The following is a 111,434-nucleotide window of genomic DNA, read 5'->3' on the forward strand; positions in this document are numbered from 1 at the left end:
ATCACCCGATTGATTATAAATAATTCTTTCTATTTTAGCCAAAACTGGCAGTTGGGGAATCAGCTGAATATTAGCTAACACAGCAGGATGTCAATCTGCCTTTTTCAGACAGATTGGCACCACTGCACACTTCAAAAATGAGGGCACAGAGCCAATGATAATACCCAACAATGGTGGACCCAAGATATCAAAAGCTTCAACTACGAGGTGTGGTGGGCAACATCAAGAGGACCACTAGCAGGTCTAAGTGTGACATCAAAGGAGTCCAAGACAACACCAGGATTAGCAACATAGAAGTGCATAACCCGTTGGTACAATGCCAAGAGCGGGCATATTGATTTAGCAGACAACAAATGAACGAAACCGCTCCCGTGAATGATCATTTAATCACGTCTCTGAATGGCCGTAAACGGCCACAATAATTCCATTAAATAAGACCCTGGGTTTCTGAGAACGAGAGGGTACCAAACCTGAGACGTAATCGAGTTTCCATTTCATAACTGCCTCCTGGAAGCTGAACGGAGACGTCCTAAAGGTCTGTGCAGGTGCGGTCAGCCTGTCCTCTTTCCACCACCATTCAGCCATCATACAGGCGAGTATGGCAGCCGCGTGGTCTCATTAAGCCGTGGAGCAGGAAGTCGATGTTTAGAGTGGCATCTAAAATCGTTTTACATGATGAATTTAAAGCTGAGACAGAATCGTCAATACTGTCACACTGGCCTTGTAGATCAAAACTGGTAAAAAGGGTTTTAAAATCAGCTCCAATTGAAGAATGTAAAAAAGTGAGAATAGTGAGGGGCACGGCTTGAAGTAGCAACATCAGGTCAGGTTGGGGAGCAGGCACGTGCCCACCACGCGACGAAACACCTCAGGATCCTGGTTGGCAACCCCCCAAGTAGACACATGGTCCTCACCCACCTTTTATCTGTCACAGTCAGGTGTTATGTGGGCTTCCCCTTGGCCTGGTCCAGCCGCTCGGGTCCTCAACAATGAGGGTCACCCTCGGGTAATCACACCACATGGCCGTAGTGCCGTAACTGACTCTCCCTCACAATGCAGTAATGTGCCTCATTCGGGACCCTGTGAGTAACACAAAGTCAGACCAAGGACCCCCTGAAGAGACACACATAAAGGAGTCCAGTCTTCATCTCAGGTCACTGGATAGCGTCCATGTCTCGCAAACAGGGACCACCAGGACTCTAAAGATTTGGACCTTTGTCCTTTTGCAGAGATATTTTCCTGGGTATGACAGTAAAATGCATCAGGCCCTGTGAGCAGCTCCTCCAACTGGCAGGGAAATCATGGGGGTCGGTGGCAGGATTGGCACCATAAAAAAAACTCACGCAGCTCTGAGACGACAGCCAGGACTCCTTTCTGCTCTCCACAGGAGAAGCTCTGCTCCAGCCACTCATAGAAAGGAGGCTCGCATCATGAAGGGGATTGGGGGAAAGCCTTCAGGCGGACCCATTCCCAAAACCATCAGAGAGCCAATGGGGTGAGGCCTGTTGGGGATCAGAACTGGTGTGGTGCTGAGGCACCACCCGCTGCATGGCAACACTCGGGTCCCAATTTGAGGTGGCCCATCGGGGTAGGCACGTGGAATGTCAACAGTAAAATTCAAATCCATCGTCAGAGAGAAATGGTCAGTAAGTGGAACATCACACATAGCAGTGCTATTAACTGAAATATCACGTGTAAGAGCAAGAGAGTGAGGAGGAGCAATCAAATGAGTCCAATTGTGACAAAAAGTCATCAACCAAAGGTTTAGATTGACAACAAACGTGAGTGTTACAATCGCCAACAAGGCGTACTTTATCATACGAGAGCCCGGAGATCAGAGAATTCCGTGGTGAACGTATCATCGTAAATGACGGGAGGCCTATAAACCAAAGAGGAAGAGCTACACACTTCAAAAAGTTGCAGCTCAAAGCTACTAAACGGACCCCTGGTAAGACCCCTGACACAAGAACAGTGGCAATGCCCCCCCCCACCACCACCACTATGACGAGTCAGCCAAGGAGAGTTCAAAAATGAATAAGCTGGTGGTACCAAGTCAGTAAAACATGAAGGGTCACCGTTAACAAGTCCAGTGTCTCAGCAGTGAGACAGACAGCGGCATCACGTTCAGGCATTCAGCCTTGACAGACGTAGAAAAGTGAGACGGTGAAGATTAGCAGCGTTACCACCCTGAGAACACACAGACCAATAGTGAGGCCCCCTTGAGATGGAGAAACTAAATGCGATTTCCAGCTTCCGAGGGCCTGTGGTATAGAGGGTCCGCCGCTCAGGAAGGAGGGCCGTTTTTAAAGATGAATAATTCATTGGCCGGCTCATTCTCCGTGGGTGTGCGCGCTCACACAGCTGCAAGGGGTTGGTGGAGTAATTGGGGCGAGACGCACCTAAATTTGAAGGTGTGCTCTTTTACAATGGCTTCCTGTGGTGCGCGATTGGGGTGCTGTGCCCACATAGCCTTATAAGAACGAGCTGGCACGAGAAAGGAAAAGAAAAGAATAAGACTGATTGGAAGAGAAGATGGAGGTTAAAGGAGGTGAGCAGACGAGAGCAAAGGCAGACAGCCGGGAGGAAGTCCCACGGAGTGTGTGAACAGCACTTAGGGGCTGATGGCCTCTCCAGCTGAGTGACCTGGGAGTGACAGGCTGAGCGAGGCATCCCAAAGGTGGCGCCATGGACCACAGGGCCACAAGCCTGGCAGCGGGAGTCAGGGGATCAATGGGGTGCCCTGCCTGCAGCCAGAGGGGGCTATAAGGGGCCTGAGCCTAGGAGCAGCACTGAAGGTGGGCTGAACTGCTGGATGGGCACCTTCTTGGCTACAAGAGCCCCTGCTGGGTTAAGCTGAGGAGACGTCAAGTGTCAAAGGACTGCACCAGGGCTGGTGATTTTAAGGACAGTTCCCTGCCTGTGTTTTAACCTCATTCTTAAGGGATTATTTATGGATTGATCTTAACCACCACTTTCACTTGGATTATTTTATGGATTTATTTCTTGGACATTATGGATTTGCACCGCACTTTAATTTGTTTTTTTCAATACAAGCACTTGAGCACTCTTACACCATCCCCTTGCATTGTGCTGTGTCCTCATTTGCTCGGCTCATCCCTCGGACAACGCTATTGATGGTGGCAGGTTTCAGAAGCTCCCAGTGGGATCCGGTACGGTGGAGCCAACCCACACCATCACAAGGCGGAGACCAACGTCCTGTAGTGGAGAAGATGGGTCAAAGACGACTCTTGAACATCTAGAATCCAAACCCGATGAGGAAAAATTGAGCTGGCATTGTTTAATAGAACAGCAAAGTTGGCATGCCGTCCACATCAGTGTCAGGAGCGTCTGCATCTCCGAGGGGCACTCGACTCACTCATACAGGTGAACACCAGCGTCCAGGTAAAGAAGTCAAGGGTGAAGGTTCAAATAAAGTCCCATCAGCTGAAGAAAACTGAGAGGATAACATGGCAGAAAAGACATCAAGTAAGGAAGTGCAGTCATAGGACAGTAGCCGCTGGCATAAACTAACACATGAAAAGAAAATGACAACATAAATTAACAAGATGAGCAGACAGCCTGCCACACCAGTCAGCGCCATCTTGTCGGTGTTGTCCATTTACTAGAACTTGAGATTTCATCGTCTTTCTTGTATTTCTAAGTCGATGAGTAGTAATTTTCTCAAGCAAAAACCAGAAATCTTAGTTGTTGGTAAAAGTGGAAAAAATGAGAGTCAAAGAAATAAACTTTAGCACTAAAAGTCAAGGTGGAAGTAAAGGGTGTACAGGTAGATGTCATCCTGGGCTTGGACCTAAACTTGAAGTCACACATTAACCAGATTACTAGGACTGCATTTTTACATTAAAGGAACTTAACAAAAATTAGAACCCTTATAACACTGCAAGATGCCGAGACATTAATCCACACTTTTATTTTTAGTCGACTAGATTACTGTAATGCACTCCTATGTGGACTACCGAAGAAGGACATCAGCCGGGGGCAGTTAGTCCAGAATGCAGCAGCAAGAATCTGAACTGAAAAAATAAAATCTGAGCACATCACACCAGTCTAAGTAGAATTATATTGGTGGGAATTCACTTTTAAAAAGCTACAAATCCACCTTAATAAAAGGATAAGCGTCTGTGTGTCCATCTGGCTCTCATGTCTGTGTCATTCCAACAGATGGAGCATCACAAACCATTTTTAGTAACACAATGTGTTGCATTTGTCATTCCAACAGATGGCACAAACATTTCTAATAATGCATTTTATTATATTATTACATGAATCAACAAGCTAATTAAAAAGTCAGACTCAGTTATTGGACCCACACTGGACCCCCTGGTGCTAGAAGAAGAGGAGAATGAAGACAAAACTGAGTGCCGTTATGAACAATGCTGCACACCCTCTCTGTGACACATAAACACAGGAATTACAACCAACGAATCATTCAGCACAAGTGTGTGAAAAAATGTGATTGGTGGTTCTTAATACCAACAGCAGTATGCCAGTATAGTGCCTTAGTGGGACTACCAAGGAAGAACTTGTATTTATTTTGAATTTTCTTGCTTTTTAGTCATTCTGGTGGGTGTTCAGAACATACTGTTTGTGTATAATTATTTATTTATCTACGTATTTATGTATTTATTTAAAGAGCTTCTATGAAAACCTTAATTTCCCCTGGGGATAAATATTAAAGTTTTATCTATCTATCTATTATATAGTGCCTTTCATATCTATCTATCTATCTATTATATAGTGCCTTTCATATCCATCTATCTATCTACAGTGCATCCGGAAAGTATTCACAGCGCATCACTTTTTCCACATTTTGTTATGTTACAGCCTTATTCCAAAATGGATTAAATTCTTTTTTTTCCTCAGAATTCTACACACAACACCCCATAATGACAACATGAAAAAAATTTACTTGAGGTTTTTGCAAATTTATTAAAAATAAAAAAATTGAGAAATCCCATGTCCATAAGTGTTCACAGCCTTTGCTCAATACTTTGTCGATGCCCCTTTGGCAGCAATTCCAGCCTCAAGTCTTGTTGAATATGATGCCACAAGCTTGGCACACCTATCCTTGGCCAGTTTGGCCCATTCCTCTTTGCAGCACCTCTCAAGCTCCATCAGGTTGGATGGGAAGCGTCGGTGCACAGCCATTTTAAGATCTCTCCAGAGATGTTCAATCGGATTCAAGTCTGGGCTCTGGCTGGGCCACTCAAGGACATTCACCGAGTTGTCCTGAAGCCACTCCTTTGATATCTTGGCTGTGTGCTTAGGGTCGTTGTCCTGCTGAAAGATGAACCGTCGCCCCAGTCTGAGGTCAAGAGCGCTCTGGAGCAGGTTTTCATCCAGGAGGTCTCTGTACATTGCTGCAGTCATCTTTCCCTTTATCCTGACTAGTCTCCCAGTCCCTGCTGCTGAAAAACATCCCCACAGCATGATGCTGCCACCACCATGCTTCACTGTAGGGATGGTATTGGCCTGGTGATGAGCAGTGCCTGGTTTCCTGCCATGTGCCTTTTACTAAGGAGCAGCTTCCGTCTGGCCACTCTACCATACAGGCCTGATTGGTGGATTGCTGCAGAGATGGTTGTTCTTCTGGAAGGTTCTCCTCTCTCCACAGAGGACCTCTGGAGCTCTGACAGAGTGACCATTGGGTTCTTGGTCACCTCCCTGACTAAGGCCCTTCTCCCCCGATCGCTCAGTTTAGATGGCCGGCCAGCTCTAGGAAGAGTCCTGGTGGTTTCGAACTTCTTCCACTTACGGATGATGGAGGCCACTGTGCTCATTGGGACCTTCAAAGCAGCAGAAATGTTTTTGTAACCTTCCCCAGATTTGTGCCTCGAGACAATCCTGTCTCGGAGGTCTACAGACAATTCCTTTGACTTCATGCTTGGTTTGTGCTCTGACATGAACTGTCAACTGTGGGACCTTCTATAGACAGGTGTGTGCCTTTCCAAATCATGTCCAGTCAACTGAATTTACCACAGGTGGACTCCAATGAAGCTGCAGAAACATCTCAAGGATGATCAGGGGAAACAGGAGGTACCTGAGCTCAATTTAGAGCTTCATGGCAAAGGCTGTGAATACTTATGGACATGGGATTTCTCAGTTTTTTCATTTTTAATACATTTGCAAAAACCTCAAGTAAACTTTTTTCACGTTGTCATTATGGGGTGTTGTGTGTAGAATTCTGAGGAAAAAAATGAATTTAATCCATTTTGGAATAAGGCTGTGACATAACAAAATGTGGACAAAGTGATGAAGTGCTGGGAATACTTTCCAGATGTACTGTATCTATCTATTTATTTTCTGTCCACCCTGGCTATCTGACCTTTTTATCAGACTCATTGTTCGAGATGGAAAAAAATGAAACTATATTTAAGGACTCTACTTGTCTATTAATTACATATCCATATATTTGTAAATGCATATTTATTTGTTTTCTATGTTATTCATTCGTTATTCTTCTCTAATTTTCATTTTTTTTACATCTTTTTAAAGCACTTTGAACTACATCCTGTGTATGAAAGCGTGCTTTAGAATTAAGTGATGTTGTAATGCACCTCAAGGCTTAACGTTTTGTGCATTCTGAGATGCTTTAAACAATAATAATAATAATAATATAATAATTACATTTTATTTATACAGCACCTTTCCTATTCTTTTCTGTTTGCCACAGTTGCACCGAGTGCTTGTCTGAGTTACTATAGCCTTTCTTTCACCCCGTACCAGTGTGGCCATTCTCCTCTGACATCTCTCATCAATAAGGTGCATCCCTCCCCAAATGTGCTGCTCACTGCATGTTTGGGAAACTCTCGCGACTCTTATGTATGAAAATCCCAGAAGATCAGCAGCTCCAGAAGTACTCCGATCAGCCCATCTAATACTCACAATCATACCACGGTGCCCATCACGGAGACCACATTAATTCCCCGTTTTGGTCTTTGATGTGAACATGAACTGAAGCTCCTGACCTGGATCTGCAGGAGTTCATGCATTGCACTGCTGCCACCTGCCGGGCTGATTAGATAATTACAAGGTAGAGCAGCTGTACTAGGGGTCCTAAGAATGTGTTCATTTAGAGTACATACACGGCTCAGAAGTTCTTGAAAACCCTCGGCACTCAGAAAAGCGGACTGAACAGATTTGGTCACTCTGCCTTCAGTTTACGACAGGCTGAAAGAAAAGCCGACATCGATAGACTTGCGAAACGACAATCGTTGATGGAAGGGGAATTCCGCTCCCACATTTCTGTCTATTACAAGAGAGGAGAGGCGTTCTCCAATTCAAATGATATTAAAAGCTGCAGGGGAATTTTGATTTCATTGTTTACCTATCAAGAGGTGGCCCCGTATGTAAAATACACGAATGGGGCGTTACTTTATGCTAATATATTTTAATTTAATTAGATAGATGTGGTTTAATGCGAATTAGTCTGCATTTTCTTCTTTTTTTTGCATTGTATTATGTCAAGTTTTCAGAGGAGATCTACAAGTACGAATCTCACTGCACTATCTGCACATGACAATAAACTTGGCTTGACTTGGCGGATAATTGCGGCTCCTCTTTTTACCCAATATGTAAATCCTACATGTAAATTAGCCTACTTCAACCCAAGAGGGGCGTTTCTTTATGCCAATATCACTGTGTACAGAGTCTTGTTTGGTCAAAATTCCGCCTGTATGTAAATGAGCTACTTTAAAATCAAACTGGGCGGTGTTGTATGCTAATCGTGCATTTCTACTGCAAACATTCGGCCAGGAACAGCAGCCCGCCTAAAAACAGTCCAGTTCAGGGTTCCAGTGAGTGCAGACTGGAAGGAAACGCCACTCCACTGGGTGGCATTTTTAGCGATAAGAACAGAAGAAAGGTGACAGAGCTCGTCAGTTGAACTGCCCCATAACTCATCCAGATCCTTATTAAAGAATGTCGAGGTTTCTATAAGAACTAACGACACGAGCTCTTTTAAGTTTGCGGCCCGCATTTTTCAACCGCGAATCGTGCGCACGTAGAAGTGTTGGCTTCTTGTTGTGACACAATACGCGCTGTGGTTTCTTCTTCTTTTACTGTAAGCGGCGGACGGGAAATTCGGCGTTTCGTTTTTTTTTAAGCAGGTTACCTTCCTTTTCCCTTCAGGCTCCTCCCTCTCGGACTGGAACGCCTCTTCGGCCCCAGCGGAGCGGAGCCCAACACCGCTACGGCGTGCCGCGGAGAGTCGAGCTGCTCTGCAGAGCAATGGGAGCCGATTTAGGGACGACGCTTCTGTGTACCCTGATGTTATGTTCAGGTGGGTGGCCTATTTTTGTCTCTTTTGGTGGCCTGTCAGGCTTTACTTCCTTGTTAACGACGAGCCGCCACCATCTACTGGAGTCGAGCGGACAAGTTTACATTTCAAGTTCGGTGTTTACTACCAAAGTCCGAGGCGGCGACGACGGCTAATGGAGAGCACGCGACACGTTTTGATTAGAAGGACTTTATTGATGACAGGGCCAGTTTATCATCGCACTGTATTACTTGTGTAAATAATAGGGCGGTATAGTAACTTTATATAATAAAGTGAAATACGCAATACACACTGCGGTGGTCTTCGAGTGTCTGAAGCTTTAGGAAGTTGCAACGCCTACTGATGGCCCAAAGTACGATTCGGTTACCGGGGTTAGCAGTGAGGACATCGGACTCAAGCCACCCCAAAATCCCCATCATCGGACCGTGTCGTGCTCCCTTTGGCACAAAAAGCGGCTTTGGGAACTTAAAGTGAACTCCTGGGTAACGTCACGCTGAACAAGAAGAAGCTGACAAAGTCGGCCTGGGGGATTCCTCGCCTCTCTGCGTTTCTCGTCTTTGTGGTTTTATTAAGTTTCTGTTGCACGTGGACGTGGTCTCTCGTTTTAGTTTTGTTTTTGATGTCCTCCGCTGCTCGGCCTGCGTTGAATTGGCGCCCCGTCCGGGGTTTGCTCTTGCCTGGACCACAATGCTGAATTTTAAAACGGTTTCGAGAATAGTGGAAAGTTTCCAATATTTTGAAGTCAGGTGTTACACCAGAAGAGCTTGACGGGTTGATTGGCAGCCCTCCGTCTGACAAACCTCATGCTCGGATCCCATATGCCAAAGACACGCAAGGTTAAGTGACCTGGAGACCGTGGATTGGGGGCTATGATGGACTGGACATCCGTGTCCAGGGTTGGGTCCTGCCTGCCTTGGAAAGGAGCAGCAACAGAGCAGTAGACAGGGTTCAAGTCACTGGCCTTGTATGAAGTTTGCATGTTCTCCTTCTGGCTTGGGGTGTGTGTGTGTGTGTTTTTTTTGTTTTGTTTTTTTTTATTCTTTTTTTATTCTTTCATATAAAGACTTAAAGACTGAAGAACAGTCGTAGACTACTAAGCACTGTTGTAAGTCGCTCTGGATAAGAGCGTCTGCTAAATGATGTAAATGTAAAAATGTAAATGTAAGAGAAGCTGAGATAGAATTTCTTTTGTCCTCGAGGAAATTTGGCCTTTTACAGAAGCTCAGTAAATACATTTATCTATACGCAGTGTCATCTGATCACACTAGAATTGAATAAAAAGGAAGGAAAAATTAAAAAGATATAACGTCAGACTTGGCAATCCCAGTCCTGAAATGCACTATACAGGTGTATTGCCGTTGCCATTGTGTTTTTATTTTTGTCACACTTCTTCTGAATGATTTGTGGGTTCGGTGTTAGTGTGTCACAGAGAAGATGTGCAGCATTGTTCATAATGGCACTCGGTTTTAATTCTCTCCTTTGCCTTGACCGCTAGGGGGTCCAGAGTGTGTCCTATAACAGAGCTTGCCCTTTTAATTAGTGTGTTTGTTTCTGTGGGCCTCTCTTGAAATGATGGTACTAGCCCAGCACACCACACTGACCATCACAAGGATGTGGAACATGTGAAGGATGTCACTACCCTCAGAAAGGACTGCAGTGTCCTAAAGAAAAAGGCTCTGCTCTGCCCTTTCTTCTGTAGTTCCTCTTGTGTTCCAAGACCAGTCCAACCTGTCATTGATGTGGACCCCCTAAGTACTTGTAGGACTGCACATCCTTGACTCCCTCCACTCCCTGAACAGTAACTGGACATAGAGGCCCTTGTGGTGCGGTGAACGTCTCTAACTGGTTCTTTGGTTTTGCTGATGTTCAGATGCAGACAATACTCAAAAGATCTCCCCCTGACTCCTCTCCTTTGTCTCAACCCCCTAGTCAAGTGCAGAATCAGCTGAGAATTTCTGCAAGTGACCCTGACCTGCTGTTACATTTCTAGTCTGAAGTGACATCTTGCTTGAAGAAGGGGCCTGAGTTGCCTTGAAAGCTTGCATATTGTAATCTTTCTAGTTAGCCAATAAAAGGGGTCATTTTGCTTGGCTTTTCTCAACATTCATAATGGCTAACACGGTACAACACCCTAGTACTATAGTCTGAAGTGTGAAGAGTAAAGCAGACAGGCCTATTCATGGTTTGTTCTCACAGACTGTGGTCTGCCCCACAGATAGTCCATCAGCCAGGACTCCACAGGCTCATCCACCTGCAGATCATCAGGGATGGATTGATGGTATTGAATGCGCTGGAGAAATCAAAAAACAGAATCCTCACAGTGCTGCCAGCCTTGTGGAGCAGACAGATAACTGCATTATCCACTCCATACTGCATTTGGTTCTGGTGGTCCATCACGAGAACTTGTATAATCCAGGACCAGCCTCTCAACGGTCATCTTGGTGTGAAATTTAAGTGCTCCTGATCTGTAGTCATTAGGTGAAGTGGTACCTGCCTTCTTTGGAACAGGAACAATACAGGAGGGCTTCTACTACAGCAGCACTTTCTGAAGCCTTAGGGACAAACTGAACAGGTGTCAGAGGACACCACAAGGTTGGTCAGCACAGGCTTTAAGAACTCAGACTGACTTCATCTGGTCCCTCAGCTTTTCCTTTGTGTAACTTCCTTGGTTGTCTTCCTAGTTATGGACAGTCCACACTGATGGGAAGAGGTGGAGGCCATTCCAGTTGACATGGTAGAAGCTGTTGATGTAGTAGGGATGGGTTTTTTGTGAGACTGGTTGTTTATTGAAGATGGGTTTGGGGCATTTGCTTTGTCCACATCTCCTTCTGGTGCCCGAGCCCTGCATTGCTTGAGTCCAGTAATGATGACCAGTCTATTCTAGACATCCTTCATGTTGTTCCAAGTGAGTTTGTTTTCTGTTTTAGGTTTTTAAGCTTCCTTTCCTTCACTCGGCTTTATCTTTAGCACTTGCTGTGTGTCCTTCGTAGCCTTTTTACCACTGGATTTAAATGTTCTCTTTTTTCATTCAGGAGACCTTTATAGCTTTTTAGTAATCTTGGGCTTGTTGTTTGGTTTAGTGCTGCTCTGTCTTTGAGAGTACCGCTGTCTTGGAATAGAATAGAATAGAAATCCTTTATTGTCACTATAGTGTCACTCCAACTGGGTACAAAAGCAAAACAACACTAACAAACCAGTGCTGCAACACACAATACACAAAAAATATAAAACTGTAATATTACATGTGAAAATGTCCTTCAAAGGAAATGAGATGAAATAACAGTAAAGCCAGTAGTAATACCCAGAAGTTAATATAGTCTGTGATGTAGTGGCCGAGTCCCTCGGCGTCGCTCGCCATTTCCCAGTGTGTCATTTGGTGGTGTTGTCACTATTGAGTCAAATTCTACAATGTTTGAAGTGTCAGGCAAAATTGATTCAGTGTGGTGTCTCGATAGTATGTCTGTGGAAACTCAAAATTGATTTTCATTTCTTAAAATTGCAAGTGTTTTTTTGGATTGTGTAAAGGTCCTGGATGACTCCATCCCAGTAAAGAGATCACATTTTAGAACACGCGGATATCCACTCCGAGTGCCAAGACCAATTTTCTACAAACAAGTTGCATTGTCTCTGTCTTGTTACTGTCTCTGTGCATATTGCTTTTGGGCCATTATGTCACCCCATATCCTTCAAAAATGGCTTCACCCATGTCCAACAATAACCGCCACAGAAATTGTTCAGTTTAACAAGACTCTTTTCAGTCCGCTCTCTCTAGTCAGGGGACCAGGCCACTTGATTTGCAGAATTTTTGTACAGGTGGTTTTGAGATACGTAATTTATTTAAACTATACAATGCGCAGTCCGCCCAAGGTCAAGGTGTTAGCTGGTTACTCGTAGCCGACACGCCGGGACTGTCCTCCTCCATGCTAGCTGATGTCACAGCTCTGCTTTTTTTTTTCTCTCACTGCCTTGTCACCTTCTCAATCCGTTTGCTTTAGAAAAGATGTGAACCTCAATAATTTCATGGAAGTTGCTGCTTAGCCATTTTGTTTGCTTCTTCAGAGCGTATCATGTCATACGTTTTTGATTAAAACAAAGTCCTAGCCTCAGTAGTTTACAAAAAAGTCATGCCTGTCTGTCACATTTATACTTGTATTTTATAGATATACCTGTGTGCACATAAACACACTCAAATAAGTTTAAGAGACGAGAACTCACAGCTTGTTTGTCCTGCCGGAGCATATGGTTGATGATGAAGGGAAAGAAATGAAAACACACACACACACACTTCTGCCTGGATGTGTAAAGATCGACATGGACAGTGACATCAAGCCACTTGTCTGCCGTTCTGTCTTGTTGGTCTGTGCAGCCTGCTTACTTCATTTGACCCAATTTGTTTAGTTTTGATTTAAATATTGACGTTGATCATTTGATTAAATGTTTTGTTAATTTCACTCTTCATTTATTTGTATGCGGAGAGAGTGTCGACCTCATCAAGAGGTTTACTCACCTCGGCAGTGACATTCTTGTGACTCTTTTTATGAAGTCATTAGACGGATTGGGAGAGCATGGGGGGGGGGGGTGCTGGTCATGAGGTCTGTGTAAAGGGGTGTGTGGCGCTCCCAATGTCTATGCAAAAGGACGAAGGCCCAAATCTTTACTGGTGCTCCCTGTTTTGCGAGACATGGACTCTATCCAGTGACCTGAGATGAAGGCTGGACTCCTTCATGTGTGTCTTTTCAGAGGGTCCTCAGGTACCACTGGTGTGACTTTGTGTTGAATGAGCGATTGCTCATAGAGTCCCGAATGGGGCACGTTACCTGCATTGTGAAGGAGCATCAGTGACGGCACTATGGCCATGTCGTGCAGTTACCCGAGGGTGATCCGGCTCACGTGATCCTCATTGTTGAGGACCCGAGTGACTGGACCAGGCCAAGGGGACGCCCACATAACACCTGGCTGTGGTCATTTCCAAAGGGTGGGACTGGACTGCGTGTCTGCCTGGGGGGTTGCCAATCAGGATCCCGGGCTGTTTCATTGGGTGGTAGCAGTGCATGCTCACCAACCTGCCCTGACCGTGTAGCATGTATGTGCACCTTGATTCTATATTGTTGTGCAGTGGAACCTCGGGTCACGAACGTCTCTGAACACGTACAAATTGGGTTATGACCAAAAATTTTGCCAAACTTTTGCATCTGTTTACGACCACACACTCGGGTGACGAACAAGCCAGTTTCCCTTCCGGTTTGTACACACCGGTGATTTACGCACGTGTTCAGTCTCTCCCTGTACAGTACATTGTTCTCGGTCAGACGTGCATCACGCAGAGGGACTTTACCTCAAAACTGTAATCTCCTCTCCACCCAGTTCCTCCTCACTTCGTTCATGCCAGAACTCGACTCCTGCAAGGTTCGTTTTCTTGGTTGTTTATGGTTAGTTTTTGTATAAATTACGGATTTTTCAAATGTGTATTTTTTTTCCCTGTGCTTAAAACTCATTAAAAAAAAAAGTGTTTACAGCGAGCGGTTCGTAAGGCTGTTAGTGTGAACTCCTGCAATGTTAGTTTTCTCTGTTCAAGGTTTACTCAGTGTTATACAATGTTTTTACATTTAGTTTACTATTACACTGTGCATTCTATGGTATAATTAACTATTTTTGTGCTTAAAAATCTTTAAAAAAAATATATTTACATACAGCTCGTACGGTCCAGAATGGATTAATTGTATTTACATACAATCCTGTGGGGGGAAATTGCTTCGGGTCACAACCAAATCGGGTTGCGACCAGAGTTTTGGAGTGAATTATGGTTGTGACCCGAAGTTCCACTGTACTGTAATTATAAGATCATCCATTAAGTGCTTCTCTGTGCTGTCACTGAAGTGTATTTTACATGGAAGTACTGGATGGCCCTTTTCATACCAATTTTTATTTTTTTAAATCCAGAAACTCAAAACATGGAGAACATCCACACTCCACAAAGATGGGAAATGTGTCCGGAATTGTTCTTAGTCTCTTAGGCAAGTGTGTCAGGGTAAATGGACACCCAGTATGGGTGTGTGTGTGTGAGTGTGCCCTCTGATGGATTGGTACCCTGTCCCAGGTTAGTATCTGTCTTATACCTGCTGCAGCCAGTAGAGACCTTAGCTGGACATAACTTTCTTAGTGCTCTATGGAGGTTTGAGGATGGGAGAATATTTAAAAACTCATTTTGATGGACTTTTAAACTCTGTTGAGATGCAAATAATGTTCTCCATCTGTCCATCCATTATCACCCCTGCTTAATCCTTCTAATGGAGAACACGGTTCAGCTCCGTAAATCATTCATTAAAGCTCAGACCCACTATCCTGGACCTGATCAACTGCTTCCCATCAATTCTTCTTGAGTGCTTCTTTGTTCCTCTGGCAATATAGAAGGCTCTAAATGTGCAGTACTGTTACAGATGAGGCCCCAGTGAGTGAGCTGCACAAATTCTGAAAAGCCCGTCTTGGCAGGGATGCTTCATATCATGAGTGCTGCGTTACAAATCTTACTAGTCAAGTCAAAGTGAACTTTGTCATCTCAACCATACACAAGTATACAGATAGACAAAGTTGTGAAGCTCAGGATCCACAATGTAATAACATGAAGTGCAAATAAAAAATTAAAATAAAATTTAAAACACAAATGAGACAAAGAAGTAACACTCTCTAGTTGAGTCCACGTGGACTGTCGTGACTTTTTCTTTCTTGCTCCTCAGTAGAAGTGTTACACATGCAAGTCCATTGTGCACATTTGGTTAGCCTCACCATTGCAGTATCTTATCCAAATGTTTAAGGGCTTTACCAGCTCTGTCGCTTACTTGTTTATATGTATTATGTAGATGTTTTCAATTCTTTCTTTATTCTTCTTGTAGCTCAAATATTTTTACCTGTATTGCATGGATATGTTCTGCAGAATTAATGTTGTTTTTGTTATTTAAAACAGTCAGGGTCTCCGCTCTAATAGTAACGAATACTCTGAGCTTTTCTAAGTTTATGACTTACTAAGGATGTCATGACATGCAAATCTCAGAGTTTTGGGCTGACCGTGTGGTGTGCTGTGCTGTCAAAGTCTCTGCCCATCAGTACATTAGAAAATTGTGACAAGAACAGGCCATTCAGCCCCTCAAGCTCATCCATCTTACTTACTTTGTCCAAAATATCAAGTCGAGAATTTAAGGTCCCTAAATTCCTACTCTCCACCACATTACTTGGTAATTTATTCCATGTGTCTGTAGTTCATTATATGAAGAAGCTTTCTGTCGTTTGCACAAAATCTGACTTGAACAAGTTTCCAACCACGTTTCTGTGTTCTTGTTGCTGATGTTCATCAAAGCAATTCCTTTCCTTGTTTTAAACACTTTCATCTTAATGTTTGTTTTCCTTAAGCTGAAAAGGATCATCACTTTCAATCTCTCCTCATTGCTTGTATTTCTTAGTCCCAGAATCGGCCTAGTTTGTTTTCTTCTGAACTTTCCTTAGCTCTGCTCTGTCATTTTTGTAATATGGAGACCAAAACTGAATACAGGAGTACAGTTGAGGCCTCACTAACGTGTTAAAACGCTTAAACGATAAGTCTGAAATTTTTCAGGTTAGTTATTTCTTCACAAAACATGATATGTATGCTTTTGCCACAAAATTGTGTTTTAAAGATGCACGTTTTCTGTACATTTTTAAAAATATGTTGCCAGTACTGGAAGCTATGTGGCATGGGCCACCACTGCAAAAATAACGGCAAAAAACTTTCCAAATACGTCCACTTTTGAAATGGCTAAAGTTTGATATTTAAAAACCTGCCTTCTATGTTTCTCTTGTTTTTTCTCTTGTTTTTCTTGAGGTAAGGATAGGTTTTCTGTTCACTTGTGTGATGGCAGTGGCTTTACTAGGATGAGTTTGCATAAATAAGTAAATTAGGATGATACCAAGCACATGGCAGGAACAGTTTAGTGTGAATTGTTGTCTTTCCAGAGATAACCACGCATCGCAGTGTGAAAGGTCGTGGAGGAAGATGAGCACTGATTTAGCACACACAGCTCGTCTTTCAATCTCATAATTTTGGTGTTTTTGTTTGTTTGAAAATGACACTTCTAAAGTGTTTTACAATGTGTGTGCGTAATCTCAAGACACAGATTAATGCTAGACCGCTTTTTTGGCTAGAAAAATTGAAGTATTTGGTAAGTTTTTAGGCTTTTTTGATTTTGAGTTTACCATGCCCCATAACTACCATTATAAAATGTACGTATTCTTTAAAATTTTATATAAAATGCTTAACTTTAGAGCACAATTTCACTTGGCAAATGAATATATGTCATGTTTGTGGAGAAACAACTGACCTGAAAAATACCAAATTTAATATTTTAAGGCTAAGCCTCCCTCCACACATTAGGCCGCTATATAGCCTAACATTGGATTAGCATTCTTGATTGCTTCTGTACGCTTTCTGATGCTGATGCTGATGAGTCCACTATGATTCCCAGGTCCTTCTCATGCACCTTGAAGTTTAAGACCATTGTGTGTTCAGGTGGAGCATTTTACTTCCCATATGTAATAATTTACCTTTACTTTACTTCTAGTAAGTTTCTTCTCCCACAAGTCCCTCAGTGATGATTCAGTGGATCTTGATCATCTGTTAATCCACCTGTCTTGGTATCATTTGCAAACTTAACCAGCTTGTTATTTATATTCCTATCCAAATCATCTTGTATTATTTATTTATTATTTATTTGTATTGTCTTATTTCTTCTTCTTCTTCTTGCCAATAACAATATTAATAATAAGTTGACAACAAGAATGCACAAATGAAGTCCCATAATTTCAGTACTTACAAGATTGTGCCATTGTGACGTTCTTTTGAATTAATAAAGTTAACAACTGTAAAATTACTTTTTGCCCTATCACTGACACCTGCTGGACACCCCTCTTAACATCGCCCAATTCTGATTAGGGTTCCTCACACCCGCTGTTTCGTATGTGTTAGCCAGTTTTGCACCCATCTAAACACCACACCCTGCAATCCCATCCTCTCATGTGGCACCTGGAAATAAATATAAAAAAATGATCAAAAATATCATATGTTCCACATTGGTCATATCTTTTTGTTGATTCCAGCATGTTAGTAAAACACAGCATTCCTCTTCTGATCCCATGTTGACTGTCCTGCTCTTGCTATGTGTTGCTCAGTCTTTTCCTTAATACTTCCTTCTATTTACCTGTGGTGTATGTTAAGCTTACTGGCCTGTAGTTACTTGGATCTGTCCGATCATCCTTTATACAACAAGATATTTGCCATTTTCCAGTTGTTTGGAATTTCCCCAGTGTGCATATCTTAACGATATGTGTCAAGGGTTTATATCTGTACTCGCTAACCTCCTTAAGAATTTTAGGGTAAATATGATCTGGTCCTGGTGATTTGTTTGATGTCAGCCTATTTAATCTCAGCAGCACTTCTTCTACAATTTCTCAATCACTCAGTACCTCCTTAGTAGTCCCTGTTACTGCTGGGAGGTTATCCACTTCCTCACTTGTGAAGACCTCAGAAAAGTACAAGTGTAAAGCGTCCACTATTTCACTGTCATATATATAGTAGGTAACCACCCATACAATCAGATTGTGATTCAGACTACGAATGCCGTGAATGTAATTACCCCGATCTACATGCTGTCAAATAAACGAACCACACGCCGTGGCGCAATGTTAGGGGCTTCGCCTCTAGCACTGACGTCCGAGGTTCGATTCCCGAGAGGGAGTGCAGTGACTGTGTGAACGCCTGATGAGCCCCGAATTAGGGAGAAACATGTGTCGCGTACTCTTTGCATTATTTGACAGTAAACTATTTCAACCATTCTATGATCTGCTTCTCACAACTGAAAGAGGGCACGTGGCGGATGTTAGCCGACTTGCTGACCAACCACAAGCGTTACCTGGTAGGTAACCACCCATACAATCAGATTGTGATTCAGACTACGAATGCCGTGATATATATATATATATATATATATATATATATATATATATATATATATATATATATATATATATATATATATATATATATAATATATCTATATCTCATATTCCCCTTTACTATTCCCCTTTACTTCACCTCCTCCTTGACTGTTCTTGTACTAAAATACTCAAAGAATGTCGTTGGATCGTCTTTCCCTTTACCTGCTATGTTCCTCTTTACCTGCCTTTCAGCTTCCCTAATATCCTTCTTGATGGTTGCCCTCATGTTTTTATATACCCTGCAACTTGCATTGAGTTATTAGTCTTTATACAGTATGTTATTTGTCTTTTTTGTCTTCTTTTGCAGCTTCCTACTTATTTCCTTACCCATTGCAGAGATTTTTTTTGCTTGTTTTTTTTTTTTGTCCCCCTACTAATTCCTAATTTAAGTGTGTACTTGTCCTACATTGTATGTAAAAGTTTTTGAACCTGTTCCTTGAATGTCTCTGCACTTAAAAGCTTACCCCAGTTTATCCCTTTTAGACTTTGCTACATCTGCTTAAAATTTCTCCTATAAAAGCTAAGCTTAACAGTTTTAGGCTTTGCATCCGCATTCTCCCAAAACACTGAGAATTGTATTATTTTATGGTTACCTGACCTTAGTGGTTCAATCACCTTTACACCCTCAGTTCTGTCCTGATTATTACAAAATACTAATTCTAGACAGGCTTCCCCTGTCTGATTATGTCTAAAAATCCCTCCTCTGCTATTCATAAGGTTAGGCCATTTAGTATTTGTGTAAAGTCCACCAAGACTGATGCCCCTATATTTTCATATTATTAAAAAGATGCAAATTGAAATACACGGTCTGCTTTGTGGGGTCTATAACACACTTCCTAAAATAAGGCCTGTTTCCCTAATTCTTTATATTCAAAACCAGACATCCTCACTAAGATGGGGCTCATCGTCCAATTGAAGAAGACTTGCATTTAAATTTTGTGTAACATAAATGACAAGCTCCCCTCTTTCTTTTCTGCCTATCCTTCCTGTAAAATGGGTATCCCTCTGTGTTCTACTCATCCCCAACTTTGTTATTTAGCCAGGTTTCTGTTATTGCTGTAAAATCATAATTATGCTCTCCCTCATAAAACTCCACCTCACTTGTTTTATTTTTGATTAAGGCAAGTGATTTTTAATGTTGTTTTACTTTTGCACTTCAATTTTAGACTACAATAAAAGTTACTTTGCCTGTTGGTTTTTACACTATTCATAGTCTCTTTGTGTACAGTTCTAAACCTGACCCGTCCTAAACTCCCTGACCCCTCATTCCCAACTTTAAACAATCCTTGACTACTTGGCTCATTCACCTCCCCAACACATTAGAGCTCCTCCAACTCAAATTTAACCTGTCATGGCAAAACAGATCTCACTTGTTCCAAAAGGAGTCCCAGTGCCCCATAAACTTGCACCTTTCTATCCTACACCAAGATCTGAGCCGCACCTTAAGCCTTCTGATTTTCTCAGTCTGACCTGGACTGGTGCGTGGCACAGTCAGAGCGTCGGAGAAGACTGCCCTGTCAGTTCAGCACCTCAGCTTGGCACCTACTGTAGCCCTTTTATCTTGTGTTGGTTTGTAAGATTTATGGAGTATTGTTTGTTTGTGCTGTGAAAGACTTTATATAAAACCAACATTAATTAGCTGATTAAACATCCCGTGATTCAGTCTTAATCTCTTTGAGGGCTTTTCATGATCAGCATTTCATATGGTATGTTCTCAAAAATGAAGATCACTTGTGCAGTCTGAATGTTTTTATGAACTGTAAAACGACTTGTGACCTGGTGCTTAGTCAGGTTTGGGACAGCCCATCATTGCACACAGTTTGTTGGAGATACTTAACCGGGGTCTACAAGATGAATGAAAATAATTTCAAAATGGCTGCAAAATATTCAAAGTACTTCAAATCAAGCTCCAGCAGTGATGTCTAAAACTGTTTTTAAAGTGGACCCCTTAATCATATTCCAAAATATTGCAGCATCTCAGCCAGGATGCAGCATGGCGGCTGTGAGTCACTTCAGTCTGGTCAGAACACCCAGGAGAGCAGCCTGTAAAGTAAACCAGGGAAATATGCAAAGGCGTGACATAGGGGGTGAAGAAAGGGTGGCACCCTGATAGGGTAAAATGAAAAGGAAGGCCTGGAATGGGAGGCTTTGCCTTTAGAAGGGTTAGCAGGTGCAGTGGTGAGCATGTCAGCCAGATTGAAACCTTGTGCAATCTTGGAGTTTTGTCTGCACAGAAAATAGTGGTGGGGTCATCCCTGACTATGTGTCAGTGCGGAAACCACAGTGAGTTTAAAAGTACGTTTTGAGAGTGACGCATGTATTGGTTATCGCAAAGTTTGCTGCTTCAGTGTTTCAATGTTAGATCTTTTTCTCTGATATTTCTATGTTGTACTGAAGTAGAATTACAAGCAGTTCAGAAGTTTCAAAGGCTTTTATTGACAGTTACATTACGTTTATGCAAAGAGTCCATATTGGCAGTGTTGGCCCTTGTTTTTTGCTGTCAATCAACTTCTGGGCCAAATCCTGACTGATGGTAGCCCATTCTTGCATAATCCATGCTTGGAGTACCAAAGCATCCTCCGAGAGTAACTTCTCCCAACAATCCAAGAACAGTTTAGTGACCAACATGATGGAGCACCGGGCCGTAAAGCAAAAGTGGCTCAGGGAACAAAATATTGAAATTTGGGGTCCATGGCCAGGAAACTTCCCAGACCTTAATCCCATTGAGAACCTGTGGTCAGTCCTCAAGAGGTGGGTGGACAAACAAAAACCCACAAATTCTGACAAACTCACTCTAAGCATTGTATGTGCAAGAATGGGCTACCATCAGTCAGGATTTGGCCCAGAAGTTGATTGACAGCCTGCCAGGGTGAATTGCAGAGGTCTTGAAAAAGAAAGAAGGGCCAACAATGCAAATATGGACTCTTTACATAAACCTAATGTACATTAGAACACTCGAGACGAGAACAGGCCATTCAGCCCAACAAAGTTTGCCAGTCCTATCCACTTATTTCTTCCAAAAGAAACATCAAGTTGAGGTTTGAAAGTCCCTCACGTTCTACTGTCTACCACACTACTTGGTAACTTATTCCAAGTGTCTATTGTCCTTTGGTAATGAAGAACTTCCTAATGTTTGTGCGAAATTCACCCTTCACAAGTTTCCAACTGTGTTCCCGTGTTCTTGATGAACTCATTTAAAAGTCACCGTCTCTATTCACTGGACTAATTCCCTTCATAATTTGAAAAACTACACTCAGGTCTCCTCTTCATCTCCTGTAAAGGCTCAGCTCTTTGAATCTTTCCTCATAACTCACCCCCTGTAGCCCTGAATCGACCAAGTCGCTCTTCTCTGGACCCTTTCCAGTGCTGCTATGTCCTTTTTGTAGCATGGAGACCCAAACTGCACACAGAACTCCAGATGAGGCCTCACCAGTGTGTTATAAAGCTTGAGCGGAACCTCCTGTGACTTGTACTCCACACATCAAGGTGCTATATAACCTGTTAGTCTTCTTAATGGCTTCTGAACACTGACTGTAAGTTGATAGCTTAGAGTCCACTATGACTCCTAAATCCTTCTCATAAGGTGGACTCTTGATTTTCTGACCGCCCATTGTGTATTCAAACCTCACATTTTCACTTCCTATGTGTAATTCTTTACATTTACTGACATTAAATTTCATCTGCCACAAATCTGCCCAAGCCTGTCTGCTGTCCAAGTCCTTCTGTGATGATATAACAGATTCCAAATTATCTGCTAATCCACCTCTCTTGGTATCATCTGCAAATTTAAGCAGCTTGTTCTTTATATTCCTATTTAAATCATTTATAAATATTAAAAATAGCAGCAGCTCTAGCACTGCCCCCTGCTGGTCACCATTCTTAACATCACCCAATTCTGATGAGGTTCCTCACACCATCTCCCTCTGCTTCCTGTGTCTGAGCCAATTCTGCACCCATTTACAAACATCACCCTGAACTGCCACTTCTTTTAGTTTGATGCCCACCCTCTCATGTGGCACCTTATCAAATGCTTTCTGAAAGTCAAGATGAATTACATCATCTGCTCCACTCTGGTCATAGCCTTTTGTTGCCCCCTCCATAGAATTCCAGCCTGTTAGTAAAACACAACCTCCCTTATCTGACCCCATGCTGACTGGTCCTAATAACTCCTCTCCTTGCCAGGTGTTAGTTGATCTTCTCCTTAATTCCTTCTATTAATTTTACTGTAATGCATTTTAGGCTTAATAAAAGCCTTTGAAACTTCAGAAATGTTTGTAATTCCACTTCAGTATACGATAGAAACATCTGACAAAAAGATCTAAAAATACTGAAGCAGTAAACTTTGTAAAAAACAGTACTTGTCTCATTCTCAGAACTTTTGGCCACGACTGTAGAGCATCAGCAGGGATGGTGGAGGTGTGACTTGGGGTTGGACACCAGCTACAAATGTGATAGAAAGGTCTGGATGGTAGTTTAGTTGCAGGGGTGTCCCTCAAAGCCAGAACAGTGAGGGCAGTTGCGTTTGAACAGTTACCAGTTCAGTTCCTTTTATTATTGCCTTATACTCTGTGTGTGTGTGTGTGTTTTCCTTCTGTTAAACCTCTTACTATGACTACTTTCTTGTTCTGCTGAACCTTCTTCCCAAACAAAGTACCTGGTCGCTACAATATGTTACTTACAGTGTTGAATGGCTGTTAGTGTTCATTTCATGAGTAGCGCAGCTATAATACTGTACTAGTTTGTAGTTAAAAAGGGAACAGGCTGCTCGCAGTGACCCAACATGAAAGAGTGCTGATACACAGGGGTACCCTGGAGGAATAAACATTGAGAACAACTAATGTATAATACCCCACTACCCATAATAGCAGACAGATGTCCTGGGGGGTTGCCTGGAAACTGATAAAGATGCTAAGGAGTTCTACTCGGACGTGACCCCACAAATAACTGGAGGTTTTACCTTGGAAACAGTTACTCTGTGAAACTTAAAGCTCCTTCCATTCCATTCTTCATTGGACTTGGAGACAAGAGCTCAACTGATAAGGAGAACAAGCTTTAAAAGTTTGGTGGGTTTCCAGTGCTACTTGAGATGCATTAAGGCCCAAGGCACTTCACCAGACTGACAGGAATGCAAATCTTGTGTATGGAGACTCAGTCCGACAGCCAGGATTGATTTTTCTTTTATTTTGATAGTTTGATTGTCTCTTCCCATGCATTGACTATGATTTTTGGTAATAAAATGTCCTATTGTGGTACTTTGTTCTCCTTTGAAATTATTTTGGTCCTCTGACCATCCTAGAGCACCCTCTACCATTCACACAGTCTTCCAGTAAAGACTTCATTCATTTTTGTTGTTTTTCTTGCTTCTTACAGCTGTACTTGCCGCTGTGCCTGAACCACAAAATGTGACCATGCATTCTGTTAACTTAGGGGCCATTCTGGAATGGGAGTCCCCCAACTTAGACGGGACGGTGACCTACACAGCTGAGGTGGCCAGGTAAGTGGTAATCAGATGAGCAAATAAAGACAGGTGTTGGTAGCAAACCCGAGAGTGACTTCTTATTCCGGCTTCATTCCTTGTAGTAGTTGTTACCAGGAAAACAAAGCTCCCCAGGCCCACTAGCAAAAGCTCGGCAAGAGCTGGTCTGGGTCAGAAATGAACTGGAGATACTTGGATATCTGAAAAACTAAAGTGGACACGTGCCTCTCTAACCATTAAATTGAATAATTTAGAGACCTGCCGAGAAGAAGTCAAGTAAAAGTATAGGCTTACTTGCAAACCACAAAGACAAGTTCCACTTTTGTAGATTGCAGTGAACTTTTGCACTAAGTTGTTTTATCTCCAAAAATACCTTGCTCAGAACTAATTTATAAAAAAGAATGCTTTTTGCAAGAATACACACTTTTTTATTTTATTAAAATGAAATGCACTTGGAAAGTGTTCATATTTATAAGGAATGTACTTTTTATGTCACATGATATATAATAAAGTTAGAAAAGGCATGACTATATCACCACATAGCAGAATGACAATTGTAGGCTAAAGACAGAAAGGTTGCTGGTACATCCTTCTACCAAAAGATGAGTCGAAAATAGAACTAAAGGAGACAGGGTCCGAGACATTATCTACAGGACGACATGGGCTGCAGGCCTCCAACAGGTATCCGAACATATTAAAGCCCACAGGGGTCACAACTGCCTCCAGATTTCATGGCCTTTACTTTGGGGAAAGAGAAATGGATAACTAGAGTTTTTCCTATCCAGGCCTAGCTCTTGCCATACTGTAGTTGGTCAGAGTTTTGTCACATATACAGTGTATACCAAAATGTTTGCTTGCGTGCCCATCTATACAACATGTCGCCACACTCTGCTGTGGCAAACAAGAATTCCAAAGGTCTTTTTTTTTTTTTTTTCTTTCAGGTCTCATTTATTGTTGAGCTTGAATACGCTGCTCTTGTGTTTGTACCCATACTGTATGACGAGCCATTTCGACACATTGTGGCTTTCTAAGTGACAGACATGGGTCAGCTCCTACCACACTGAGCCCTGTCCTGTGCATATGCAGTGTGTCAATATGAAGGTCTGGGGATGCATTTGCTTTGTGTCTTTTGAAGTGGATTGAAGACATTTCAATCAAGAGCTTCATGAAGTTTTACTATAACTGTAGCTGCCGAGATGTAGGTGTGGTTTAAGCACGGGTAAAACGCGTGCTGAAAGAAATCTCAAAGTCCAAAAGTTTGTTTTAAAAATATTTAGTGAAAGTTTATAGCAAATAATCCACACAAGAAATGTAGAATAAAAGGCAAAAAAGAGAAAAATGTATCTTCTATAAACTTAGCTTTTCTTGATAAACTTTAGTTATTTCTATATTTAAAGGTTCTTAATTTCTTCTTCTCTACTTAAAGGTTCTTAGCTTCTTCTTCTGTACGCTTTAAACATAAGGCACAGCACATAAATTAAGTGCTGTTTTCTTACATATTTACTTCACACACTTAAAAGGCCTGTAAGCCATGTTTAAAACCTTATGCCTTCCACACCTTACTCATGGCAAGGCTGTCACTAACTAACTGAAGAATAATGTTTACTCCAAGCTGTTAGAAATGGCAAGAATATACGATTCTATTTACGGGGGTTATAGGAACCTCCCATAGTTTATGCATTGTCATCTAATAAATATTCATGAATCTTAGAACTAGGAAAATGGCTCTTACAATAACAATTAGGTTTTTCATGCAAGTGTGGTGATGCAACGGGTAAGCTTCCTTGTTGGGGTGTTTTTATGTCGTCCTCCTTGATCCTGTGGGTCCTTCTCCATAACTCATCATTGACTCAGTGTGTGGCCAAACGTGAATATGTAACAGGTTTCAGGTGAGCTGGTTACAAAATGAGTACTCTCATCCAAAGCCCAGTAAGCTAATGGAGTCTACTACTTTCTCTCTAGTGACTAAGACATTTTGTCGGTTTCCACACAGAGGACAGTACCAAGTATGTGTCCTAGCAGAGACAATTTGTTGCAGTGGCTCTGGTGGTACAAAACAGAACTTGCAGATGCACCCTTTCAGGCAGGGTTCTTGCTTTAAATTCATTGTTCCTGATAAAGGAACACTCATCAGGTATAGAAAAATAAGTGGAAGACTTGGCAGTGAGTCGCATCATGGTGGCTAAGGTACTGCCCTGTGTAGCACAAGGTTGCAGGCTCCATAATGAGCATTGACCATCACAGTGATAACTAGGATTGAGCACTGCAACAGTAAAGTTTTATATGAAGTACAGTTTCATTGCTAAATCATCATTATAATATTAAAAGTGTCCTTGATATATCAAAATTATAGCAGACCGTTCATTCAGGTCAAACTCCAGTGCTCCCCTAGTTGGAAATCGGGTACACCTCGTATCTTGGGCTTGTAGTTCATGGTGTCTGCCTGCAGGCTGCCAATTTTTTTGTTACCTTGACACCCTCAAGTACCCATGCAGGGTTTACTCCAGTAAGCAAGGAGTAGAAAAATGACAACAGAGTGTACCAAGTTGTTATCAGCACGCGGGGTCTTTGAGTGAATGCTTGCCCAAATAGAGAAGCACAAGCATGGTTATGTGTCATTTTGGTTTACACATTACAAAGCTACAGTTCTGGATTTTTTTTTTCCCCTCCCAGTTTTAGCCTACAGAGGAACTGACAAAGTGCAATGCATTGTTGACAGTGGGCCAGTCCTTCACTTTTCTCATCTCTTTCTCAGAATTGGCTTTGACGAAGGCTGACTCTGTTATTTCCTGTGAGATCAACTAAGTGGAGTTCAAGTTGAATCATACAGCATTCTCTTTATGAGGAAGAAAAAAAACTTCCTCATTGTCCTTGATGGGAACTTTGTGGCAGAATTCACTTTGGCAGGAGCCTTTGGTCTACTTGCTGGAGCTTCCTGCCTGAACATGAGCATAATGAAATAATAGCACAGTGACTTAGCATGGTAACGACAGGATTGTTGCAAGCTTATTGGCTGGTCATGTGAGCACAGGTTATGACTACTGCTGAGCTGTGGACTTGCAATGTCAGCCAGGCTTACAGAATTTGAGAAATAACAATATTCACCTCCCTTTACATCTTTCTTAGACTTTGCAAAACTCTTAACATGATTAAGGCCTTAAAACAGAAATAAGCCAGGCTCAAAGAATCAAACCTGGTCGTGCATAACAGGATTTGTAAACTGTAGAATGAAGGATCGAGTATGGCATTAACAGGCTGCCCAGTGTTCTGAGATCACAGATTGCGCTTTGAGTCACAAAGCTGGTGACCCCACATGTACTTGCATGGCTGCTAAATAGCCTCTTGTACTGACCAGTGCTGAGAAGGGTCTCCTGATGTTATGTTTATTCTCTGTTGGGGGGGGCACACATGGAAGAATTTCAAAGTACTGTGTGTTTGTGATGAAAAGACTGAACTTGTATTCAAAACACGTCCCGTTACTCGGGTGAAACACATTTATAACAACAACATGTCTTTGTATAGTACATTTTTGTACACAGGATGTAGCTCAAAGTGCTTTACAGGATGTCTAAATGAAAAAATACAAGAAAAGAAAAACATTGTCCAGTGTACAGAGCACAGCAAAGTTCTTACTTGCCTAACTGTATTATTGTAACATTTCCCTCTACTTATCTGTGAAGAAAATAGGTAAAGGGTAAGTGTACTCATCAGGTTTGTTACTGGGTTGATCTGCTGTCTTACCTTAAGATTACACACACACACACCCCTATATAAACACATAGACACAGACCCTAACCACAACAGTGCCCTATCAGTGATGTATACACAGCTGGTTAATCTCTAGCACTTTTAACCACACAGGTGCCTTATGATTAACACATACACAACTTGTCACTCTCTTGGCACTTCATGAGACTTATTATCAACACGAACAACATACGATATTTTAAATATATCTCAGACTTAAATATTACTTTGGTCTCTAGGACTATATTCAAACACGCTCAATAGCCTTTGTTATAGGCTGTTTATCAACCAAAAATGGCTTACTTTACGTACTGTTCCTTACTATTGGATGGAGCTCTCATTCTCAGCCTTAATAAACCTTGCAGATCGGAGCATATGGCAAACTTCTGACTGCTCCAGGTGCTCTTAGTATCTACTTTATTACTTCAATTACTCTATATATGAAGACAAAGTATAGAAAGTTAAAGGCCGTGGTATTTATTAAAGAACAGTAATGCTAGTAGAGAGAGAGCATAAAAGAAAGCGTGGATAGCCATGTCTGTCTGGATGGATATATATATTTGTGTCTTTAGAAAAAGCTTACGAAAAGTTGAAGATGTCAAAGAAGACTGTCCCATGCCGGTGTTGATTCAGTAATCGATATTCATGGAATGCCTTAGCTGATGGTCAGATGAAAACGATTGCACGTTGCTCTCAGATGAGACATGTTTATTATAAAATTCCACACAGAGTTTCGCGACATGTGATTGTTACATACACCTGATTGGCTGGCTGTCAATATGATAGATGAATCTGCTCAAACTTTTTAATCTGAGTACATCTGTTTCCCAGACAATAACATTTTTGATGTTTTAAGAGCCCTCCTGTCCCAAGCTGTAATCTTGTTTGTCAATTTCTAGTCCTATGGCTTCTCCTCCTGTTGGCAGGTTGTAAAGTAATCGGATACATCTTAACGCATCTGCATGTCTTCCCTTTCCAAGCTGTAAACCGATTTAGACCTGGGTGCAATAGATGTCACTGTGCTTTGATTACTAGTATAGTTCAGGAAAACTGGGTGCTTTGATGTTAAAACTGCCCGTACAGGTCTCCTGTATTTAAATTTATCTTGTTTGGCTTGAGCAAAATCTAATGGAAATGGAGACACAAAATTGCAGATTTTGCACACCAGAACACTAACTTTATACATATCTCCACTTTCCAGTGCCATGATTAGTGAGTAGAAGTGTCTTGAATAGTAGATTGACTTGAAGGGAGATGGATACACAAATAGAAGTGAAACGATGCCATATAATAGATAAGATGAAGTCATCATTCTGTGCAGAGTACAATGACATTCTGACTTGCATGTACTAATCATTATGCTGCAAGTGGCTGCTCTCCACCTCCATGATTAGTGAGTAGGACTACTTCACCTTGAAGCTTCTGCTTTTCTTGCTTGAAAATCTCAAGACTGAGTTTACAATGTTAGTATCTGCCTTTAGTAGGCATGGGGTAGCTGTGTTCGTAAATAGGCCCACATTAGAATTAACGTTACTTATATAGTGTCAGGCAAACTTTTTGGCACCATTGCTTAAAATGTCTGTTACTGTGAATAGTTAAGTGATCAGAAGATGAACTGATCACCAAAAGGCATAAAGATGACACATTCCTTTAATATTTTAAGCAAGATTACATTTTTATTCCCATCATTCACAGGTATAAAATACCAATAAAAATTAAAAAGGGCCTGAAGCAAATATTTGGGCACCTGACATTGTCAGTACTTAGTAAGACCCCCTTTGTCAAGTATCCCAGTGTGTAAACCCTTTCTGTAGCCAGCTAAGTCTTTCAATTCTTACTTGGGTTTTTTTTTTTGCCCATTCTCTTTTTCAAAAGACTTCTAATTCTTCAAGATCCATGGGTTGTCTTGCATGCACTGCTCTTTTGAGATCTCTTCACAGAGTTTCAATGATATATAGGTCAGGGGACTGTGAGGGACATGGCAAAGCCATCAGCTTGCACCTCTTGAGGTATTCCATTGTTGATTTTTTCGGATCATTATCTTGTTGTAGGACCCATCCTCTTTTTAATGTCAACTTTTTTTTTACAGATGGTTTGAGGTTTGCTTTCAGATTTGCTAGTATTCTGTAGTTCTTGTGCTGTTGCCTGCAACAGAAGCCCACAGCCTGAACGATCCCCGCCTTGCTTAATAGTTGAAGATGTGTTCTCTTCCTGGAATTTAAACATACCATTGCTCATTGTGGCCAGAACATTCACTTTTAACTTCCATCAATCAACAGGACTTGTTTCCAGAATGCATCAGGCTTGCTTAGAAGTTCATTTGCACACTTCAGACCCTGAAATTTGTGGCTAGGATGCAGGAAGTGTTTTCTTCTGTTGACTCTACCATGAAAGTCCAATTTGTTCAGGTGGCGCTGCAGAGTAGAACAGTGCACCCACCACTCCAGAGTCTGCTAAAACTTACTGAAGGTCTTTTGCAGTCAAACATCAGTTTTTATGTTTCCTTTCTAGCAATCCAACAAGCAGTTCTTTCAGAAAGTTTCCTTGGTCTTCCAGTCTTTGGCTTGACCTCCACAGTTCCTATGTACTGCCATTTCTTAACATTATGAACTGAGGAAACCACTACTTGAAAACACTTTGCTATCCTCTTGTTGTCTTATCCTGCTTGTTAAGCGTCAGTTCTTTTATTTTTCAGAGTGCTAGGTAGCTGCTTAGAGGAGCCCATGGCCACTGATTGTTGGGACAAAGTTTGAGGAGTCTGAGAATTTATCCAGCATTAGCAATTTGCATCACCAAGGGGTTTCCTAATGATGACTGTGAATAAGACATAGTCCTAGTCCTAATTTTAATTCTTACTTTGTTTTTTTTCTCTTTTCTTCATCATGTAAAGCACTTTGAGCTACATTATTTATTTGTATGAAAATGTGCTATAGAAATAAATGTTGTTGTTGTTGTAGTGGGCTAATGAAGGTCTGAGGCCACCTTGGGAAAAGCTGTCTGAGACCTGAAATATCTTGGCATGCCCAAACCTTTCCATGGTGCTCCTTTCCTTTTTTTCACTATACAGTTATACAAAACAAAAACAATTCACTAATCTTGTATAAAATGCTGAGAAGAAATGTGTCATCTTTAACTTTATGCCTTTTGGCAGGGGTCACCGACACGTCGCTCACGAGCTACCAGTAGCTCGCAATCCCTTTCCAAGTAGCTTGCCAAAGGGTTAATGAATCCTACATAAATTTGAAAACTTGATTAGTCAAATTAGGGGTGGGTGATCTTTCCAAAAAATCATATCACGATCCACAATCTGAACTGCTATCTCTTTTCAATGTGGCATACACTTAAGAGAATATCCAGACTCAAACTCATCAAGACCTAAGTAACACTTTATTTTAAATATCAAACAAAGTTGAATTCAGTTGTTCTCTCGTCCGCTAGCTAAGTGGAGTTAAGGAACACCCCGAAGCTGGCGAGTGAGTGAGGAAGGCCCCTCAGCTCGCTGCGTCTCGCTTGGATTCGCGCAAAAATAAAAATAAATCGGTACTGCAAGCGAACTATGATACATAGCGAAATGAGAGAAGTTGCAAAATCAACCAGAATGTTCAAAGAAATTATATAAAAAAACCACTGATTTAAATCCGTTAAGTAGTTCTCTGGTTCTCTAGCTAAGCGAATGTAAGGTACATCCCGAGTCAGGCTCATGAGTGAGGAAGGCCCCCCTTCGGCCCGCTGTGTGTTTCTTGGATTCGTGCAAGTAAATCAGTACTGTAAGCGAATTATAATGCATAGTTCAAGGAGGGAAGTCGCAAAATAAACCGGAATGTTCAAAGAAATTATAGAAATAAACCCGATCTAAATCAGTGAAATATTTCTCTTGTGAAAAGCGTACAAACATACATACAGACAGACATTGGATTTTATATATTATATATTAGTAAACCTTCAAAATAATGTGCAGTTAAAGTCTCAACAGCATTCTTGGCACTTCTGGAGCTTAGTAGAGCCAGATAACTAGAAGAATCTTCACCAAGCAGCTCTGAAAATGTCTGCTTTGTTTGGGTCTCCATACCTCTGTGAGTCTGACATGAATGTCATGAAATTAAAGTTTGAACAAGACTGAAAGACGAACATTTAAGTGACTCCCTAAGAGTGAACCTGAGTGGCTCCACTCCACCATACTCCTGCCTCTCTTGTTGAGTCATCTGACTAACTAAAAAACACATCTCACATAAAACTGGACATGTGAATAAAGTGACACAGTGACATGTAACAAAATGACAAATGAATAACTCGCATCTGTGGATTTGGAGTTGCATTGTTTTGTTTTGACAGGATTCATGTTTTAATCCAATAGTGTGAGATACACTAGAAAATGCGTACAGAGATACAAAATGCACTTGCAGGTGAACTAAATATTTTTTGTGATGTTTTAATGTAAAATGTGAGTTGTGGATTCCAACATTTTGTAAATTTTCAGGCAAAACAAGCTTATTCAGTTTGTTTGGGTTGAAATAAGCTATGAGAATAAACGTTAGAAAACATGAGCAGTTCTCGGCCATTTTCATTTTGTAAAAGTAGCTCTCGGGAGACAAAAGGTTGGAGACCCCTGCGTTTTGGTGATCAGTTCATCTTCTGCTCACTGAACTATTCACAGTAACAGACATTTTAAGCATGGGGGCCCAAATTTTTGCATGTCATTGTAAATGGCCAGTAGAAAGATAGATAGCATGGTGTGGAGCTTAGTGCTTCTTTGTCCAGTCATGGGGCCCCACAGTCCAAAGATGCCAACTGAGTCCTAGTGGGCCACAGTGGCTTTTTTATTGTGACCCAAATCATAACGATAAGTCAATTCCTGCAGGTGAAGCACTTACTGCTGTAACAGCATATTCATGCTTCATTTGCTGGTCTCACTTGTTAAGACTCTCCATCTGTAGTTACTTATTTTAGTCTTAAACAGCTGCTTTTACTGTTTTTATGACTTCTTATTAACAAAGAGATGCAAATGACCAAGGAAGCAGCAGTTCCCCATTTAATTTGTTTCCATGTGTGCAGGGCAGTGGAATTGGTACACAAAACCTTGGACTCCTCTATTTGTAATTTAAATCAATTTACAGTACCAGTCAAACATTTGGGGGTCACTCAGAGATTTTCATGTTTTTGATAGAATTTGAGACTTTTTCAAGACACCATTAAATTGATTTAAAAATACAGCCAAGGCATTACTAATGTGTATAATGGTAATTACTGCTTCAAATGGCTGATTTTTAATTTATCATTCCCATAGGACTGCAAAGCCCCATTTTCAGATGCCGTTCCTTCAGTGTTCCCGTGGTAATCTCCCTCAGTTTATCCTTTATTAGTCCTGTGTTAATGCTAAGTGGTTTTCAGAGAAACCTTTCTAACTGTGTTAGCACCACTGAAACCTGTTGTTCTGTTTATTTGCATTACAAGATGTTGGCATTCATAAAGTTCACATCTGGATTCAAAAAAGCCAAAATTAAGCCGTTTCTTCAAGTTGCCAGATAGGGTGTTAGGTAGTAGGACTTTGTGGACCGGGCGGCACGGTGGCGCAGTGGGTAGTGCTGCTGCCTCGCAGTCGGGAGATCTGGGGACCCGGGTTCACTTCCCGGGTCCTCCCTGCGTGGAGTTTGCATGTTCTCCCCGTGCGCTCCGGTTTCCTCCCACAGTCCAAAGACATGCTGGTTAGGTGGATTGGCGATTCTACATTGGCCCTAGTGTGTGCTTGGTGTGTGGGTGTGTTTGTGTGTGTCCTGCGGTGGGTTGGCACCCTGCCCAGGATTGGTTCCCTGCCTTGTGCCCTGTGTTGGCTGGGATTGGCTCCAGCAGACCCCCGTGACCCTCTGTTCGGATTCAGCGGGTTGGAAAATGGATGGATGGATGGACTTTGTGGACCTTCATATAATGTCAACTTATAATATTTTAGAAAAGTAAATGTATATAGAGACTAGTGTTGAATTGATGCCAAAATTTTAACAGCTTTTGGATCTCGGTGCCAGTACCAAATCGGTTCCAAAGTAAATAATGGACAACTCCAAACACCTCAGCCTCCAGTTCTTCACATCTCCACTCTGGTGTGCCGTAACTAAGCACCACTTCTCTCGATAGCCTTAAAGTTCCAGTCGCATTGAAGCATGTAGTTTCTTTTCATGAAATCTCCATAACAGACATATTTCCAACATCTGCAATAGCAAGTTTTGAAGGAAAGGGGGATTGGATGGAAGGAAAGATGATGTTTACCAGAAATCCTTAAATAACGGCACTGTACCATTTTAAAAGTGGGGGTTTTCAGTACTGGTATACTGCACAACCCTAGTAGAGACTGATGAGCAATGGTGGGCTGAGAGGCTCGTTTTTATCAAATGCTTGTTCTTAAAGTAATCCTTGGGCCTGTGGTGGTGAGGAAACTGTCAAATCAAAGTATCACTGGCTTAGCTGGTCACCCAGGCCCTCTCTAGTCTGTGTACCTTATGTTAAAATGCTTGCATTGGAAATGATTTTGGAGTAACAAGAGGATGGTCTGGCACTGGGCCCATCACTGATGGTACCATCCAAAATCTGTGACTGAGACACCAAGTGACACTGCAGCACAAGTTAGAAGAGTAAGAGAGTGGGTTAAGACGAGGCATGATAATGACCAGTACAGCTCTAAGAAAGGGGCACAGGGTACAGTAAATCTAAATTAATAAACTCAACTTGCTGGAATCACAAGCCGTTCATGAAGTACATGACTAATTGTGTTGCATTTGCTTCCATTGAACAGGTCTTTCAACAAAGAATACCTACCCAAGTGCATACTGACCAACGAGACAAGATGTGATTTCACAGCCCTTATAAACTCATTTGATCTCTTTGACTTTCGTGTGAAATCTCATTACAAAGGAGAGGAGTCGCCCTGGGTGTATATTCAGGATTTTGATGCCGATAGAGACAGTAAGTTAACCTACCTGCAGCATGAAACTTGGCCCTCAAATTAGCAAGCAGTGAGTCCTTGAACCGTAAACCCCAAGTCTGTGGATTCTGTTGGCACTTCAGAAGCACTCACTCGATCCCGAGCTACGGGGACTCCCATGTAACCTGCATGTGCTCCAATTGTAAAAAAAAATATCTGTGGGCATTAATCTGGCAAGTAAAGGTAGCAACCAACTATATCCAACTTCAGGTACTTTTCACATACTGAACTGTTTTTACACAGAAATCTAAAGACACGTGGAATAAGCAGCCAAGTAATGTGATAGACGTAGGCCTTAAGGGATTTTCAAAACTTCAAGTTATTTTGGATGGATTTTGTGGATAGGGCTGGAAAGCTTTGTTTGGGCCAAATGACCTGTTCTTTTCTGGATTGTTCTAATTCCAAAACATCCATTTTCTTCATTTACACCACTATGTTGTTGATTTGCACCCTTGTTTTGACTGTAATCCCTCAGAAAACAGCCCGCTATATCCTGACATTCTCCTGTTAAACTTCCTGGTACCATTTATGGTTCAGTATTCCTTTTGTGATAGCAAATTGCCTAGGCTCAGAGTTGTGGAAGTCAGTCCCAAAGCACGGTGTTCTTTCTGTCATGCTGACTGTTTGTGTAAAGAGCTTTCAAACCCCCCACCACCACAAAGAGAGCATTACACAATTCTGCTAAGCAGTTTAACTTCTGTCTCATCTGTCCACAGAATATGCATTGTGCAATGTCCTAGTGGTCTTTGCAGAATCAAAGTGCAGAAGTGTCTCTTTTTCAGAGAGCAGTGATTTCCTCTATGGTGTGGTGTCAGTTATGGTACAGCACTGGTTGTTGCCCTGACTTAAGTTTATTCCTTGGTTATTTTATTTTCCTACTGTTCTTTGGTCATTGTAACAATTTTCTTTGATATGGTATTGTTTATTAATTTTTTGTTTTTGTGTTATGATACAAGTTGTGTTTTTTTTTTTATAATCTGCCCTGTCTCGTTTATGTAGTGCCTTTGAAAGTGAGAGCAACCTGGTGATGTAGCCTGGGGACTGTCCTAGCTGTATAGAAGCCAAAACTGGTAATAGGAATGTCTGTTTCAGCATTATGTTGAGCTTCAGCAGTAGCAAAATAGCTAAAAAGAGGTGCACACTTCAAAACACCATAAGCTAGACCAGCATTTTACTTTAGACTAGGCCTCACAACCAAACTGTCCTAATCTGCCTTCTCCTTGTCCTCATCACATTGTGCACAGACAGTCCCATTGGCCAGTCAAAAATATTTATTTGAATCCTGTGTACTTTTATTCTGTCCGTTTTTTATAGAGCGGACCTCAGTGTTCTCTCTGTCAGCCAGTGCTTCACATGTGTATTATGCAGGAGTTGGGCTAATGTGCTGCAGACGTGTTCTCAAAGTGACATTTAGTTAAAGTTGTATGGCTGGTCTGTGTGTGTGTGTGAGAGAGGGCAGGGGGAGGAACTCAACGGTGCAGCAGTTGGCACAGGGCATACAAGAGTTTAGATAGGAATATAAGTAACAAGGTGGTTAAGTTTGCAGATATGATATCAAGATAGGTGGATTAGAAGATAATTTAGAATCCATTGTATCATTACAGAAGGACTTGGATAGCAGACAGGCTTGGGCAGACTTGTGGAGATGAAATTTAATGTCAGTAAATGTAAAGAATTACACATAGGAAGTAAAAATGTTAGGTTTGAATACACAATGGGAGGTCAGAAAATCAAGAGTACACCTTATGAGAAGGATTTAGGAGTCGTAGTGGACTCTAAACTATCGACTTCTCGACAGTGTTCAGAAGCCATTAAGAAGGCTAAAATGATGTGTGGAGTACAAGTCACAGGAGGTTCTGCTCAATCTTTATAATGCACTGGTAAGGCCTCACCTGGAGTCCTGGGTGCAGTTTGGGTCTCCAGACTACAAAAAGGACATAGCAGCACTAGACAAATTCCAGAGAAGAGCGACTAGGCTGATTCAGGGCTACAGGGGTTGAATTATGAGGAAAGATTAAAAGAGCTGAGCCTTTATAGAGATGAAGAGGAGACCTGACTGAAGTGTTTAAAATGATGAAGGGAATTAGCCCAGTGGATTGAGACTATTATTTTAAAACGAGTTCATCAAGAACACGGGGACACAGTTGGAAACTTAAGGGGAAATTTCACACAAACATTAGGAAGTGTTTCTTTACACTCACAACTATAGACACTTGGAATAAGCGACCAAGTATTGTGGTAGACAGTAAGACTTTAGGGACTTTCAATACTCGACTTGATGTTTTTTAAGAAGAAATAAGTGGATAGGACTGATGAGCTTTGTTGGGCTGAATGGCCTGTTCTCATCCAGAGTGTTCTAATGTTCTAAAGAGTTGAAAAGAATTCCATACATTACCATTGTCAAACATTAAAGAAAGAAACACAAAAAAAAGGGAATTTCATAATGTAACCTCATTTAAAATTAAAACCAAATGTGTTGGAAAGTTACGTTTAACACTCCAAAAACCTCATCTTCAAAATGTTCTCAGACCTCTGCATGTCTCTTACTTGCCCTTAATCCTGTGCAGGGAGCTGTTGGATTTGATTCTGTCTGTTAAATTAGAAAACAGATAAAAGTTAACCAGTAGAGTCACTGGTATAAAAAACACAACACATCTCAGGAGATGTTCCTAACAGAATGGATTCCATCACCATCCACTGGAATGGTAAATTTAATGCATGGTTTCTGGTATTTACGATTACAAATTGCAGCTGAAATGACAGCATACTGCAGACATTGGAAATTTGAGCCAAGTGTGTAGCAATGTCATTGGGGAAATATTTTACAGTTAATAAAATAGTACAGAGCATGTTTACTTAAATTAGTCATGACCTTATGACTAATTCATTTTTAAACAGTAGTTGGCTGCTGTGTTGTCCTTCACAGATTTCAGTTCGTATCATAAGAGCAGAGAGTTTCTTAAATGTATGTTTAATTTACTTAAGTTAACCAAGTTGGCCTTAAAGAAAAAAAACGTTTTGAAATTGACATTTTTGTCAATACACTGTCCAGGCTCGATAAAATGATCATTTCTGTGAAACTGCAGGCAGCTTCCATCGAGTTTTTAATTTTGCTGAAATGCATTATTATGAACTATAAAGGAGCTAACTAAGTTATAAAGATATTTACAAATCACTTGAAAGCAATCAATCTAAATACATCTGCATTTTTTCTTCCTTTTGATCAATACATTCTAACTTGTGGTGACCAGTAATTTAAAACTTTAGTGCATGTTTCTCTTTATGCAAGTAATCTGTGGTGCTTTCAGCTAAAAGTGGTTTACAGCTTAATGGAAAAAGAAACAGAGACTATAAGAGATTGTACAGATAAATACAAAGATCAAAGCTTTTGGGCAGAGCTACCCATCACCAGGATGGCTAGCCAATCGTGTGTAATGCCACATGTTCGATGCCCCACATGTGATTTTTCACATGAATAACGGCCCGTCTGAGGGGTCAAGAGAGCAGCGACAGGAAGAAGTGACATCAGAAACTGAGATGCGTCTGAGAGTGAGAGGCCATTTCATCTGGATGGTGGAAGTGTAACTCCTATGCCATCCTGAGCCTGTGCTCGCCATTGGAATGGCATATGAAACTTTTAGCTTTAAGGACTCGAGAAGAAGAAGAATCAAAAACCCACTGAGGACAACATCCAGCATTGATTTTGCTGATTTTCAGTACGTTTTCTAAGACTATATCCAGACCTTTGCTATCTATTGGGTTTTCTGTTATACTTCACATGGCATTGTGCTTTAATAAATACCACGTTGCTTTTAAATTTCTATACTTTGTCTTTATATCTAGAGTGACTGAAGCCATAAAAAAAATATTACTGAACCTGGTGCAGGGAAGACTGCTATTTGCTCCAACTTGCAGGGTTATGGGGGCACCTCAGTAGGAAGAACAGAATGGCAGAAGTGAGACATTGTGGGTTGTAAGTGGCATATAACCAAAAGGTGTGTGATCTCGGGGACAGCTGTATGTTGTCAGAGCTGAAGATGGTGAGTCGATATGAGGATCATGGAGGAGTCCCAGGCAGTGCAGGAATCATGTGATTAGGGTCTGCGTACTGTGTATGTGTGTTAAGTTGTGAGCGTACATCAGTCTAGTAATGAATGTGGTGAGTCGCAGTCATCCCTCGATAATACATACACTGAATTGTTCTGATTTTATGTGACATATGTAGACAGTTACTGATAAGAATTGAATAAGATAAATAGTTAAGTTTCTGTTAATCCTTTTAAATTATTCAAATGTTAATCGTGTAATTACATTTACATTATTGGATTTCATATGATATTTCTACATGTTTTATGAGATAAGCTATTTGAATTAAAAAAAAAAAAATCCTATTTGTGTACTCATGTTTCACATTTTAGAGTACATTTACCTAGAAAATACCCAGAAAATGTCCTAGAAAAGATTTCTTAGTGAATATTGTTGTTAAGCATTGGCACTGATGATTTGTGCTCTCTCACATTTCTTTCTCTTTGTTTGCCTTTCTTTAGCAAAAGTTGGGCCTCCTTCTAACATTTCAGTCCAAAGTATTTTGGGAAAAATTAATGTAGACATTTCAGATCCAGTACTAAAACTAAAGGACAAGCAGTTAAGTGAGATTTACTTTGGCATCTCCTATAATGTGATGTACTGGAAGAAGAATGAAACAGGAAAGGTAAGTTACATTTATTTTATTCAGGTGACATTTGCTTTATTAAATTAGCAAACAGAGGGTAACCATCCTGTCTAGAGGGTGGCACCAGCTTTGTCATCACAACAGCAGTCTAAGGCAAGCCGGCATTGAGGAGACATTGATCTCTCTAGCCTGGTGTGTTACTGTTTGCTTTGTAACGGTGAATGTTGTGAAGGATGTTATATAAAAATATCAGCATGGGGAAAAATAGGACTTGATGCCTTTAGACCTCTTTTTTTGTGAAACGGCTGAACAAGAGTACAGAAACTGAATGAAGTTTCTTTGTCATAATTTTGGGAATGCTAGCAGAATTGGCTTACTGTAGGTCAACTTCGAAGTGGAAAAATGTAATGCACAGTGTCCATGAACATGTGTGGGAACATCTTAAGTGCACTGTTGTCATTTATCTTCTTTATTGGATTTGACATGTCATCCTATATCAGTCACTTAATGGCCATTTTCCAGGTTTGCCCAGGTTAGCTGATTCACTTATTGTTTACATATCATCTGATACCACCGCCAGATGCATCTTTTTTATTTTTATTTTATTTTTTTGGCTTCCCTTTTGACCTTATTTACTATACCTACATCTTGGTGCACCACTTTATCCTGTCATCCACTACCTTTCACTTCACATGCCCAGTCCACCGTAATGTGTTTCTCCTCAGCACAATGTCCATCATCTCCACACCAAGTCTTTCTCAAACTCAGGATTCGCTGCATCGTTCTGATTAATCTCATCATTCTGGCTTCATGTTAGCCTTTTATCAGCCGCGTCTCACTCCCACACTCCTCCTCATACAGCATTTTTAAACTTTACCCTTCCCTGCCAGAGAGACTCCTTTGAAAGTGAGTGGTGAACCCTCCCATGATTTCTTCCATGCCCTTCACTCTGACAATCGCTGCTGTACCTGCATGGCCACATACATTATCTCACAAAACTGAGTACACCCCTCACATGGCATTCATGGTTCCCTCAATGAACTGTAGCTCCCCGGTGCCAGCAACACTCGTGCAGCCCCAAACCATGACACTCCCACCACCGTGCTTGACTGTAGGTAAGACACACTTGTCTTTGTACTCCTCACCTGGTTGCCACCACACACACTTGACACCATCTAAACCAAATAAGTTGATCTTGGTCTCATCAGACCACAGGACATGGTTCCAGTAGTCCATGTCCTTAGTCTGCTTGTCTTCAGCAAACTGTTTTGCGGGCTTTCTTGTGCATCATCTCTAGAAGAGGCTTCCTTCTGGGACGACAGCCATGCAGACCAATTTGATGCAGTGTGCAGCGGGCGTATGGTCTGAGCACTGACAGGCTGACCTCTGCAGCAATGCTGGCAGCACTCACGTCTATTTTCAAAAGACAACCTCTGGATATGACGCGGAGCATGTGCACTCAACGTCTTTGGTCAACCATGGCGAGGCCTGTTCTGAGTGGCACCTGTCCTGTTAAACCGCTGTATGGTCTTGGCCCTCGTGCTGCAGCTCAGTTTCAGGGTGTTGGCAATCTTCTTACAGCCGAGGCCATCTTTATGTAGAGCGACAATTCTTGTTTTCCTATCCTCAGAGAGTTCTTTGCCATGAGGTGCCATGTTGAACTTCCAGTGACCAGTATGAGAGAGTGTGAGAGCGAGAACACCAAATTTAACACACCTGAGACCTTGTAACGCTAACGAGTCACATGACACCGGGAAATGAAAATGGCTAATTGGGCACAATTTGGACATTTTTCACTTAGGGGTGTACTTACTTTTGTTGCCAGTGGTTTAGACATTAATGGCTGTGTGTTGAGTTATTTTGAAGGGACAGCAAATTTACACGGTTATACAAGCTGGACACGGACTACTTTACATTGGAGCAAAGTGTCATATCTTCAGTGAAAAGGTATCATAAAATATTTACAAAAATGTGAGGGGTGTACTCCCTTTTGTGAGATACTGTATGCTAAAAATTCCCTACTTTTTCCAACGCAGCTCCATTGCTGAGATCTACATTTGTGCTGAATAACTCGGCATTATCTCACACACAATGGTTGCACTTGCCTTTACACTTCTATGACATTTATGCATCCGCTTCCGTCAGCTCATGCGTTGGATTGAGTTTCTGTCAACTCCTGCGCCACACACGCTGTATAGTATAGGCACCCACCTCCTCCGTACTCTGCCCTTTCACCTTGGTCTTCTCTAGATTTCCTTTCAGGTCGGTTGCTTTCAAGCCAGGTTTCCTCTGACACATTTCATCTCCAGGATCAGAACTGTTTCTTCCTGTTGGCTGATCTACTGTGGGTTAATAGGAAGAGACTGGTGCCAGAAGAGAACGACCAGTGGTGGTCTTAAAAGCTGGATATGAGTAGGAGAGCTGGGCAGTAGCAGCAATGAAACAATGGTCAGGCTCATCATTTGAAAAGAAAAAACTGTGGGAGTAGAGGAAAATATATAGTTAAGAAAGCAGGCCAAAAAGTCAAGTATCTGGTAGAACAACAAAACAAAAAGTCAAGAAAACGTAAGCAGATATGAAAAAAATGTTTAAGGTGAAAAGGCTCAACTTTGGCGTAGGCGTAGATCATATGCTGATTGATCTGGTATACCAGATGGAAAAGGAAAAAAAGTTTAACTTACACGCTGAAAATTAGCGGAAAAGTGACAAACTCACGGGAACGTAAAACACCATCTGTTTCAAAATGTGTAAATTTGTGCAAGTTAAAGGAAATGGGAAGAGTGACTTAATGTTGGTGTATCCGTGCTTTACTGGTAATGCCTTTGTGCATGGACTTGGATGTGAACTGTGTGCAGTACGTCTGCCAATCTGTTTGAGAGTATTACCCAGTATGATGTGTGGTTCAACCTGATTGGTGAGTCAGTTCTGGCTCTGAGCCCTCATTGGATTTGTGGGTTTGACATTCTATGTGTAAAGTCGTCAGTCTAAAGCAAGGAGAGCGGACAGGAAAAAGTTCATGTCTTTATCATTTCAAGCCAGTTGCACACCTGCCATCAGATCCATTTAATTAGCCAAGTATTACCAAGTGAGGTGTATCTGTGTGTACCAATTATTAACATTTTTTATTTGTTAAAAAATATTTAAGTCTGAGTAGTTTATCAAGAACAGGAGGGCGCAGTTGAAAACTTGTTAAAGGGTAAATTTCACAGAAATGTTACGAAGCTTTACGTTACACAGAGAACCAGAGACATGTGGAATAAGTGACCGAGTAGTGTGGTAGGCAGCAGGACTTCAGGGACCTTCTAAACTTGATGTTGTTATTTTGGAAGAAATAAGCGAATAGGACTGGCGAGCTTTGTGGGGCCGAATGGCCTGTTCTCGTCCAGATTGTTCTAATGTGTTTTTTTTTAAAAAGTATGTATATATTTTGATGGACGGCCACTACCTGGCTGGGATGCCAGCAGGGTGGAAGGACCAGGGGAAAGGGCAATACCTCCCCTGGGACACTAGAGGGCAGCCCTCATTGGCACCACGGATTCCTGCAGGGCATGTTGGGAACTGGAGTTTGGTAAAGCCCCGTTAGGTTCCGTGGGGGCCACCAGGGGGAGCGGCAGAGCCCTGTAGAGGAGCACACCTGGGAGTGATTCCAGGTAATAGTCATGAGCCACCTGGAACACTCCCAGGACCTGAATAAGAGGAGCCGCCTCACTCCATTGAGGGGCCAGAGTCGAGAGGAAGGAGTGGACAAAGCCCGAGGAAGAGTGGGGGCAGATGGACTGGCGGCAAGGAAGAGAATGGACTGTATATTATGGTGTTGGTAATGTGTGCACAAACTGTAAATAAACACGGGTGTTGAATTGAACCTGTGTCCTGCCTGTCTGTGTCAGGGGTTAGGGTGGCGGTACGCCCCCTAGTGGCTTACAATATATAGGTTTAGGAAGCCTCTTCACACGGGATTGATCTTTTTTAAATTGAAGGCCCGCCTCTTCTCATTATTCATTGTTCAAGAGTCCTGTCTTCAATTCAAAAGGGCCTTCTGATTTGTGGATAACTTTCTTTTTCCAGATTTGTTTGCTTAATAATAATTTAGCAAAAATTACATGTTTTACATATGTGAACTTAGGACTGATGTTTGGATTATGCAACATGAGTAATGGGAGATTTTTTAATGAACATTTTCATATTGTTTGCTGTTATCCAGTGTTGGGTTCCCGTTCTCTCAGAGACTTTTGTTCTCCATAAAAATATGAGCTAAAAAATTGTTTTCAGCCATCACTATAAATTACATGGGGTATGGAACATAAAAATAATATTGACACATAGGTATATGCCGCATAATGTCCACAGTACGTTCTACGAAATTGGATATTATGCTATTTGGGTGTTGTGCGAACATCGTGTTATATGCAGTACATAGCAAAGCTATATAGGATACTGTGTTGTACCTGTCTTGATGTACTAGGGTGTTGTACTGTGTTGGCTACTATGGATATAATGAGAAGACAGGCAACATGACCCCTTTTATTGGCTAACTAGAAAGATTACAATATGCAAGTTTTCGAGGCAACTCAGGCCCCTTCTTCAGGTGAGATGGAATCAATGTAAGTACAACTTGCCTGAAGAATGGGCCCGAGTTGCCTTGAAAACCCGTTTTGACTAAATACAGAGAGAGAGATCGCACATTGTGGATCTTTGGAGTGCTGTAGTGTTAACACAAGACTGGGTGCTGCTGCCAACAAGTAGAAGCATACGTCTTTATAAGATTTTATTTATAAGTAGGAAAAAATTTACATTAAAATAACAATAGTACAGTATATTACTGGCAGTGCACTCATTTTGTGTACAGGAGACATGAGACATATGTCTTGCATGCGGGAAGCTCTTGCATTTGCTGTGTCCACTACATCCCATTCTCTGAGTGGGATTTCCTAATTCTATCATGACCTTAAGGGACCACAGACATGTATGTGGTGGGACGTTGTCTGTATGGATGTTATTTGATACGTAGTTGTATACATCATTATGGGGTGGAGTATTCTTTTAAATACTTGGCCAGGCCTGAGTGACCGAATCCATTCACACAACAGCCCATGAAAACATAAGAAATCTGACAAATGAGAGGATGCCATTCAGTCCATTAACCCCCTGGGTGACGGTGGACTAATGACAATGCATTTGTATTTCTCTCATATTGGCACTAAGCCACTCAAATAGTTTGGATAAATTTGATAAAAGGGCTTTAACTTTTATTTTGACGGTTTCAAGCATCATCCCTTGACAACTTTTAGTTAATAAGCACGTTGATCGCCCTTCAAATCCAATTTTTTTCTTTCTTAATGGCGGAGCCAAGTAGGAAGGGTCTTTTTTATTATTTTTATTCAATGAAGTGTTCGAGTCTTCATATCAACAGGAGTTGGTTCTGCAACACTGTTTTCGACATTAGCCACAGTGTGCGTTTTTTGGAATCTGGCTCTGTCAGCTGTTACTCTTGGGCTGTTGTTTTCGTGTCATTTTCAGCCACTGTCTGCTCTTAATGAATGTTTTTGCATACAAAATAAATGAAGACTTTCTCTGTGTTACTTTAGATGAAGAATGTAAAGAGCTCCATCAGACATGTGGTCCTTGAAGAGGTGGATCGCTGGACCTTTTATTGCATTCAAGTTAACATTGAAATCCTTAATATTGGAAAGATCGGCCAGACAAGTGAGCCAGTCTGCATACACAACGACTCTCCTGGTTGGTAATTTTTTGATATAATAACTGATTGTTCTTTATTATTTATTTCGCCTTATACAATTTCTCATATTAGGAATTTGTTAGTTTTCGCATACCCCTTGGGGTCAGAGCACAGGTTCAGCCATTGTACAGTGCCCCTGGAGCAATTGAAGGTTAAGGGTCTTGCTCAAGGGCCCAGCAGAGTATCCGGGATTCGAACCGGCAACCTTCGGGATACCAGCGCAGATCCTTAGCCTCAGAGCCACCACTCTGCCCTATTATATTTCGTCCCAGTGCAGTCCTCTGTGCCTGCAGGTTTTCATCCCAATGAGCTTCTTCTTTTAATTGGACTCCTTTGTTAATGAAACGAGCTGCTACTTCCCAATCTGCAATTTATTTTTGTTTTTTAATTGCATCAATGCAGAAATTGCAAACCAGTTAAACAAATTTTTTACTGAATGAAGGTGTTACTTTGTTAGAGGCATAGCAATTCATTTTTGTGTTTAAATACATTGTTCTTTTTAGCTTTCTGGTAAATTTTGCCATTATTATGCCATAAGCACACAAGTGAGTGACACTAATGTAGCGCCCCTTTAGCAGTCAGCGTTGTTTGCACCAGTGTCTGCTGCTCTTGTCATAAGTTGGCAGTATTGGGTTACAATTAAATGAGTAAAATCCACCGAAAAGGCTGATTTAAGGGAAAAAGAGGTGAGCATCTAAATATACTGTAAACCTAAACATACATGTAAATCTATCACAGGTGTACTTTGCTGAATGTAAAATTGTACTGCCTCCACGGGAGAACAACTAAACCCTGCGTCGCTGCTCGATCAGAATACCGCTAGAGAAAAGCAGTTTGTTACTAAAATCTAACAGGGTAACGTGACCAACGCTCGTCCTTATTTTTGACCTGCTCACCACATGCCCCAGATCAGCATAAGACAGTAAGCATTACAACGATGAAAGGAAAGAAAACAGAAAAGATATTTACATATTGACAGAAAAAATAGTTTTAAGTAATTCCCCCAACAAACAATTACATAAGAAAAATCATAAACAACCTTCCACAGATTAGGGGAGGGCGAGACATTCTCGCCTGAGATAACCCGGTTTCCCAAATTGGTTCGCTGTCCTTACAGTACTCGAGCAAGGTGTAATGTTGGAAGCCTCATGGAGTACACAGGCAGCCGAGCCGATAACAAAAAAGGTTCTGTCCTACCGGACCCAAAAGGTCGATTGCCCTGGTGAAGCCAAAAAAGTTAGTCTTCAGAGACACGTCTCCGTTGTATCGCCAAGTAAAAAAACAAACGTCGTCTTCCAGCAGGTGGATTCTTGGCGCAAACTTGTTGCTTCTCCCAGCTCCACCACTCGATGTCTGTCTCTCTCGCCCCCTTCTTTTCCAGTTATAGAGTCTTCAGTCCCAACCGTCCTGTCCAGGTTGTGTCCTCCCCTTAAAGGTGTATTTCCCCAATTTTGACAAACTCTCAATAACTCATTTTTTGATGAGCACCCTAAGGAGATGCAAACTAACAACAGGACAATAGCACATGTGGCACCTGCTACACAATGATACAAGAAATAAAAAGAAATCTAATTTAACAGTGATGTCAATTAAAGGTAAAAATGCCCAACTAATTGTGAAGACATAAAACCCTACAGCCACAGGATGCTCAAGGGGCTAAACTTGAGAACCCTGGCTGTGCTTTTTTTTTTTTTATTATGGTGACCACTGAGATGGGGTAATTCTATTTACTATTTTTCAATCTAAACAGATTAATAATTAAAAAAAGAACAGATCTTAGCCTATGATTACAGAGAGCAAAAATGGCATGCCACAGTGCTTGTAGCACCTTACACAAGACACCACAGCATGCAGGCTTGCAGTATTTACATTAAAATGTACATTTCAAGTTACAGAAAATATCCAGGGACTTGAAGTACCAAATAAGTAGGTATTTACTGTTAATTTGGTGTTTGATAGCCGATACAATTTATACAAGGAGCATACATGAGGTAGGAGGACAAGGGCCAGGTAGGTATTCATTGGTAGAACTTTATTTGTCCCAAGGCAGAGATTTGGCTTTTTAAAGAAACTCTTTAAATAAGTAAGTATATAAATGATCATAGCAAACAAATGCACACAAGAATTACTAAAAGGAAAGAAAATGTGTGACTTGGCTAAAGATAAAAAGAGCAGCCACAGTTAAAGTGAGGTGTTTGAGGGCATAATGCTATTGGTATAAAGGAGCCGTGGCAGCTTTTCTTCACACTCTACTGTTGAGTAATTTTTTGGATGAAAGTCCTTAGCGCTAGTGCGCCACAGAGAGGATGTGCAGTATTGTTCACACTGGCAGATGGTTTTGTGTTCATTCTCTCCACTGCTACTACCTCTGGTGGGTCCAGAGGGCATCCCATAAGTAAGTTCTGCTCTTTTTAATTAGCTTGCAAATTCAGTGGGACTCTCTTGAAGGGAAGGTCCTGGCCCAGCACTGTGACGATACGGGTTCGACTCCATTCTCCCCCGTCGGTAATGTCACCGATGAGCTAAGCAGTGAGGCACAACATAGCAAAGGGGATGGTGCAAAAGTGCAAAGTGCTTTTATTAAAACAACAATCAAAAACAATGTTCAAATTGAATAAAGTGCAGTGATTCAAAAAGTCTTCATTAAATAAATAATCCATAAAAACAAAAGTGAAATCGTGGAGGTTAAAAATATAGAAAAAAAGTCTTCTAAAAACAACGAGGTTAAAACAATACTGGAAGTTGTCCTTTTAAAAATCCGGTGCATCCTCCTTCTACTACTGGCGGCCCCCCTGCTTCTCCCACCTGGGCTTCTCAACAGGGGAGTCACTGTACATGCAGCTGACCTTCTCTGCACCGTCCTACTGTTCGGATCGCCTTACCGACCCCTGGCTCCGGTAGGCTCCTCCATACAGTGACTTGGGTTCCACAGCAACCAGGGCGCCCACGCTGGGAAATACACACCCCAAGTCCTGACTCCCGCTGCCTTCCACGGCCTTACGCAGAGAGTCACTCCCGCACTTCACTATAAACTCAGCGGGAGCGACCACTACGACTACTCCTGGGTGTCGGCCCAACACCCAGGCTACCTGTACAGCTGCACACGAGCCTGCGCTCACTCGCTCTCCGGCACCAACTTTCTCCTCCTGCTTCCTGCCTTCTCTTGCAACCTCTGTTTCATTCAGTCTTTCTTTTCCTCCTCCTTAGCTGACTCGCGCTTCTATTTATCAAGAGGGCATGACGTCTGTAGCAAATCAGCAGCCCCAGGAACAATCATGGATGCGGACAGTTTCTCACCTGTGCACTTAGGGTGAGAAATGCCCACATCGCGAATCGCCCCGAGAACCACTTCAGCCACACAACCACCACGCCCCCTCACCAAGCTGCAAACGCGGTGATTATTTATTTTAAAACTGGCCTTAGAACGGGAGCTGTGGACCTGCTATACCACAAGCACACCACATTGGTCATCACAGAATAGTAGGAGATGTGGTGGATGTCGCTACTTACAGTCTCCTAAGGACATTCTTTCTTCTGTGCTCCCTCTGTATTGAGACCAGTCCAATCGGTCCTTGATGTGGAACCCCAAGTACTTGTAGCCGAGAGTCACCTCCACATCCACTCTCTGAGTAGTGACCAGGTGTAGAGGCCATTTGGTGCAGGAAAAATCAGTTACCAGTTACTTAGTTTTGCTTAATGTTAAGTTTCAGCCAATCCCTTTCTACTCTGTCTCACCCCCTTTAGTGTAGGAGTATAAGAACTTCAGCAAGTGACATTATCTGGTGTTACATTTATACTCTGAGGTGTGCAGAGTGAAGAGCAAAGGAGATAGGCCTGCTGCTTGTGGTGTTGCCAGTGTTCCTCACACAGTCCTTGAGCCTTGCAATCTGCAGTCCACTTGACAGGTAGTCCATTATCCAAGATACCAAAGGTTCAACCACTTCCATATCTCCGGGCTTACCCTGTAATGGAGATGGCTGGATTGTATTAAAGGCACTGGATGTATCAAAAAACATCATCTTTGCAGTGCTGCCAGCTCTGTGCAGATGGGAATAACTCTTGTAGAGCAGACATAATTGCATTTTCCTATACATGCTCGGTCTGATTAGCAAACTGCAGTGGGTCCAAGTGGTCTTTCACAAGTGGACTCGTCTAGACCAGAACCAGCTTCTCAAAGGTCTTCATACTGTGAGATGTAAAGACCACCGGTCTGATTGCATTAGATGAAGAGGAGACAGTTTTCTTTGGAACTGAATCAGTACACAACATTTTCTATAGTAGTGGTGCTTTCTGGAACCTTAGTGACAGACTGTACAAGTAAGATTGGACACCCCAAAGTTGGTCAGCACAAACTAAAGAACTCGAGTACGGAATCCAACTGGCCGCCTGGGTTTTCCTGCTTGCAGCTTAATCAGTTGCTCTTCAGCTTTGGACAGCCAGTTGTGATTGTTAGGGGTGGGCTCATTTCTGGCCATACTAGCTGAAGTGGCAGGAGTTGTTGATGCAGTGGGTGGTCGGGGTGGGTATGAGGCATATCTGACCCTGAAAGTGATTGGAGACTTTTTTTCCCAGAAATTCTTACTGGCTAAAGCTTAAAGTCTCCTTCCAATACATTCTTTACTGTGCTTGGAGTCCTTAGATTTTGGCAAGAGCTAATCTGGCAGGTGGGAGAGCATTCGGAAGGCAAGTTATAAAGGTGGGTTTCTTGTGCTATTTGAGATACGTTAGGGCACCCGGCTCCTCACCTGACAGATTGGGGCTGTATAGGTAGACCTGTGTAGGTAGACCACCCTGTCAAACAGGCAGGGTTTTGTCTCATTTAGCTTCTTTTGTTGCTTTGTCTTCTAACTGCCCAAAAACTAAACAGGGAAGGGTGGATAGGGGCAAATACTCTTTTCTAACAATTCAGTTTCTTTGGCATTCATTTTGTGTCCAGGGGCTTCTCTTGACCGCAGTCTACCATCCACATGGTGTTTACTATACAAACTTCATTCTTTTTCAGTCAGTCAGTCATTTTCCAACCCACTATATCCTAACACAGGGTCACGGGGCTCTGCTGGAGCCAGTCCCAGCCAGGTGGGAAAAAACCCCGGGCAGGGCGCCAGCCCACCGCAGGGCACACACACACATGCATACACTAGGGACAATTTAGGATTGCCAATGCACCTAACCTGCATGTCTTTGGACCGTGGGAGGAAACCGGAGCACCTGGAGGAAACCCACGCAGACACGGGGAGAACATGCAAACTCCATGCAGTGAGGACCCGGGAAGCGAATGCCGCCCCTCATTCTTTTTCATTGTTTTTCCCTTTTCTTTGCAGCTCTCCTTGCCACTGTGCCTGAACCACAAAATGTGACAATGAATTCTTTTAACTTTGGAGCTGTTCTGGAATGGGAGTCCCCCAACTTAGACGGGCCAGTGACCTACACGGCCGAGGGGACCAAGGGGGCCATGGGGACCAGGTAAGCAGTGGTAAAATGAGCAAATCAGGATAGACTTGGGCCACAGATATGAAGATGACTTTTCATTCCAGTGGATCCATTTGTCCCTATGTGACAGGGCCTTTGGATAGAGTGTGACTTTATATGTGACAGAATCATGGGGTCAGCCCCACCACATATTTCATATGTTTTAATGAAGGTACTCTGCTGTTTTGTGATTTTTAACTGGACTAAGGACATTTCAGTTACTAGCAACTTCATGAAGTTGTATTAAATAATTTGGATGTTGAAGCAGCATGGAGGCACTGCAGGTAACATTGCAGTCTCAAAACAATTAGACCACATTTAATTCCTGGCAGGAGTGTCCCCTTGAGCGGAGTTTTCAAGTCCTCTCTTTGATCATGCATGAGTGATTCCACAGCTCAAACATTTAGGCAGGAAGTCCTTTTGGTTGCTGAAAACCAGCCCAGAGGTATAGAACAGTTGTCTTCTAGGACCAGGCTCCCGTAACTGCGGCTGGAATACAGCTGTGGCCTCCTGCTGTTTCCGACAACCCTGTAGGGCTGAACACTGGCTTGAAGACCCCCAAATCTATCAGCCTTCAGTGCCCTGTCCTGGGTGTGACCTTCTCCAAACCTGAATTGCTCCTTGGTATTCCATCCAGGAGTGGTCCGGACTAACTCCCGAATGGCTCTTTGGCACCCCATTATGGCCTGGGTCCACAGCAGCACTCGGACAACTCTTTGGCATCCCTTCCAGGTAGTGGTCTCACTCCCAAATGAAAGAAAGAAATCCTCTCAGTCCACTTCAGTGTGCCCTCCTTTCCTCTCTGCCATCCCTCTATCCGGTAGTAGTTTTAGCTGTCGTCATGTGCACACAGTATAGTGAACTTCTGACAGTACCACTCCCTAGTGTCGCACTAAATTTCATTTATTAATTAAACACAATTGGTCTACCTGATGTTCAGTTATGCTCCCTGGGCAGATAAAAAAAAAATCTTGCCTACCAGCAATCTGCAGAACACCATATTTGTGCTCACTTGGGACTCCCAAATGTCCGTGCAGGGTTTATCCAGCAAAAACGAGGGAAAAATAACCACAAAAGGGAACCAAATTCTCATCTGCCAACTGCAGTCAGCAAAGTAGGTCTGACAACAACCGTGGTGCACAATGCTGTCGTTCGTCATTTTGGTTTGCACTTTGCAAAGCTGCAGTTCTGCTTTTTTTTCTTCTGTCTGTTTTGAATGTAGAGAGGAAACCACAAAGCCCCCCCACCTCTGTCATCTGTTTCTCAGAAGTGGCATTCAGAAAGGCCTGCGGTGTGATTTCCTGTGAGGTCATTTAAGTTGTATACATGTTGGGATATACAAGAATCATTTTATGAGGAAGAACAGAGCTTCCTCATTGGCCTTGACAAGAACTTTGTGTCAAAATTCACTTTGGCAGGTGCCTTTGTCTGCTTTGTGAAATAACGCAGTGACATAGCATTGCTGTATGCTTATTGGCTGGCTGGTGGCTGTTTGGGTTGAGGATGGGATGTGACTGTTGCTGAGCTTGGGATATTTGGGATTAACCAGGCTCACAGTGTTTAGGAAATAACATCAGTCAAGTCGCTTGTAATCTTACTTAGTCACAAAACTCTGTAGGATGGACAAAGCCTTAAAGCAGAAACGACTTGGAAATGAAGGACAGATTCTTCATGGCACTGACATATAACGGAGTTAAAATCAAAGCGAACTTTATTGTCATGTCAACCATATACAAGTATACAGATAGACGAAATTGCGAAGCTCAGGGTCCACAGAGTAACAACATGAAGTGCAAATAAAAAATTAAAATTTTAAATTAAAATTAAAACACAAACAAGACATTGTGCAAAGGCAAGACAAAGAAGTAGCATCAATAATGACGTGAAGTAAGCAATATGAACATTGATGCAATGTATGGTATTATGCAATCTAGATACATAAATAGAGTCAATAGATATGTAATAATAAATAAATAATAGATATAGATAATACAGAAGTGATCAGTGTATGATAATAGTTGTTTAAGACATGTAAACAATGACAGGTCAGAATGTTTCACAGCAGAAGGATATCAAGAATGTCAAAATACTTAAAGGTCAGTAGGAGATGTTCAGTTCTTCTCTCCCTGCACACTCGTCTTCACAGGTCAGTGGCTGGCATGTATAAAAGTTCTGTTTTTAGAGGTAGGTGGTTGAGGCCGTGTGGAAGGTCCCAGGGGGCAGCCTGGTATTAAGGAGTCTAACAGCTTGGGGGTAAAAACTCTCCTGCAGCCTGGCAGATCTGACTCTGATGCTGTAGTATCTTCTCTTGGATGGCAGAAGTGTGAAAAGTCCATGCGAGGGGTGTAAGGGGTCCTGCACAATGCTGCGTAGGTTAAATATGTCCTGTAGTGAAGGGAGAGGCACCCCAATAATGTTCTCTGCTGTCTTCACTAAATGTTCTAACCAGAGATTGAAGGCTTTAGTGACCCATATTAGACCACCCAACGTTTTGAGGTCACTGTGTCTCTGTGTCACACTGCCAGTGACCCTACATATACACACAACGCTACCAAAGAGTTGCTCATACTGACCATTTCTTCAAGGGGATTTCTTCTGGTGTGGTGTTTCTTTTCTGCGGGAGACATGCATGGAAGAATTTGCAAAAAAGACTGTATTTGTAATGAAGAGTCGTCAACGTGTATTCAAACACATCTCATTAGTCAAATGATTGTGTAGTTTACAGGGTCCTTAGTGTCACGCGTACAGCGAAATTGTTGCATGTGCTAGTCAGCTTTACCACTCTCCAGGGCCGTGATCAATAAGTAGAGTAGAACTACCGTAGGTAAACTGATGTGATAGATGTAAATGGCAGATGAATATATAGTTAGACAGACATGAAAGGCATTCTATAAAGGCACTCTGTAATATAGGCCCATATATATAAATAACTGAATTAATTAGTCATATTCACACTTGCACTGCTCAACATGCAGCACACGTCCACTCTCTGGTGCCATGATTAGTGAGTGCAACAACCCTTCCTAAAAATGTTTGTGTTCCTTCCTTGATAATCACACATTTCTGACCGTGTCACAAAAATGGTTAGGCAAATGAATTATACTGTACATTTAAAAATTCCCCCTGGGGCCAAATTTCTGTCTATCGATCCTAATCAGCATACGGATGGGCATCTTTCAGATGCCAGATGCAGCTATTAGTTATGTTTTTGGCAGATACTCTTATCCATGGCATAAAGAACAGTACAACGGAAGTATGGCAGGCCAGGTGATGCATTCAGGGTCTCTCAGGATGTCAAAGGTGGGCATTGAACAAGCAACATTGAGTCTTAAACTAAACTCTGGAGTGTTAAAGATCTTCAGCAGCATGCTGCATATCTGGTTCTTGCAACTTTAGAGTCAAATTTCACTGTTGTGCGACTTTTGGAAAACACCAACCTGTTTCCTTTAGGGGGCGATATAGATCCCTAATTGGAATAAGTTCTTTTATAATTGCGGCATTTTAAGTAACTGAAAAATCTAGAGATATGATATTAAAAGGCGATATCACTCCTATAGTGATACGGCGGTAAAAATCACATAAGAGAAAATAACTTCGCTTTCTTTATTGATGATTTACACTGCATTACAGATGGAGGAAGCCATACCATAACAATACCAAGGTGGGAACTTGATATATACAGTCTGCCATTTTCCGTCGCTGCGCTGAAAGGATTTTCGGGACGAATGACGATATCACTCATTCGGCCGTCGGCTTCGATGTGTTTGGCAGCAGTCCAAGCCTTATATACTGTCTTCTCCACATGTAGGCCCTTCTTTGGTTTCCAAACCAAAAACAATCTGTCAGAACAAGTACTACAGTAGTAATTATATTTTTATTATGTAGAAAAAAATATATACGCGCACACACACGCACACACACACTATGTGTAACTATTATATACTCATCCAAACCTTTAATTTCAAAAAGATTTTTCATGCCACTCCTTGAAACAATTTCTGTTTACTGATAGACACAAAGAGACCTGACATTTTGTACAATAGTTTGAAGTTTTTGTGTTGCCCTTCGCCCATCTTCTGTTGCAGTTACCCCACAGGAGTTCAGTGGGTTTTACTTTCTTGTTGTTGCTACTTTTTTGCATTTCAGTCTGGAGTAACCTACATACATACTGTACTTGTTCTTACCAGCTTCTTCTAATGCTGGGTTATAAGGGTAAGAACGATGCCTCTCCTGCCAGTCCTAAGCGCAGGGCAGCCATGGAGAGCCACCACCAGCTAGTCACACACTACACATATGCCTAAACCAGAGGTTCTCTGCCACTTTTGGGTCACAGTTGGCCGTTGCTGTGTCGGGAGCATATAAGACTTGTTAACAGTATAATATCCACCCAAACCCCCACAAAGGGATTAATAGAGTTTTGCGAGATTTTTTTTAAAATCCCATTTCTAATCACATTTACTTTACCGAGTTTTCACTTCCTATTTCTATTTTTCACATTTTTTGTTTTAAAAATATATCTACCCTCTTTTTAATTTTACTTTTCTCCATCACCACTGGTGCTATCCATTCTGATGGCCTGTTCCAAAGCTAACCACAGTGTGACTTGGTCATTGTGACACAGCAACACTTGCTGAGATGATGAGCACAAACACGGTTTTAAAAACAAAAAGCGCACACAATGGTGTATTTTTAGCTTCAGCAGCAACTCTATGGAGGTAACGTAACCCAACAGTAAATTGAGATGAGTACATTGAACTTTCTTAGAACTGCAAACTGTTCCTGAAGCACATGACTAATTGTGTTGCATTTCTTTCCTTTAAACAGGTCTTTATTAGAATATCTACCCATGTGCACAATGATCAACGAGACCAGATGTGATTTCACAGCCTTTATAACGTCGTTCGGTGTGTTTGACTTCCGTGTGAGATCTCACTACAAAGGAGAGGAGTCGCCCTGGGTGTATTTGAAGGGTTTTGCTCCTGATCGAGACAGTAAGTTAACATACCTGCTGCACAACACTGGCTCTCAAATTAGCAGGCAGTGGCCTAGTGGCCCTTTTCACTTGACCTTAAACCCCAACCCTGAAGGATTTATTTGTATTTCAGAAGTGCTGTACGGTCCTGGGCCACAGTCACTTTTGAGTAACCTGCCTGTACTCCGATTGTGAAGAATTTCCTGAGCAGTGCTAACATATCCTGATCTTGTAATTAGAGATATCCAAGACATATATCACAACTTTGATTGGTTGATTTTTTTTTCCCTTTTTTGCACAGAGGCAATAACCCATTGACAATAATAGGTATTGATCATGTCACTAAAACAGTGTGATTAATGAAAGTGAAATTGACATCCTGCTGATCTGAACTCTGACTTGGCCATTCCACAGTACTTGCTGTCTTCTGTTTAAGTTGCTGTGGTGGCTGATTAACTGTTATGTTTCCCCTCACGTCCTTGTCGCATCATCTCATATTCTCCTGTCATCTCTTGATATAACTTTCATTTAATTGTTATCTTTGTAATATCAAGCTGTCCAGGCCCTCTGTCCGCTAAGTGACCCTAGAACATGTTGTTTCCTCCGCTGTGCTTCACGCCTGGAATGAAGTCTTGATGTGTTTGTACAGTGTCTTTTTTTTTTTTTTTTTTTTCTCCAAACATAATAATTCACGTTTCTTTTAAAGGAAACTTGTCTGTCCACAGAACATTGTTCCAGAAGTATTGTTAAATGTACAGGTGAACGTTTGCAAACCTCAGAAGTGTGCAGCAATTTTAGCTTTGGACAGCAGTGGCTTCCCCTGTGTTGTCATTGTGTGTTTTTTTATCGTGGACACACGAGCAAAGACTCGGACAAGTTCATGAGGCTCCTCTAGCATCGTTTACCTCTTAGCATGATTTTAGGACACTCACTTCCAGGGAGAGGAGCAGCTGTACTGAATTTCCTCCCCATTTGTTTTCCAGTGGATTAATACCCAGGCCTTTAGAAAAGCTTTAGTCACCATCTCTACAGTTGATCTCCTTCTATTTCCTCATTTGATATTTATTTTAATCATTGCATGGTTAATGTGAATACATCTTCCTTGAAGAGGAGACTTCCGGTGAACAGACTTTGTGTGTCTTTTTGGTTGGGCAGGCTCTTCCAGACCACAACTCCATTCTCATCCCATTGATTGAACACCTGACTCCATTTAACTTTTGAAGAAGTCGCATGTCTGCAGATTAAGCCGTGTGCTCAGTATTGACAAGCCAAAGTCTAATCATTTGTGTTGTCACGTTCTGGGTTCCGAGTTAAACTTAGAAGTGATTCTTTCACAATGCACTTAATACTTGGCTTGTAAGAACAGATTTTGGGGTCTTTTTCAGTAACAAAGTCATAAAAGCAAGGCTGAGTAATCTGCCATAAAATTCAACTCTGATGAATCACTTGTCGTCTTCAGAACTTCTCTCCTGGAGAGCTGGGAGATCGGCTAGCTTTAGGATGAGTCTAAAAGACAGAAGCACCTCGGCTGGGTAAAAGCAAATTACTTTTTTATATCTTGTGGTTATGAGCGCTAACTCACAGCTGATACTGCATCTCTCCATGACTAGTGTTTTTATGAAAGTGTGTTTTCTTGGAAACTAAACCACATCTACAAACTGCTTCCTCCCTGTACATCAGTTTGTTGTTAGCTTAAGCAGATTGTGTTGGTGCGTTGATGTGACAAAGATTGGACCACAATTTAGATTAGATAAGATACAGTAATTAGAACTTTACATTTACTTTATTTGTCCCCAGGGCAAAATTTAGATTTTTACAGAATCTTTTTAAACTAATAAATAAATATACACATACCAGAATGACTAAAAAGCAAGAAAACTTGTGACTTGGCTGTCCCAATCCCAGTGAGGTGCTATACAGGTGTATTGCTGTTGGTATAAAGGAGCCCCCATCATGTTTCTTGACACACTTCTGCTGAATGATTTGTTGGCTGAACGTCCCCAGGGTTGGTGTGTCACAGAAGATAATGAGTGCAGTGTTGTTTATAATGACACTCCAGTTTTGTTAATAACCAGTATAACGGCACACTGCTACTGTATAACGATAACGTACAGTGAATACACTTGACTTATAGTTTTCTTTCTCTGTACGTTTATCATTCGTTTGCTCAGAGATTGATGTGTTTGCTGCTTTCTGAGCAGCTCTTCTTGTCTCCACCCTAGCGGCCCACTTCTTCTCTTCTTTTGACGGCATCTTTTCGCGTTAAAACTGATTAAGTCCTTGTTTGTGTTGCAATTATTTAGTATGTTTTCTTTAATTTTTCACTTAAGCTGGCACTTAAGTCTTCAATCTGCCTCAAGAATGATTTAAGATGTGAAGAGGTAGGGGAAGTGATGGCGAAGGTGGGAGGAATGAGAATAGCGCCCATACGCATGTGCCACACTGTTGCTTCCAAGAGTTGATTCTACAGTAAAGTAAAATAAAAAGAGGAATAACCTTGGAGGTCAATCATCACCCCGAAAGTGGACAGTAGACATCATGTAGTATACGTGTACCAAATTTAAGGTCAATAGGTCAAACGAGCTACAGGTGATTTAAAATCCTGGACAGACAAACGGACAGCCATGGTAGCATATTATACATATGAAGATAATGATACATTTTATTTAATAGGCGCCTTTCTTAACACTCACCTTACAATGAAATTAAACAACAGTAGTAAAATATAAAAACAAAGAGGACGATAAAATCAAGTAGCAATAAGGTACAAAGGTAGTAGCAAACATATAAAGGTAACATGCAGTAACCATGTTAAATTCATAATTGGAGTTTTAAAATGTGTTATTGAATCAAGCTGACATATATGAGAGGAAAGAGAATTCCAGAGTTAAGGAGCACTAGGAGAGAACACTCGAGCTCCCATAGAACAGAGTAACAGAGTTTGATGTGTGGTGCAGAAAGTAAAGTTGCAGATGAGCATCTAATTGAGCGTGAGGGGAGTGTAAGTCTGTAGGAGATCAGCGAGAGTCTGGAGAGCTTTAAATGTTAACCGCAGTTTTGTGTATTGTATGTGGTAGTAAACAGGGAGCCAGTGAAGTTGAGAGAGAATCGGTGTGATATGTTCAGTAGATTTAGAACAGCAGGTTATTATCCTGGCAGCAGAATTTTGAAGAAGCTGTAAGCGATGGATAAGTTTTGTGGGATGCCAGATAGAATAGCATTACAGTAATCTAAGGTGACTCGGGCATCAACCGATACTTTGTCCAGTCGTTATGTAACACAGTACTGAAGTCTAGAAATGTTTCAGAGATAGAAGAAGGCAGTCCGAGAAACATTACTTATATGGGAACATCAAGATTTATGTATATAGCACATTTTCATACAAATAATGTAGCTCAAAGTGCTTTACATGATGAAGAAAGAGGAAAAAATAAGAATTAAAATAAGAGAACACTAATTAACATAGAATAAAAGTAAGGTTCAATGGCCAGGGAGGACAGAAAAAACAAAACTCCAGACGGCTGGATAAAAAATAAAATCTGCAGGGGGTCCTAGACCACCCAGCCTGCCCCCTCTAGGCATTCTACCTAACATCAATGAAATCAATGAGTCCTCATTGTTTTCAGGGTTTCCATGGAAGGGCTTGATGATGACGGTCACATGGACTTTTGGTCTTTAATCCATCAATGCAGAGACATCACGGTGCTTTGATTAGGTGATTGTGAGGCAGGTTGCCACCACAGAAAACCGGAAAAAGAACAGAAGAGAGAGTAGGGGTTAGTATGGATTTTGGAGCCATTATGAATAATAATTATAATTAATTGAATATACAGAGCATCAGGATTAAACTAAAGTGAGGTTATGAGAAAGCCATGTTAAAGTAATGTGTTTTCAGCAGTTTTTTAAATTGCTCCACCATATTAGCCTGGTGAACTCCTATTGGCAGGCTATTCCAGATTTTAGGTACATAACAGCAGAAGGTCGCCCGCCTCACCACTTCTTTTAAGTTTTGCTCTTGGAATTCTAAGCAGACACTCATTTGAGGATCTGAGGTTACGATTTGGAGTATAGGGTGTCAGACATTCCGATATATAGGATGGGGCGAGATTATTTAAGGCTTTGTAAACCATAAGCAGAATTTAAAATCAATCCTGAATGACACAGATAACCAGTGTAGTGACATCAAAACTGGACAGATGTGCTCGGATTTTCTTTTCCTAGTTAGGATTCTAGCAGCCGCATTCTGCACTAGTTGCAAACGATTTGTCTTTTTTGGTATTCCTGAGAGGAGTGCGTTACTGTAATCTAGTTGACTGAAAACAAAAGCGTGAATTAATTTCTCAGCATCTTTCAATGTTATAAGATGTCTAACTTTTGCTATATTTCTTAAGTGAAAAAATGCTGTCCTAGTGGTCTGATTAATATGTGATTTAAAATTCAGGTTACAGTCAACAATTACCCCTAAATTCTTTACCTCTTTCTTGACTTTTAATCCTAATGCATCAAGTTTATTTCTGATATCCTCATTAAATCCTCCATTATTGCCAATCACTAAAATTTCAGTTTTCTCTTTATTTTGAGAAAATTACTATTCATCCATTCAGAAACACAAGTAAGACATTGTGTTAGTGAAACAACAGAGTCGGGGTCATCAGGTGCTATTGATAAATACAGCTGTGTGTCATCAGCATAGCTGTGGTAGCTCACGTTATGCCCTAAAATAATCTGACCTAACAGAAGCATGTAAATCGAAAAGAGCAGCGGACCCAGGATAGAGCCTTGTGGAACACCATATAGAATATCAGGGTCTCTGAAGTATAATTACCACAACTAACAATTTTCTACCTGCCAGGTAGGATTCAAACCAATTTAAGACCCTGCCAGAGGGGCCCACCCACTGACTAAGGCGATTTCTAAGAATATTGGGAAGAAAAAGAGAGGGTACAGTCTAGAATGATGCCCAGGCTCTTAACCTGGGAAGAGATGTTTGTGTTAAATAAAATGGAAGAATGGTTAACCTTAGTGAGTGTAGATTTAGAACCAATGAGGAACACCTCTGTTTTATAGCTATTTAATTGGAGAAAATTGTGAGTCATCCATGACTTTGTCTTGGAGACATGTAATAAGAGTAATTGGAGGGAAAACAGAATACAGTGATCCCTCGCTATATCGCGCTTCGCCTTTCGCGGCTTCACTCCATCGCGGATTTTATATGTAAGCATATTTAAATATATATCACGGATTTTTTGCTGGTTCGCGGATTTCTGCGGACAATGGGTCTTTTAATTTCTGGTACATGCTTCCTCAGTTGGTTTGCCCAGTTGATTTCATACAAGGGACGCTATTGGCAGATGGCTGAGAAGCTACCCAACTTACTTTCTCTCTCTCTTGCGCTGAGTTTCTCTGATCCTGACGTAGGGGGATTGAGCAGGGGGGCTGTTCGCACACCTAGACGATACGGACGCTCGTCTAAAAATGCTGAAAGATTATCTTCACGTTGCTATCTTTTGTGCAGCTGCTTCCTGAAATGACATGCTGCACGGTGCTTCGCATACTTAAAAGCTCGAAGGGCACGTATTGATTTTTGACTGAAAAACAAACTCTCTCTCTCTCTCTCTGCTCCTGACGGAGGGGGTGTGAGCTGCCGCCTTCAACAGCTTTGTGCCGCGGTGCTTCGCATACTTAAAAGCCAAACAGCCCTATTGATTTGTTTGCTAGAGATTGTTTTCTCTATCTATGTGACATTCTGTGCTCCTGACACGCACTCCTTTGAAGAGGAAGATATGTTTGCATTCTTTTAATTGTGAGACAGAACTGTCATCTCTGTCTTGTCATGGAGCACAGTTTAAACTTTTGAAAAAGAGACAAATGTTTGTTTGCAGTGTTTGAATAACGTTCCTGTCTCTCTACAACCTCCTGTGTTTCTGCGCAAATCTGTGACCCAAGCATGACAATATAAAAATAACCATATAAACATATGGTTTCTACTTCGCGGATTTTCTTATTTCGCGGGTGGCTCTGGAACGCAACCCCCGTGATGGAGGAGGGATTACTGTATTGTTAACAGTGTATTTAGTGGATACATAAAACTGTGCGTCATCAGCGTAACGATGAAATTTAATATCCTGGTGCTGATGGATATTACCTATTGGAAAGATGTAAATGAGAAAAAGAAGCGGCCCAAAATAGAACCCTGAGTAACAACTGCATTCTCAGATTTAAAGCCCTTTACTTGAACAAATTGCCTTCTATCGATCAGGTAGGAAGAAAACCACAGACTTCAAAACTAGCGAGTCATTTCAAAAAGTATCTGATGAGATATGGTGTCAAATGCAGAGCTGAGGTCAAGAAGCACAAGAATTGATAAAAGTCCCATGTCAGCTGCCCGGTGAAGATCATTTGTGATTTTGACCAGGACAATTTCTGTGCTGTGTTTAGGACGAAAACCAGATTGAAACTTTTCAAAAAGGTTATTGTTTGAAAGATGGGATTGAAGCTGGGAACAACCATCTTTTCAAGAACTTTTTAAAATGATTTTAATTCTTTCCTTTTCAACGACCTCTAGGGAATCCAGAGTGTGTCCCATAACTAAGCCTGCTCTTTATAATTCGCTTGTTGGTTTGGTAGGCCCCTCTTGAAGTGATGTTGCCAGCCCAGCACACCATACTGGATGTCCCTTACCACATTAAAAGAACACAGTCTTGTAAGGATAAAGGGCCCACTCTATTCTTTTTTGTACCTCCTCTGTGTTATGAAAGCAGTCCAGCCTGCCATTAATGTGGACCCCCCCCATGTACTTATAGGAGCGCACCACCTTTATATCCACTCCTTGAATGGTGACTGGACATATAGGCTCTTTGGCGTGGTGAAAGTCCATAAGCAGTTCCTTGATTTGTTAATGCTGAGATGCAGGCAATTCTCAAAGCTCTCTGCCAACTCTTCTCCTCTGTCTTCTCCCCTTATCGATAAACCCCCATAAGTGCAGAATCATCTTGAGAAGTTCTGCAAGTGACAGAAATTAATGCTGTTGTATTCAAAGTCAGAAGAGTAAAAGAGAAAAGAGCAAATCAAAGCTGGTAATAAAATGCAAAAAATCCATAAAATTCCAAAGAGGTCACAAATGCAAGTCATTTTTATATTTTGTCGTATCTTGCTAGGCCACTCCACCTTTTAACAATATAGTCACACATGAAAACTGACTTTTCATACATTTTACTGCACTGCAACAAGTGGTCGGCCTTAGGGGTCAAATGTTAGACCTTTTGAAAGTGACAACCTAAGCTTGTGGAGTTGCACTTGTAGCCCAGTAAGCTCGTCTTCAGTGTGAGTGACTGCATCATTACAGTCCTCTTGTAACACGTTCAGTTGTTGAGCTTGTCTTCATATTGTAAAACACCAGTGAATAGATCTTCAGCTCACCTTGAGGAATTTAAAGGTGATAAAAGGTTACCAGTCAATTGTATTTTAATTCTAATGTCCCACTTAAAACTCTTAATTTGTAGTCCCATCAGAAATAAATTTCCCTTTTGTCAAAATAGAATTTTACTGTAGATTTAAGGGGCTTTGATCATCCTTGGCATTTATCTGCTCAGCACAGGGCACTGCTGTTCGTTAATTGCCATCTCTGTATGTGATTTGATTTCCTGAGCACAAGTGAATTCGCTCTTTTTTGTTGTTGTGTTTTTTGTCCTCATGAGAAAGAGAGGCTCATATGCTGGGCCTGATGCCATTGGTTGGTACCGATGCCAGCTGTGTTATGTGAAACGGGTTATATTTGTATGTATGCCTGCAATTATTGGTAACACTTTTTAGGTACTGCAAAAATGCCTCAATTCCTCTTTTACTCTTATATAACAAGACCTCGGCTGAGGCTTCATTTGGTCTTCATAACACTTACAAAGCCTCAGTAGATCAGTTGTTCATCTCTGTGCAGTGTGGCGTATCAGCATGACGGTAAAAATGACTTGTTGATATGAAGGGTTCACAGGTCTTACACTAAATATGGAATATCAAGAGAAGTATGTCACGGTTCAGCCACCTCAGACCACTCCAAAGTGAAGTTTTATGAGTGTGTCACATTGCAGATAAGAATAAACACTTTACAGTAATCCCTCCTCGATTGCAGGGGTTACGTTCCAGAACCCCCCGCGAAAGGTGAAAATCCGCGAAGTAGAAACCATATGTTTATATGGTTATTTTTATATTGTCATGCTTGGGTCACAGATTTGCGCAGAAACACAGGAGGTTGTAGAGAGACAGGAACGTTATTCAAACACTGCAAACAAACAGTTGTCTCTTTTTCAAAAGTTTAAACTGTGCTCCATGACAAGACAGAGATGACAGTTCCGTCTCACAATTAAAAGAATGCAAACATATCTTCCTCTTCAAAGGAGTGCGCGTCAGGAGCACAGACTGTCAGAGAGACAGAGGAAAGCAAACAAATCAATAGGGCTGTTTGGCTTTAAGTATGCGAAGCACTGCGGCACAAAGCTGTTGAAGGCGGCAGCTCACACCCCCTCCATCAGGAGCAGAGAGAGACAGAGATAAACAAACAATCAAAAATCAATACATGCCCTTTGAGCTTTTAAGTATGCGAAGCACCGTGCAGCATGTCGCTTCAGGAAGCAGCTGCACAGAAGGTAGCAATGTGAAGGTAATCTTTCAGCATTTTTAGACGAGCGCCCGTATCGTCTAGGTGTGCGAACAGCCCTCTTGCTCACACCCCCTCCGTCAGGAGCAGAGAATGTCAGAGCAAGAGAGAGAGAGAAAAGTAAGCTGGGTAGCTTCTCAGCCATCTGCCAGTAGTGTCCCTTGTATGAAATCAACTGGGCAAATCAACTGAGGAAGCATGTACCAGAAATTAAAAGACCCATTGTCCGCAGAAATCCGCGAACCAGCAAAAAATCCGCAATATATATTTAACTATGCTTACATATAAAATCCGCGATAGAGTGAAGCCGCGAAAGTCGAAGCGCGATATAGTGAGGGATTACTGTACGGATGATTTGTAAATGTGATGAAGACCCATGCAGGTGTGTGTTAAGGCCTTGTTACATTATAGTAAATGAGTGAAAGGTGCATTTTTACAGTACCTAAACTAAAGTGTTGCCCAATTATTGTACATGTATACAGTGCCTACTTAGTATTTATTTGTTTGAGCTAACCTTGAATTTTGTGTCCCAAAAGTAAAGTTGAAAAAAAACTTCCCCAAAGTCTACTGATTGGCTGGATACATCACTGAAGTAAATGAACATTGTTGATTGGCTCCAAACATTTGCAGAAATTTCCTCCAGGCGCCATCAGAAGGAAGCTGTCTGGCACTTCTATCCGCCACAGGAGACATGTGAGATTCCTGTGCTTGGCTAGTTTGGCTAATGGGGTGAGTTTAGTTGAGGGTGGGCAGCCTGATCAGTGCGTCACACACACAGTTTGAATGGGAAGAGCACTGGTATTTTTGTAGCACCACGCTGCTGCTGTGCTTGCAGACTCCCAAGGTTTTTCACTGTTTACATTGCCCTTTTAGGTGGCTCACAATCCTTAAAATGATCACTCTGTGTGGTTGCACAAATTGTAATTCTTTTGCGATGTTTGGCAGGTTTGTCCATTTTAAAGTGTCTCCTGAGGCTCTTCATTTGTGTGACAGAATGTCGGTCCATAAAGTGGGTGACTGATCCTCAGGCTTATGCAGCTTGACAGCCATGTTACAGTTTCTTTCATTCATCATCTGTTTTCCTAACCTGCTTACCATATACAGGGTCACAGGGCAGCTGGAGCCAATAATTATGATGTTATATTTGTACATAGCCTATGCAGTGCGATTCTAGCACTGGACAAGGAGGGTGGCAGTGTAGTGCTTGGTGCTTGTTTAGTTTTGTGGGCAGTGCTTGAAGTGGGCCGTTACCAGCAGCGCTCGAAACTTCAAGTGGACCCCTTCTCCATTCCATATCATATACTCTACTAATATACAAGGAGACCCCCCCCCCCCCCCCCAAAAAAAATCACACTGTATCATATAAAATCAGTAATGAACTGGGAAAAAGAACATGACACTAAACGGAGTACTGCCAGCAATTTGGTTCCAGTTCTAGCACTGCTTGTGGACAAACTGGACTGTGATTGTACTGCATACTCAAGATAATCGGCTTATTTCAAATTTATTACACCGTAGATCAAAGCAGTGCCATTGTCCGCCTACATGCACATCCTAGACGCAAGCTTGTAATAATAAACTATACTCAGTGTTTCACTTTTTCATTGTTATTTTCATGCATTATAAGAAAGGCAAAATATGTGCTATAGCCAAGCAAGTCACTTTTTATTAGTATTATTACCATGCTTTATTGTAACTTCATCTGTTAGTTGTCTGGTACAAATCTTGTAATCGATATTTAACCCACTTCCTATTGTCCAAATGACCTGAAATTTTGCACACTTACTCACTTCCGATGACAATACATGAATCAATAATCAGTTTCACTAATTGGTTAATTAAGAAATGAAATTTTCATATGAAGAATAGTTCAAGATTTCACCAATAGATAGCGCTAGTAACGAATAGAACTAAAACAAACCCAAGACTAAAAAGTTGAAAATAAAATATATATAAAAAATACTTTTTAAAAACCACGCTTATATTAAGTTAAAAAGTGTACTAAAAGTAAAAAAAAAAAAAAAAAAAAAAGTCTCTCATACATCACTCATAAAATAAAAACATTTAATCAACATTCAAAAAACACTTCTTAGCAAAAGCACCCACCTTTTATTTTACGAGTGATGTATGAGAGATTTATTCTTTACTTTTTAGTACACTTTTTAATTAATATAAGCAAGGTTTTTAAAAAGTATTTTTATATATATATATATATATATGATTTGTTTAGAAGAAGGCAAATAAAGAATGACTGGGGAAGCCATCATTGAGTTGGTAAATTTAAGTAGGAATTTCTAGTTTCCTGTTAGAACATTAGAACACTCTAGATGAGAACAGACCATTCAGCCCAACAAAGCTCACCAGTCCTATCCACTAATTTTCTTCCAAAAAAACATCAAGTCGAGTTTTGAAAGTCCCCAACGTCTTACTGTCTACCACACTACTTGGTAGCTTATTCCAAGTGTCTGTCGCTCTGTTGGCAGACATTTATTCAAATCTATTTTATGATGAGGCAAATTTTATTTTAGACTTCTGTCCCAATATGACATTGTGATTTATAGAAATTTATAATGTACTTCGGAATGAATCACCACATTAGAATGATTGTAATTACATTAGCACTACTTGTGCTGAGTCTCATCAATCTGTGAGACAACAGAACTTCTGCATCTCAAGCTAAAATGGCTGCGCACCAATAAATGTATGTGGGTAGAGCAGATAATTAAGCTTTGTAATTCACAATCATCTCTTCAGGGGCGATGGTATCGTCCATGTTTTCAAATGTTGGTGTGACGATATACAATACCATTGTTTTTTTTTTTGGCTGAAATATTTTGGACCGTGCTTATTTTCCGATTCAGTTTTCAAGCCCGTTTGTAAGTCATGGATGTGGGTTCATTCACGAGAGGATCGTGATGCATCTGAGAGTCGATTCTTCCCTGCCCTATGTCTAAATTAGATGAGCGCAGTGAGCACTGTGACGGCCTTTGCTTAGTCCTGCCTTAAGAATCTTGGGAGTCTCATCATACTTTCATCTGTGGAACCCCCCGGAGGACACTCCAATTTTATTACATTTTGTGTTTTTTTTTCGTTTTTGAAGTCAAGTCAAAAGTCTAGATAATATTTATTTCCAGTGTAATATTCCTTATAAAATCTGTTACAAAGGTTTCATAAATTACAAAACAGTACATTAGTTAAAAAAAGTTGCATCTCTTCACATTAAAACTGTTTCTGTTAATTGCCTGCTCGTGATTTTCCTTTTTGGTTTGGTTGTTAAGATGGTCTTTGTCTTAGTTAGTTAAGATGGCCTGTAAAATGAACATAAGCCAGGGACACTTGTGAACAGTGTTGGCAGACCTTGGCACTGATGATTTGTACTTACCCGTCTTTCTTTTCTCTTTGTTTTTCTTTCTTTAGCAAAAATTGGGCCTCCATCCAATATTTCAGGCCAAAGTATTTTGGGAAAGATTAATGTAAACATTTCAGATCCAGTGTTGAAACTGAATGACGTGACATTAAGTGATATTTACAATGGCATTTTATATAATGTGACATATTGGAAGAAAGATGACATGGGAAAGGTAAGTTGCGTGCATCGGCTTTACTAAATTGATAAAAACAGGTTCACCAGCATGTTTAGGGAGTGAGATCAGCCTTATCATAACATTTGTCTAAAGCAAATAGGCATTGAGGAGACATTTTACTGTTTTAATCGCTTTGTAATGGTGAATGTCATGAAAGATGGCATATTAAGAACATCTGCATGGGGAACAAAGGTGACTTGATACCATGAAGTTCATTCTTGGGAAACTGCTGATCAAATGCAGATATTATTAATTGCAATTTCTTTGTCATACTGTCAGGACGGTCACCAGTATCGGCCACTGAAGGTCACTGACTACAAAGTGGGAACAATGTAATGCACAGTGTCTATGAACACGTACAGACCCATCATGGACGCATTGTTAGTCTTAAATCAGATTTATTAGACTTGAGATAATCTCCTCCTGTGCCAGTTATCACTGGTTAAATGGGCATTTTCTAGGTGGCTGCCCCTCAAATCTTTTTACTCTGCTCTCCAAGGTCCTGGGTTATCCGTTGGGATGAGAGTCAGTCTTTTCACATCATCTGACGCTGCCTCCAACTACGTCGTCCTTGGCTTACCTCTTGGCTTCATTCTCTCCAGAATTCATCTACTCCTTCTCTTCCTTTTGCTCCACATGCCCAAATCGTGATATCTCTTAAAGAGATTCCACACTGCCAAGTCTTTTCTGTCGTCATTTCACTCCTTGAAACTCCATGATTCTGTATGATCATTCTCTTCTCTGTTCTTATCAGCCATGTCTCCATGCCTGCTTCTCATACAGTTTTCATAAACTTTAACCTACATTGCCAGAAAGACACCTCTGTAAAAGTGAGAATGGTGGCCAGCTTCTGGAATTTCTTCCATGTCCCTCTTACCAAGGCTGTCACTGCTGTACCTGCACCTTCATCTGCCCTCAACATTTCTCCCAAGTAGTAGAAGTTCTCTACATTCCCATAAACTAATTCATTGCTGATGTCTCCAGTGACTACATCAGCATTCTTCTCACTTCACTCATACACAGTCCTTACAAACAAAGGTAGCACGTACCTCCTGCAGACTCCCCTTCAAACCTCTTTATCTTTGATGCACCCACTTCCGCCAACATGTGCTTTGGTTTTCGCCAAATACCCCTACCCCACTCGCTGCACAGCAGTGCACCCCCCTCTACCATGCCTCCTGCCCCTTAACCTTGGTCTTGACTGCGTTTACCTTGAGGCCTTGCTCTTCCAAGTTGACTTTCAATTTCAGCCTCTTCTCTTTCAATTGTTTCACTTTTTGCCATCAACATTTTTTTCTTTGTCCATTCTGTTGTGTTATGTAAAACATGAGACATTAGACAGACAAGCCAGTGTTTGATTTTTCCAGGTCTTAAACACCACCGTTCGTTATTCCTCATGGGCCTCTCTTTAATTTTCCAGGTCATGGCATTACAAGCATTGTGCTTTTATGTGAGCTTTAATTGGTTGTTAGGTCTTACATACACAGATAGTGACTTTACGACTTAAGACAAAATCAACGTTGTTGTTGTGAGTCACAGACAGGTCAGTCTGTGTCTCTGGGTATTTCATACTACATGACTGTTGTCACGAGAGCACACAGCAACTGCCACGACTCGCTAAGATTATGAAAATGAAGTCTGTGAGTGAAATTTCTGGAACAAATCTCTTAATCTGACTGACATGGCCTTAAGCAGGGAGGAAGGACAGAAAATCCTGTTACATAGTTCAAGATGGAGAGCGCTAAAGAGTGTTTTGACTGAAATGTACAGTGCTAGCTGTCCACCCGCGTAGTAGTGAAACAGGACAAACTTTAAAAATCAATAAATAAATCAACATCACTAGCTAAGTGGAGACAAGGTAAACTCCAAAACACAGAGGTTAGACCGACTCGAACACAGGCTGGTGTGTGAGTGAGGAAGGCCCCACGACCCCCAAAATTTGTGGGGGTTACGTTTCTAGAGCACAATTTGCGTGAATTGTGAAAAACCACAAATTTTGGATGTGGTCATAAAACTGCCTGTAAATGCTTATTTTTATAGTTTAAATTCTAAATATGCCTCCAAAACACTTAAGCTGAGTTTGAAATTAAATTAAATACATTACCCTAAAAAAGAATGTAAATGTAAACCCGTATACTGTACAGTACTGTACTGCCATGTCTCCCGCAGCGCTAGAGTGTCAAATACCGATGTTACCCCTATATGTACTGTAATTCGTGCAAGCACGTTTTCTTTGGTATGCGCTGTCGTTTTCTTTGGTATAAGTAGGGTAAATATGTAATAATTTAATAAAAATACAGTAAAATGTATGGGCACTCACCAATAATGAATGATATTGATTGAAGATGATAGTGAATTAACTGTGCAGTACGATGAAGGTATGTAATGAAGATAATGACTGCACAGCGAAGCAGAGGATTTACAGCTCCTCAGGTGGCGCCTCTTCTTCAGACACTTCAGGAGGAGTTGTATCTTCTGGTGCTTCGGTTCATTGCCAGAAGCCTTAGAAGGTACAGGGCTTTTGGGCTGACATCTTAGGGCTTTAAGAAGAACAAAACGAAAAACACGAGAACACTCGGCGAAACACTCATGAGAGCTACACATGGTCATCATATCTTATCATCCTATCTTATTACTCCACTGCCATATCCAGGTAAGAGCAGCATCATTAGCATCCTTAAGATCTTCATCGGTACATATAGGGCCTCGGGAACATTCATGGAGAATGTGGTTCATTGTTTGGGTGGGCTCACCACAGGGACATTCAGTGCTTGTTGTGAGACCCCATCTAAATAGGTTGTCTCTTGTTTTGCCCACCTTTGACCTAGCTCAGTTAAGCGTGACCCACTCTTTCCTAACGAGGGATGTTCCATTGGGTAGTTGCTCTTGAGGTGTAGGAAGAGCTTCATTGGGAAGGCTACAGTCGGCCTATGTTTTGTGGACTGCTTTGGATTAAGGGGTTCCGCTGTGTAGTCGGCGATTTACCTCCTGGTGATGGTGAAGTGGATGTCTGGAGTCCATCAGTCGCTTGAACCTTTCTACTCTTGAACTACTTTCTCGTTGTATATGGGGAGGTGCCATCCCATCCAGCCTGTATAAAGCAGGAAGGCACATTGTTCACAATGTGCCGGTGATGATTCAGCATGCACTATTTAGCTCAGGGTCAACCCTGTTGGCATGGGTTGACCTAGCCCACACTGGTGCACAATACTCTGCTGTTGAATAACAGAGTGCTATGGCCGTTGATCACAGGGTCTTAGGGTCTGCTCTCCAGGATGTGTTTGCTAGTTTTCTAAAGAGATTATGCCTGCTGGATATTTTCTTTTTGAGTTGTGGAACGGGCCCCGGACACAGACAGGTAGACATGGTAAATTCACCACCACACATTTATTTTCAGTTCTATTTACAAATGTCAATAAGTGCACACACAACAAATCCCCAAGACTTCCCCAAAGTCCAGGCCTCTCATACTCTCTGCCTTTCTTCTCTTCAGGCCAACTCCACTCCTCTACCACCAAGCTCAGTCCTTCTCCTCACCCGACTCCATCCCTCAATGAAGGGAGGCGGCCCCTTTTATTATCCCCCGGATGTGCTCCAGGTGTGCTGCAGCAATCTTCCACCGACACGCCCCAGTGTGGCAGAAGTGCCGGCTGTATCCCCGAAACCACTCCGGGTGTCCCTGCTCCTCTTCCCCCCAGCACTTCGTGGTGTGGCGGAAGTGCTGAGGTCCAGGGCTGCCAAGGCATCCGGGTGCCCTCTGGCGGTGACCACGGGCCCCTACAGGGTTGAGCTTCAAAGCTCTGTACCCATGGCCCCCAAAGCAACCAGGGTGGTCGCCCCTCCAGTCCTCCTGGGCGCCCCGGCTGGGTACAACCCCCAGCCGCATGCCACAGAGTTTAAAAATATGTTCTTTAAAAGAGAGTGTCCTGTCCAGGGAGACGCCTAAGTAAACAGGATGTTTGGTGTTCTTCAGTACTTCGTTATTCCACCTGATCTCTAGAGTTGTGTTTGCTTGTCTATTGTTAAGATGGAAGGTACAGACCTGTGTCTTTCCTGGGTTGGCATTAAGGAACCATTTAGTGTAATACTCTGAGAGGTTGTTGAGGGCATTGGTAAGTCTCTTTTGGAAATCTTGGAAGGAAACAGATTGGGAGGCTAAGCAGAGATCATCTGCGTAAATGAACCTCCTAATGTTGGTGAGCACAGGCTGGTCGTTGGTATGGATATTGAACAGAACAGGAGCCAGCACTGAACCTTGAGGAAGTCCGTTTTTGTGATTCCTCCAGCGACTCTTTTTACCTTCCATTTCTATGTAGAACCTTCTGTTGACCAGTAGTGACTTGATTATATGAACCAATGGACTGTTTTGTATGGTTCTAGCAAATTTCAGAAGAAGTGCTCCATGGTTCACTGTATCATAGGCAGCTGAAAGGTCTACAAACACTGCCCCTGTAATTAGTTTCTGCTCAAACCCATCTTCAATGTATTGAGTTAGGTTCAAGACTTGGCCACAACAGGATCGACCGGGGTGAAAGCCCACTTGGTCTGGTGACATTTGATCCTCGATGGTTGGGATATGCATGCCAGTATCATCCTTTCATATACCTTATATAAGATGCATAACTGAAATTGGGCGGTAACTTTTTGGATCTTCTGGGTTTTTTTCAGGTTTCAGTAGGGCCACAACTTTTGCTCTTCTCCAGATCTTCGGGGTGCGATATGATGTGGCACCGATGTTAAACAATGAGAGAGGTGGCGCAGTGGTAGTGCTGCTGCTTTGCAGTAAGGAGACTGTGGAAGATTGTGGGTTTGCTTCCTGTTTCCTCCCTGTGTGGATAGCGCTTTGAGTACTGAGAAAAGCATTATATAAATGTAATGAATTATTATTATTATTATTATTATTAGAGAAGCCACTGTTTAGTTTTATCACCAAAGTGCTGTATGATCTCTGTTGTAATCCCATCTAATCCAGCAGCTTTACCAGGCTTCAGTTGTTTTAAAGCGTTATTCAGTTCTTCTGTGGATCAAAGTGGTTGTCACTGGTGTTCATGACTTGACCCATGTCTTTTTTTAATTTTCTTGAGAGAACCTTTTCCCTTACTTGGTGGTTTCCCGTTGAGTAACAACTGGTGTGCCATCTCATTAGGTGTTACAGCTGCCGTACGTTTGGGAGATTTCTTTTCAGAATTTAGTTTCCTAATTGTAGCCCAAGCCATTTTGCTATTACTAGTCATATGAGTCATTACTAGTCATTATGGCTTCCTTCCAATGATCTTTCTTTTCCCCACTTAACAAGGTCATTAGGGTTTCCCTGAGCTCTATTGTATTCTCAGCAAAGGGGTCCTCATTATATGCTTGAATGTAATCTCTGTAAAGAGCCTTCGCTGAAGCCTAAGGCCAGGTTTATACTTCACGCGACGCATGCTGCACCAGACACTCCTGCTACGCAAGTGTTGTAGTGTTTATACCTGTGCTCGTACTTTGTGTACATCTGGAGGAATCCGCCAGGTGGCAGTGCGAGATATTAACACGGTGAGAACATGTTCGGCTTCGCTGTGTTGTGAATTGCCTGGAACACCCATTAAATTCCGATGACACCTTACCGCAATATCTCTGAAAAGGATGTTTATTGATTAAATCCAGGGATGTGTCCATTCCAGCAAGCATTGGGCACAAGTGAGAAACAATCCCTGGACGAGGCCTCGGCTCATCGCAAGGTGAATACAAACACACACATACACTGGCATCATTTTAGTGGCACCAAATCCCCAAATCTGCATATCTTTGGAAGGAAAATGGAGCACACTGAGGAAACCCAGCAGGAAAACATGGAAACTCCGGGCAGGGAATATCAGCGACGTGACTCCCTGCAAGACAGCAGCGCTAACGCTCTGCCACCGTGTCACCCCCAAGTGTGTAATTATTAACAGTATTCATTATTTAAACGAAATTACCGATTTATCTGTAAAATGTAATATACATACTTTAATGCTTTTCATCATGAAAGTGATATCAAGTATAAATCTAAGGATTCTAAATGTGCAGAGAGTTGGAATATCATACATTTAATGTGCTCAGTGTGGCGATCTATTGCTGGCGATTCGCTGCTGTCAGGACTAGAGGAAGCCCTAGAAAAAAAGATAGCATAGAAGACGGTATGTGAGACTTTTAAAACGTATCGTGTCATTACGATTGGGAATATGCGACGCTCGACTATAAAAGCACCACGAATACATCTGTGTGTCGACATTTTGCTTCACCACATCGAACCATTTATCAAATATCGAAGCGCGCACACCGATCTCGTAGGATCTGCAAAGCAGCTTTCTGTCACATATAGACAGTAAACAGAGACTCTCAGAGTGCGCCCCCCAACTTTTTGCTGGTACCGCAACTCGCGCATGCGTCACGTTAATTTCTGAGGACCTGCTCAGAAGACGCATCAAATAAACGAGCCCTAAGGTGTACTCTTTCCTACAGCCCCTTGGGATGTTACCTTTAGAGCACTCCCATACAGTATGCTGGAACTCTGCATAGCACTGTGGGACGGGTCTGATATTTAAGATGTCAGCTTCCAGGTCTGCTGTAAATTTCTCCCATTTGTCTTTCCAAAAGTTAAACCTTGGTTTTGATTGTGTCTCTCTAGGTCTTATTATGGGCTTGATGTCAATTAGGATCGGTCGGTGTTAGGATTTAGGGATGAGATTTGTGGTGGACTTTTCGAATTTTGGGTAGTGTCTTGATGAGGCAAAAACTTGGTTTGGAGTGTACCCTCGTTTCCAGCGAGCACTTTGGAAGGATGGCTTGTCTTTAGCATTGTAGAGAATTGTGAGGTTATTAGCTAGTGCCCATTCTTCCACAGCTTCACCATCTTTATTGGTTTGACTGTATCCCCAGATGGTATTGTGACTGTTAAAGTCACCTACTATGAGGTGAGCTTTTGGTTCAAGCTGGACTTCCTGGGGCCAGTTAAATGGGGTTGGAGGTGGCTTGTACACCGAGCTGATGTTCAGATGTTCCATTTCCACAGACAGGATCTCAATCCCCTTGTTTGTAAAAATCTCTGCTTGTCAGGATGGTGGATTTGTCCTGGACATACAGTATATCGCACTTCTGTGAACCGAGCTTGGATGGAAGATAACAAGGTCCATTCCTGGTATTTTTGGAGTTGCAGAGGTCTTATGGGTCTCCTGCAGGCATATATCGTCAGCTTTAAGTGATTTAAAGAGTTGCGCTTTGTTTGCAGACATGCCTTCAGCATTGAAGGTAACAACTCTAAACTTGGACATGTTCGGGGCCGAGGGTTTATCCTTTTACCACCCCTGGATGAGTGCAGTGGACTGTGTAGTGTAGCAATTGGTCTCTGTCTGGTACAGCAGATTAACGGGGGCACCACAAGAAGGTTTGCTACATGCCCCCAGCTACACACGGTAAACTGTTATGATGTGGGAATGCTGGGCTACATCTGCTGGAGATGCATCACAGGGCAGCAGCCAATCAGCAGCAAGGAGAAATGAATAACGCTTTCAGATTGGCTCCTTTCACCAGCAGTGTTTTCCTCTACAGTTGCTTTGTGCTCTCTCTACAGTAAAGTATTGCCACTAAAAAAGCCATAAAAAAATTGCAGAGGATTTTGTGGTGTCCGCTAACAATTATTAGTTAGGTTCTAAGGAAAAATCCGCAAACAACTGAGGCCACGAACTCTGAACCGCTTCTTCGCGGGGGACTACTGTATAAACTTTTATTGGTTCCGGATGGTGAACATCTGTACTTGAGTCTTTCTGAGTAGCAGGGTGTTAACTGGTATTTCGATGGATAAGAGACGCTTCTGTGTTAATTACATTCATCAGTGTTACATTTGTTACTTATCAAGTTTCAGTCTGAAAAGTTTATACAAATGCATCATACTGGTATGCTGTGAAAAGTGAATTTACAGTTCTGTACCATAGTGCGGATTTACTGCCCACTTCTAGTGCAGTGCAACATCCTTTAACTTTTGCCAGCCTACTATTAACTAATGAGCCGGAGTGACAAGGATTTTCACCTTCAAGGATTTGTTTCCTATTGGCAGAGTTTGGTTTGTCATTGAATTATTAAAGGTGTTCAAGCCTACATAATAATAATTACAGTATGTGAATCAATTCTGTGACGTTGTTGTGGTGGATTTGTTTGTTTTTTCTGTCATCCTGGCTGTCTGACCTCATCAGTGGACTCATTTTTAGAGATTTGCAATATGATTCAGCGGGTTGGAAAATGGATGGATGGATGGATATTGTATATAAGGGTGCTACTAATTCTACTGATTTATATGTGTGTTTTATACGATTGAATGTATTGATTTACTTTTTGGTTTATTACTTATTCAGTATTATTCTTGCCTAATCTTATTTGTTTTTTCTTTTCTTGTTACTTTCACTTTGACATCTTGCAAAGCACTTGGAGCTTCATTCTTTGTATCAAAATGTACTCTAGACGTAAGTGATGGTGGTGGTGGTGGCGGCTTTAGCTGTGACCGTGTACTGGAAAACCCCCAGAGTTTCTTTAAGTCTGGCTCTGTATGCTTGTGCTGTTTATCTTCATGTAATTATCAGTCAGTCTCTATTTTTGGTTAAACTTTTCACATAAAGTGTTTATCTTACGTTATATCTCATTTGTGTGTGTTGCTTTAGATGAATAATGTGGAGAGCCCCACCACGCATGTGGTTCTTGAAGATGTGGAAGCCTGGGCTATTTATTGCATTCAAGTTAACATTGAAATCCCTGCTATGGCTAAGATTGGCCAGACAAGTGAACCAGTCTGCTTTCAAAATGACACTCCTGGTAATTTTTTTAATCTTTTGATTGGTTTTACTTGCTAGATTACAGCTTGTCCAGGGTTCCTATTTAGTATTTGCAGTTAATAACCAAACAGGCTAACAGGTTAGTTGATTTTTTTACTGTTTTAAAAAGTAAAATGATCACAAAAACACATTTACAATTAAGACACAATGGATCTCACTCATTTATTCTAGGTCGTAAATGGCCTTCAGGAGTGGTCTACCCAGTATGCTGGTATTATCAGCATCTTGTCAAAAATTGTGCAGTGTGATCCAGTACTACAAATAGCCAGAGTGATAAGTCAGAAGAAGGGCAGTGAGGGTAAGATAAGCGAGTGTTCAAGTTCTTCCTGGTGGAATATTGGGCGGTTAATTATATGATATGTTGCTCCCTGGTACCCATAGTAGAGGACAGGTGTCCTGAGGATTTCTTGGCACCTTAGACTGGTGCTGGGACTCAGGGCTGGAAGGGCACCTATGGAGTTGTACACCAACAGCCCCAGAGCTCCAAGAAGAAAGTTGTGACCATGAAAATGCCTCCTGACTGAAGCTTAAAAGCTCTTTCTGTGCAAGTGTTCATTGAGCTTGAAGTCAGAAGAACAGTAGGTGACAAGACTTTATGTGTCAGGAAGGAGAACAGCCACAGGACAGGCCATAAAGGTGTAAAAGGTGAGAGAAAGGAGAGATGAGTTAGGGCAGAAGGTAACCCCACCTCATAGTGAGACATTCTTGTTTTTTTAATAAAAATGGTGTGTTGCTTTTTTTTGTTATGCTCCCCTTCCTTTATTATTTTTGGAAGTCGTTTTGGCTCCAGAAATAGCTCAAGTGAGGCTCCCGTCATCCATAGGATGATTACAGTAACGACTCGATTAACTTTCATTGCTTTTCCTCCTCCTTACAGCTGCAGTTGACACTGTGCCAGTGCCACAAAATGTGTTCCTGAATTCTGTTAACTTTGAGGTTATTCTGGAATGGGAGCCCCCTGACTTAGCTGGGCAAGTGACGTACACAGCCGAGATGGCCAGGTGAGTGAGTGGTTCTCAAATGAGTAAATGGAGGGAGACTGGCTTAGGCCACACAGTGGGGGCACTTTGACAGAGTGTGACATTATATGTGACAGAAATGCAGTCAGCCCCTCTCCCACTCAGCCCTACCACATATATCAGGGGTGGGCAAAGTCATTCCTGGAGGGCCGCAGTGGCTGCAGGTTTTTGTTCCAACCCAATTGTTTAACAAGAAGCTCTTATTGCACTAGTAACTTAGGTGAATCATGCCATTCCAAACAAGGCACAGAGGATAGAATTTCATGCTGACTTTGACACAGAAATGCCCATTTCGCAGTTGTCCCTGCCTTGTCTTCTAATGCTTGCCTAGCAGATCTTACAGTGTATCCGGAAAGTATTCACAGCGCTTCATCACTTTTTCCACATCTTGTTATGTCACAGCCTTATTCCAAAATGGATTAAATTCATTTTTTTCCTCAGAATTCTACACACAACACCCCATAATGACAACGTGAAAAAAGTTTACTTGAGATTTTTCCAAATTTATTAAAAATAAAAAAAATTGAGAAAGCACATTTACAAAAGTATTCACAGCCTTTGCCATGAAGCTCGAAATTGAGCTCAGGTCCATCCTGTTTCCCCTGATCATCCTTGAGATGTTCCTGCAGCTTCATTGGAGTCCACCTGTGGTAAATTCAGTTGACTGGACATGATTTGGAAAGGCACACACCTGTCTATAGAAGGTCCCACAGTTGACAGTTCATGTCAGAGCACAAACCAAGCATGAAGTCAAAGGAATTGTCTGTAGACCTCCGAGACAGGATTGTCTTGAGGCACAAATCTGGGGAAAGTTACAGAAAAATTTATGCCGCTTTGAAGGTCCCAATGAACACAGTGGCCTCCATCATCTGTAAGTGGAAGAAGTTCAAAACCACCAGGACTCTTCCTATAGCTGGCCGGTCATCTAAACTGAGCGAACGGGGGAGAAGGGCCTTAGTCAGGGAGGTGACCAAGAACCCGATGGTCACTCTGTCAGAGCTCCAGAGGTCCTCTGTGGAGAGAGAGAGGAGAACCTTCCAGAAGGACAACCATCTCTGGGTAAAGGGAAAGATGACTGCAGCAATGTACAGAGACATCCTGGATGAAAACCTGCTCCAGAGCGCTCTTGACCTCAGACTGGAGCGACGGTTCATCTTTCAGCAGGACAACGACCCTAAGCACACAGCCAAGATATCAAAGGAGTGGCTTCAGGACAACTCTGTGAATGTCCTTGAGTGGCCCAGCAAGAGCCCAGACTTGAATCTGATTGAACATCTCTGGAGAGATCTTAAAATGGCTGTGCACCGACACTTCCCATCCAACCTGATGGAGCTTGAGAGGTGCTGCAAAGAGGAATGGGCCAAACTGGCCAAGGATAGGTGTGCCAAGCTTGTGGCATCATATTCAACAAGACTTGAGGCTGGAATTGCTGCCAAAGGAGCATCGACAAAGTATTGAGCAAAGGCTGTGAATACTTATGGACATGGGATTTCTCAGTTTTTTTATTTTTAATAAATTTGCAAAAACCTCAAGTAAACTTTTTTCACGTTGTCATTATGGGGTGTTGTGTGTAGAATTCTGAGGAAAAAAATGAATTTAATCCATTTTGGAATAAGGCTGTAACATAACAAAATGTGGAAAAAGTGATGAAGCGCTGTGAATACTTTCTGGATGCACTGTATATTCTGGCTTTGTGTTAGCTGTAGGTGGGAGTAGAAAGGAAAAGTAGATTTAAAATATTTGCACAGAGCACAGTGACATGTTAAACTTGTATACTTATTACAGGTGCCGACCTGGGAGGTACACATTACATCATCATTGGCCTAACAGGTATTTAAGCCAATGTCACCTGTACTTTAGTGTATGAGTTGGTAGATAATCTGAAGGACTTTCTCACAAGTGCTTGGCTTGAATTACTGACAACAAACACAGTCTTGTTTTTGGACTCTTAGTTGGAGAAATCACTGCACAGTGACGGTAGACCTGTCACTTGTGGTGCCATCCAGTTTTTGCCTAAAAGATGAGCTATGGCTTGGTCATTATGACTGAGACACCAAGTGCCACTGCAGTGTGACTGAGAAAAGAAATGGGGAAAAACAAGCTACGATGAGGACCACAAATATTGTCAAAAATCAGACAATAGTTCATTTATGGAAAGCTGCTGCACAAGCTCCAGGAAGGGGAGACAGTTGAGGCATACATTGAAATAAATGAGTTCAGCTTTCTGGAACCACAAACTGTTCAGGATGTACATGACTAATTGTGTTTTTATTTGCTTCTTTTAAACAGGTCTTTCAATCAAGAGTATCTACCTGTATGCACAATGATCAACGACACAAAATGTGATTTCACATCCTTTATAAGTGCGTTTGGTAGCTTGATATTCCGTGTGAAATCTCACTACAAAGATGAAGAGTCTCCTTGGGTGTATACAGAGGATTTTACTGCAGATAGAGACAGTAAGTTAACCTTCCTGCAAAACAATCTTAGCCCTCAGATTAGCAGACAGCAGCCAGCGGAGAGACGGTGGACTTTAAACCCTGAGGCTGTGCGTTCTGTTCAGACTTCTGAAGTGCTAAAGAATCCTGAGCCACAGTTACTGCTTGTACGCCAAAAATATGTGAGCAGTGATAACACATCCTGATCTTGCAAGTAATGACATCACAATTATGTTCACAACGAATATTTGCTTGATTTTTTTTTTTCTTCCCGTTTTTGACACATAAGCAATAACCCATTGACAGTAACAGATGTTTGTCATGTCACTTTAATTTGTGTTGAAAAGGTAAAATAACACTGTTCTATTTGTGAAAGCGTGATTGACTTGAATACATGATGATCTGGGGCCTCACGTATAAATGGTGTGTATGCACAAAAATGTTGCGTACGCCCGTTTCGACACTCACTGTGATATTTAAAATCTAAAGTTTGTGTAGAACCACACACATTTTCACAGCAGCGCCCCCTACCTTACGTACACACTTTTCAGCTCAGTTTTGCAAACGGGTGGCACCCAGCGTCAAAGCAGTGCTACTGTTTCTGTGTTGTTTCCCTTCTTTTTCATATTCACATCCATGACGTGGGCTTTATCGAATACACCAAAATTAATTGAATGTTGTTTACAAATTTGATTCACTTGATAGTCTTCATTCTGTAACAATATAATGGTACACGGAATGGCCAAACTATTCCAACTACCATGTCTGTTTTAGCATTGTTAGAAGACACAGCAAATGGAAGAATTAGAAGAAAGTGTGTGTTTAGAGATGATGATGATGATGATGATGACTGCCTTCTAAGTCTATTTCGATTTCCAAGAGTTATCCTCTTGGAGCTGTGAGCTGAACCGGTTGATTCAGTCCTTTGTTTTGATTCACTTTCTTTTCACATCTCCAAACTTCCATTAACCCTCATGTGGCAGACCGCTGCATCCTGACGTTGTCCTGTCATATGACCAGTTTTCTTTGGTTCCTTCTGTGACAGCAATATGAAGTCTGCCTGGTACATGTTAGGACAGGAGGTATGAAGCAGCTTCTTACACAAAATGAAAATTTTCACAGCCTACAACACTTCTGGAAAAGTGTAATATTTGAAAGAAGATGTGAATTATATACTTTATTATATATTATATCTACCATTTTAACTTTTATTTAGTGACCATTCTGCAGCAAACACCACACTGGAATGCTTTACGGTAGAGGTCTCCAACACGTCGCTCTTGAGCTACCGGTAGCTCGCAACCCCTTTCCAAGTAGCTCGCTAAAGGGTTAATGAATCCTACATAAATTTGAAAACTTGATTAGTCAAATTAGGGGAGGGCGATCTTTCCAAAAAATCATATCACGATTCTTTTAACACAAAATCGCAATCCACAATCTGAATTGCAATCTGTCTTTTCAATGTGGCATACACTTAAGAGAATATCCGGACTCAAGGCTTAAGTAATACTTTATTTTAAATATCAAACAAAGTTGAATCCAATTGTTCTCTCATTCGCTAGTTAAGCAGAGTTAAGGAACACCCCAAAGCTGGTGAGTGAGTGAGGAAGGCCCTGCCCCGCCCTGTGGATCTCAGATTTGTGCAAATAAATTGGTACGGCAAGTGAACTATGATACATAGTGAAAAGAGAGAAGTCGCAAAATCAACCGGTATGTTCCAGCAAATTATAGAAAAAACCCGATCTAAATCTGTTAAGTAGTCATGAAAAGCAGACAGATGTACAGACATGCAGACATTGGATTTTATATATTATATATTAGTAAACCTTCAAAGTAATGTGCAGTTAAAGTCTCAACAGCATTCTCAGCAGTTCTGGAGCTTAATAGAGCCAGATAACTAGAAGAATCTTCACCAAGCAGCTCTAAAAATGTCTGCTTTGTTTGGGTCTCCACACCTCTGTGAGTCTGACATGAATGTCATGAAATCAAAGTTCAGAACAAGATGGACAGACAAAAATGTAAATGAGTGAACCTGAGGGGCTCCACCATACACCTGCCTCTCTTGTTGACTCCACACAGTGCCAGTCATCTCACTAATTAAAAAACACATCACACATGCAACTGGACATGTGAATAAAGTGAAACAGTAACGTGACAAAATGACAAAGGAATAAGTCATATCTGTGTATTGGTAATTGCATTGTTTTGTTTTGACAGCATTCATGTTTTACTTCAATAGTGTGAGATACACTAGAAAATGCATACAGACATCTGTATATCTATTATAATAAAAATATCTTGGGATGAGACAGGACTTTTTGAAGAGACTTTTTGGATGGAAGTCCCGCAAGATGGAGACTTTTGCCATGAGATTCTTTAAGTCACGCCCTACTTGTATCTATTTTCAAACAAGACCACGTCATCAGGTGTATTCCGGCACTTAACTTGGATAGACACCAATCCATTAAAGGGCTTACTTATGAACACATACACACACACTTGTGAAGATCCAGTTTAGAATCACCTATTCATCTAAATATGGCAGCCAGAAACGATGAAGTCAAACGAATTAACGCAAAAATCATCGATTGGTTACACGGCAGATTGATTAAATGCATATCAATAGACTATGCTGAAGCAGTTGGTGGTGATCGTACAGAAGATGAAAACATCAATTTGTAATATCCCATAGAATAACTACAAGCGTTAAGACCGTCTGGTCTTCTACCGGCCCAATGACTGTTGAAAGAAGGATGTATCGTAATGTTATTGTGTAGTTTATGTATGTGTGATGAACTATGCAGTGGAACAAGATTAGTTGTATTGGTCAAACAATTCTAACATGTAAAATTTTAACAGGCGACAAGAAAGGCAATGTAGTACATACTCCGCAAATGACATTACACACAAAAGGAGATCTTGATACGCCATTCGTATTAAAACGTTTACAGTTTCCCTTGAGAATAGATAGATACTGTAGATACTTTATTAATCCCAAGGGGAAATTCCCATACTCCAGCAGCAGCATACTGATAAAAAACAATATTAAATTAAAGAGTGATAACAATGCAGGTATAACAGACAATAACTTTGAATAATGTTAATGTTTACCCCCCGGGTGGAACTGAAGAGTCTCATAGTGTGGTGGAGGAACGATCTCCTCACTCTGTTAGTGGAGCAGGACGGTGACAGCAGTCTGTCGCTGAAGCTGCTCTTCTGTCTGGAGATGATCCTGTTCGGTGGATGCAGTGGATTCTCCATGATTGACAGGAGCCTGCATAGCTTTTGCTATGACAATTAACTAATCACAGGGACAAACATTCGAAAAAGTCGGTTTATTTATTAGAGAGAGAGAAACGATATTCACTCACGGGCAGTTCTACGTTGCGTTGTCACGATGTAAATACAAACGGAATCAAAATTCAGTGCGATTTTGAAGAAAAGGTAATTCCAAATATTGTTTTAATTGAAGTTTTAAAGTTAAAATGAAAATAATGCATATGTAACAATTCCCATTATATATATATATATAGCCAAGTCAAAAGCTTCTAAGTGTTTGTTTGTGCCCTTCTGTTGCTTGCTGATATATTTTATGTCCATTGTTTGGCACTTGTAGTATTGTTTATGAGATCTGTTATGAGGGTACTGTATTGTGGGCCCACTGATTATTTGTACTAACTTGCATTTCTTTTTTCTTTGTCTTTTTTTTTTTTTTAGCAATAATTGGACCTCCTTCAAACATTACAGCCCAAAGCGTTTTGGGAAAAATAATTCTATACATTTCAAATCCAGTGGTAAAGTTGCAGAACAAGCAATTAAGTGATATTTACAGTGACATTTCGTATAATGTGATGTATTGGAAGAAAAATGAAAAAGAAAAAGTAAGTTACATTTAATTTGCATCAGTGATGTTTGCTTTGCAAGTGGATTTAACAGTGCAATATATGAGTGTCCAACGTCGACAGTAGCACAGCATGAAAAATATTAAACTATTGTTGGTTCAAAGATGAGAACCAGGAAGCAGTTGAAGATAAAGTTCATGAAGCACGTGTGTTATCATAGAGTTGGTGGAACTCCCTAAGTTTGTTTTGGGTTTGCCTACTCTTTCACCCCAGCCTTAACACACACTCATACAAAACCAATTCAGTTTTAGTGCCATTACAAAAAAGTATTTATAGCATGCAACATATACATGTGTGTGTCTGTATATATGTATACGTTTCATTTTGTGTGTACTTGTTTGTATGTGTTCCTTTGCTGGTATTGTTGTCCCTGTTCTGAGGAGACATAAAAGTAAAAATTTATTGTACTTTGTATGCATAACAAGAACCTTGACTTTAAACTTGAATGACGGTTTGAATTTGTGATCATCCCGCCCGTTTTTACTCTGAAACAATGAAGAGACACAGTGTCATGATGAGCATTTAAATGCTTGGCCAGGCCTGTGACTAAGTGGTTTGGCTCCACACTCCCTATATAACCCTATTGGGAGCCTCTTGAACCCGCACCATTAATAAGATAACCAAGGATGGGCCTCAACAAGTGAGGACACACAACGTCAGCAATGGATGGGTGTAAAGTGCAGGTGCTTTTATTTCAGAGAATTCAAAACAAAGTTAAACAAAGAGTGCAAATAGTGTAGTGCTCTTTGTTCTTAAGAAAGAAAGAGAAAGAAAGAAAGACTCCAATAAATATTAACATCCAGGTGTGCACGTAGAAGGATAAAAAGGAATGCAATAAATAGTTTAAAAACTGAAGGTAAGCACCTTGAGCATGAGAAAGGTGCTATATACAGTGCATCCGGAAAGTATTCCCAGCGCTTCATCACTTTTTCCACATTTTGTTATGTTACAGCCTTATTCCAAAATGGATTCAATTAATTTTTTTCCTCAGAATTCTGCACACAACACCCCATAATGACAACGTGAAAAAAGTTTACTTGAGATTTTTGCAAATTTATTAAAAATAAAAAAACTGAGAAATCCCATGTCCATAAGTATTCACAGCCTTTGCTCAATACTTTGTCGATGCCCCTTTGGCAGCAATTCCAGCCTCAAGTCTTGTTGAATATGATGCCACAAGCTTGGCACACCTATCCTTGGCCAGTTTGGCCCATTCCTCTTTGAAGCACCTCTCAAGCTCCATCAGGTTGGATGGTAAGTGTCGGTGCACAGCCATTTTAAGATCTCTCCAGAGATGTTCAATCGGATTCAAGTCTGGGCTCTGGCTGGGCCACTCAAGGACATTCACAGAGTTGTCCTGAAGCCTCTCCTTTGATATCTTGGCTGTGTGCTTAGGGTCGTTGTCCTGCTGAAAGATGAACCGTCGCCCCAGTCTGAGGTCAAGAGCGCTCTGGAGCAGGTTTTCATCCAGGATGTCTCTGTACATTGCTGCAGTCATCTTTCCCTTTATCCTGACTAGTCTCCCAGTTCCTGCCGCTGAAAAACATCCCCACAGCATGATGCTGCCAACACCATGCTTCACTGTAGGGATGGTAATGGCCTGGTGATGAGCGGTGCCAGGTTTTCCCCAAATGTGACACTTGGCATTCACACCAAAGAGTTCAATCTTTGTCTCATCAGACCAGAGAATTTTCTTTCTCATGGTCAGAGAATCCTTCAGGTGCCTTTTGGCAAACTCCAGGCGGGCTGCCATGTGCCTTTTACTAAGGAGTGGCTTCCATCTGGCCACTCTACCATACAGGCCTGATTGGTGGATTGCTGCAGAGATGGTTGTACTTCTGGAAGGTTCTCCTCTCTCCACAGAGGACCTCTGGAGCTCTGACAGAGTGACCATCGGGTTCTTGGTCACCTCCGTGACTAAGGCCCTTCTCCCCTGATCGCTCAGTTTAGATGGCCGGCCAGCTCTAGGAAGAGTCCTGGTGGTTTCGAATTGCTTCCACTTATGGATGATGGAGGCCACTGTGCTCATTGGGACCTTCAAAGCAGCAGAAATTTTTCTGTAACCTTCCCCAGATTTGTGCCTCGAGACAATCCTGTCTCGGAGGTCTACAGACAATTCCTTTGACTTCATGCTTGGTTTGTGCTCTGACATGAACTGTCAACTGTGGGACCTTCTATAGACAGGTGTGTGCCTTTCCAAATCATGTCCAGTCAACTGAATTTACCACAGGTGGACTCCAATGAAGCTGCAGAAACATCTCAAGGATGATCAGGGGAAACAGGATGCACCTGAGCTCAATTTTGAGCTTCATGGCACAGGCTGTGAATACTTATGGACATGTGCTTTCTCAATGTTTTTATTTTTAATAAATTTGCAAAAATCTCAAGTAAACTTTTTTCATGTTGTCATTATGAGGTGTTGTGTGTAGAATTCTGAGGAAAAAAATGAATTTAATCCATTTTGGAATAAGGCTGTAACATAACAAAATGTGGAAAAAGTGATGAAGCGCTGTGAATACTTTCCGGATGCACTGTAAATAAAATATATATTATTATTAAAAACAAAGTTGGGATTCCTTTTTAAAATCCCCCAGACATGAGGCATCAGTGCTTCACGTCTCTCTTTCCTCAGCCACGTCATCCATCCTCCTGCCCATTGCAGTCCTGCCCCTCACCTCATTCACCTCCATTCTCTATCTCCCTCTCTCCTTCAGCCCAGCACATCTTCCTTCATTGTTTCCCTTCTCAGGTCTTGCAGTTGGTGGAGACATCAGCAACTGTGGCCCCTTCTGCCTACGGCTTTAGCCACGACTGCCTCCATTGGTGCATCTGCCGTGACATCCCAAGCTGCCTCTCCCGTGTTCCTCATGCCCAAAACTGGCACCTTCTGGATATCTACGGATGCTTCTCTCGATCCACACCACCCTTCAGCTATAAAGTGGGAAACTGATCCTCCCCTTGAACGTTGATCTCTCGTTCCTCCACAGGGCCCTGACTGCTTGCCTCTGACTCTAGGGATCTGCACTGGCAATCGGAAAGGTTGCCGGTTCGAATCCCGTAAATGCCAATAGGGACTCTGCTCTGTTGGGCCCTTGAGCAAGGCCCTTAACCTGCAATTGCTAAGCGCTTTGAGTAGTGAGAAAAGCTCTATATAAATGCAAAGAATTATTATTATTGCCTCCACTCCTGTGTGTTGGCTGACCACAGCCATCTACTGCCTTCATCTTCTGTTTCCTTTCAGCTTCTCCAGCTCTCTTGTCCAAGTGCCCCTTATATGCCTGCATGGGTACAGCGACTCTAACGCAAACCACATGAAGCCAGTGAAACAATTGAGTATGACCACATCCTCCTGGGTGGGTCTTTGATCACTCCACTAACTCCATGAGGAGTTGCACAACAACGGAGATTGAGCTGGCTATTTATTTATTAAACTGACCACCAGCTGCTAAGCCACAAACCCACTGTATCACAAGACCTACTCAGATGAGCCTCAGTTGAGGTCTGCGAGACCAAATCTGTCCACACAGTTGCCAACATCCGTAGTATAAAGAAATTTGGTCAGAGGTCTTCAGGTATTATTTTGGTGCATGAGTGCAATATCCATAATTTTGTCAGACTACTGTTAGTGGGGGAGCCTGGGACAGGCTTGCAATTCCACTGATCCTTTTTCTTATTTACAGAGCTTGTGACCAAGAGTCTTTGGTTTTAGAGGCTTTACCCATGACCATGTTTTGGGAGTGAGCTAAAGTTCCTACAGTCTGATTTTATAAGTGTGTGCTCTTCTTCTTGATTAATTGTTTCAGATACACGGTTTGTCTTCATGTCATTTGTATTTGTGTTGCTTTAGATGAAGATTGTGAAGAGCCGCATGACTCATATGGTACTTGAAGATATGGATGCCTGGGCAAGTTATTGCATACAAGTTAATGTTGAAGTCAGTGATTTTGGAAAGATCGGCCAGACAAGTCAACCAGTCTGCATGCAGAATGACACTCTTGGTAATTTTTTAATCTGACTTTACTTGCTAGATTACAGTTCACAACAGTCCTTCGTAGTATCAGTAGGTGATGACCAAAGGAACAGGTAATACAGTTTTTATTATATGAAAGTAAAAATGTCACAAAAACACACTGACAATTAAAATACAACAGTTCTGTGCTTTCAATTGCAGGGGGCAAATTTCACACAGTGCTGGCCTAGGAACCCTCTGATTGTAGCAATTTACCCAAGACAACACGGAAAAATACATACATGGTCACAGTATTTGCAGTGAAATATCACTTTTTTGGTGAGAAAAATTAAGAGACTTGTCCAAAAAAGGAACCTGTACAACCAGTAAGTGGTGTGTGACAGCCAATACAATTTCTACAAGCATCAGATGTGTGACATTATAAATTGTAAGCCATGGACCCATGGATCATTTAGAAGTGAAAGGCAGCCGATGAGGAAACGCACTGGACAGTTGACAAAGCAGCGATGTTAGGGCATCAGGGAACTAAATTCAACATCAATATGAACGATGACTGACACACTCAATTCTCTGGATTCACTTGTGAATATTTGGACAACTGGTGGGCTGGACTACAATTTCCTGTCCTCTATGTGTGTGTGTTTGTGTGTGTGTGTGTATATATATATGTGTATATATCTTAATACATAATTCGCCTGCCACCTCACTCACTCACGTCTGTCCGAAGCCGAATGTGCAGTCGCCTTCTGCGCACTCACTGACGTCAGTCTGAGGCCAAATGCGCAGTCACCTTCTGCGCCGCTGCCCGAAAAACCTTACGAGACCGAAATCCAACCCCAACATCGCGGCAGGTGGCGGATTTAGCCTATGCATTTCGGGATAATTTTTCTGAAATCCCAAATCCTTCCGCCCAGGCGTAGGATATTAGCCCCGATCACAGCCAACCCTCACACTCAAAATAATACGCAAGAACATATTATAATTAAGTACTTTCAGCGGGCGAATGATGTGAAGATGCAAGTTAAAGATGGGCCACATCAAGGGAAATTACTACCAAACAGTGAGAGTGTCTTCACAAAAAATGTAGTCTACAGAGAGATTTTACAACTTTAGTTGCATACGGACAGGCCTCCAGTATACAAACAAAAAACGTTGTCATAGATAGCATGTATTTTTTAAATGTACAGTATTTTTTGCCGTGATAAAGTCATACATATCCCAAACCTCTTAGTTAATTATCATTACTTACATCACTTTCTTATTTATTTCTTACTTATCATTTGTTCTTCGTACACTACTGACACAAGCTCATGCCCGTTTCATCTTACGTTGTTGAAACAGGCTTTTTGTGTAGTATGTATATATGTGTATACAGTAATCCCTCACTACTTCGCGGTTCACTTTTCGCGGATTCACGACTTCACAGGTTTTTAAATACAAGTGATTGCCCGCCTATCGCGGAAGTTATGTTCCAGACCCATCAGCAACAGGAGAAAATCCGCGATATAGAAAGACCATATAAATAAACATTTTTATAGTTTAAGCCTTAAAATACCCATCCCACATGCTTTAAACACATGTAAACTTATAAAACACACTTTGTTAACACATATGATATGTGGATGTAGGGCTAAGGATATGAGTAACATCTCACTATTATAAAACATTTTAACTTCACGCAAGACAAGACAGTGAGACAGGAAAATTGGTGATGTACAGGCTTTTAAATTATTGACACGGCAAGCGACAAGCAGCACAAAGCCAGCACAAAGTCCACTTCTCCTTAGCGTTCATTCAGCTCCCCACCCCCTTGACAATGTGAACTGCGCCTCCGGGGAGGGGGGTTTGAGCGAATGTGCGTTCAGCCCACACCCACACACACACACACACACACCTCCTCCTTCCAAACGCGCAGAGCGACAAGCAGGCATTTTGGCAGAAGCAGCACAAAGTCCATTTCTGCTCAGCGTGAGTTCAGCTGCCCCCCTTCACAAAGCGAGTGCAGACACATTGACGTCTGATCGCTGCGTGCAGGCAGTGTGCAGTGTTGGTCTGCGGTGTTTAAGAATGTAGAAAATGTTTAAGAGCATAGGAAGTGTTTATAAGAGTGTGGGAAAGGTTAACAAGAGAGTGAGAAAGGTTTATAAGAGTGTGGGAAGGGTTTAATAAAGCCTTAGAAATATGTATAAATAATAAAATAAATATAGGTCGCTACTTCGCGGATTTTCACCTATCGCGGGGGGCTCTGGAACATAACCCCCGTGATAGGTGAGGGATTACTGTATATATATATATATATATATATATAATATTATAGTCACAGGTGGCTGGGGGTGGAACCCAGCCGGAATGCCCAGAAGAACCAGAGGAGGGATTACGCCTCCTCCAGATATCGAGGGGGGCGACCGCCCTGGTGGCTTTGGGGACCACGGGAACTGAGCTTGGAAGCTCAACCCTATAGGGGCCCATGGTCACCACCAGGGGGCGACCCGATACCTGAGGAGCCCTGGCCCTCAGCACTTCCACCACACCCGGAAGTGCTGGGGGGGAGAAGACCAGGGACACCTGGAGTGCTTCCGTGTGCATGGCCGGTACTTCTGCCACACTGGCACCTGGAGCATGTCCGGGTGATTATAAAAGGGGCCGCCTCCCTCCATTCGATGGCTGGAGTCAGGTGGAAGAGGGCGGAGCTCGGAGGAGAGGAGTGGAGGCGGACCAGAGAAAGAGAGAAGAGGCATTGTGAGGCCTGGACTTTGGGGTGATTGGTGCTGCGGCTCTGGGTTGCCTACCTGTCACTCAGGTTGGAAAAATGAAGCAGTTTCAATTTATTATTTTGCAGTTAATTTATTATTTGAATATTGTTCAAAAGTCAAACTGCCATCACTAACAAATTGTGGATTGTATATAGTTGCTACAAATCATTTAGAGTGTCTTATGATACACAACGTTTTTCATTTTGGCATTAGGAACAAGAACGTATAAATTCTTTCCTGATCCTACTCTGGAACAGGCGACACATTGCTGGCCACATGAAAAGCGCAGTCCTTTGAGGTAAACTCCAGTAACTTGACGAGGATTGTCCTTGTGCTTTATTTATGGACATGGCATATGCACGACGTACTGGAAATTGCAGTTGTTTCAGTTTGAAAGGGATTGTAGGTTTACGTGGAATGAAAAAGTCCTCGCTGTTTCTGATTCCGATTATAATAGAATTATGTTAGAGTTCTGTTATATAATTTTGGAGCATCGAGGTTTCTCAAAACTATTATTTGATAACCAATTTTAAGCTCCAATTTGTGTGCTGGTATTCCTGGTGGACTAAGTGAATTTAAAACTTCTGTTGAACAGTTAATGGCTTTATCAGAATCTGGAAGATTGTCAAATGATTTGTATTTCATGATCTCATTTGGTATTTCATTTTGGATATTTAAAATCGATTACATTATATTATTAGTTGGTGCGAGATTACGACTTAACTCAATACATATTTGGATATTTATACAACTTTAAAACGGGTTACGTAATGATGACGTGACAGTGTTGCCACGTTTCTCACAACCTTTTTTTTTTTTTCCCCAGAATAAATTAGAATCTGCTGTTTTATGGTTTTCTTTAATTTATTTAATCTTGTTCACGCAGTGCTCCAGTTTCCTCCCACAGTCCAAAGACATACAGATTAGGTGGATTGTTGATTCTAGAGGCCAGAGAAGAGCGACAAGGCTGAGTCCGGGGACTACAGGGGATGAGTTATGAGGAAAGATTAAAAGAGCTCAGCCTTTACAGTTTAAGAAAAAAAAGATTAAGAGGAGACCTGACTGAAGTGCTTAAAATGATGAAGGGAATTAGTGCAGTGGATCAAGATGGTGACTTTTTAAAATGAGTTCATCAAGAACACGGGAACACAATTTGAAATTTAAGGGTAAATTTTGTGAAGTTGTTCTTCACACAGAGAACACAAAGGAATTGAGTGGACAGGAATGTCAAACTTATCTACAGTACACTAGATTGTTCTAATGTTTTAACAAAAACTTGACCAATCCTTTAAATAAAAGCAGAAACTGAGCAATTCCTTAAAATAAGAGTGATAGTGTGCTTTCACATATCGCTAATTGTATTGATGTGCGGCTTTTGATCAGGCTACTCCTGGACTTTGACCTTTTATTTTTATAAGATGCTCCAGTTTTTCTTTGTTTTTATGTTGTGAGTTGTTGACCTTCTGGAAGATTACATTTCCATTTATTCATTTAGCAGATGCTATAAATGAGGTCAACACAATTGAGCAGGCATTGTCTAGTGGTCTGTTTTGAAACCGGTGTTAAAAGAGTGGGTTACAAAAATTGATGAAAACAAGTAACAACGGCTCTAGACCTTATCGGTAAGCAACCATTAATCCAACGAAAAACAAAACACTGATTAACTTACCTTATCTACAAAAGACCCTGGCATCAAACCATTTGCATTTAAGGAGGTACTCACAAAGCAGAGGTCTCCTCAAATCCTTCTTAAGAACGAGAAGGGGATCAGCTTTTCAGATAAATGTGGGCAGCTCACTGCACCAATGCAGAGGTACACATGAGAAGAGTCTGGATTGAAGTTTGATGGCAAGTGGTGGTCTCAGCAGACACCATTCTTTAGCAGGCCTTAGTGGGTGGAAAGGAGAACAGGACCTAATGAGGGCTTCCAAATAATTAGCTGCTGTTTAGGCAAACATCAGTGACTTGAATTTAATGTGTGCTGCTGCTGGAAGCCAGGGGAGTGACATGCGCCTGTCTCGGCTGGTTAAAAACGAGACATGCCACTGCGTTTTGGAGCATCTGCTGTGGCTTGACAGTACATACAAGTTACTCTTGCTTTTGGATGACACAGATCCACAGCTGAGCCCTGTTTTCTCTGTCCATTACATTTAACCTCACTCCCGTGTAAATGTTCTTCTCCTGCTTGATGATTTACAATGACTTTTTCTCAAATTTCCTTTTGTGTGCACTTTTTAGTTCATTATGTCTTTTTAATTAGATGCCACGCTGATCGGGTATGCAGCATGTTTGTTTAATCGGACCTTGCAGTAAACAACTTTGGCACAAAAACTACTTATTTGATAACTGAGCTCACCAAGGTGTTGAATGTGCAGCACACAATATGGTTAAAGTGGCGTGAGACCTCCAAAATATTTCCACAAAGCAGGCCAGAGAAGGTTCACTCCTCTGCAGCCCAAGTGGTTAGTCAGCATGGTTGAGTTTGGCCAAATGAACTTTGGCATCAAAAGTTGTAAAGAAATATATAAGCAAAGTCATGAAATATAATTGAAATTCTCCACAATGAGTAGATTATCATAAAGCCCTGGTTTGAAAGAGACAGGTGACAATGCCATCTAACTCCAACAAAGTGCCTTCAGTGAACCGCAAGGGACTCGAGTTCCCAGCCTTCCATTTATGGGACTGGGGCTATCCATGTGGTCCTGCCTCTTGGGTTAAAAAAGCACAAGGAACATAAGCAGTATTAAAAATAGATGATACATGAAAAAAATACATGAAATATACCGACTAAGGATCAATGAAGATAACAATATTAACTGAAGTAATCATAATAAATGACTCCGACAAAAAAGACAATGAAAACTAATATAGACATAAGCCAGGGAAGGTACCAAGGCTTAAACATAACACAGGGCGGATTTACATTTGTCATGTTTCAGGTGTCGGGTAGTTTCTCATTATTTATATTTGACTTAGAGGGAACTCTAAAAAATGTTTTGATTGTGATATCTTACTGTATGTACATCAAGACTTTAGTTAATAACACAATAACATGAAAAAGTGTGAGCTGAGGGAAAGGTGAGTGAATGGTTTTCATTCACTTGTGCATCTCCTTTATCTCTTAAGGTATTTTCACACCTAGAGTTGTTTTGAACTCCAGCTCAATTTTCTCTGTAGTCCGGTTCATTGAGGCTGATGTAAACACAACAGTTCAAGATAAACTGAACTGGGACCCTTTAGAAATTGCAGGCCTCGGGACGGTACCAAGTGAACCCTGAATCAGTTTGCATGAGGTATAAATAATGTAATTTGAAGACGGATGTGGCTTACCCTAACTCCACCAGTCCAAATTAACTCAAAAATGCCTACAAGAGAGTGGATAACTGCCAACATCTTGTTTGTGAAGACAAACTAAACGGCAATCTTTATTAAGTGAAGATTTATTAACGTAAAAAGCAAAATAAGACAAAAATTCTCCAAAGAGCACAAAAAAGCATTTCCTTAAATGACATTCCAAAGCAGATGAGTCCTAATACATAATCCAGCAGTCAGAGTCCAAAGGTGGAAGCAAAAATCCACAAACCCCAGCAATCTCATAAGAAAATCGGTGCTCAAAACCCTTCCTCTCTAACTCAATATTCTGTAAGTCTGAGGGAGAAGCCAGCAGCATTGACCTCCAGGTGGACTCCGTCTTAGGGCTCCACCCACAAAGGACATGGAAGGACAGCACATTTAAAGAGACCTCGCGTATTTAATGAATAATTACTGAAACTGACAAAAATGACACAAAAATATGAATAATAATTCAAAATGAATAAAACAATAGGTACATAAAAGCCAAGAAAACAAAGCCCAAGCTGTAACATATGAAATGTGGCCAACACAGGACCGATCACCTACTGTGCTGCTACCCGAGCAGCTGATTTGGGCTCAGGGCCCCTGTTTCTGTCATGTATAGATTTATTAGGTATAGTAGTGGACCACATTAAAAAAGGGTAAATTCTCATTTGATGGAATCAATCAAGCCACCTACACAGGTGGGAAAAAACCAAATAGTGGTGCCCTGTGCTACCAACAATCAAACCCCCTAATCGTGTAGTGCAACAGTGATGCCTACAGGTTTTTGTCCTCTCAAAAGTGATTGATCTTCAGGCACTTTAACTTTAGTACTGTGGAGTAAATGTTAATTAACTAAAAATCCCAAGATGAATTTTATTACCAAATATTTACAGGACTTGAGACTAGAAATGTGTTTTGAGATTAACTAAATGAAGGTTACATTTATATACTGTAGTAGGCTACTAGAGGGTAAATACGTAACATCGTAAGGACATTTTGGAGGAGCCCATTCAATCCATTAAGCTCATTGGTTTTGCTGAGAGCTAAGCTGTCCCAGTAGCTCATACTGATGCTTCTTAAAGGTTGTTGAGATTTCTTCTTCAACTTCATTAATTAGTACAAACCCCATTTCCAAAAATGCTGGGACAGTTTCTAACAATACAAAAAAAAACTAACATCTGTAATTTGTTAATTCACTGGAACCTTTATTTAACAGGAAAAAAGACAAAAAAGGATGTGTCTGTTCACATGTTCGACCAGCTTAATTTCTATTTGTTAAACATAAACAATTTTGACTTGACTTTCATGAATGATTCATTTGTCTCTTCTGTGTGTTTTACTTGCAGGCCCAACGCCTCACTGGATGATTGCAGTTATTCTCATTGGTACCTTGATTGCTGTGTTCTTTATTTTGGTTGGTCTATTTTTTGCTGTGACCTTCATCTATAAAAAGTTTACCTTCGTCTTTCCGTCATGTAAAATCCCGGAACATTTTAAACAGGTGTGTATCATTATTTATTTTGATGCTTTGTTCAAATGTCAGTCAGTCAGTCATTGTCCAACCCACTATATCCTAACTACAGGGTCACGGGGGTCTGCTGGAGCCAACACAGGGCGCAAGGCAGGACCAAATCCCAGGCAGGGCGCCTGCCCACCGCAGGACACACACCAAGCACATACTAGGGACAATTGGACTGTGGGAGGAAACCCACGCAGACACGGGGAGAACATGCAAACTCCACACAGGGAGGACCCGGGAAGCGAACCCAGGTCTCCTAACTGCGAGGCAGCAGCGCCACCGTGCTGCCCTTGTTCAAGTGTACATTCAGTATTTTAGACAATAAATAAAAGAGTAACAAATCTAAAACAATTTTAATAACCATAAAAGGAAACAGGAGGTTGTGGCTGAGGCTGTGTGGGTTATGCAGGAGGAAATTAAAGAAAATCTTAGAGAACCACCCACGGGCAAGGAGACCGCAGAAGGATGAATAACAGATACACATCCAATAGGAACAGCAATATAGTGAGGATAACATGTTCAGGGTGAGTCTGCTGATAAATGTAGAGACTAGAGGCTTTGGAGAGAAATGCCATAAATCTGACCAAACATTTATGAAAAGTAGAGTAGAAAGCAGTGGTGAAAGAGAAACAGTCACATTGTGACATCTGTCTACCTGTTGTTGGGCACCATCCCCTACTTTTGTCCAAATTCTTCTTTATAGATTCAACAAAGTGGTAGGTACCTTCTTTGGGGACTTTGGTCCATGCTGATTTGATAATATCATAGTTCCCACAGACTTTTGAGCTGTTAACCTCCTAGTCCACCTCATCCCAGAGTTGCTCTCTTTAGTCATGGAATCACACCACAATCCGTCTCAGTCCAGACATTTGCACCTTGCTCACTGCTGGTGGCCAGCCTTGAATCTGTATCATCTGGATTATAGACTCCTTTACAAGTAGCTCCTTTACGTGATGAGCAATAGGACTTCTCCTGTATCAATACGTGTAGTATCTGCCTCAAATAATTGCAAGCGGTGCAGTTACATTTCCTGGTAACGTTAATTTTGCATTCTCTTGCTCGGTCCTCAACTTTTGCGTTGCACCGGTCCTACACTCCAGCAGTCCACAGTACAGATGCTTCTGACTATGCCAAGTGTCTTACCATGGATGTGTCCTGAGATGACGCTGTTCCCACTTTCAGACTCTTCACTATGTAGACCTGAAGAGAGACCCTCAAATCCCCACTATAGCTCTCCTATGTTTAGACTCACCAGCCTGTCCGCCATACAGGTGCTGTCTGCAGGTCCACTTACGTTCACCGTTAGGGTTGACTGCAACTCCTTCTATTGTATCTTGTAACACTAGAGGGCGTTGTTGCTCCTCAAACCCCACAGACAAACGTCCAAGACACCAAGTAAAAGCACCAAGAAATGTTTTAATTTCTTCTTTCTTTGATTTTATGCCACAGTGCACCACAATCACCCCAATAAACAATAAACCAATCCTCCTCTCCCAGCAGCTCTGTCACACTTCCTCCCAACTCCGGCTCAGCTTGCTGGGTCTCCCATACTCCTTTATATAGTCCTTGACCCGGAAGTGTTCCTGTCCTTCTGTCCATGCTATTTAATAGCACTTCCGGATCAGATGAAGGCTTGCCTTTTTCTTCAGCCTGGAAGTACTTCTGTTCTTCTGTCCCCGTGACTTGGGAGTACTTCCGGGCTATACGGAAAATTAAAATCCCTGTGTCTCCCTGCAGCATCACACAATGGCACCCAGCAGGGCTGTGAAGCTGAACTCCATCTCCCATGGTGCCCTGTGGGAATCCAGGGCACCTCCATGCTGCAGGGAAGACGCCATCTAGCATCCTGAATGTGTCGGCCGGGTTGAACTGCCGGCCGTCCATCACAATCTATAATCCCAGGTGATGAGAGATAACATCAAAAAGCTTAGAAGATCAGGTGTATGCTTTTATTCATGCGTGTAGATTAATATTCTTTTAACTTAAGGTTCTTAATTTGCCTGAAACGGAAGCAAAGGAAAATGAGTGTGGCAAATGATACCAACTACAACCTGAACAGTTAGCAGCTCTTCTTGCTAGGAGTCTAGGCAACCAGATGTGCCTTGATGACCAGATCGGCTCTTCATAATAAGCTGTGTGGTCTCAGGGTGGAATGATGGGATTAGAGATGTAGACATTGAGGTTCTCTAACTGTTAGTTTTTTGTTGATCTTGAGCTTTCCTGCTACATCTCTTGGACCAGTGGGACTCCATATTGTAGGTGCTGACTCCCTTCATGTTCAGGCCTTGTACCATTTGAACAATCCTAGCTTTATATCCCAAAATCTTCTACCAACTCAGTGTTTCATTCCTAGCTCAGAGCTACAGTGGTGCTTCGAAGTTAGTGAACCCTTCAGAACTTTCCATATTCCTCCATAACTAGGACTTAAAACATCATCAGATTTTCACACAAGTCCTGAAAGTAGCTATGGAGAACCCAGCTGAACAAATGAGACATGAATATTATACCTGGTTATATATTTATTGAGGAAAATCGCCCAGTATGACAAATGTGTGAGTGGCAAACGTATGTGAACCTAGCAGGTAATTTGAAGGTGCAATCGGAGTCCGGTGTTGTCAGTTGGGTGTGAATCGGCACCCTGTTTATGTTAAAAGAACAGGGTCCTAGCAAGGGCTTCACCTTCAAACACATTTCAGTATCAATGTATCATGCCATGACATTTCAGAGGACCTCTGAAAAAGAATTGATGCTCATCATGCTGTGAAAAGCTACAAGACCATCTCTAAAGAGTTTGGACTGCACCAATCCACAGTCAGACAGATTGTGTACAAATGGAGGAAGCTGAAGACTATTGTTCCTCTCCCTAGGAGTGGTTGACCAACAAGGAGCACTCTAAAGGGCAAGGTGTGTGATTGTCCATGAGGTCACAAAAGAACCAAGGGTAACTTCTAAGCAACTAAAAGCCTCTCACATTGGTTAATGTTAATGTTCATGAGTCCACCATCAGGAGAACACTGGACAACAATGCTGTGCATGGTGAGGTTGCAAAGTGAAAGTCATTGCTTCCCTTCTACAGTTTGCTGAAAAGCCATGTGGACAAAGCTGAAAGTTATTGGAGTAATGTTTAATACAGAGGAGAGGAGACCAAAAAAAAGAACTTTTTGAATCAAATTAGAAGCGTTCTGTTTGGAGAAAGAAAAACACTTCATTCCAGCATGGGAACCTCATCCCATCTGTGAAAAATGGTGGCAGGGGTTATCGGGCTGTTGTGCTGCATCTGGGCCAAGACAGCATGCCATTGTGGACAGGAAAATGAATTCTGAATTATGCCAGCAAGTTCTAAAGGAAAATGTCAGGACATCGATCTGTGGACTACATCTCAAGAGAAAGTGAGTCATGCAGTAAGACAACGACCCCAAGCACACAAGTCATTTTAACAAAGAGTGGTTGCAGAAGAATAAAATAATAAAAGTTTTGGAATGGCCAAGTCTAAGTCCTGACCTTAACCCAATAGAAATGTTGCAGAAAGACCTGAAGCTTGCAGCTCATTTGAGAAAACCCAACAACATCGCTTAGTCGAAGCAAAGCTGTATGGAGGACTGGGCTGAAATTCCTCCAAGCCAATGTGCAGGACTGATCAAGACCCACCAGAAATATTTAGTATCAGTTATTGCTGCAAAAAAAGGGGTCACACCAAACACTAAAAGCAAAGGTTCACATTCATGTGCCACTCACAGACTTGTGTTACTGAATCAACACGTGTGAGATTTCTGTCTCATTTGTTCAGTTATATTCTCTTCACTTACTTTTAGGAGACGTGTGTACATCTGACAGTGTTGTAGGTCTCATTTATGAAGGACATGGGAAATTCTGACGGGCTCACTGACTTTCAAACACCACTGTAGGTGAAGCTTGTTTTATTGGTCCTTGCAGATGTACAGTTTGTGATTATTTTGCATGTAGAGGCCAATGTTTAGTTTCTTCTGGTACTGACCTGCAATGGGCTGAGCAGGGCAGGCATAGCGACATGTGTTCTCTGCTACATGGAAGGTTGCAAGAAAGGTTTTTCTTCTCACTAGTTCACTAGTGTAAGTTTAATTCTAAATATATCATTTATCAGTACAAAAATAGAAAAGCCGTTTTTAAAAAACAATCCACATATCACACTCTGTTAGGTTGAGATCTGGGGCTGTGAAGGCAACTGGGCTAAACTGAAGTTCCTGCCATGTTAGTGCATGCTTTGTGACATGGAAGACTATCCAACTGTGGCCATAAAGTGAAGGGCTTGGGTGTGCTGTGACACTCAAAAGGAAACCTTCAACACAGCCCTGCTCACCACCGGCAGCTGGCACTGTTGACACAAGGCAGGGTGGGTCCATGGAGTCATGCTGTTTATGTCACCTTCTGACCCTCACTTCAGTGTGTTGTAACAGAAATTGACATTTGACAAAATGTTTATGAAAAAAGTTTCACATCACTCACATTGCATGACATGTCTTGATTTCTAGTACAGGGAGGTCCAGACCTAATTATGCAATTTTCATTACGCTATAACTTAAGTTTATTACATTGAGAATTCACAAAAATTTATTTTTGTTGCCAATAGATGGCAGCACCTGCCCTGCATTCGTCTATTACAAGATATTTCAAACAATTCTTTTGTCTTGTATTGTTTTCCTGCATTGCAATAAAAGTTTCATAATTAGATCTGGACCACCCTATAGTAGGGTTGTTGGGTTTCTCTTCCGAAATGGGAGACGAGTTATTACTACATTTTGGAAAAGGTCACAAAATTTTACACTGTGATTTAAAGATTTTTCATATTTTCACTTTCCAATGCAATTTATTTTCCATCCAGTAGAGAGAGAAGCTGTTCAGAGTAGTTTTGTTTATGGTAGATAGGAACTGCTACAGGCTGTGGTGATGATCTGTGATGTCAGGGTCACGGGGTATAAGGTTCATTCTTTGGGGTCACTTCCTCGTCCAAGTTTGCGGATATTAAATGACAAGGTCCTACTTTTTTTTTTTTTTTTTTTTTTTTTTTAATATCTACTTTCTCTCACTCTCTCTCTCTCTCTCATATACACACACACACACACACACACACACAGTGGGGCAAAAAAGTATTTAGTCAGCTACCAATTGTGCAAGTTCTCCCACTTAAAGATGAGAGAGGCCTGTAATTTTCATCATAGGTATGCCTCAACTATGAGAGACAAAATGAGAAAACAAAATCCAGAAAATCACAGTGTCTGATTTTTAAAGAATTTATTTGCAAATTATGGTGGAAAAAAAGTACTTGGTTAATAACAAAAGTTCATCTCAATTCTTTGTTATATACCCTTTGTTGGCAATGACAGAGGTCAAACTTTTTCTGTAAGTCTTCACAAGGTTTTCACACACTGTTGCTGGTATTTTGGCCCATTCCTCCATGCAGATCTCCTCTAGAGTAGTGATGTTTTGGGGCTGTCGCTGGGCAACACGGACTTTCAACTCCCTCCAAAGATTTTCTATGGGGTTGAGATCTGGAGACTGGCTAGGCCACTCCAGGACCTTGAAATGCTTCTTATGAAGCCACTCCTTCGTTACCTGGGTGGTGTGTTTGGGATTATTGTCATGCTGAAAGACCCAGCCACGTTTCATCTTCAATGCCGTTGCTGATGGAAGGAGGTTTTCACTCAAAATCTGACGATACTTGGCCCCATTCATTCTTTCCTTTACACTGATCAGTCGTCGTGGTCCCATTGCAGAAAAACAGCCCCAAAGCATGATGTGTCCACCCCCATGCTTTACAGTAGGTATGGTGTTCTTTGGATGCAACTCAGCATTCTTTCTCCTCCAAACATGACGTTCTATTTTGGTTTCATCTGACCATATGACATTCTCCCAATCCTCTTCTGGATCATCCAAATGCTTTCTAGCAAACTTCAGACGGGCCTGCACATGTACTGGCTTAAGCAGGGGGACACATCTGGCACTGCAGGATTTGAGTCCCTGGCGGCGTAGTGTGTTACTAATGGTAGCCTTTGTTACTTTGGTCCCAGCTCTCTGCAGGTCATTCACTAGGTCCCCCCGTGTGGTTCTGGGATTTTTGCTCCCCGTTCTTGTGATCATTTTGACCCCACGGGGTGAGATCTTGCGTGGAGCCCCAGATCGAGGGAGATTATCAGTGGTCTTGTATGTCTTCCATTTTCTAATGATTACTCCCAACGTTAATTTCTTCACACCAAGCTGCTTACCTATTGCAGATTCAGTCTTCCCAGCCTGGTGCAGGTCTACAATTTTGTTTCTGGTGTCCTTTGACAGCTCTTTGGTCTTGGCCATAGTGGAGTTTGGAGTGTGACTGTTTGAGGTTGTGGACAGGTGTCTTTTATATTGATAACGAGTTCAAACAGGTGCCATTAATACAGGTAACGAGTGGAGGACAGAGGAGCCTCTTACAGAAGAAGTTACAGGTCTGGGAGAGCCAGAAATCTTGCTTGTTTGTAGGTGACCACATACTTATTTACCACCATAATTTGCAAATAAATTCTTTAAAAATCAAACAATGTGATTTTCTCAATTTTTTTTCTCATGTTGTCTCTCATAGTTGAAGTTTACCTGTGATGAAAATTACAGGCCTCTCTCATCTTTTTAAGTGGGAGAACTTGCACAATTGGTGGCTAACTAAATACTTTTTTGCCCCACTGTACATAAGTATTCACAGCCTTTGCTCAATACTTTGTCGATGCACCTTTGGCAGCAATTCCAGCCTCAAGTCTTGTTGAATATGATGCCACAAGCTTGGCACACCTATCCTTGGCCAGTTTAGCCCATTCCTCTTTGCAGCACCTCTCAAGCTCCATCAGGTTGGATGGGAAGCGTCGGTGCACAGCCATTTTAAGATCTCTCCAGAGATGTTCAATCGGATTCAAGTGTGGGCTCTGGCTGGGCCACTCAAGGACATTCACAGAGTTGTCCTGAAGCCACTCCTTTGATATCTTGGCTGTGTGCTTAGGGTTGTTGTCCTGCTGAAAGATGAACCGTCTCCCTAGTCTGAGGTCAAGAGCGCTCTGGAGCAGGTTTTCATCCAGGATGTCTCTGTACATTGCTGCAGTCATCTTTCCCTTTATCCTGAGTAGTCTCCCAGTCCCCACAGCATGATGCTGCCACCACCATGCTTCACTGTAGGGATGGTATTGGCCTGGTGATGAGCCGTGCCTGGTTTCCTCCAAACGTGACGCCTGGCATTCACACCAAAGAGTTCAATCTTTGACTCATCAGACCAGAGAATTTTCTTTCTCATAGTCTGAGAGTCCTTCAGGTGCCTTTTGGCAAACTCCAGGCGGGCTGCCATGTGCCTTTTACTAAGGAGTGGCTTCCGTCTGGCCACTCTACCATACAGGCCTGATAGGTGGATTGCTGCAGAAATGGTTGTCCTTCTGGAAGGTTCTACTCTCTCCACAGAGGACCTCTGGAGCTCTGACAGAGTGACCATCGGGTTCTTGGTCACCTCCCTGACTAAGGTCCTTCTCCCCCAATCACTCAGTTTAGATGGCCGGCCAGCTCTAGGAAGAGTCCTGGTGGTTTCGAACTTCTTCCACTTACAGATGATGGAGGCCACTGTGCTCATTGGGACCTTCAAAGCAGCAGAAATTTTTCTGTAACCTTCCCCAGATTTGTGCCTCGAGACAATCCTGTCTCAGAGGTCTACAGACAATTCCTTTGACTTCATGCTTGGTTTGTGCTCTGACATGAACTGTCAACTGTGAGACCTTCTATAGACAGGTGTGTGCCTTTCCAAATCATGTCCAGTCAACTGAATTTACCACAGGTGGACTCCAATGAAGCTGCAGAAACATCTCAAGGATGATCAGGGGAAACAGGATACACCTGAGCTCAATTTAGAGCTTCATGGCAAAGGCTGTGAATACTTATGTACATGGGATTTCTCAATGTTTTTATTTTTAATAAATTTGCAAAAATCTCAAGTAAACTTTTTTCACGTTGTCATTATGGGGTGTTGTGTGTAGAATTCTGAGGAAAAAAATGAATTTAATCCATTTTGGAATAAGGCTGTAACATAACAAAATGTGGAAAAAGTGATGAAGCGCTGGGAATACTTTACGGATGCACTGTGTGTGTGTGTGTATATATATATATATATATATATATATATATAATATATAATATAAAATCCTAAGCCTAAAAGTGCAACAATTTTATGTGTTGTTTTTATGTCACATTTTTTCTCACACTTTAAATTGGGCTTATTTTAAAACCTGTATATATGTTTGGTATCATGCTTTTTGGAATTTATTGAACTTTAATGTGATGTTGTTAGATTTTCAGATTCTTATTCCATTTTTAAATGATAAACTAAAATACCAAGGAAGTCGTGGGGTGGCCTACAAGGCCACAACTGGGGTTTAGGCGCTGGGGGTCTTGTACCATATCTTTAAATATAATCGCTTTCTGTAACGGAGCGGCTCAGCTGCAGGAGAGATGGGGGCCCAGCCCAGTGCCTGCCACAGGTTTGGCAAGCGACGAGAGCGGAGGGCAGAACCTCCTAGTGTGTGTGTGTGTGTGTGTGTGTGTGTGTGTGTGTGTCTATATATATATATATATATATATATATATATATATATATATAATACATACATACATAGACAGAAACTCCACACAGAGCCATAGAAAGGTTTGAGGCAGCCACCAGTATATTTGGTATCCTGACTGCAAAGTTGTAAAAATGTTTACAGCAGTAATGTGCACAAAACTCCAAAGTCCAAAGCAGAACTGAAGGAATAAGGAAAAGGTGGAGGCTTTTAAAGGGGAAGACAGGAAGTGAAATCAGAGTGGTTGGGCTCATAAGGGTCTTCAGCCATAGGCTCAAGCCCGGATGTGACATCAGAGGGGCCAGAGCCAACAAGATCTTTCTCCATAGGCTCGGACGCGGAATTGACGTCAACAGGGCCAGGTGGAATCTCATGTGGATGGTCTGCAGGCCAAGAAGAAAAAGAATCAGTGCTCTCTGACACCTCTTGGTTTGATTTGGAATTGCCCTTACTCAAGCACTTTAGCTGCCTCCCATGCACACGTGTGTGACAATATACATATAATATATATATTTTCATATCATTCGTAGTCTGAATCTCAGTCTGATTGTATGGGTGGTTACCTACCAGGTAACACATGTGGTTGGTCTGCAATGACGTCCGAGGTTTGGTCCCCGCGAGGGGATGCAGTGGAGTGTGTACGCCTGATCAGCCCAAATAAGGGTGAAACACATGTCGCGTACTCTTTGCATTATTTGACAGTAAACTATGTGTAAGAGCCATTTTCATAGTTATATAAGATTCATAAATATTTTACTAGATGACAATGCATAATCTATGGGAGGTTCGTATAACCCCCATAAGTTGAGTAAAATTGGTATATTGTAGCTATTTCTATCTGCTCTGACTAAACCTTATTCTCAGTTAGTGACCAGCCTTGCCATGTGTAAGGTGTAGAGGGCATATGGTTTTAAACCGTGCCTGTGGGCCGACGGGTCTTTTGAGTGTGTAAAGTAACTCGTAAAACAGAACCGTACACTTATAGTGTACAGAAGAAGAAGCTAAGAATTTTTAAGTATATAAGAAGAACCTTTAAGTAAAAAAGAAGTAAAGAATTTTTAAGTACAGAAATAACTAAAGTTTCTCAAGAAAAACTAAGTTTAGAGAAGATACATTTTTCCTTTTTTTTTTTTGCCTTTTATTCTATGTGTGTAACTATTTTTTCCTTTATTCTTGTGTGGATTATTTGCTTTTAACTTTCACTAAATATTTTTAAAATGAACTTTTGGACTGAGAGATTTCTTTCGGCACGCGTTTTACTCACGTTTGATCTTGCCTTATACTTCAGCGGCTACACCATGTAACATTATATACCGTATATCTTCTAGTAGTGGCCGGCTCTTATTGACGCCCGTTTCCAATAAACGCTGGGTTTGAAGAGATGTCACGACAAATAGACGCCGGTCTCCAATAGTAGTGTCATCGGATGCTATCGAGGAAGGGAGAAAGTCAAAACGAAATTTCTTTGTGTACATTTTACCCTTTCGTCTCCACGTTAAACATAACCCCACAGGGAGGGTAGAGGTGGGTGGAAGGGGCGGGAAGAACATGAAAATGCCATCTTCGACATGTTGATCCTCACCTTTGACCAGGGAAGAGGGGGCTGTATTGACTGGACAGACAGTACATGATCACGTGAAAAACTCTGCGCCCTCTTCCTCGGTGACCTGTTAACCTTTACCTCCACTGACACTTTTGCTTTCAGAAGGGTCGTGCGGGTGTCTGTTTGTGTCACTGTGTTCTTCTGGGCCCGTGTTTGTAGTGTGAGCGATGGGAAAGAAACGGTCATTTGATTTACCATTCAAACTCTGTGCGGTAACATATGCAAAAGAACATTCAGGCGAAGAACATGCACGACATTTTGGGGTGGATCCAAAACGTATCCGAGAATGGCGCAAACAGATGACTGATATTGAGAAAACGGCGGCAGAAAAAGGTGCCAGAAGTAAATGATTGCCTGGTGGAGGAGCTAAGAAAGTGAGCGAAGAATTAGATGAACTGGTGTTAACATGGATTACTGAACAAAGACTGGAAGGTGCGCATGTCTCCATGGACCAGGAAAATGGTCCGCACGAAAACGAAGAGGATTTTTGATACGGAGATTGATGATGCTTCAAAAGGAAAAGAAACGTTTGTAGCCAGTGCTGGCTGGCTTGACAAAATTATGAAATGCCATCATTTATCGCTCCGTCGGAAGACATCGCTGGCACAGAAGGATCCAGAACAAGTTATTGACAAGCTCGTCTCTTTTGTGATGTGGGTTGCCAATCACCGAACTGCAGATAGAGTTAAGGACGGCGAAATCATTGGAATGGACAAGACATGTGCTTGGTTCGACATGCCTGGTTCTACAACAGTCGAACCAACTGGCAATAGGAGTGTAACAATAAAAACTTCTGGTCACGAGAAATCTCATTTCACTGTCACATTGGCAGCGAAAGCAGATGGCACAAAATTGAAGCCATTTATTGTATTTCGGGGTGCAAAGCAAGAAGTGGCAAGACTACAGGATGTCCAAGAAGCAAAGGTAGCGACCTCAACAAATGGATGGATGAATCAGGAATTAACAATAATGTGGTTGCAGAAAGTTTGCAGTGTTTTCTGTTTCCAGAAGAGACTTCTTGTCTGGGATGCTTACCGCTGTCACATCAGTGAGGAAATGAAACAAGAACTGAAGAAATATAAAATGTCAACGGCAGTTATCCCTGGTGGTTGCACCAAGTATGTCTAACCTGCTGATGTTGTTTGGAACAAGCCCCTCAAAGACGAGCTTGGAGAGTTGTATGGTAATTGGATGGCAGGGGAAGAAGATAAGGGGTTTACAGCTGGCGGAAATTTGAAAGCGCCGGCACTACGTTTGTTAGTAATGTGGATATCATCAGCTTGGCAAGAAATCACCCAGAAATGATAAGAAAATCCTTCAAGGATTGTGGAATCATCAATGCATGCGATGGATCTGAGGACGATTTTATCCACTGCGTAAAGGAGGGCCAGCCATGCCATGCTGGGAGTGCGAAACTGATTACTGCGCGACAACAAGCAATGGGAGTACTTGTATTGCCATCACAAGAAGAGGAAGATGAAGAAGAACTGACAAATAATGAAGCAATCATTACCGATTCAGACGACGAGTAGATGGTAAGTACAGTACTTTATTGTATCTTATCCAATCTCATGTCGTAATGTATATGCGTGAGTTTGGAGCTTATTGCATTTCCTTACGTTCCGCAGGGGACTTGTCGGGCTGATGAGTGCTTTCGTGTGAAATTCAGACTGGTGCAGGCCAGTGTTGGTGGAATCATTGGCAAGAAAGTTCAGTAGACATCTACCGTACCTGTTTTTCATGCTTACGGTAATACCGTATACTGCTTTAATAATACTGTACTGCTGTACTGATAATTTCATTAAATCCTGAAATGTTCATCCGGTGTTGTTGCCTACATTTTGTGGCTGTAAATACGATACCAAACCGTATTTTACTGCCAAATGAACCCCGTTTACCCCTCACCATTCCGTCTGCGAGGCGAATAATACCCGGTCTCTCTTAAACGCTGGGACATCTGAATAATTTTTTGAATAAACGCTGGGGCTACTATTGGAAGATATACGGTATATATAACATATGGTTTCTGTCAGCTGTGACCTCAGTTCACATTTATGATTTGTCAGCAGGTTTCTTTGATTGCTCGATTCTGACTTTTGACTTCCTGTTTATTTCATTGGCGTAGTCATCGAGACATATTTTCACGACGTGCCAAACACACATTTTGTTTTTGTTTTCTACATTACTGTAAAATCATCTCATGAATAACTAGGACGTTCACTCAAACAAGATGAAGCTTTTGTGTTGAACGGCCCCCCACTGAAGCTCTTTGTCTTGTTTGTGTTTTGCCCCTCATTCTTCACTACAGACAACAGGAGGTGAGACACAGACAGAGTCTCCGTTTTCGTCAGAGTGTTACTTTAAGTAGCTGTAAGGCAGGTTAAATCTGCTGACGTGTGCCCATCTTTCCTGTGCCCCATGCCAAGGCAATACTAATAAAGAAATGCTAGCCAAAGCTTTTTAAACGTTTTATTGTTAATGTTTTTTTTGTTTTCTTTTTATCTCTCTCTCAATTTAGATGTTGACTGATAATTCCAAGGAGTATGTGATCTTTTCTGCCAGTGACACCTTAGACCCTGAGGTATGCAGCACCATCACCATCGTCACAGCTGAAGACTCCTTTCTCCTCCAAGAAAAGACTCAGTATGGAAATGTACATATTTAAACATTTTTAACTTGTAAAGACTTAGAAAGTGGATGGATCCGCGGCACACAGTGTGAAATTCCTGCACTCTGGCAGCTGCCTGGCTGCACACCTTAACACACATGTGAGTGATGATGATGATGATGATGATCCTTGGGGCTATTGTGTCAGGGAACTGAACGTTGTAAGTCAAAACCTCTGCCCCTGTTTTTGTCAGATATTTTATTTTTTATAAAATGTTTCCTTTTCAGAGTTGTACAGTGTGGCTGTTTGAAGTGATGGGCTCAACAAATCAAAAAGAACATAAAAGAAAGAGTTCATTTCAGGATGAAAAATAAATTCAAAAACAAGGTTCAGAACCATCCAGAAGAGTCCAAGCAACAAATTGGATTACGAATTTCTAATTCACAAACATTACAAAGATTAAAATATAATGGGAACGGACCAGAAATGTCACAAACCGAGGAAGGTCACCAACACCACACCACCGGAGCCCCTGACCCTGACAAACCCGCCGGCCTTAGCACAGCACCTGGGCCTAGCAGGTCAAGTAAGGGTCTTCTCCCACCCGCACCATCAAGAACGTAATTCAATGAACAGACACCAAGGCTCACTTGATTAAACGAACACGAGATCAACACGGATTTTCTTTTTGGCTATGTCATTTAAAAATGGTGTTTTTAAACCAAAATGGTGTTCACGTCATTTGTAGAAGTATCGCCATCCACACATTCGGGTACACTGGGCACGCACATGTTGGCAGAACAACTGGTTGAAGGTTTGGTAACGCCACCGGCCACAGAGTTTATCGCAAATCTTTACCGCTGGTCCGTCCATTCCTTGCCTTTTGCACACATATGGAGCCTTCAGACGGTGCACAGCACACATAATCGACACAACAAGCGGCACCGAGAGCCGCTCTCCTGTGTCGCCATATTGGAATGTGATTTTTCGTAGGATCCAATCAGAAAAGGGCTGCATAGTAAGCATGAACAAATCCGAGTGTGATTAGAGTCTGCGTCTACTTTCTGACTCGGCCACATTGCAAATGCTGAGCCGCTCTTTTCAAAAGTAAACGGCCGTGTGAGTTTTGTTCAGTGTCTGCATTTTCAGAGGCTACAAAACACTGGAGTAGTGTGGACGAAAGGCAAAAACGGAGAATAATGTCTGTGTCTGTAAAATGAAAACCTCGTAGGGTGGATTTAGCGAGCTAACATGGAAGCTAATAAAGAGAGAAGAAGATACCTGCCTGGCAGGACGAGCACAAGGCCAAGGGCAGGGGAGGGGAGGCCATTACACGGCGCCACATTTCACTTTTCTTCATCATAACCACTCCAGTCCTTCTGCTTGCAGGCTCTTCAAAAAGCTTCACTGTTTGCTGTCTCTCGTGGAAGTCAGAAGACGCTCGCCTTCATCCTAACACATTCTGTGGCATATGGGGCACAAAAGGGTGCTGGTCAATTCTTATCAGTGAATCACTGGGTCTGCCTACTGGCCTCGGCTCCCATTGCACCAAATAGTTGAAGGTGCCATAAAATTCATTTGTTTCATTTCCTGTTTTCTCTGAACTGTGTGTGTGTGCAGCTGTGAGTACCTGTGGTAAACTCTTCACTCGGGTGCCCACTGATTGCAGGCTGTCTGTTCTCCTTGAGCCCTCATGCAGTGGCACCCCCTAGTGGGCAGAGCTGGCAGCTTCAAACCCTTGTGCCCCTGGTCAAAATCAGAGCGGCCTGCCCGTTGTGTGAATGTGCGTGACATTACGGGGGCCACCTCTGACCTCGCTGTGGCCTGACCAGTGCTGCTGTCGGCACTCCCAGTTAGCGAGCTCTGTAATGGTACAATTAACACCCTGTTATCAAATGACACCGTGGCACTGGGACATTAAGGGACAATAAGGGCTAAATGTGCCCAGGGGGCCCTGTGTGAGTCTTCTCTGCACTTTATTGTGATGTTGTGTGACATCTCTGGTGACTGGAGACCCTCCGCTACCCTAAGGAAGTCACAGTCTGTCTGTGAGGCAGCGCTGATGTGTTTGTATATTTCATATCTTATATGGCGCCTTTCTGGTCAACTTATCAGTAGAGTTTGTGTATTGTGCTCTTCACTCACAGCACAGATCAGCACTATGTGTTATATAGCGCCTTTCATATCCATCTTGTAATAGAAATATAGACATGTGGAATAAATGACCACAAAAGTGTGGTGAAGTTTGGGGACAGTCAAATCTCGACTTGACTTGAGGGTGAGCTTCGTCAGGCTGAATGGCTCGTTGTCATCAAAATCATTCAAAAGTCTGTTCCATTTATCTCTTTATAGTGCCTTTCATACTTATGGGGTAAATAGATTGGAAAGGCATTACATAATATGTCTTTCCTGTCTATCGCTATATATAGTGCCTTTCATTTTGATTATATAATGCGTTTACCTGCTTATCAACTATATAGTGCCTTTCATAGTTATTTGCCTTGCCCATCTGTCTACACACACTGCTACCCCGATCATACCAAGCCAGTTTTAGCCCCCCCCCCCCCCCCCCCCCCCTTTAGAGAGAGTGTCACTGGCAAAGCCAACATGGACCTGAGGTGGTAACAAGTCCAGTGGCCCAAGGACCAGAAGTGAACTTGACCCATTGTGTGCTCACTAAGTGGCTTTTTAAATGAAATACTTTAGGAAGAAATGAGGTTGGTGTGTGGGTGAGGGTGCTGCTGTGTGCCAGTCTGCTTCATTTTATTATTTTTTTTTCCCCATAAAATTCTAACATTCGTGTCAAAATATGTGACGCAAAAATAAAATGTGTCCATGTAGAGAGGGAGTAATGGAAAGTACCAGATGGAAGACACGGAGCCAAAGGCAGGATTTCAGGGTTGATGTTGACACGACGTTCTCATCGTCTAAGGAAAGCACAGAAGACATTAAAAAAGGTGAAGAAATGTTGGGTCATATCAGCCAAACTTGATAATACTGTAAATCAAGGGACGTTCTGCTCAGACTGTAGGTGGCGCCAGTGAGTCCGAATATGGAGTCCTGTGTGCAGTTCTGGTCACCTGAGGTTGAAAACAGCCCAGTGCATCATGGGACTTGGGGACATGCCCTACCCCTCCCGCTGTTTAACATCCTCAAAGGCTTTGATAAAACAGAATTGTGTCAACTAAACAGTGAGTAGCGGACCCCAGTGGGCATTAAGGGGAAGGTCATTTAGGACTGAAGGCAGGACGCC

General features: G+C 41.8%; 1 protein-coding gene across 1 annotated transcript; it reads left to right on the forward strand.

Moving 5' to 3' along the window:
* The first annotated feature begins 7,799 nt into the window (after nucleotides 1-7,799).
* On the forward strand, nucleotides 7,800-108,467 carry LOC114641455 (interferon alpha/beta receptor 1-like). Its single transcript, XM_028790485.2, has 15 exons — nucleotides 7,800-8,302; nucleotides 23,690-23,813; nucleotides 34,324-34,493; nucleotides 39,060-39,223; nucleotides 44,770-44,920; nucleotides 50,243-50,384; nucleotides 55,215-55,381; nucleotides 67,430-67,593; nucleotides 76,266-76,416; nucleotides 77,314-77,437; nucleotides 79,745-79,914; nucleotides 83,611-83,774; nucleotides 87,643-87,793; nucleotides 95,204-95,358; nucleotides 108,092-108,467. Exons 1-15 carry the CDS (start codon nucleotides 8,251-8,253, stop codon nucleotides 108,236-108,238), a joined length of 2,196 nt encoding a protein of 731 aa, XP_028646318.2. The 5' UTR covers nucleotides 7,800-8,250; the 3' UTR covers nucleotides 108,239-108,467.
* The last annotated feature ends 2,967 nt before the right edge of the window (nucleotides 108,468-111,434 follow it).

Source organism: Erpetoichthys calabaricus, chromosome 4 (genome assembly GCF_900747795.2).
Source record: "Erpetoichthys calabaricus chromosome 4, fErpCal1.3, whole genome shotgun sequence".
In the NCBI taxonomy this organism is placed as follows: Eukaryota; Metazoa; Chordata; class Cladistia; order Polypteriformes; family Polypteridae; genus Erpetoichthys; species Erpetoichthys calabaricus.

Bases quoted from the DNA above. Each gene is read 5' to 3' on its own strand.
- LOC114641455 (XM_028790485.2), top strand. From the start codon at position 8,251: ATGGGAGCCGATTTAGGGACGACGCTTCTGTGTACCCTGATGTTATGT. The intron at 23,814-34,323 runs GTAAGTGGTAAT...TCCATTGAACAG, and splicing joins TACACAGCTGAGGTGGCCAG to GTCTTTCAACAAAGAATACC. The intron at 79,915-83,610 runs GTAAGTTAACCT...TTTTTTTTTTAG, and splicing joins TTTTACTGCAGATAGAGACA to CAATAATTGGACCTCCTTCA.